Source organism: Ascidia mentula, chromosome 1 (genome assembly GCF_947561715.1).
Source record: "Ascidia mentula chromosome 1, kaAscMent1.1, whole genome shotgun sequence".
Lineage (NCBI taxonomy): Eukaryota > Metazoa > Chordata > Ascidiacea > Phlebobranchia > Ascidiidae > Ascidia > Ascidia mentula.
The window spans coordinates 7,772,205-7,905,153 of NC_138566.1; the positions used below are offsets into that span (position 1 = coordinate 7,772,205).

A 132,949-nucleotide genomic window follows, 5' to 3' on the forward strand; every position below is an offset into this window, starting at 1 on the left:
GCCTCCAACATGAAATAATTGAATTAGGAAAAATTACCTTTTCCTTGCCGAACGTCTTCGTAAAATTGAAACAGAGGAAAGCAATGAGGAAGCAGACATGTTTGCTGAACGCGAATTAATGATTTTGAGTGGTTCAAATCAATGAAAAGGATGGTGATAATACAAGACGCAGGGCCGACTTGTCCGTTAGGTTGAGTAGGCAACCGACAGGGCGCGCAAAACTTAGAATACGCAGACTTAACAGCGTGCCTATTTTGAATATTTTTGCTTGTTTTTTTAGAGTAGTGTCCTGGAAATAACACGAGAGCTTTGGACTTGTGTGCATAGTTTTCCCATCTAAACGTGCTTATGTTTTCATTGCATGCAGATTGTTAGTGATATTACGCTATTGGAGGTAACAGCTAGGCTGAGAAACACATTTACGGAAATTATGACGGGGCCTCTATAAGCATGTCACCGTCAAAGATCAAATGAAAGCAAGTACTTAATTTTTATTCATGCCTTCGTCCAGTAAGGAACAAAAATTTCAACAATTGTAACAACATATGGCAAGTAAACCACCCACGAACACATGACATATACATTGCAACCCGCATGTTCAAAATCACTGAGTTTAAAACCGAACATTGACGCCGGTTTGTCGACTGCAGACACATCTTAAACAACAACAACAGTCGCATCAAAAACTGGTTTGTCAAGATCAAAAGCATGTGTCCAGACATCTGAGGTTGGATCGTAAACTGCAACTGATGTGAGTGGATTACCGTAACTCCTAAATACAACCAAAATAAATGTGTGTTTAGTTACACATCAGGAAATTCTTACTCACTTAAATGACAACAACACACATGTTCTGTAATATCATTGCTAGTGTTATTTAGTTAAGTTTACGTTTCATCCGAAATTACTAGTCAGGCTAATAATAGTCGGCTTTGCTAGAATCCCACACTTACATTTATTATCCCAGTAACCATAAATTATGAGTAACAAACGTTACAGTGACGTCACAATTGCTACTAAAAAAATCAAAACGTGAACCTCACCTCAATCCACCCACAACATAAATCCTCCCATCAATAACACAAGCAGAGTGATGGCGACGAGGATATAGGAGGGGAGAAACATATTTCCATTTGTTGACTCTAGGTTCGTATTGTTCAACTGTTTGCAGGAAGTCACGATTAAAACCTCCTCCTGTCAGGTTTTAAAGTCAACAAAACTTTGTTCAGGAATTTTCTTAGCTTCCTTGTTTGCATTTATATGAAATATTTGTTCATGTAACTTTAAATACATCATGTGTGAATTAAGTAATATCATTAACTGTTGTAAATGTTACACTGTAGATAATTTGATGCTTTTTGGTTTAACACTAAACCAGATTTAATTTGAAGAATGTTTGGAAAAAATAAATCAACAACATGACAAACAAGAACAAAGTAATGTTTCACACAATTGCATGATCGCCCAGCTGCGTAAGTCTTTACTTGGCGATCGTAGCTATCGTTTTGGGATCCTTAGGTTTACAGGCTTCGTAACCCAGGGCCCAACGCTTTGCCAGCTGTGCTACAGGAGCTATGCGGTTTCACGGGGTATATTGTTTGGGTCTTCTTCCAGTAGGGTTCATTTATTGGCCTCTCTGGTAAATTTGGAAAAACACTTTTCATGCGTGTTAGTCCAGGACGTGCGATTCTGACCATGTATCGCATGAATGGTTACGTTTACGTGCATCGGAATACTAAAAGATTGAACGAATCTCTTGGGTGTGTTGTTGTTTTAATTATCATTGTTTGGGAAAAAACACACCTTGCTCTGGCTGTTAATTTTGAACTAAAGCTACACCCCATAATATAGAAAAAACACAAACATGTTGCTCCATTTTTACACATTAGCAGTCGCTGCAACTGATCGGCAGAAATAAAGTATCTATACAGCGTTCTATTTCGAAAGACGGTACGTTTTCATCTGCGTAGTTGTTTTTGTGTGAGAAACACGAAACACCGGTATTGTAACCGAACCGTGTTGATGAAAAGAAATTTTTTACATGCGGTTTCAGGATAGTGATTAGAAAAGATACTTGGAAGCTCGCCGGTCTGTATCAACAATAACAACGCGAGAGCAACAGAAACCTAGACAATGGATTTTACTTCTTTCTAGATCAGCAACTTCTGAAACGACTTCCGTGCATTTATTGCCGAAGATTCTGTTTATGAAGTTGTTCATTGTTTCGTGTTCATCACACAATCCTTGGAAACGCGAAGGGTTTCGCATCTCGTCTCTCCTGATCACAATAGCTTATAAAATTAAAACGTTGTGCCACAGGATTAGTTTGGTATAATTTATTCAATAACTCACTGCTTTGTTGTATGTTGACACCAAGATGAAAGTTATTGTATTTCTTCTGCTGTTGGAAACATTGAGCTGCGGTCACATGTAAGTGATGCGGATTAAGGTTTTTCCTATCCAAAGCGTGCTTTGTCACATATTTACGGAAATAGTGCGCGAATTGTAAATGTCCTAGCGTTTTACCTTGTTGTTATAGTGACAGAGTAACTTGTGTTTAGTGTAAAACTTCAGAAGCACAGAAAAAAACACAGGGACGTGAAAGAACGGGGAACAGAGAACATCAAATACACACAGCACAGTAAATATGTAAAGTTCGATTCTGCTGGTGTTGGAAAAGGTCGCGAACAGCTCACCAATTACGAAAATGTACGTATATGGTCATTGTACGAATAGATTAAACTATCAAGTGCTTTTTCAGACCGTATATGTTGGAGAGATCGAAATAGGGACGCCCCCTCAGTTGTTCGCTGTGCAAATTACCACATGGTCTTCATTTTTTTGGTTGCCATCAATTAAATGCAGAAGATCCGATGTTGCTTGTGGTAAGATCATCTGTTTTGTTAATTCGTTTGCAATGCAAACACTAAACCATTATTAAATACCTACAACTAATCTTCTGCAGCAAGACATCGCAAATACAACAGCAATGCATCTTTAACCTATACTACAAATGGATTGAAATATCATGACGATGTAGTTAGTGGTTTATTTGGCCAGGACGTGCTAATGGTGAGATGATGAAGCGATTTTTTGTACGCGATTGAAGCAAAGTTAAATTAGTTTTTATCCGAAAGACACAACTCAATAATATTATAACAATATTCCTGTAGCTGCAGGATTATTTCCCGGATTGCCCATTGTTATCGCGACATTTCCTTGCCGATTCCGATATTTAAAACATTTGTTTGAGACACTTTGTAAAACAACAAAAGCATTTCGTTTGACGTTAAACTTTGAATGTTTCTTTCCTTCCTTAAACGTAAAACTTATAGGCTTAAATCTATGGATCTGCGTAAACTCAACAAATATAACCCATTGCACATTGGCAAAACAGTCGATGAAATATCCCCATACATTTTAGATCGGTGGCGTGAAGAGTTTTAACCAAACATTTGTTGAAGCAATCAGGATTTATAATGACGCTTACTCTGAAGCTCAATTTGATGGTTGCCTAGGAATTGGATATCCTGATACATCTTCTGAAAAGGGGCTAAATGTGTTTGGCCAAATGTATGTGCAGGGAGTAGTGCCATGGAATCAATTCTCATTGTATTTAAACAGGTCAAGTAGCATACTATATACAATATGTAGTTATTGTAACATTTTGAATGACGTTCGCTTTTAGGGATCCGTTTAAACGTGATGGTGGAGAGTTGTACTTGGGCGGTGTGGATCCCACAAGATTCACTGGAGAGTTCAACTATCATACTGTTCAAAATGTATGTTTGTCAAATATAACTCACAAGTATGATTGTAATCCATATCACTATAATGCAGGGGGCATGGGAAATTGCCATGGACGGTATGAGGATTGGAAAAGAAGATGACGCACAATTTTGTGTCGGTGGCTGCAACGCCGTAATCGTTGTGGAGTGGCCATTTATTTATGTATTTCCGAATGAACTCGAAAAGATTAGAACTATTCTTGGAGCTAATGACTATGGTGTGATTTCCTGCGCAACGATTCCAAAACTGCCGAATGTAACCATCACGCTGTCAGGCATCAACTACATACTCACACCTGAGCAGTACACATTAAAGGTAAATGGTATTACTTCGGTGTTAAACCAACTGGAGTAGATATATCGGTCGAGAAGATATAACAACTAACATGTTTATATAATGTTAAAGGATGCTGATAAGTTATATATAAATATTGTTTGCCAGAAGAGACATTTTGTATTGAATACAAAATATTTTACGGTGAGTCGATATGTCGCAGGAGCCGACAGCATGTCTCATTGGTTTCGGGGCAATAATGGATTTCAATGCTTGGCTCATCGGCGACGTCTTCCTTGGAAATTACTACACCACTTTCGACTACGCCAATGATCGTGTGGGGTTCGCTCAATTGAACCAAGATTTCCGAGAATACCCTGATCCCGAATGAACGCAAGACGCTTGAATGATGTAAATGAGGAAGTCCTGCATTCCTTGTTCGGGAGACTGTATATTATTTCAATGTAAATACCGATGTTTTGTGTGAATGTTTTCATTGAAGTTTCTTCGACTTAGATTAGTTGGTTGAAATAAACGTAGATTAAACGGTGACGTCACAAATGAACTGAAGGTGGGCAAAAAGTTAGTTACGAAAAGCCGTTGAGGTTGTGATGACGACGTCGTTATATTATAATTTTGTCGAATGCACCATAAAATTAATGGAATTGTTCAGGTTTGAATCAAGAGTAGTTTTGTTTTTGCAACATCACCACATACTCGACGTTGCCAAAGAAGTCCGAGGTGTGGTATTTTTTTGTATCTCAGACTCTAACCACATATCATGGACTTTTCCACAACGTTGCTCTTTAACGCGATTTCGAGAATTGACATTACCTGTACTTTTGAAAGAAGGTACAAAAAATGCAAAAAAATTATTGCGTCATATTGAATCTTTACAAACAGACAAAATACATTGAAAACAAATCACATTGTCTGGAGGGTGAATTGCTTTTGACTTTAACTTGAAGCCACATGTTAATGATATAAACCAGGAGTTGGTCAAGTTTCTGCTACATCAACAGCCTCCAACATGAAATAATTGAATTAGGAAAAATTACCTTTTCCTTGCCGAATGTCTTCGTAAAATTGGAACAGAGAAAAGCAATAAGGAAGCAGACATGTTTGCTGAACGCGAATTAATGATTTTGAGTGGTTCAAATCAATGAAAAGGACGGTGATAATACAAGACGCAGGGCCGACTTGTCCGTTAGGTTGAGTAGGCAACCGACAGGGCGCGCAAAACTTAGAATACGCAGACTTAACAGCGTGCCTATTTTGAATATTTTTGCTTGTTTTTTTAGAGTAGTGTCCTGGAAATAACACGAGAGCTTTGGACTTGTGTGCATAGTTTTCCCATCTAAACGTGCTTATGTTTTCATTGCATGCAGATTGTTAGTGATATTACGCTATTGGAGGTAACAGCTAGGCTGAGAAACAAATTTACGGAAATTATGACGGGGCCTCTATAAGGAAGAAAAATTTCAACAATTGTAACAACATATGGCAAGAAAAACACCCACGAACACATGACATATACATTGCAACCCGCATGCTAAAAATCACTGAGTTTAAAACCGAACATTGACGCCGGATGTCGATTGCAGACACATCTTAAACAACAACAACAACAGTCGCATCAAAAACTGGTTTGTCAAGATCAAAAGCATGTGTCCAGACATCTGAGGTTGGATCGTAAACTTCAACTGATGTGAGTGGATTACCGTAACTCCTAAATACAACCAAAATAAATGTGTGTTTAGTTACACATCAGGAAACTCTTACCCACTTAAATGACAACAACACACATGTTCTGTAATATCATTGCTAGTGTTATTTAGTAAAGTTTACGTTTCATCCGAAATTACTGAGTAAATCTTGTTTTGGAGTTAAGCTTTTTGAAAAATAGGAAAAACTACTGCATGTAAATGAATTGCTGTCTACTCTTTTTATAAAAAAATGTTCCTTGCTTAGGAGGTTGGGTTCTCTTTCGGATAAAAAGTTGTTTGCACTTCTACTAATTAATACAGCAGTGGCGTTTGAATTTGTTTGGTTGCAATTATCGTGGTTATTAATGAAAATCTTAACATTGATGTACACTTTGGAACATATAGCCATACAGTAAAGTAAAGGCCAAAACTGTTCTTCTCCGGTCAGATAAAAATTGTGCAAGGAAAAAAATATTTGGGATGTTAATAATTAAATGTAGGCTAGATAAAAACAATGTATCTGGGCTGAAAGTGTTTGAAGACTGGGTAAAGTTTTCCTAAAATGAGAAAACAAAGTTGGTTAAGTTAACAATTAGGGACATAGCCACTAGCTTCTAAACGGAAGGGCGTTCCGGCTTCTGTTAACTACTAGGTCATACCAAGGTAGAATTCAGAAACCAAACACGACGACAAACTACACTTCCAATAGTGGCTTAATAATGACCTTTTGTGACTGTTTTTTTGTTTTGTTGAAGGTCAAGCAGGGTATTATTACACAACAACGATGAAAAGGGTATTGTTCGGGTTATATTACACAACAACAAAGTGAATAGCACATATCTTAAAACAAAGAAAACGGCATTTTGAATTGTTGTCTACCCTATTATTATTGTCGATAGTTGCATCAAAGGTCATACGATTTGCGCAAATATTAGACAAAGGCCTTCAGTACCACCGTAAGTCCGTCTGATTAGCGAAACAGATTCCCCAGCCAGCAAGCATTCCGGCCAACATTTATAAATAAAAGAACGAATTGTTTCTACAGAACAAAGAGACTTCATGGATTGAATATAGGCTATAAGCTGTCACATTTTCAAACAATAGCAGTGTAGTACATTTATTGTCCCGCAACCTTTTTTCACTGATGTGGCTCACAAAAACTTTCATAATACGGCGGCCAACTCACCAAAATTGCAGGAGATTAGACGTCAAAATAGACGATCTCCATTTAGGTGCGGTATTGTGAGCGAGTTGTGGATCATCAGCCTTAGCGAATTATGCAACTATTGCTAAAAGCAAAAGGTTGTGAAAAATGCTTTGAAAAATTTAAATACCATGGGTTGCGATGAATTGGTTTTATATACGGTGATGTAGATTGCTTGGGATGTAATTGCATAATAGGAGATGGCCATATAAAGTGCTTGCGAGGGCGGCGATAAAGGACAAAACGCGCGGGCATATTCACATCTCATGCGCACGGTAGCACTGGGTCAAAACTTGACGACCGAAATCATGTTTATTTTCAGAATAGTTAATCGATTTTCAGTTTATTGCAACCAAAATCCACACAAACACAGACATTTTAAAATGGAAGGTGAAGCAGACGGATTTTATTTTTGTGATAATTACTCTGAAGCTTTGATTTGGTTTCGACGAGAGCTCGACTACAGATTAAGGGAGTTGCCCAAGCGCACAACCAATGAGCATTTTGCGTCAATTTACCATTACCTTGCCGGATGTCGTCGTTAAATTGGAAAAATTTAAATTGAAAAAATACACAGACTTAACAGCGTGCCTGTTTTAAATATTTTTACTTGTTTTATTTTTACGAGTAGTGTCCTGGAAATAACATGAGAGCTTAAATCTAAGAAATGTGCTTACTTTGGACTCGTGCGCTTTGTTTTTCCTTCTAAACGTTCTTATGTGTTCATTGTATGCCGATTATTAGTGATATTATTGGAGGTAACAGCCAGAATAAAAAACAAATTTACGGAAATTATGGTTGTGCGTTCATGCTATAGTTTAGCGTCAAACATCAAATTAAGGCAAAACTTAACTTTTGTTTGAGACTTCGTTCAGTAGGGTTCATTTATTGGCCTCTGGTAAATTTGGAAAAACACTTTTCATGCGTGTTAGTCCAGGACGTGCGATTCTGACCATGTATCGCATGAATGGTTACGTTTACGTGCATCGGAATACTAAAAGATTGAACGAATCTCTTGGGTGTGTTGTTGTTTTAATTATCATTGTTTGGGAAAAAACACACCTTGCTCTGGCTGTTAATTTTGAACTAAAGCTATACCCCTTATAATAGTTAAAGAAAAAACACAAACATGTTGCTTCATTTTTACACATTAGCAGTCGCAGCAACTGATCGGCAGAAATAAAGTATCTATACAGCGTTCTATTTCGAAAGACGGTATGAATCGTGTGGTGAATCTAATGCATTTGCTTGTTAAGGTTTAGTAACTCCATGGGAAGGTTAAACATTGCAATTTACAAACATTTACAGGTTTTATCCGCATCCTTATAGTGATTTTATTTTTTTGTGTATCGTTCATCTGCGTAGTTGTTTTTGTGTGAGAAACACGAAACACCGGTATTGTAACCGAACCGTGTAGATGAAAAGAAATTTTTTTACATGCGGTTTCAGGATTGTGATTAGAAAAGATACTTGGAAGCTCACCGATCTGTATCAACAATAACAACGCGAGAGCAACAGAAACCTAGACAATGGATTTTACTTCTTCCTAGATCAGCAACTTCTGAAACGACTTCCTTGCATTTATTGCCGAAGATTCTGTTTATGAAGTTGTTCATTGTTTCGTGTTCATCACACAATCCTTGGAAACGCGAAGGGTTTCGCATCTCGTCTCTCCTGATCACAATAGCTTATAAAATTAAAACGTTGTGCCACAGGATTAGTTTGGTATAATTTATTCAATAACTCACTGCTTTGTTGTATGTTGACACCAAGATGAAAGTTATTGTATTTCTTCTGCTGTTGGAAACATTGAGCTGCGGTCACATGTAAGTGATGCGGATTAAGGTTTTTCCTATCCAAAGCGTGCTTTGTCACATATTTACGGAAATGCTGCGCGAATTGTAAATGTCCTAGCGTTTTACCTTGTTGTTATAGTGACAGAGTAACTTGTGTTTAGTGTAAAACTTCAGAAGCACAGAAGAAAACACAGGGACGTGAAAGAACGGGGAACAGAGAACATTAAATACACACAGCACAGTAAATATGTGAAGTTCGATTCTGCTGGTGTTGGAAAAGGTCGCGAACAGCTCACCAATTACGACAATGTACGTATATGGTCATTGTACGAACAGATTAAACTATCAAGTGCTTTTTCAGACCGTATATGTTGGAGAGATCGAAATAGGGACGCCCCCTCAGTTGTTTACTGTGCAAATTACCACATGGTCTTCATTTTTTTGGTTGCCATCAATTAAATGCAGAAGATCAGATGTTGCTTGTGGTAAGATCATCTGTTTTGTTAATTCGTTTGCAATGCAAACACTAAACCATTGTTAAATACCTACAACTAATCTTCTGCAGCAAGACATCGCAAATACAACAGCAGTGCATCTTTAACCTATACTACAAATGGATTGAAATATCATGCTGAAGGTGCTGTAGTTAGTGGTTTAGTTGGCCAGGACGTGCTAATGGTGAGATGATGAAGCGATTTTTTGTACGCGATTGAAGCAAAGTTAAATTAGTTTTTATCCGAAAGACACAACTCAATAATATTATAACAATATTCCTGTAGCTGCAGGATTATTTCCCGGATTGCCCATTGTTATCGCGACATTTCCTTGCCGATTCCGATATTTAAAACATTTGTTTGAGACACTTTGTAAAACAACAAAAGCATTTCGTTTGACGTTAAACTTTGAATGTTTCTTTCCTTCCTTAAACGTAAAACTTATAGGCTTAAATCTATGGATCTGCGTAAACTCAACAAATATAACCCATTGCACATTGGCAAAACAGTCGATGAAATATCCCCATACATTTTAGATCGGTGGCGTGAAGAGTTTTAACCAAACATTTGTTGAAGCAATCAGGATTTATAATGAAGCTTACTCTGAAGCTCAATTTGATGGTTGCCTAGGAATTGGATATCCTGATACATCTTTTGAAAAGGGGCTAAATGTGTTTGGCCAAATGTATGTGCAGGGAGTAGTGCCATGGAATCAATTCTCATTGTATTTAAACAGGTCAAGTAGCATACTATATACAATATGTAGTTATTGTAACATTTTGAATGACGTTCGCTTTTAGGGATCCGTTTAAACGTGATGGTGGAGAGTTGTACTTGGGCGGTGTGGATCCCACAAGATTCACTGGAGAGTTCAACTATCATACTGTTCAAAACGTATGTTTGTCAAATATAACTCACAAGTATGATTGTAATCCATATCACTATAATGCAGGGGGCATGGGAAATTGCCATGGACGGTATGAGGATTGGAAAAGAAGATGACGCACAATTTTGTGTCGGTGGCTGCAACGCCGTAATCGTTGTGGAGTGTCCATTAATTTATGTATTTCCGAATGAACTCGAAAAGATTAGAACTATTCTTGGAGCTAATGACTATGGTGTGATTTCCTGCGCAACGATTCCAAAACTGCCGAATGTAACCATCACGCTGTCAGGCATCAACTACATACTCACACCTGAGCAGTACACATTAAAGGTAAATGGTATTACTTCGGTGTTAAACCAACTGGAGTAGATATATCGGTCGAGAAGATATAACAACTAACATGTTTATATAATGTTAAAGGATGCTGATAAGTTATATATAAATATTGTTTGCCAGAAGAGACATTTTGTATTGAATACAAAAGATTTTACGGTGAGTCGATATGTCGCAGGAGCCGACAGCATGTCTCCTTGGTTTCTCGGCAATATTGGATTTGAATGCTTGGCTCATCGGCGACGTCTTCCTTGGAAATTACTACACCACTTTCGACTACGCCAATGATCGTGTGGGGTTCGCTCAATTGAACCAAGATTTCCGAGAATACCCTGATCCCGAATGAACGCAAGACGCTTGAATGATGTAAATGAGGAAGTCCTGCATTCCTTGTACGGGAGACTGTATATTATTTCAATGTAAATACCGATGTTTTGTGTGAATGTTTTCATTGAAGTTTCTTCGACTTAGATTAGTTGGTTGAAATAAACGTAGATTAAACGGTGACGTCACAAATGAACTGCAGGTGGGCAAAAAGTTAGTTACGAAAAGCCGTTGAGGTTGTGATGACGACGTCGTTATATTATAATTTTGTCGAATGCACCATAAAATTAATGGAATTGTTCAGGTTTGAATCAAGAGTAGTTTTGTTTTTGCAACATCACCACATACTCGACGTTGCCAAAGGAGTCCGAGGTGTGGTATTTTTTTGTATCTCAGACTCTAACCACATATCATGGACTTTTCCACAACGTTGCTCTTTAACGCGAGTTCGAGAATTGACATTACCTGTACTTTTGAAAGAAGGTACAAAAAATGCAAAAAAAATGATTGCGTCATATTGAATCTTTACAAACAGACAAAATACATTGAAAACAAATCACATTGTCTGGAGGGTGAATTGCTTTTGACTTTAACTTGAAGCCACATGTTAATGATATAAACCAAGAGTTGGTCAAGTTTCTGATAACATCAACAGCCTCCAACAGGACAACAGCCTCCACTCCAAAATGTCTTCGTAAAATTGGAACAGAGAAAAGCAATAAGGAAGCAGACATGTTTGCTGAACGCGAATTAATGATTTTGAGTGGTTCAAATCAATGAAAAGGACGGTGATAATACAAGACGCAGGGCCGACTTGTCCGTTAGGTTGAGTAGGCAACCGCCAGGGCGCGCAAAACTTAGAATACGCAGACTTAACAGCGTGCCTATTTTGAATATTTTTGCTTGTTTTTTTAGAGTAGTGTCCTGGAAATAACACGAGAGCTTTGGACTTTTGTGCATAGTTTTCCCATCTAAACGTGCTTATGTTTTCATTGCATGCAGATTGTTAGTGATATTACGCTATTGGAGGTAACAGCTAGGCTGAGAAACAAATTTACGGAAATTATGACGGGGCCTCTATAAGCATGTCACCGTCAAAGATCAAATGAAAGCAAGTACTTAATTTTTATTCATGCCTTCGTCCAGTAAGGAACAAAAATTTCAACAATTGTAACAACATATGGCAAGAAAACCACCCACGAACACATGACATATACATTGCAATCCGCATGCTAAAAATCACTGAGTTTAAAACCGAACATTGACGCCGGTTTGTCGACTGCAGACACATCTTAAACAACAACAACAGTCGCATCAAAAACTGGTTTGTCAAGATCAAAAGCATGTGTCCAGACATCTGAGGTTGGATCGTAAACTTCAACTGATGTGAGTGGATTACCGTAACTCCTAAATACAACCAAAATAAATGTGTGTTTAGTTACACATCAGGAAACTCTTACTCACTTAAATGACAACAACACACATGTTCTTTATATTATCATTACTAGCAATAATTAGTAAAGCTTATTTTCATCGGAAATTGGTAGTCAGGCTAATAATAGTCGGCTTTGCGACAATCCCACACTTACATTTATTATCCCAGTAACCTTAAATTATGAGTAACAAACGTTACAGTGACGTCAAAATTACTACTAAAAAAATCAAAACGTGAACCTCACCTCAATCCACCCACAACATAAATCCTCCCATCAATAACACAAGCAGAGTGATGGCGACGAGGATATAGGAGGGGAGAAACATATTTCCATTTGTTGACTCTAGGTTCGTATTGTTCAACTGTTTGCAGGAAGTCACGATTAAAACCTCCTCCTGTCAGGTTTTAAAGTCAACAAAACTTTGTTCAGGAATTTTCTTAGCTTCCTTGTTTGCATTTATATGAAATATTTGTTCATGTAACTTTAAATACATCATGTGTGAATTAAGTAATATCATTAACTGTTGTAAATGTTACACTGTAGATAATTTGATGCTTTTTGGTTTAACACTAAACCAGATTTAATTTGAAGAATGTTTGGAAAAAATAAATCAACAACATGACAAACAAAAACAAAGTAATGTTTCACACAATTGCATGATCTCCCAGCTGCGTAAGTCTTTACTTGGCGATCGTAGCTATCGTTTTGGGATCCTTAGGTTTACAGGCTTCGTAACCCAGGGCCCAACGCTTTGCCAGCTGTGCTACAGGAGCTATGCGGTTTCACGGGGTATATTGTTTGGGTCTTCTTCCAGTAGGGTTCATTTATTGGCCTCTCTGGTAAATTTGGAAAAACACTTTTCATGCGTGTTAGTCCAGGACGTGCGATTCTGACCATGTATCGCATGAATGGTTACGTTTACGTGCATCGGAATACTAAAAGATTGAACGAATCTCTTGGGTGTGTTGTTGTTTTAATTATCATTGTTTGGGAAAAAACACACCTTGCTCTGGCTGTTAATTTTGAACTATAGCTACACCCCATAATATAGAAAAAACACAAACATGTTGCTCCATTTTTACACATTAGCAGTCGCTGCAACTGATCGGCAGAAATAAAGTATCTATACAGCGTTCTATTTCGAAAGACGGTATGAATCGTGTGGTGAATTTAATGCATTTGCTTGTTAAGGTTTAGTAACTCCATGGGAAGGTTAAACATTGCAATTTACAAACATTTACAGGTTTTATCCGCATCCTAGTGATTTTATTTTTTTGTGTATCGTTTTCATCTGCGTAGTTGTTTTTGTGTGAGAAACACGAAACACCGGTATTGTAACCGAACCGTGTTGATGAAAAGAAATTTTTTACATGCGGTTTCAGGATAGTGATTAGAAAAGATACTTGGAAGCTCGCCGGTCTGTATCAACAATAACAACGCGAGAGCAACAGAAACCTAGACAATGGATTTTACTTCTTTCTAGATCAGCAACTTCTGAAACGACTTCCGTGCATTTATTGCCGAAGATTCTGTTTATGAAGTTGTTCATTGTTTCGTGTTCATCACACAATCCTTGGAAACGCGAAGGGTTTCGCATCTCGTCTCTCCTGATCACAATAGCTTATAAAATTAAAACGTTGTGCCACAGGATTAGTTTGGTATAATTTATTCAATAACTCACTGCTTTGTTGTATGTTGACACCAAGATGAAAGTTATTGTATTTCTTCTGCTGTTGGAAACATTGAGCTGCGGTCACATGTAAGTGATGCGGATTAAGGTTTTTCCTATCCAAAGCGTGCTTTGTCACATATTTACGGAAATGCTGCGCGAATTGTAAATGTGCTAGCGTTTTACCTTGTTGTTATAGTGACAGAGTAACTTGTGTTTAGTGTAAAACTTCAGAAGCACAGAAGAAAACACAGGGACGTGAAAGAACGGGGAACAGAGAACATCAAATACACACAGCACAGTAAATATGTGAAGTTCGATTCTACTGCTGTTGGAAAACGTCACGAACAGCTCACCAATTACGACAATGTACGTATATGGTCATTGTACGAATAGATTAAACTATCAAGTGCTTTTTCAGACCGTGTATGTTGGAGAGATCGAAATAGGGACGCCCCCTCAGTTGTTCGCTGTGCAAATTACCACATGGTCTTCATTTTTTTGGTTGCCATCAATTAAATGCAGAAGATCCGATGTTGCTTGTGGTAAGATCATCTGTTTTGTTAATTCGTTTGCAATACAAACACTAAACCATTATTAAATACCTACAACTAATCTTCTGCAGCAAGACATCGCAAATACAACAGCATTGCATCTTTAACCTATACTACAAATGGATTGAAATATCATGACGATGTAGTTAGTGGTTTATTTGGCCAGGACGTGCTAATGGTGAGATGATGAAGCGATTTTTTGTACGCGATTGAAGCAAAGTTAAATTAGTTTTTATCCGAAAGACACAACTCAATAATATTATAACAATATTCCTGTAGCTGCAGGATTATTTCCCGGATTGCCCATTGTTATCGCGACATTTCCTTGCCGATTCCGATATTTAAAACATTTGTTTGAGACACTTTGTAAAACAACAAAAGCATTTCGTTTGACGTTAAACTTTGAATGTTTCTTTCCTTCCTTAAACGTAAAACTTATAGGCTTAAATCTATGGATCTGCGTAAACTCAACAAATATAACCCATTGCACATTGGCAAAACAGTCGATGAAATATCCCCATACATTTTAGATCGGTGGCGTGAAGAGTTTTAACCAAACATTTGTTGAAGCAATCAGGATTTATAGTGACACTTACTCTGAAGCTCAATTTGATGGTTGCCTAGGAATTGGATATCCTGAAACATCTTTTGAAAATGGGCTAAATGTGTTTGGCCAAATGTATGTGCAGGGAGTAGTGCCATGGAATCAATTCTCATTGTATTTAAACAGGTCAAGTAGCATACTATATACAATATGTAGTTATTGTAACATTTTGAATGACGTTCGCTTTTAGGGATCCGTTTAAACGTGATGGTGGAGAGTTGTACTTGGGCGGTGTGGATCCCACAAGATTCACTGGAGAGTTCAACTATCATACTGTTCAAAACGTATGTTTGTCAAATATAACTCACAAGTATGATTGTAATCCATATCACTATAATGCAGGGGGCATGGGAAATTGCCATGGACGGTATGAGGATTGGAAAAGAAGATGACGCACAATTTTGTGTCGGTGGCTGCAACGCCGTAATCGTTGTGGAGTGGCCATTTATTTATGTATTTCCGAATGAACTCGAAAAGATTAGAACTATTCTTGGAGCTAATGACTATGGTGTGATTTCCTGCGCAACGATTCCAAAACTGCCGAATGTAACCATCACGCTGTCAGGCATCAACTACATACTCACACCTGAGCAGTACACATTAAAGGTAAATGGTATTACTTCGGTGTTAAACCAACTGGAGTAGATATATCGGTCGAGAAGATATAACAACTAACATGTTTATATAATGTTAAAGGATGCTGATAAGTTATATATAAATATTGTTTGCCAGAAGAGACATTTTGTATTGAATACAAAAGATTTTACGGTGAGTCGATATGTCGCAGGAGCCGACAGCATGTCTCCTTGGTTTCTCGGCAATAATGGATTTGAATGCTTGGCTCATCGGCGACGTCTTCCTTGGAAATTACTACACCACTTTCGACTACGCCAATGATCGTGTGGGGTTCGCTCAATTGAACCAAGATTTCCGAGAATACCCTGATCCCGAATGAACGCAAGACGCTTGAATGATGTAAATGAGGAAGTCCTGCACTCCTTGTTCGGGAGACTGTATATTTCAATGTAAATACCGATGTTTTGTGTGAATGTTTTCTTTGAAGTTTCTTCGACTTAGATTAGTTGGTTGAAATAAACGTAGATTAAACGGTGACGTCACAAATGAACTGAAGGTGGGCAAAAAGTTAGTTACGAAAAGCCGGTGAGGTTGTGATGACGACGTCGTTATATTATAATTTTGTCGAATGCACCATAAAATTAATGGAATTGTTCAGGTTTGAATCAAGAGTAGTTTTGTTTTTGCAACATCACCACATACTCGGCGTTGCCAAAGAAGTCCGAGGTGTGGTATTTTTTTGTATCTCAGACTCTAACCACATATCATGGACTTTTCCACAACGTTGCTCTTTAACGCTAGTTCGAGAATTGACATTACCTGTACTTTTGAAAGAAGGTACAAAAAATGCAAAAAAAATGATTGCGTCATATTGAATCTTTACAAACAGACAAAATACATTGAAAACAAATCACATTGTCTGGAGGGTGAATTGCTTTTGACTTTAACTTGAAGCCACAAGTTAATGATATAAACCAGGAGTTGGTCAAGTTTCTGCTACATCAACAGCCTCCAACATGAAATAATTGAATTAGGAAAAATTACCTTTTCCTTGCCGAACGTCTTCGTAAAATTGAAACAGAGGAAAGCAATGAGGAAGCAGACATGTTTGCTGAACGCGAATTAATGATTTTGAGTGGTTCAAATCAATGAAAAGGACGGTGATAATACAAGACGCAGGGCCGACTTGTCCGTTAGGTTGAGTAGGCAACCGCCAGGGCGCGCAAAACTTAGAATACGCAGACTTAACAGCGTGCCTATTTTGAATATTTTTGCTTGTTTTTTTAGAGTAGTGTCCTGGAAATAACACGAGAGCTTTGGACTTGTGTGCATAGTTTTCCCATCTAAACGTGCTTATGTTTTCATTGCATGCAGATTATTAGTGATATTACGTTATTGGAGGTAACAGCTAGGCTGAGAAACAAATTTACGGAAATTATGACGGGGCCTCTATAAGCATGTCACCGTCAAAGATCAAGATCAAAAGCATGTGTACAGACATCTGAGGTTGGATCGTAAACTTCAACTGATGTGAGTGGATTGCCGTAACTCCTAAATACAACCAAAATAAATGTGTGTTTAGTTACACATCAGGAAAGTCTTACTCACTTAAATGACAACAACACACATGTTCTGTAATATCATTGCTAGTGTTATTTAGTAAAGTTTACGTTTCATCCGAAATTACTAGTCAGGCTAATAATAGTCGGCTTTGCTAGAATCCCACACTTACATTTATTATCCCAGTAACCATAAATTATGAGTAAAAACACACAAGTATACCGGTACGGTTTAAATGCCAATTTGTGAAATGATGTTGCAGGGGCAATTTTGTGCATGCAGTGTTTGCAGCTGGTCAATTTACATTTTATGTAAACGTATATAATCAATAACCCATATTTGTATGTATAATTTTATTAATTATTGTTACAAAAACCTCAATACTAGCTGTGGCTATTTATGGCAAGGCATATTATGGTTCACACTTTCCATAAAATCTAACTATACTGACACTGAAATACACAACTTGCATTAATATGATCACAACTGGTTTCAAATGCAAAAACAAACCAGATTTCACTTGTTTTTGTTGTTGTAGGTCAGCATGTATATACTTATAGCATTTTTAATATTGTATGATACTATAATTGATTAAAATTCATGTTTTTTGGTTGTTTGTTTTCCTGATGGTTTGTTTACAGGTTGTGATGTACTCAGACCTAACACAAATGAAATATATATATTTTTGTACAGACTTGCATAAACCTTTCTTTTGTACACTTAACAGATTGATCGGCTCAGTGGTGCAAATGAAACCAAACTGAGACAGATGATTGAGACACACCTGTAAAAAAGTGATGGAATTCGGTGTAAATATATTACAGCTATAACCATTCTAGAAAATTGGAATTATAACCATGTAAAACAGCACTGTCTTATCCAACTGGTTGTTTATATTGCTTCAATGAGTAAATCTTGTTTTGGAGTTAAGCTTTTTGAAAAATAGCAAAAACTACTGCATGTAAATGAATTGCTGTTTACTCTTTTTATAAAAAAATGTTCCTTGCTTAGGAGGTTGGGTTCTCTTTCGGATAAAAAGTTGTTTGCACTTCCACTAATTAATACAGCAGTGGCATTTGAATTTGTTTGGTTGCAATTATCGTCGTTATTAATGAAAATCTTAACATTGATGTACACTTTGGAACATATAGCCATACAGTAAAGTAAAGGCCAAAACTGTTCTTCTCCGGTCGGATAAAAATTGTGCAAGGAAAAAAATATTTGGGATGTTTTTGATTGAATGTAGGCTAGATAAAAACAACGCATCTGGGCTGGAAGTGTTTGAAGACTGGGTAAAGTTTTCCTAAAATGAGAAAACAAAGTTGGTTAAGTTAACAATTAGGGACATAGCCACTAGCTTCTACACGGAAGGGCGTTCCGGCTTCTGTTAACTACTAGGTCATACCAAGGTAGAATTCAGAAACCAAACTACACTTCCAATAGTGGCTTAATAATGACCTTTTGTGACTGTTTCTTGTTTTGTTGAAGGTCAAGCAGGGTATTATTACACAACAACGATGAAAAGGGTATTTTTCGGGTTATATTACACAACAACAAAGTGAATAGCACATATCTTAAAACAAAGAAAACGGCATTTTGAATTGTAGTCTACCCCATTGTTATTGTCAATAGTTGGCATCAAAGGTCACACGATCACTAGCACAGGTTTGCGCAAATATTAGACAAAGGCCTTCAGTACCACCGTAAGTCCGTCTGATTAGCGAAACAGATTCCCCAGCCAGCAAGCATTCCGGCCAACATTTATAAATAAAAGAACGAATTGTTTCTACAGAACAAAGAGACTTCATGGATTGAATATAGGCTATAAGGTGTCACATTTTCAAACAATAGCAGTGTAGTACATTTATTGTCCCGCAACCTTTTTAACTGATGTGGCTCACAAAAACTTTCATAATACGGCGGCCAACTCACCAAAATTGCAGGAGATTTGACGTCAAAATAGACGATCTCCATTTAGGTGCGGTATTGTGAGCGAGTTGTGGATCATCAGCCTTAGCGAATTATGCAACTATTGCTAAAAGCAAAAGGTTGTGAAAAATGCTTTGAAAAATTTAAATACCATGGGTTGCGATGAATTGGTTTTATATACGGTGATGTAGATTGCTTGGGATGTAATTGCATGATAGGAGATGGCCATATAAAGTGGTTGCGAGGACGGCGATAAAGGACAAAACGGGCACATTCACATCTCATGCGCACGGTAGCACTGGGTCAAAACTTGACGACGGAAATCATGTTTATTTTCAGAATAGTTAATCGATTTTCAGTTTATTGCAACCAAAATCCACACAAACACAGACATTTTAAAATGGAAGGTGAAGCAGACGGATTTTATTTTTATGATAATTACTCTGAAGCTTTGATTTGGTTTCGACGAGAGCTCGACTACAGATTAAGGGAGTTGCCCAAGCGCACAACCAATGAGCATTTTGCGTCAATTTACCATTACCTTGCCAAATGACGTCGTAAAATTTGAACAGAGGAAAGCAAAAAGGAAGCAGACGTGTTTGTCGAATGCGAATTGATGATTCTGATCAGTGGTTCAAATCAACAAAAAAGGATGGTGCCCGGTGCCAACTTCTCGGTCAGGTGGACCAGGCAACCGCCGCAACCTTTAGGGTCGCAAAACTTAAACAATATAACGCAGACTTACAAGCGTGTCTACTTTGAATATTTGTTTTCTTGTTTGTTTGCGAGTAGTGTTTTAGAAAATACACGAGTGCTTAATCTTAGCAGTTGACCAAACTTTCCTTTTTAGCTTGTTAATAGGATCAAAACGGCCCAAGTTGACATTTCCGCATAAATCTGTAGCAGTTAAGTTCGATATCATGTTCGCGCAGTAATTTCTCAAAATATAAAACAATGAATCTTATGCAAGCATAAGTAAATTTAAAAGTGAACCACACAGTGTTTTTGGTCTGGGGCATTGTACTTTATCATAATTATGTAAGGAAGAATGAAGACCATGGTAAAAATGACCACCAGAGAGGTCAACTCTAAGAAATGTGCTTACTTTTTGGACTCGTGTGCTTTGTTTTTCCTTCTAAACTGTGTTCATTGCATGCCGATTATTAGTGATATTACGTTATTGGAGGTAACAGCCAGAATAAAAAACAAATTTACGGAAATGATGGTTGTGCCTTCATGCTATAGTTTAGCGTCAAACATCAAATTAAGGCAAAACTTAATTAATTAAAAAAAAAAAAATTAAAACACTTTTCATGCGTGTTAGTCCAGGACGTGCAATTCTGACCATGTTTCGCATGAAGGGTTACGTTTACGTGCATCGGAATACTAAAAGATTGAACGAATCTCTTGGGTGTGTTGTTGTTTTAATTATTATTGTTTGGGAAAAAAACACACCTTGCTCTGGCTGTTAATTTTGAACTAAAGCTATACCCCTTATAATAGTTAAAGAAAAAACACAAACATGTTGCTTCATTTTTACACATTAGCAGTCGCAGCAACTGATCGGCAGAAATAAAGTATCTATACAGCGTTCTGTTTCGAAAGACGGTATGAATCGTGTGGTGAATCTAATGCATTTGCTTGTTAAGGTTTAGTAACTCCATGGGAAGGTTAAACATTGCAATTTACAAACATTTACAGGTTTTATCCGCATCCTAGTGATTTTATTTTTTTGTGTATCGTTCATCTGCGTACTTGTTTTTGTGTGAGAAACACGAAACACCGGTATTGTAACCGAACCGTGCTGATGAAAAGAAATTTTTTACATGCGGTTTCAGGATTGTGATTAGAAAAGATACTTGGAAGCTCACCGGTCTGTGTCAACAATAACAACGCGAGAGCAACAGAAACCTAGACAATGGATTTTACTTCTTCCTAGATCAGCAACTTCTGAAACGACTTCCGTGCATTTATTGCCGAAGATTCTGTTTATGAAGTTGTTCATTGTTTCGTGTTCATCACACAATCCTTGGAAACGCGAAGGGTTTCGCATCTCGTCTCTCCTGATCACAATAGCTTATAAAATTAAAACGTTGTGCCACAGGATTAGTTTGGTATAATTTATTCAATAACTCACTGCCTTGTTGTATGTTGACACCAAGATGAAAGTTATTGTATTTCTTCTGCTGTTGGAAACATTGAGCTGCGGTCACATGTAAGTGATGCGGATTAAGGTTTTTCCTATCCAAAGCGTGCTTTGTTACATATTTACGGAAATGCTGCGCGAATTGTAAATGTCCTAGCGTTTTACCTTGTTGTTATAGTGACAGAGTAACTTGTGTTTAGTGTAAAACTTCAGAAGCACAGAAGAAAACACAGGGACGTGAAAGAACGGGGAACAGAGAACATCAAATACACACAGCACAGTAAATATGTAAAGTTCGATTTTGCTGGTGTTGGAAAAGGTCGCGAACAGCTCACCAATTACGACAATGTACGTATATGGTCATTGTACGAATAGATTAAACTATCAAGTGCTTTTTCAGACAGTATATGTTGGAGAGATCGAAATAGGGACGCCCCCTCAGTTGTTCGCTGTGCAAATTACCACATGGTCTTCATTTTTTTGGTTGCCATCAATTAAATGCAGAAGATCCGATGTTGCTTGTGGTAAGATCATCTGTTTTGTTAATTCGTTTGCAATGCAAACACTAAACCATTATTAAATACCTACAACTAATCTTCTGCAGCAAGACATCGCAAATACAACAGCACGGCATCTTAAACCTATACTACAAATGGATTGAAATATCATGAAGGTGTAGTTAGTGGTTTAGTTGGCCAGGACGTGCTAATGGTGAGATGATGAAGCGATTTTTTGTACGCGATTGAAGCAAAGTTAAATTAGTTTTTATCCGAAAGACACAACTCAATAATATTATAACAATATTCCTGTAGCTGCAGGATTATTTCCCGGATTGCCCATTGTTATCGCGACATTTCCTTGCCGATTCCGATATTTAAAACATTTGTTTGAGACACTTTGTAAAACAACAAAAGCATTTCGTTTGACGTTAAACTTTGAATGTTTCTTTCCTTCCTTAAAACGTAAAACTTATAGGCTTAAATCTATGGATCTGCGTAAAATCAACAAATATAACCCATTGCACATTGGCAAAACAGTTGATGAAATATCCCCATACATTTTAGATCGGTGGCGTGAAGAGTTTTAACCAAACATTTGTTGAAGCAATCAGGATTTATAGTGACACTTACTCTGAAGCTCAATTTGATGGTTGCCTAGGAATTGGATATCCTGAAACATCTTTTGAAAATGGGCTAAATGTGTTTGGCCAAATGTATGTGCAGGGAGTAGTGCCATGGAATCAATTCTCATTGTATTTAAACAGGTCAAGTAGCATACTATATACAATATGTAGTTATTGTAACATTTTGAATGACGTTCGCTTTTAGGGATCCGTTTAAACGTGATGGTGGAGAGTTGTACTTGGGCGGTGTGGATCCCACAAGATTCACTGGAGAATTCAACTACCATACTGTCCAAAATGTATGTTTGTCAAATATAACTCACAAGTATGATTGTAATCCATATCACTATAATGCAGGGGGCATGGGAAATTGCCATGGACGGTATGAGGATTGGAAAAGAAGATGACGCACAATTTAGTGTCGGTGGCTGCAACGCCGTAATCGTTGTGGGGTATCCATGTATTTATGTATTTCAGCATGAACTCGAAAAGATTAGTACTATTCTTGGAGCTAATGACTATGGTGTGATTTCCTGCGCAACGATTCCAAAACTGCCGAATGTAACCATCACGCTGTCAGGAATCGACTACATACTCACACCTGAGCAGTACATATTAAAGGTAAATGGTATTACTTCGGTGTTAAACCAACTGGAGTAGATATATCGGTCGAGAAGATATAACACCTAATATGTTTATATAATGTTGAACGGTGCTGATAAGTTATACATATTGTATTGTTTGCCAGAAGAGACATTTTGTATTGAATACAAAGATTTTACGGTGAGGCGATATGTCACAGGAGCCGACAGAATGTCTCATTGGTTTCGGGGCAGTAATAGGTATGATGACTTGGTTCATCGGCGACGTATTCCTTGGAAATTACTACACCACTTTCGACTACGCCAATGATCGTGTGGGGTTCGCTCAATTGAACCAAGATTTCCGAGAATACCCTGATCCCGAATGAAAGCTGGACGCTTGAATGATGTAAATGAGGAAGTCCTGCATTCCTTGTGCGGGAGACTGTATATTATTTCAATGTAAATACCGATGTTTTGTGTGAATGTTTTCATTGAAGTTTCTTCGACTTAGATTAGTTGGTTGAAATAAACGTAGAATTAACGGTGACGTCACAAATGAACTGCAGGTGGGCAAAAAGTTAGTTACGAAAAGCCGGTGAGGTTGTGATGACAACGTCGTTATATTATAATTTTGTCGAATGCGCCATAAAATTAATGGAATTGTTCAGGTTTAAATCAAGAGTAGTTTTGTTTTCAAAACATAACTACATACTCGACGTTGCCAAAGGAGTCCGAGGTGTGATATTTTTTGGTATCTCAGACTCTAACCATATATCATGGACTTCGATTCCACAACGTTGCTCTTCAACGCGAGTTCGAGAATTGGCATTCCCTGTATTTTTGAAAGAAGGTACAAAAAATGCAAAAAAAATCATTACATCATACTGAATCTTTACAAACAGACAAAATACATTGAAAACAAATCACATTGTCTGGAGGGTGAATTGCTTTTGACTTTAACTTGAAGCCACATGTTAATGATATAAACCAGGAGTTGGTCAAGTTTCTGCTACATCAACAGCCTCCAACATGAAATAATTGAATTAGGAAAAATTACCTTTTCCTTGCCGAATGTCTTCGTAAAATTGAAACAGAGGAAAGCAATGAGGAAGCAGACATGTTTGCTGAACGCGAATTAATGATTTTGAGTGGTTCAAATCAATGAAAAGGATGGTGATAATACAAGACGCAGGGCCGACTTGTCCGTTAGGTTGAGTAGGCAACCGCCAGGGCGCGCAAAACTTAGAATACGCAGACTTAACAGCGTGCCAATTTTGAATATTTTTGCTTGTTTTTTTAGAGTAGTGTCCTGGAAATAACACGAGAGCTTTGGACTTGTGTGCATAGTTTTCCCATCTAAACGTGCTTATGTTTTCATTGCATGCCGATTATTAGTGATATTACGTTATTGGAGGTAACAGCTAGGCTGAGAAACAAATTTACGGAAATTATGACGGGGCCTCTATAAGCATGTCACTGTCAAAGATCAAATGAAAGCAAGTACTTAATTTTTATTCATGCCTTCGTCCAGTAAGGAACAAAAATTTCAACAATTGTAACAACATATGGCAAGAAAACCACCCACGAACACATGACATATACATTGCAACCCGCATGCTAAAAATCACTGAGTTTAAAACCGAACATTGACGCCGGTTTGTCGACTGCAGACACATCTTAAACAACAACAACAGTCGCATCAAAAACTGGTTTGTCAAGATCAAAAGCATGTGTCCAGACATCTGAGGTTGGATCGTAAACTTCAACTGATGTGAGTGGATTACCGTAACTCCTAAATAAAACCAAAGTAAATGTGTGTTTAATTACACATCAGGAAATTCTTACTCACTTAAATGACAACAACACACATGTTCTGTATATTATCATTACTAGCAATAATTAGTAAAGTTTATTTTCTTCGGATATTAGTAGTCAGGCTAATAATAGTCGGCTTTGCGACAATCCCACACTAACATTTATTATCCCAGTAACCTTAAATTATGAGTAACAAACGATACAGTGACGTCAAAATTACTACTAAAAAAATCAAAATGTGAACCTCACCTCAATCCATCCACAACATAAATCCTCCCATCAATAACACAAGCAGAGTGATGGTGACGAGGATATAGGAGGGGAGAAACATATTTCCATTTGTTGACTCTAGGTTCGTATTGTTCAACTGTTTGCAGGAAGCCACGATTAAAACCTCCTCCTGTCAGGTTTAAAGTCAACAAAACTTTGTTCAGGAATTTTCTTAGCTTTTGTTTTGCATTTAAGTGACATGTTTGTTCATGTAACTTTAAATACATCATGTGTGAATTAAGTAATATCATTAACTGTTGTAAATGTTACACTACAGATAATTTGATGCTTTTTGGTTTAACACTAAACCAGATTTAATTTGAAGAATGTTTGGAAAGAATAAATCAACAACATGACAAACAAGAACAAAGTAATGTTTCACACAATTGCATGATCTCCCAGCTGCGTAAGTCTTTACTTGGCGATCGTAGCTATCGTTTTGGGATCCTTAGGTTTACAGGCTTCGTAACCCAGGGCCCAACGCTTTGCCAGCTGTGCTACAGGAGCTATGCGGTTTCACGGGGTATATTGTTTGGGTCTTCTTCCAGTAGGGTTCATTTATTGGCCTCTCTGGTAAATTTGGAAAAACACTTTTCATGCGTGTTAGTCCAGGACGTGCGATTCTGACCATGTATCGCATGAATGGTTACGTTTACGTGCATCGGAATACTAAAAGATTGAACGAATCTCTTGGGTGTGTTGTTGTTTTAATTATCATTGTTTGGGAAAAAACACACCTTGCTCTGGCTATTAATTTTGAACTAAAGCTACACCCCATAATATAGATAAAACACAAACATGTTGCTCCATTTTTACACATTAGCAGTCGCTGCAACTTATCGGCAGAAATAAAGTATCTATACAGCGTTCTATTTCGAAAGACGGTATGAATCGTGTGGTGAATTTAATGCATTTGCTTGTTAAGGTTTAGTAACTCCATGGGGAGGTTAAACATTGCAATTTACAAACATTTACAGGTTTTATCCGCATCCTAGTGATTTTATTTTTTTGTGTATCGTTCATCTGCGTACTTGTTTTTGTGTGAGAAACGCGAATTACCGGTATTGTAACCGAACTGTGTTGATGAAAAGAATTTTTTTACATGCGGTTTCAGGATTATGATTAGTAAAGATACTTGGAAGCTCACCGGTCTGTATCAACAATAACAACGCGAGAGCAACAGAAACCTAGACAATGGATTTTACTTCTTCCTAGATCAGCAACTTCTGAAACGACTTCCGTGCATTTATTGCCGAAGATTCTGTTTATGAAGTTGTTCATTGTTTCGTGTTCATCACACAATCCTTGGAAACGCGAAGGGTTTCGCATCTCGTCTCTCCTGATCACAATAGCTTATAAAATTAAAACGTTGTGCCACAGGATTAGTTTGGTATAATTTATTCAATAACTCACTGCTTTGTTGTATGTTGACACCAAGATGAAAGTTATTGTATTTCTTCTGCTGTTGGAAACATTGAGCTGCGGTCACATGTAAGTGATGCGGATTAAGGTTTTTCTTATCCAAAGCGTGCTTTGTCACATATTTACGGAAATGCTGCGCGAATTGTAAATGTCCTAGCGTTTTACCTTGTTGTTATAGTGACAGAGTAACTTGTGTTTAGTGTAAAACTTCAGAAGCACAGAAGAAAACACAGGGACGTGAAAGAACGGGGAACAGAGAACATCAAATACACACAGCACAGTAAATATGTAAAGTTCGATTCTGCTGGTGTTGGAAAAGGTCGCGAACAGCTCACCAATTACGACAATGTACGTATATGGTCATTGTACGAATAGATTAAACTATCAAGTGCTTTTTCAGACCGTATATGTTGGAGAGATCGAAATAGGGACGCCCCCTCAGTTGTTCGCTGTGCAAATTACCACATGGTCTTCATTTTTTTGGTTGCCATCAATTAAATGCAGAAGATCCGATGTTGCTTGTGGTAAGATCATTTGTTTTGTTAATTCGTTTGCAATGCAAACACTAAACCATTATTAAATACCTACAACTAATTTTCTGCAGCAAGACATCGCAAATACAACAGCAGTGCATCTTTAACCTATACTACAAATGGATTGAAATATCATGCTGAAGGTGCTGTAGTTAGTGGTTTAGTTGGCCAGGACGTGCTAATGGTGAGATGATGAAGCGATTTTTTGTACGCGATTGAAGCAAAGTTAAATTAGTTTTTATCCGAAAGACACAACTCAATAATATTATAACAATATTCCTGTAGCTGCAGGATTATTTCCCGGATTGCCTATTGTTATCGCGACATTTCCTTGCCGATTCCGATATTTAAAACATTTGTTTGAGACACTTTGTAAAACAACAAAAGCATTTCGTTTGACGTTAAACTTTGAATGTTTCTTTCCTTCCTTAAACGTAAAACTTATAGGCTTAAATCTATGGATCTGCGTAAACTCAACAAATATAACCCATTGCACATTGGCAAAACAGTTGATGAAATATCCCCATACATTTTAGATCGGTGGCGTGAAGAGTTTTAACCAAACATTTATTGAAGCAATCAGGATTTATAATGAAGCTTACTCTGAAGCTCAATTTGATGGTTGCCTAGGAATTGGACATCCTGAAACATCTTTTGAAAAGGGGCTAAATGTGCTTGGCCAAATGTATGTGCAGGGAGTAGTGCCATGGAATCAATTCTCATTGTATTTAAACAGGTCAAGTAGCATACTATATACAATATGTAGTTATTGTAACATTTTGAATGACGTTCGCTTTTAGGGATCCGTTTAAACGTGATGGTGGAGAGTTGTACTTGGGCGGTGTGGATCCCACAAGATTCACTGGAGAATTCAACTATCATACTGTCCAAGATGTATGTTTGTCAATTATAAGTCAATGTATGATTGAGATCCATATCACTATAATGCAGGGGGCATGGGAAATTGCCATGGACGGTATGAGGATTGGAAAAGAAGATGACGCGGCGACGTCTTCCTTGGAAATTACTACACCACTTTCGACTACGCCAATGATCGTGTGGGGTTCGCTCAATTGAACCAAGATTTCCGAGAATACCCTGATCCCGAATGAACGCAAGACGCTTGAATGATGTAAATGAGGAAGTCCTGCATTCCTTGTTCGGGAGACTGTATATTATTTCAATGTAAATACCGATGTTTTGTGTGAATGTTTTCATTGAAGTTTCTTCGACTTAGATTAGTTGGTTGAAATAAACGTAGAGTAAACGGGGACGTCACAAATGAACTGAAGGTGGGCAAAAAGTTAGTTACGAAAAGCCGGTGAGTTTGTGATGACGACGTCGTTATATTATAATTTTGTCGAATGCACCATAAAATTAATGGAAATGTTCAGGTTTGAATCAAGAGTAGTTTTGTTTTTAAAACATCACTACATACTCGACGTTGCCAAAGGAGTCCGAGGTGTGGTATTTTTTTGTATCTCAGACTCTAACCATATATCATGGACTTCGATTCCACAAAGTTGATCTTCAACGCGAGTTCGAGAATTGGCATTCCCTGTATTTTTTAAAGAAGGTACAAAAAATGCAAAAAAAATGATTACATCATACTGAATCTTTACAAACAGACAAAATACATTGAAAACAAACCACATTGTCTGGAGGGTGAATTGCTTTTGACTTTAACTTGAAGCCACATGTTAATGATATAAACCAGGAGTTGGTCAAGTTTCTGCTACATCAACAGCCGACAACATGAAATAATTGAATTAGGAAAAATTACCTTTTGTCTTCGTAAAATTGGAACAGAGAAAAGCAATAAGGAAGCAGACATGTTTGCTGAACGCGAATTAATGATTTTGAGTGGTTCAAATCAATGAAAAGGATGGTGATAATACAAGACGCAGGGCCGACTTGTCCGTTAGGTTGAGTAGGCAACCGCCAGGGCGCGCAATACTTAGAATACGCAGACTTAACAGCGTGCCTATTTTGAATATTTTTGCTTGTTTTTTTAGAGTAGTGTCCTGGAAATAACACGAGAGCTTTGGACTTGTGTGCATAGTTTTCCCATCTAAACGTGCTTATGTTTTCATTGCATGCCGATTGTAAGTGATATAACGTTATTGGAGGTAACAGCTAGGCTGAGAAACAAATTTACGGAAATTATGACGGGGCCTCCATGAGCATGGCACCGTTAAAGATCAAATGAAAGCAATGCATGACTTCGTCCAGTAAGGAACAAAAATTTCAACAATTGTAACAACATATGGCAAGAAAACCACCCACGAACACATGACATATACATTGCAACCCGCATGCTAAAATCACTGAGTTTAAAACCGAACATTGACGCCGGTTTGTCGACTGCAGACACATCTTAAACAACAACAACAGTCGCATCAAAAACTGGTTTGCTGTTGCAGTCGGAATCATATTCATTTAGGCGACGAAGTCTTTTGCCTCCCCGTGCAAGATACTTTTAAAAACCGTGGGTGGGTGATGGGATGCCCATCATGAAAACAGCGATTTAAGTAAAACTGTGAATTAAGTAATATTGATTAATGTTGTAAATGTTACAATAATGATATTTTGTTGTTTTTTGGTTCAAAACTCAATAAGGTTAATTTAAGTTGGTAATTCAAATAATATTTGTCAAGAATAAACAAACTACAAGAAAACCCAGAAAACAACAAATCTTCATTCAAAATAATATGAAATCGATTGAAATTACCTTCTATTAATGGATGGAATTCAGGAAATAAGAAAAAGTTTTGTAAACTACATATAGTTGTATTAAATATGTAGATTCTGATAACTAACCAATTGCAAAGATTTTCCCTCGAATTTCTGCACAGACATAACCACCTCTTGTTTCATTGAAAGAAGTGATTCTTGTCGAGGTTTTGACTCGAACATTGTGGAATTCACATGATTGTAAGCGTTGCGTATTTTACTTTACAAACAAGGGAGAGTTTTACATCGCTTATTTCATTTGCCACTTTTAGTTTTAAACGGAATCCTTATTTCTCACTGGTATTTAATTATTTTCACTGAGAATTAAATTATAGCATTTTCGCTATATCTGTTATACTTTTTTAACTTTTTCGGCCGCAATTTATGGCTTAAAAAACTAAGCAACAAGTCCACTGGCCTTATCGTCATGCATGTTAGTCCAGGGCGTGTGATTCTGTCTATGTTGCGCATGAATGAGTAGGCTACTTTTACGTGCATCGGAAGGTTGAAAACTTGATAGAATCGCTTGGGGTATATTGTTTCAGTTATTCATGTTTGGGGAAAACACATCTTGCTCTGACTGGTTATTTTGAACTAAAGCTTTAACGAGGACCTTATTGTGAAGCCTCATGATCGCCCAACCGAAACTTTTTCTGACCCCATGCAAACATGTGAAAAACTGCAAGAACAGCTCAGCGTCCAGTGGGGGATTTTATAGCCAAGACTGACGGATTTTCATACCCGTTATCCGAAATGAAATGGTTTTTGCTTCCTAGCATAGAGTGTAAATCGTAGTGCACTCCAGTCTGTCACGAAAAAAACGAAAAAGGCAAAACGACTCAAATTTCAGACCTTTTCCACGTCAGGTTCAGTCGTTTGTGACGAGGATTTCACCACCGGTGTGGTGGCACTGAAACTTGAAATAAATACGCAGTCAAACCGAATTCAGAAGTTTTCCTTGCGTACCTTTGCTGGTACAACAAAAACGCAGTCTACGGTACGAAAAGAACAATGGGTTTGCAGCGAACAAAGAGCACCAAGTAGGTTTGTGTCAAAATCTAGGTGCCAGAAAGTCGTCAAACACTGAGAAACAATTCAAAGGTGTAGTTAGCCGAAAGGTTTATAAGTAAATCACTGAATAAATTTGGTAATAAGCAGAATGTTTTGTAACAGCATAACGTCACGGATCCTTGTATGTAACGTCACGTATTTCGTTACCACAAACGATCACAATTGCTCGCATTTGAAAGGCTAGACTCTTACGGAAGTGATCAATAGGTTTACACATTATAAGGTAGTCGAAACTTTATGTCCCGCTGAAAGACGAACGCCAGTAAAACGCACAGGGTTTAAGATTACTTTTGGAATGCAAAATGTCTTCTTTAACAGTAGGTTTAGAGTTACGCCATTGTAATAGTACACTTGATAAAAGCTGCAATGGACAAAGTTTGACTTTATTACACTGCTGTAAGAGGAATAAAGGTTAATGACACAACAAACTTATCAAATTACTTGACAATTTCATACCCTGCATTGAAATGCACCACAAGTTCTGCTCGAATTGTAAACGCTTTATTGAAATCGATGGAATGAATATTTGATCAGGACCTGTCCCATGCAGATTCAACCAAACCGGGCCATGCGCATTTAAATAAGTGACCTCGCTGTGAACCAGGAAGACCAAAGGGTGACCGAATCATCAATAGCACAGGCATGACGTTATTAGGGTGCAAATTAGGCATTGGTTTCACATTTGTATTGCCTGCAGCATGAAAAAACTATTTTGTCAGTCGTTTGGCATGACATAGTAGTACAAAACAACTCATATTCAATAAAAAACACATGTATAACATTGTTTACAAACGATTTTCCATGTTCAGACTGCTGTTTATGATCTTATACCGCAGGTCTTGAGGGCTAGAAGTATTTTTATATTTTAATTTACCTGTACTATAAATAATAATTCAAGTTTACTTCTCGCAAAAGCCCATAGAATGGAGGCTAAATGTTATCAAGCTGATGTGTCCTATGCAACAGGATAAACAATGTTTACTTAATGACGTCACACAGCAACATCCAAACATTATTTGACAAGTTTAACATGGAAGGTGAAGCAGACGGACAAGAACTCGCTGAGCTGTTGAAAGCCTTTTGTCGGCATGAAAATGGATTTTATGTGGAAGATGACACCGATGAATCTTCCGTCCTCATGTTGCAATTATCTCAGCACTACTTTAATTTGCGACACCAGGAAAAGAGGAACTATTTGTACGCCGCTGGCCTTCTCGCTGCTGCGAAACTACGCTCACCAGACGATGACGTAATCGATGGGCATATGGAAGAGTTGTGGTGGGAGTTATTGCTTGAAGCGGATGCCACAGAGCAAAATGTTAAACTTGTTCCGATCGCGACGGAATTAAAGGAACGAGTAACAGCGATGCGAGAAACAGCAAAGAGGGAAATGGGGGATTTTCCAAAGGTGGAAGATGGCGATACAAAACGCTCGCAGGTGCATAGAAACGTTCGAGATAAAAATAATAATATATTGCGTAATGTTTGGGGCAATGCCAGCGAAAAAGTAATTAAGACTTCGGTTGCATAAAATTAATATTGGCAATGTGATGTTTCATGCAACGTAATTTAACAACAAATCCCGGTTGTTTTCGCCTTAAAACTTTTTAACAACAATGCCGAATTGGACTTACTGGCTCGATATTACAAACAATATTCTTTGCAGGAGTCAAGAAAAGTTGAAGCAGCAGAGAGAGTTTTTCGACTTATCAGCGAAAACTACATCGAAATAATGCGCTTTATATCCGACCAATGCTGCAAAATTCTGTTCGGGAATGAAACACCTTGCAAATTTGCTCATATGACCCTTGGCTCTCTGGCACGTCATGAAGGGACCCCGTATTCTGACTTTGAAAACGCAATACTGATCGATAACACCGATGAAGAAGTCAAAGAGCGATTTCGCTTCTACATTGTCCTATTTCAGGTCATGGTACTCACTTTGGGGGAAACCCCTCTTCGATTACTGGGAGTTCCCCTGCTAAACGATTTCGATGCGAAAGAGAGAGATTGGTTCTATGACCGCATTGCAAAATCGGGAATCCAATTCGACAGCAACATGCCAGTTGCCGGCGTACATCCCCTTTCCAGAGCACCGACTGCTGAAAAACCCTACTCGATTGAATTGATCCGTTCCCCCATCGAAATGGCGGGCCTTGTTGAACGAGATGAAAGCCTGCCCAACAACCATCATCTGGCCGATGTTCTCTGCCAGTCCCGTCTCGTGGCGGGGGACAAAAGTTTGCACGAGCAATATCGAAATGCAATAGCTGATAAGCTTTGCAACATGTCGAATTGGTGTCGAGAACAAATCAAAGAGTCGATGCAGCTCCATGACGCCATCGATGAGTTATGCACCCAAGTAAGCAGAAGAAACCTGAAACTTCTTATTTACCGTGGCTTATCTATTACTATCAGCCACCTGGGAAATTTTTTCGGGACAACAAGTTCATCATGTTTTGAAATAGTTGACGAGCTTGTTCATATAAAGGGCAGGCTCTCGGTCGATACGGGGCACGATTTAAAGTATGCCATCGCTCTGGCTGGGGAAATACGCTTAAAAATATACCTTGAAACGGACCAACAAGTGCGAGATACCGATATTGAATCAAGAACCGACGGAAAGCGAATTCTGGGTAAAGTTATTGAAGCCGTTGGCGAAGTCGCCATCTGTGATTTATTTTACGTCACCCACACTCTTTGGCGTAGTCTACTGTCTTTCGTAAGGGAAAACACCGACATTGTGCAACTGTCTTACGTCCGGGAACAAGTAAGTCAAGTTATGAAACTTGCGATTCGCTCCAATTTGTTCGGAGGCCTGTCCAACCCACAAGCAGTTGAACGATTTGCTGAAACTGAAGATAGATTTCAACTTGATAAAATTGGCATTTTACAACTTGCCAGAACAACTACTAACCATCTGCTTGATGCATTTATTCTTCTTCAAGACGTCCTGCGCCGAAAAAACACCTCCAAAACTCTGAAAAAAATTGATATGAAAGAAAACTTAATCGCCAAGATGAAAACCGTCTTAAAATCCTTTGCAATTTGTGAGGAAATCTATCAAAATCCTGGAACCGAATCCAACTCCCAGTTCAAGGTTCTTGCGAATGATTTTTTTGCTGGCCAAGAGAAATATCGCGATATGTTTTACCGGATTGCAAATGATATGCAAGAGCTTTCCAAACTCGTATTTAGGGATCAAAACATCTACAAAGCAATTCCGGGAATTATGATTCTGCTTTACTTGGTGGCGGACTTTGTTACCACGTTTATTGCAGTCATTGGCGGCTACTTGCATGCCAATGACAATAATGAAGAAGTATTGAATGATCTGGGAGATATTGTAAAAGCAATGGAGAACTTTCGATCTTCTCTGCCTGGCGGGAAAATTGAAATTAGCGAATCAGTTGGTTCTGTGGAGCTTGCGAGAAGAATGGAAGAAGAGTTTGACGACGCGCTTTTCAGTGAAAATAATGTGGAAGCTGGGATTGAGAAATGGCTGGAGAAAGTGAAACTTGTGAAAAACATGGTTCTCCTTGTGGAGAAAATGCCTTTATTCGACAAGAAGATCAACGAAGTCCTTGAGCATCTGCTTGATATTCACGACTGGTCTTTTATCCTGCCGACGTACGGGAAAGCGATTAGAAGGGATGCCGGTATCTTGCTTGCCGATATATGGTGCTTGCGTGGAGAACTCCTCTCCAGAGGCAAAAAATTCACACAAGCCAGCGAAGAGCTTCAAATCGGTCACCAACTGTTGATAAACAATGCCCGCGAGAAAGCTTGGTTTTACAGAAAGTTGGCAGCTAACATGCACAACATTGGCAAAAACCTGTATTTTTGTGATAATTTCTCTGAAGCTTTGATTTGGTTTCGACGAGAGCTCGACTACAGATTAAGGGAGTTGCCCAAGCGCACAACCAATGAGCAATTTGCGTCAATTTACCATTACCTGGCCGAATGTCTTCGTAAGGTTGGAACAGAGGAAAGCAATAAGGAAGCAGACATGTTTGCCGAATGCGAATTTGAATTGATGTTTCATGTTGAAGATTTTTAATAGTGTTACATGTTTTTTTTTAATGTAATTGCGCAGAGTAGTTTTAGGGACGGTTTGGTGCAAAAAGTAATACTAAATTTTCATTTTTGTAATTTGAGTGCCAATATCCAGCTGTATTTTCTCGATTGCAAAACTGTACCTGTCACTAGGCAGCAATTGGTATTGTACAATTTGCATAATATTCAAGAACCTATCTGTGCAAAAAAGCCATAATATTGGAGAGCTGCAGACAGGGTGTGTACACGCACTGTTTCGACCTGTAAGGTCTCATCAGTGCAGCTGTTGACTGTGGCACTGTGCTAGCTTTTACACTAGCGGGTACACTGATTTCCACTTTGTGGTACCTTTTGGTCAACGTCGATCCGTTGGGCACCCTATACTGAGTACCAAACAACAGAGACGAACCACTGTGGAGCGCACTATGGCCAAACGGATCTGCTTGGTAACCTATAGTGCTAAGGCAAAAACCCAAAGCAATATATGTGCCAAAAAGCCATAATATTGGAGAGCTGCAGACAGGGGGTGTACACGCATTCTAGAACCTATTTTGCAAAATATGGCAATAAATATGCACAAATTATCGTTTAAATATTTATAGCAGATACAATGAATTCTTGATACAAAACAGTGAAATGAAGCGAAAATCCTCACCTTCTCTCGGAACAAATAGCTTTAAAAAATATTTCCAGAATTGTTTTACTACCTGTATTCCAATCCAGGCTATAAAGTTCCACGTCGCTGTTGCGACCGCTAGCGATAATTTTGAAAATGCTTGCACGCCACTAGAGAGCAGTAACAACACATGTTTGTAGCAGTTTATTCATGGGCCACTTTCGTCATAGTTTGCACGACTTTGCCAATTAGCTACATAACCTGATCGGGATTTATTACAAAAAAACCCTGGGTGTGAATGAAAGTGAAACCAGGGTAGTTGTTACTGCATAGAAACAAGACAATGTATTTGGTATATAGCGCGAACGCAGTCCTCACTATCCAAAATTGTACGGCCGAGTTACCCACATTTGGGGTAAGTGCAAGGGCTATGCAAAATTGTACAGCTATGCCTTGGTCAATGGCTAAGGCTCGGCCTTACTCACATAGAGTGAAGTTAAATTGCAATCACAATAAAATACGTTTCAATCGTTTATATTTTTTTGCCGTATATGGTGAGACATATGATAAAATCGTATTTTGTTCGTTATCAGTGGACCAGCAGCACTATATGCGCATGTTAGCAATTACCAAAAGGCGATGTTTTTCGCATAAAATTATAGCTCGTTACATAAGAGTGATTTGAGGCGTGATGTTAAAAACCTTATACACACATGGTGAAAACTTCGTACTTAATCTGATTAAGGCGAAACGTCGGTGCATAAAAGTATACGTTTCATTGTGCAGAAGAACAGATTAATTGTAAGTAGTTATGCATACGAATGGTATATGACGTAACAACGTAGAAAACGTAATAATGCTGGGTTTTAATACAATGAAGAAGATATCTTTCGCTTAATTGCTTTAGGTGGTCAGTGACAACAATTGCTGATTTACTTTGCACCAATTAGCATCACCTGAAATAAGGTTGAAGTTTACTCAAAGCAAAGATATAGGTTTTATCAATTAAAAATTATATCTCGAAATGCCAAAGGCACAGCGTTATTATCCAAAAATATCGGTTTCGAACGTTGCTGTTGTTCATTTTAGCAGCACATTATGTTGATATTGAACATATACGCTTGTTGAGATCGTTGGTATCGCAGTTATATCGCAATAATGTACACGGCGTTATGCATTTTCGTTCCCACGTGTATCTGGTTGTCTGATTTTGATTAGAAACCACGTAAATTATCCCTGCGCAGTTTCTCAGTCGCGTTCAATTTCCATTGTAGGCTAGACCAACCCGCATTTCAGAACATCAAAGATAATTCAAGCAACCGAAGATGTGTAAGTCGGCAATAATCGCCAACGGGCGTTTGCTGGACCGAATTTTCGGTTTAAGAGGCGTCATTGGCAAAGAAAGAAGAAACCCGACAACACGTTCCAGACAACTCGCAGCATATGGACCGCTTTTTAAGTTTGACAATGATGACTGACAACGCTCCGAAACAAATTAAACGATTGCCAAGAAGTTGAGACTTTGTACCCAAACGATACGTTCATCGATGGAAAGTGTTTAATCAACATACTTCAGTTAGCAAACCATTTTTTGTATGTGGCGTTTTGCTTCCATTGTATGTGCTGATTGTAAATTTTCAACGACTTTGATTACAAAATGCATTCGAATTTCCCCCAAAACAGCAAAAACCCAAGCTCAGACATAAAAAAAACCGCAAGCGAAAACCCAATCCTCAGTACAAGGTATTTGAAACATGTGACGTAATAATACAAAGTCACATTCGTCCTGCAACTAGATCACATGTTTGTCACTCAGCAGGGGCGAGAGTCACGGCAAGCACATTTGAAGACAATCCTTACTCGGTGAATTCTCCGGTTACAGCCCCCGCCCCTGTGTTGAAGGAAAATCCAATACCCCACAAGGAAAGAGAAATGCCTCCCGTCGTTCCACTGCGCTTGAAAACCGATCACTGCACAGCAACTGTCGCCTGTGTGGCCCAATGCAATGTACAATGCAACATGTAACACATTTGTTTTGAAATAAATCGAGTTTTTGATGCCCCTGATTGGTTGGTTAGGTCTGGTAAGGGCGTACACTGGTATGTCTGGTTTGTTGGTTTCAACGTTTGTTTGTGACGTCATAATGTTTTTTAGATATACCCGAAAAGAGTAAAACCTTTGCCCAATCAGTAAACCAACAACGTTGGGTAAAATTATGATGAATAGAGTCCGTCTTTTGCGAACAATAGAGAAGAAATAATTAAACCAAGTTCACCCAAAATTTGACCTTTAGCTATTGGTTAAAAACGTTATCCGGGCGGCCAGCTTTAATGGCCTGACTTAAGTACGTCGGGATAATTTGATTCGCTTGCACCTAGAACCGAGTCGTCCAAACAATTGGCGGCGCGTTCTAACCTCTCAATCTAAGCCCTCGCTTTGGACCAGTTTTAGACGTTTGCAGCGAATTCTAGGTGTTATGTCCACACCGCAATCAGCCGGCTGAAGTTAGCTACAGAGGACAACAATGCGGGCCCCTGACGCCGTCGGATCGTGTTCGCGGGCCCTCTACATCCTAGAGGCCCATGCCGTCTCGCTCGACTAAAATTTCCCCCTTCAACCCTTCGGTGTCGCCGTCGCTTTTTTTGTGGCCACTGCCGCGGAGGGAAGAATCGCTTGCGACAGGCTGTGGAACAACAAAACCTCGTTACGTCGGAAAGAGAAGCGCGTTGTCGACAATCTCGCTTAGCAGCTGTCGCGCTTTGAATAAATAAACAAGAACTGTTCGTTACAAGCGGGTTTGTGCACCTTGGATGGCAGTTCATTTAAAATGTTGCCCGCAATGGTTTTTATAGATATGTGGAACTGTTGTTAACTGTTTTATTTGAGTCTAACAGTCCTATTTTCAGATACGCGAATATGAGACTTCGAGCTGTCAAAGTAGCGGTATTTCTGATCAGCTTTGTTTACTGTTGCGTTTTGTATTTGACCGGACAAAAAAATTCAGAAAACTTGTCGAATGAAAACAGAGGCGCGGACGCTCGCGTCGACAGCGTTGTGCGTAGCAGAAGAATTACGTCATTGCAAACCAACCACCTACAAAACAACGAGGACTACTATCAATTCATTCAACAGGACAGTATAAAAGAGCAACAGCCTAAAATTCACAAGCCAAAAGTGCAGGAGCACGACGACTTCGGGCGTGCCGTGACCTTGGATGACATTTTCATTAGTGTTAAAACGTCTGGCAAGTTCCATCGAAGCAGACTACAAGTTATATTGGATACTTGGTTCACAACGGCAAGACGCCAGGTAAGGAGTTCAACTTGCTGCTTCCTGCTGACGATAACTTGTGTTTTTAAAACCGGTGAAGAAAGTTTACCAATATTAAAACTTTGGCAACTGTACTTATTATTGACACTTGTTAATATGTGGATTGGTGAGGAGCATCTCAAAATGTCAAGTAAAGTAAATGAGTTAAAGTTAAAAGCGTGTAGCCTATATGTGAGCCGGTAACATTTACAAGCGAAAACGGAGCTGTTGAAAAGTTTTTTCTGATAAAACCAGAAATAAAACACAAGGCTCACTTATACACGCTTTTAAGGGTGGGCAGCGGCCTCGCGGACCTGGCGCTATCCAAGTGCTTGTAAATCAAAAAATCAAAGGCAATTGTTCAGACTGTTTTGATAAAACGTGGCAGATACCCGGCATAGAGCGCCACACTTCCGTATCTGAAGTGCATTTAAGGCGTGGATATTTCGGTACGACCTGTCATGAGACAATAGAAACGGAATGTCCTTGTAAGTGCTATTTAAACAATGCCTGTCTCCAAAAGCAATTTCAGCAAATTCTTCGATTGACAATTGTGTTAAATACGTCTGAAACTTTCACACTTGAGTGGGTTTGTACATCGAGGTGGAATTAAAATTAATGATTTCCCCCAAAGATGGTCTAAAGCTTAGGTGGAAATATTTATTTTGCGCCTCGTACAAAAACTTTTTCTGTCGCAGCATTAGACGTCTGGCATGCGGGAAAGCAAGCGAACGACTTGCTGATTGTTTGTATTTCTTCTTTCAAACAACAACAAACTACCATTGTTGCCAAATAATGCCAGCGGTAAACATGCGTTTCAATTCGAGACAGCCAAACTAAAGCAGTTGCTGGTTATTTTGGATCAGCGTGAACTGTTAATTGCGGCAGGATAATCATGACAATCAGGGACGGAAGCCAGTTGAGGCAGTTGGTTTTCATGCAGAGCTATAATGTCGTTCGATGTGTGTGCGCAGGACATTGCCAAACAATTGTGAGAACCTTTTAGCCCAACCTGCCTACTTGCTGAAATCAACGCCTGTTTCCGCAATTGAGGAAATTTGCGGTCCTCTAAATGCGACTGCCTGGTTAGTGTATATGAGAAAGCACAAATTGCAGCCTGTCTGTGATACAGCATATAACTTCACATGAAAAATGCTTACATTTTTCGTGTAAGTTAAAATAAAAAACATACAGTTTGCAGCTCCAATCGTTTCACAAAACAACATTATCATTTCATTGAATACTGCAGACATTTTTTATTGTTTTAAAGCTTTAAAATTATAGTTAAGTTAAGGCCATACAAAGAGACTTCAGAGCTTAAACTATGTAGAGTTGTTCGTGTATTTTTGTAGAACGTCACCTAAACAAAATGAGCACGTGTCCAATAAAGGACGTTTTATTTTGCCGTTTCCTGTAATGATACTGGACACACTTGTGTCTGTCGCAGCTTCAATTAAAAACAGAGGTAATGAAAAGATTTGGCGGACGACCGGTGAAAAGAAACACCAGCACAAAGCTGCGCTTATATGTTGCTAATTGGTAGGAGGTTGAGACAGGCGGGTCACATACCGAACAGCTGACGCGACCGATCAAGTTTCGATTAAAGAACGACCTGATACGGTTTGTATGGCGGTGTGGACCAACAATTTCCTCACCGGAACACCGAAATGAACACCAACTGCCTTCGTAGAAACTAAGCAAAGACAATACCGTTATTGTAGTTCTCCTTACTTAACTCTCCGCAACTATAAATTTGTGCACATTCAAATATGTTCAATGCAAGCGTTTCATTTGGGCAAATGTGTTGTTTTTGTCCCAATTGTTATTACCGTAGGTGCTATGCAAAAGTTTAACGATCCAAAAACGTAGGCACCAGCCCCAGTTTCCATAGAAATCAACAGAACATGCAGCTTTTAGGGATGTCTCCTTGGTAGCATCCATACTTTTGGTAATGGTTTGTAAACAAGTTTCTAAGACCAGCTATGTAGGGTCAAAACATGTTTTTGTATCGTGAGTTATTTTCCCAGCGGAATGCAGGCAAGACAAATATCACAAACCACACGAACCGCCCGCAGTGGGGGTTCGGAAAATGTGGCGCGGTTGTCAGCCGTGATTGAAATTAGCTTTGTTTGCCGAAACGCCGTGTTTTGTGAACATTGAAGTGCAAAACAAACAGATGGGAGGTATTATAAGTAGCAAAATCACAACTGTCTGTAATCTTCCTGCGTTAACGAAAAAATAGCCAATACGCAAATAGACAGAGAGAAGCTTGACTACGGAAAATTACAAACAATACCACCGATTTCTAATTATAATCCTTAATTCGTTTTTTCTTGTTTAGACGTACTTTTTTACCGACACCGACGATGATCATTACCAGAAGTTATCAGGTAAGTTTCATTAATTTTTACCCATCCGTATTTTTCTGCCACGAAAAGGCAATACATTTCCATTTTTTGAAGGTGGAAATCTTATTAACACTGGATGTGGCGAAAGTCATACAAGGTAGGCTATATTTGCTCAAATGATTACTAGCAGTAGGCTAAATTCCACCAGCACATGGCAAATAGTTACCATGTAATTTCGATCGATGTGTGCGGTGTTATTGTCATTTGGTTTGCGTAGCAACATTTAAAAAGGTTTTTCCATTTTCGTTTGTAACAAAGCTTTGATTCCATCAAAAACACACGCTAAAAGTGGTATATTATTTCCTTTGTTTGTCTTCGACCAAACCAAACTTTATTGTCAGGAACATCGCTATTTGTCTGTCGCTAAAATATTGATCATAACATTGGTACTTAAAAACTTTGTGTGCTTCATCGAAAACGCGTATACACTGTACACAAATAGACAATAACGCCACATACATGTACACATGTATAGTTTCAAGGTGCGTTGTGATTGACTAATCTACCGTGTTTTTAGGCATGACCTCGCATGCAAAATGGGTGCGGAGTACGATGCCTTCAGAACATCCAGAAAAAAGTAAGAATCATCATTTTTATTCAATTTCCACGGCAAGTTTACCCTACAAACAGTCCATTGCCGGTGGTGTCTAAATCTCACAAACCATCATTAAAGAAGCTTGTCGGTCAAAGTAAACATAGCAGTAGTCAAAATTACGACAAGTTGAACATAGCCTATTTGCAACGTACATTACACAGGAACAGTGCTTGTATGCAGAAAAAAGTGTATGGCATGAAGTTCTTCCTATATTTATATTAAAGTCCTTCATCTGTGCCCGGCCCGATAACGACTGTTTTCGATAACCTCTCTCGTGTCATTTTATTTTTATTGGTCATTGTTCATCCGTGCGGTGCATTTTTTGCGAAAAATATCCGCTATGCACAAAAGTGTGTAGTTGAAAAACGGCAATTTAAAATATGAAAATATGAAACGGTGAATACTTCCAACCACCCTTCGTGTAAGTTCATGTCCAACAAATACGTGCTTAGGACTTACGATCACTCTATCACGTTTCCAAGGTGGTGGTGCCATTTCGATGACGACAATTACGTAAACACTGGTCGATTGGTAAAAATGCTGCTAAACTATGATTGGCGGAAGGACATGTACATCGGTCGAGTCAGCTTGAATCACCCTTTTCATGTACGTATTTCCTGTGTCTATAATAGCAGTTTTCTCTGTGTTCAATGTGGACAAACTTTATTTATAAAAACTCTTATCCTATGTAGAGCTTGTTCAACAATAGCAAAGTGGAATTCTGGTTCGCAACTGGAGGTGCAGGATTATGTGTGTCCAGCGCCCTTGCCGAGAAGATGTCCCCATGGTGCAGGTAACATCAAACCTACGTTGCCTCAAATCCGTCTAGTCACCTAGATTTCCGCATAGATTTCCAAATAAATGATTTCATTTTAAAAAACCTATACGTCAACGTACACTTACAAAGAAACTCTGCTTATTTGCGGAGAGTGGCTTAAAAACTGGTGTTTTTAAGCAGCTTGTCAGCAGATTACAAATAAACTTCGTTTCAGCAATGGAAGACTGGAGGAGACTTCGAGTCTATTACGAGCGCCAGACGACTGCACACTCGGATTTGTCATCAATAACCGGCTGGGAGTCGAATTAACACACTCACATTTATTACACTCTCACCTAGAGGTGCTGGGCGAACTTCCAAAAGTATCGCTTACGAAACAGGTGAGACATTCACCAACAAATAAGGCCCAATCGATTTTAACCGGTGGTTCCCAATCTTTTTGGTGTCACGGACCCTTTTTTTAATGTAAATTTACCTGGGCGTCTTGTAGCGAACCAAATTACACATTTCATCAAATAGACAAATGGGTATAAGGTAACAAACAGGAAGGTTTTTAAAAATAAATTAAATTACTTTAAATCCAAGAAGCCAAGGTTGGGAACCACTTGAATTGTTCTTTCATCGAAGATAGCCATTTATAAACACTTTTATATACGCATGTTTAAAGTGTGATAAACACCAGCTTGTTTCCATAAAAAAATCCTTGGTTTAAACCATTTATAAACACAGGTGAGTTTAAGTTATCGTTTGAACGAGGAGTCGAGCAACCTCATATCACTGGATCAACGTTACAACTCGACGTTCGACCCGACGCTATTTATTTCTCTGCATTGTCTTTTGTCACCAACTGCCACAATTTGCGTTCGGGCATCTTAGCCCATATCGCAATACTTTTGATGTTCTCCAAGTTCTATCACTGTGCCTTTTTTATTTAACTGCATGGGAACAAAGTGCATGCATGCGGAAAATTCGTCGTGAAAACGTTTGTAATAAAAGTAGACAAACGGTGTGAGTTTGTTGAATTATTCCCGAATTGGGTTCCATGGGCTGCTATCTGGTTTCAAGCAAAGTCGGGCGAATATGTTGTTCAGCATTGGGACGTGAGAACAAAGTCAAAAAGTACGACAATTTGGATGAGAAAACGTTTACGTTGACTTTATGTTCATTCAACTTAAATAATCTAGCAGGTCTGCGGACAAAAAAGTTGGGGAAACATCAAACATTGGTTTTGAGTTTACAGAAAGGCCAACGATTGCCGGGCAAGCGAGTCATGATCCTATGGTAGTGCAACGGCTCCTTCATTTTCTCCGTCAAACACAATTTCCCGAAGAACAAATTCACCGTTTTGCAAACAAAACTTACCTAAATATTGATGAAAACCTAATAGTTTAGGTAATCGTTTTCAGGGATCACTACCCATTCTGTTGCAATCTTCGTGACGGTTTCCACCTTTTATGTTACTTTATATCAGTGCTTCCCAGCCTTTTTTCAGCCAGCGTCCCACTTTTAATGGCCATTATTTTTTCGAAAGATTTCGATAAATATGCGTCAATTTTTTACCACTATGAGATTATATTTCAAACGGCCAAAGCGTGCTCTTGCAGTGGGTAACTTTGTCCATCTCCTAGGACGTAACGTTAACAGTTAGACTCTAACTGTAACTGTTAAAGTATCAGACTATGTAAGTTGCAAATGACTTATCAGTGTACGGTAACGTTTATTCACAGGTGAAAATCTGTCAAATTTTTTACCTCAGAAAACGACAAACATCGTCAATTATTATTAAAAAAAACAAAACAGAAAAGGGATCAGTAATAGAAAAGGCTTACCTCTACCTCTATATGCCCGCTTTGCGCCAATCTAAAAACCGTCCACATGTAGCTGACCAGTAGGAATGTCATGGCTCTTTGCTGCCCCTCAGCGGTGGAAAGGATTGTTTATCTGTGGCGTGCATCGTATTTGCTACGCGTGACATGGCATGTTGCCATGCCTTTAGTTTCATCGGAATTGTTCTTCTGGCTCTTAAGTTTCTAAAGTGTTTATTGAATCCGACGTTTCGTCTGCCATCCGGCGGGACTTCCTCAGGGTTATGTCAAGACTAATGTATCAAACGTTTGATCACTAAAAACGTAAGAAAAACACAAGAAAAAAGGGAATGGATAACATTGGCACCGCTGGTATCGTCACGTGACCAGGTGTGTAGCGAGGCGTAACACTTACAAGCTCCTTGTCATTCACGCAATGGTTGTACTTGTGAATGTGGAGCGTCTCCAGGAATAGACGTTTTGTGTGGTTTTATAGAGTCCTATAGGACTCGGACCTCAAAGTTAAAGTTAACTCGGTGACCGAGTGTGCCTTTAGTTTGCCCACAATAATTTATTGCAGTTAGCTGTACACGGCAGGAAAAAATGTAAATAAAACAGTTCTTATGTTACTGTAACATACGTCACAGAAAGCAGTGCTTGTATTGCGTGTGTAACATACGTCACAGAAACCAGTGCTTGTATTGCGTAATGTTTTGCGCGCAGCTTTGCACATGTACTGCATAATCCCACAATGTGACCCAAATGATTGAGCCATCGAATATTCTCGAGTAAAGTGATTCGTTCAACATCCTGTTTACCACATAAAATGTTCTCCTATGCTTATGTCACATCACACCTATGTTCTTGTATTATATTACTTCAAGCGCCTCATGATATCACGTGACATTATTGACCAATCAGCTCTCATAATGGAGAGCGTTAAAAGTCCCAGGTTAGACCGGTAAATTCATTCTAATTCTATTTGATTCTAATTCATTGTAATTCATTCTATTTGCTGCCATTCTATTTGCTGCCATTCTATTTGCTGGCATCCTATCAACGTTGTATTGAAAGCTATAATGTACCGTCGTAATGAAGAAGATAACAGAAATGAATACAATTATTCGGGAAGAGATCTTGGTTTTGGGTGCTTTATAGAACGGGGCAGAAGCAGGTTTAACCATCGAAGAGACTCAATAACAGCTCAGGCCATCGAGACACTGTTAAATATCTCTGAGACCCTTAGAGTTATTTACATTACTTACCCAGTGGTTCTTAACGTTTTTTGTCTGTGCAATGATTGAAACTTGGATGTTCTTGCTTCCGCTGTTAAGACAAAAGTCACTGGTTTGGGAACTGCGAGCAGTTAGCCTTCAATAGCCTATTATGGATGATTCTGTAATCATCTTTCAGCTGCTTTAGATATAATCAGTTAACTTCAGATAAAACGTGGCAGGCGGATGATGGGATAACGATCAGTTGCAGCTGATTTGACTTTGTACAACTATACGTTACAAACCTAAAGGGACGTAAAGGTATAGTTCTGTGAATCTTATGTAAAAATGCAACGCTTTTGCTGTTTGTCTTTGTGCAACTTGCGCTAGGTCAGCTTCAATCCAACTCATGATGCGTTGCAATATTCGCAATAGCAGTGGAGTGATTGTCGCAATTCCATCAACACGTTCCTTGTTACCACGTGTTAATGTAACTAGTTGATGATGCAGCAAAAAACAGCCTGGAGCATTTTACACACGTTAACCGACACAAAATTTACGATAGTTGTTTAGTTTAACCCTTTAAGCGCCACGGGCCACTTAAGTGGCCCAAAGAGGTGCTTTTTTTAATAAATTATCAATTCCGTTGTGATTGGCCTAGAGACATAAGGTTTTCAGCAACAGACAACTTGAAGCGTGAAGTTTATTGAAAAAATGAAAAAAAAATACATTTGCATTGAAATTTTTTGACTAATTAGTCATTCATTTGATGATGATTATCATTATGAACAAACCAGCACAGCAGGTGGTCTGATTGCATGTCCAATTAAATGGCCAACTACCCGTTGGGAGTAGCGCGAAACGTTCTACAGACGAATTGTGCGCGAGGGTCTCAGCTTTCGATCGGCGGTTTCCGTTTCTCTCTATGACGTCACAATGGCGAGATGTGCGCATGCAAATTTTGACTGGTGGTATTGCTGTATTTTTTGCGTACAAAACAACAAAATAGCAGGAAGAAATGTACATAACATGAAATAAACATTATGAGGGTGCAGTATAAAAAAAAAATAAAGAAAAACATTATAATAAACAAACAAAAAAATTTTTTTTTTTTCGCCGAAGCATAAAAAACACCAATTTACAAAAAAAAATAGAACACCTTCATCACTTATAGTTACAGGTTTTTATTCTGGTTCCACAACACTGGTTTTGCTTTCCGGACAATAGACAATTGAGTAATTCTTTTCTCAGCATAACAATCGCCAATGGTTTTCGGAAGGGTATATCCAAAACATATCCACAAAAAGTTCAATGATGATGATTTGGTCATGTCACAGTCACCTCTGTAACATCCCTGATGCATAATTTGCTATCAAAGCATCATATATTGAACCGTATTCATGCAATTTGTTCAAGAATCAAAGGGTTGTGAGTGTCGTTGAAGGCATGACTCAGTAAATACGGTCGCTTCAATTTCATACAGCTGATTTTTTCCTTGTCTTTTTTCTAGAGTGTCTCTGTCATGTTGTGGCTAAGGCTTATACACTGGTAGTTGGCTTGTATATTCAATTATTCATATTCTTTTCTTTGCATAACAATCGCCAATTGTTTTCGGAAGGGTATATCCAAAACAGAACCACAAAAAGTTCAATGATGATGATTTGGTCATGTCACAATCACCTATGTAACATCCCTGGTGTATAATTTGCTATCAAAGCATCATATATGGAACCATATTCATGCAATTTGTTCAAGTATCCAACAGTTGTGGGTGTGGCTGTGGGCGTCACCCAGTAATTAGGGTAGCTTCAATTTCATACAACTGATTTTTTTCCTTGTTTTTTTTCTACATTGTCTCTGTTATGTTGTGGAAAAGGTTTATATGCACTGGTAGAAGGCTTGTCTATTTAATTATCAATATACTTTGATGTTATGCCTTCTTTTTCATCAACTTGCTGACATACACTACCAGTTGAACACAAAAAGAAACAAACAAAAAAATTTTTTTTAGAAGTGCTGTCAAATTCATCTGCTATCAGTTAGCAAACGCCTGAGCTGTGTTATAAAGTTTACAAGCCCTTTTACAAGCAATAACTAACAGTATAAGTAGGTTATATCAAAATAACTCCCTAAAATTTCAGTTTACTAGACAGTACCGTCGCTCAAAAATATCAAATGCAGCGACCCAGTTTTTTCGCTTCATTGCGTCTTGGTGTTCACACTGATTCAGTCAACAGTCGAATTATTTTAAAATTCGCACAATTTCGGGAGTTATGGAAATTTTAAATAGGGTACCTGTGGCTTGGAAGCTATTTTAGTAGGGGTGGTTACATTTTTGGATATAACTACTCCAAAACATGGAGTTATTGAACTGGAAAAGCGATGACTGTGTAGAGTATGAATTTGTATATGATTTTTGTGTTTTAATTTTTAGTCTAGCGTTTGTAGATAAAAAGTTATAGCTTCCTAAACTTAAACAATGAAAAATCTTCAATTGTTGAATATAGGGCGTGGCGCTTAAAGGGTTAAAGTCTCGTGAAGTGTTTTTTTTTTTGTCAGCTGGGTAACATCCCCTTTCTGGGAACCTACGTACGAGAAGTTAATTTTTCTGGACAACCGGCGTTTTGATTCAAGTTCAGTTGTTTATAACAGCAATTTTATAAGTTTACATGACAAGTAAGGGTCGTGACTTCGGTTATTTTGTATTATTAACATGATATTCAACGGTGCACAAACCTTTTTACATGAAGACAATTTTAACCAGGTGCAGACGCCCATGGGCCGGCGTTATTTTTCAAAGTTTTTAACCATTATATTAGAACACAGAAGTTTAAAAATACATTGTTATTTACTACTTAGCATTTAGAGACATTTTCGTGTACACCTATACACGTTCCAATGGGCAGAAAAGTGAAACTAGCAGCTTGCACTGTAAACCAGTGGGCATTGGACTTTGAAGGAAATTTCAAGAGAATTAATGAAGCAATTAAACAAGCTTATTTAAAAGAAGCTCGGTACTGCTTAACGTCTGAACTTTCAATTCCTGGATATGGATGTGAGGATCATTATTATGAGAGCGACACTGAGATGCATTGTTGGGAGGTGTTGAACATTATTTCAGGGTACTGCTCCTGTTGCCACATATAAAAGAACTACTTTTGTGTTGTAAGGTTCTTGAAAAACTGCTACTTCTTGAAGAAAGTAAGCATATGATATGTGATGTTTCAATGCCAGTGATCCACAGAGGTTCAAGACATAATTGTCGGGTTATATTTCTCTACAAGAAAATCCTGCTTATTCGACCAAAAACTGCCTGTGCAAATGATGTATGTACACTCGGAAATATATCAAACTTCTATTTCATCTTATGACCTTATTGTTGCAGGCTAACTTAAGCGAACTAAGGTGGTTTGTTCCATGGAGAAAGACGAAGGCAATTGAAAGCCATCTTCTGCCAAAAAATATTCAGATTGCAACAGGTGTGGGGTTGTGTTGTTTTTTTAAAGAATATACTTAAGTGTTTGAATTATTGTTGCATTCTACATATCATCCTGACGGAAAATTTCAATAACCAATAGACTACAACTCTTATCTCTTAGTAAAAATTATAAAGGGTCACATACTACACCTATGCTTGGGATACCTATGACACATGTTCCTTTGCTATTAGGCCAGTATGAGGTGCCTATAGGAGATGGAATTATTGAAACCCAAGATACATGTATTGGAACCGAAATATGCGAGGAGCTGTGGACTGGTGATTGCCCCAACATTCATCAGTCACTTGATGGTGTTGAAATATTTACAAATGGGAGTGGAAGTATTTTCAGCATGCAGAAACTTCGCTTGAGGTGTGAAATATAGTAACCAAACCACGGAGTGTATGCAAGTATCATTTCCAGAAGTATTATATCCCAATTTCCTGAAAAAAAAGTTTAAATCGCCTGTTTGAATTTACAGGACCGATATTATGCAAGCTACAACAACTAGACTGGGAGGCGTTTACTTAATGAGCAACCAGATAGGGTGTGATGGTAGTAGACTGTATTTTGATGGTTGCTCCTTGATAGCACTGAATGGACAAATGGTGGCACAAAGTGTGCAATTTTCGTTGGATGAGACTGAAGTTACTGTTGCTGCAGTGGATTTGGAAGAAGTTCGCACATACAGGTGAGGATTGTGCAAAATATATAACTATTTCTGCTAAGTTTATTAAACTCAAACAACATTTCCCCCTCTTCAGGTTGCTGCATGTCAGGCTTTTAAAAATAAAATGTTCAATTTTCCTGCTGCTTGTTCAATTAGAGAATTATCTGTGGCATTTTTTTTCCAAGAGTGTACAAAATTTACTATGTTATGCACAGCTATGTCTTTTAGGGCAACACTTTCAAGTAGAAGCATACAAGCAGCTGGCGAAAGTGAATATCCACGCATTAAGATCCACGAGTTTGCGATGTGCCCCGACGATGTCGAAAGTCAGTTATGTCTCGAATGTACCCCCTCTATGCATATTCGTTATTACTCGCCGGAAGAAGAAATTGAACGGTCAACTGCCTGCTGGTTGTGGGACTACTTGCGCAGAAGCGGACAGTCAGGCTTTTTGTTACCTCTCGACGGTGGAGAGGACAGTTCAGCTGTGGCATGCATTGTATATTCGATGTGTGACATGGTATGTTGTGATGGCTTTAGTTTGCCCTCAGAAGCAATGTTTTTTTTGCAATTAGCTGTTCACGGCAGCCGGAAACGGAAATGAAACGGTTGTTACGGATGTTAAACGGATCGTCAACGACGAATCATACGTGATAACGAACCCCGAAAAGCTGTGCAACGATCTCCTCACAACATGCTGCATGTCCAGCGACGTCAAGCCGGGTAAAGGTGTACAAACAGTGTCACTAACAATTTAGATTCTGAAATCTTTCATTCTGTCTTTCGCACTAAACTTAAATACTCGAGATTGCTAAATTTCGTTTTGCTTATCGAGGTATAGGTCACAGAAAAACAATTGAGAGTTACCCAGAAATTTGGTTTTTGAAACGTGGTCGCAGAAACAAAATTAGCCTTCTGTATGGATTACGGCATAAGCATCACTACAATCCTGCCTTTTTTTAACAGCAATAACCAAACAACGAGCTTCGTCTCTTGCGCAACGCATCAATTCCAACCACCTTGAACTATGCATCGACTCTGTTGTTTCGGCCTTTCTGTCAGCGTTTACCACCGTAACCGGTTTTATTACCAAGTTCAGACAGAATGGAGGATCACGTGTTGAAAATATTGCCTTACAAAACCTCCAGTCCCGCACCAGGCATGTATTTTGCGCTCAGCTAAAATTAATTATGTTAATAAAGCGGGTTATCCAAAACTTGTGGCCGCTAGCCTGCGGGATCGCAGCACAGCGAACTGCATGTCACACAAAATTATGCAGAATTTTACTGTAATATGTACTCTTCAAGACAATATAGGAGTTGACTGGCTACAGCCACTACGGCTATACTTAGATCCGTGAAGTTTTTCAGTCGTTTTATTGATATTGTTGTGTCTTGAGCATGTTAAAATCAACGTATATCAAACACGAATAATTGCGGTAAATTGGATCTAACTGAAAAGGATCGCGAGTGACAAAGTTTGGGCACCGCCTGCTCTAAACTTTCTGGTGGTCGTTGTTCTTCAGATGCGGTCAAGCAATATATAGGACGTGTTTACGTAACTTTACAAGTTTATACTGTTATAGGATGGTCCTGGCATATCTGTTTGCCCAGCTCATGCAGTTGGTGCGTGGCAAGCCAGGGTGCTTGTTGGTACTTGGGTCCTCCAATGCAGACGATAGCTTGCGCGGCAACTTCACCAAGTACGCATACTCCTTTTGATATTCAATTCAAGGCATGCTGTATGTAACTTGGGGGGCTCTATCATATTGTTTTCTCATTTTGTGCAGATATGGTTTTTCTAGCGCAGACATTAACCCTATTGGCGGAATCAGTAAGTCCAACTTGAGGTCCTTTCTGAAATATTTCAAGGGCAAATATGAATTTACGCAACTTGATGACATAGTTCAGTCTAAAGGTAGGTTTATCAGCATGGAACCCATAGCATGAGTGATTTTGTAAAAATGTGTCATGTAGTGTTTTGTTATTGTTCGTAACGTTAACAGTCTTTTACGGTTTTGGTGACCCCCTATAGGGTCGCTTAAATTTTCATATGTTTTTATTGAAATAAAAAAACTTGCCATAAACCACTGTTTGATTGGCCCTAAACCTTTAAGCAAAGCGATTGAATTAAATATTCCAGCTGCAGTTTGAAGTTCAAGCATTCAATGCGGTTGTAAAATTGATTTGGCCACACATTGTTAACGCACATTCGGATCGTTATAAAAGCATTACTGAAAAATTTGTTTGTCAGTTACCTTTATCGTGTGCACTGTTTCGGCACTACGCGGTCATCATTCTCAACCAACGGAATGTATTGCCTGTCCTGTCACAAAAAAGTTTGAACCACATATTTCCCAAATAATCTGCCAATGGTGTCGCATGTGATTGCAATGACACATGTTTACGTAAGCATAGTTTAGGTCTTACTATTGTTGGGTTGAAGCATGTCCCTTCACCAAACAAACTTAACCTTTTGGGGGAAATTTCGCTTTTTCTGCAAGTACAGGCGAAAAGATCAACACATGTGTTTTTTTTAAATACTGTGTTACGGTATAAGTAACAAAATCGTCTCAGAAAAAGGGAGTAAACACTATTCGAGTGATTCGCAACATTTTGTCGGGGATAAGTGGTTTGGGAACCACTGTGTTAGTGATCTTTACCTTTAATGCAACTCCACTTGAACACTTCTCTATAAGACACCGCTTGGTAATGCCATCACAGCATTATATATTTCTGATAAAAAACTCGCAAGGCCAGCAGATCAGACCCATGAATAACTACAGTTCGCGGTAATGAATGTCATGTTCATTTTTAGAAGAAATTACGCAAACTTATAACATGACTTACGACGAGCTGTCGGTGTTTGGACGTTTGCGAAAAATCTACAGAGTCGGTCCCTACACGATGTTTATCAAGCTTGTCCATATGTGGAAAGAATTCTGCACTCCCACGCAGGTCAGAAAAACTCGTGAAACCGGGTGACAATTTTTTCCAGTAATACTTTTTTTCTAGCGGGTTGACGAGCCTTTTGAACGAAATCAATCAAAAAACTATTTCAAAACGAAGCTATTACACAACACTTGCAATAACAGAGTTTGATTACAAGAGTGCAAACAAAGTAGCTCTTCTGTGGTTCCGTTTAGGTGGCCCAAAAGGTCAAGAACTTCTTCTTTGCATATTCGACGAACCGCCACAAGATGACAACACTTACACCTGCTTTGCACGTGACAAATAACAACCCAGATGATAATCGCTGCGATTTGAGGCCGTTTCTTTACAACGCCAAATGGTTGTGGCAGTTTAGGTATTTCATTTGATATGTAATTACAATTGTGTTGTATGGTTATCATTTTTCTATTCAGGAAAATCGATGACCACGCCTCTCGCATGGTAAAGCCTCCTGAACATTAAAGCAGAATTGTTTTTAGTGCTCGTGTGGTATGACCGATGTACGAGCATTCAATTTATTTTTTATTAACCGATGTGCAATTAAATACTGCTAACGCTGCTGTCGCCTCGCTACATTTAAAAAAAACACCAAACATGCCTAACCATCATATATTTACTTTTTTAATAAATGATTAGTAACTTATAGCAAGTTGTTGCATGCACTATGACACTACTTTAGTTTTAAACAATGACTTTTACCCACTGCAAATTCCTTTACTGCGTGTTTGCAATAGAGTTACCTCAAGAAAAAAGTCTTGTGTAATTTTTACCTGAAGCGATTCTCAATCTGTTAGCGTCAATAAAAGTAATTGTGCAACGCGGGTCCCACAGGAGAGGAGCAGCCAGTATAGGTATATGCGGCGAACTCCAGGGCCGTACGAATATAGGGAGCATTGTTTGGTTTAAAACTGAGGGATTCCATCGATAAGGCAGTCTTTATGTGAACTTTCTCGCGTAGGAACGTATTTCCTGTTTTCGTGCAATAACAACAGGATTTCCAAGATTTCAGTGAATCGTGGTAACGTGGAAAGATTACAATAAAAAAGTATATAGCTTTTCTTGACTGCTTTGTCGTTCTTACTGCGATTTGTCAAAAACGTCTGGAAAATTTACGAAAAACAACCACTCTTGTGAAAAAGGTAATGAAGTCAAAACCCATTACAAATTTTGTTAGTTTTTCAAGAACAAGTGAAGTATTCAAACAAAAACTGCCGCATGGTAGAACTAGACCCGATTCAACTTAATTTGCACAAAAGAACGCGCATGAACTCTAAATATGTAAAACAGTTGGCAGGGATACCGATATACAACCAAAAGGGCAACCGGGTCAGGCGCTTACTAGAGTAAACTACTAAAAAATAATGATCGCACAGTGGAGCTGGAGAACTAAATATCTATTCTAATTCTAACACACGGAACTGAGCAAACAGACCACAAATAACTCAAATAAGATAAGGTGTGTTGTATTGTGTAGTGAACTGCCAGTCGTGTAATGATGATGATTCGAAATATTTCCTCAAACAAGTCAGAACGAATGAGAACAAAGGTAGCAAATGTACTCCTCGTGTGATGTTTGCAAGCCAGATTGGAAAGTGTGTTTTTTGCGCGGAGGATTTTGTTTCGGCGATCGTTAATTGCGCGAAGTTATTTCGTATGTTAATGCATTAGCTCATATCGGTAAATTCTCCTCCGCGCACATCATTTTGTCCAGTCTGGTTTCCAAGTAGCATCGAAAAGGGAATGCGTGGAACAGTACACACCACCGTCATTTCGGCGAAATGGAATTTGGTTAAAACCGAAATTATTTCACGCATGAATGAACACGGCTTGAGTTAATCCTTTTTTGCATCCAAGGATCATCACTCAAATCTTGATGTGCTGTCAGTTAACATTCATTTACCAACCTTTTCCAGAAAATGAATTTTCCTAGATTTTGCTGTGTTATGTTGAAATGAATACCACTCCGTCAAGTTATTATTTTGGAGATGTACACCATCATTATAATCAGTCTATTCCTCCCAATGACGAAGAGCTGTTAAAAAAAGGTAAGACCAAACATTTTCATTTGGAGATTTAAAAATAAAAATAATAAAAACAATCATGTTTTTAGTTCAACAGCTTCAACAGGACCTGCAACAGCAGGCACTCATTGCAACTGGGCAAGTGGATTTACCTGTGGGTCTGAGTCAAGCACTCAAACCTGTGTCATTGCAAATCAAGAGTGATATACAAAAGCCACATGATCTTTCAAGCAAAGGGCAGTACCGGAGACGGAGTGAGTTTGAAAAGCTCTTCACAGTTGGCTCTGAAAGTCTTAACCTACATCAGCTTTTTCTCCATGCAAAAAGGTTGGCAGACGAAGAGGCAGGTGCTAAATGTACTAACGATGTAGCAAGGCAGGCTTGGATTGAAACACATTCCAATATAGTAGGTACTGTTGGCCATCCGGGAATGGGCAAAACCACTTTGGCAAAAATGCTAGCTCAAAATATTCTGCAGAAATTGGTTTTACCTGATACTGAGATGGTGTTTTTCATACCATTACGGCTTTTGAGTTTCAGCAAGGAAATCTCTTTAATTCAGTTTTTGCTTTCAGGCAGTTACTGCCGCTGGGATAGCAATGTCATTTCAGATAAGTTTCTGTTGGAGTACTTGGAAAAAGCCAAAATTGTAGTTCTGTTTGATGGGCTTGACGAAGGAAAATTTGATAAGGCATCCAGAGTACAACCTGTTCCAAATGATAGTTTTGCAACTGCGGATGTCTTTCTTAAAAATATCCTTGCCGGTCACTTGTTGCGTAGTGCCAAGAAACTCATAACATCTCGGCCGAATGCAATGTACAACCTTCATCCAGATTACAGGCCACACTGCACTGTGGAGATTTTGGGTCTAAGTCGCATGTCACAGGATGACCTAAGTGAGCAAATTTGTGGACCAGATTTTTCAAGACAGGTAAAGAATCAGTTATACCAGCATCCAGAGCTTTCGTCCTTTTCTCATGTCCCGATTTATTGCATCATGACAGTTTCCTGCATTTTGGAAAATGTGCAATCAAACAATGATCAGGCCATCATTTCAAAAACTGATGTTTTAATGAGGGTTTTGTTACGATATCTTCGAACCAGTCACTCGAGAACCCGTGGTGTTGATCTGTCAAAGCTTGCACTGCTGGCCTGGTCTGGATTGAACTCTGAGACTGCAGTCTTTTCTGATGATGACCTTACTAAAGCTAATGTAAACAGGGAAGATTATCAAGCATTTCTGCACACTTATATTGATGATATATCAGCACTTCAATACACTGTCTTGGAGGGGGATAAAAAAACAAGTTTCAGCCACTTGCTCTGGCAGGAGATCTTGGGGTCATGCTATGCCATGTTTTTTATGCCACTCGATGTGTTTAAAACGTCCATAGATAGCATGAATAAACCAAGCCTATCTGTAGTTGCTACTTTCATGTTTGGCCTCTGCAACAAACAGGTATTTTCACAAGCAAGAAAGGTCTTTCCAGGTATTTGTGAAGATCACTGGCATGAAAAGGTAGTGTTGCTGCAATCGTTGGCCGTCTTTAAAGCAGGGAAAATTGCTGGCTCACTAAATGAAAAAGCTCAATTCTGCAGAGTTTGTAGATGGGCAAAAGAATCACAAAACGAGGAAATTGTAAAAAGTGTTGCCACCAGCCTGCCTGAAGCCATCTATCTTTTTGGAACTCTTCTACCAAATGAAGTATCTTCTATGCAAACTGTTCTTGAAACAGATAATACACTTTGCACCCTTAGTATAGGTCAAAAGTCTCCAAGAGGCTTGTACAGAGTTGTAAAATTTGCAGATTCTGGATTGTTAAGGTTTCTCGAGAATTTTGCTCCGATGGTCAACAGCAAGGCTTTTCAGGTAATCTTGATATTTCTTTTTCAAAAAATTTAGCAAATAAGGAGGCTGCAACTGACATTTGTGATAATGTGGCACAACAGCATTGAATTGCAAATAGCTGTGCTAATTTCTGTAATATTAACTATTCAGTTGAAAGCGTCAAGTGATATTGTTGAATTTAGGTTCCTGGGATGTGTGTGTGGCAAACATCTATCACAGAAGTGGAAATCGGTGCAATGCAACCATTCCTAACAACCTTGACAGAAGTAGTATTGTGGGAATGTGACCTTGAGGAAACAGAAGCTACTTGCATATGTAATTTGCTGAAGGAGCACAATAAGATGGTAAATTAACGATAATGGCAAATTATTAAATGTGGCAGTACTTTTATGCTTAAAGATGTGAATTGGGATCATTTAATATTGATTTTGAAGCAAAGCGGCAATTAAACACTGTAGTAAACACATGTCCTGTATATATATATATTATTTTTAAGGGAGGCTGTCAAAAATGTCTCTGTGATATATAAATACAGACTTGTCCCTTCCAATGCTACGTTAGTTCCCATATGATGATAAATGCAGTAAAACCGACCTAGAACAAATGCTGTGCATCAAAGGATGCAAAAAGTTATGCTTTATCATGAGTGGTTCTTCTGTACTTGTGATATGTATCCCATGTACAAGACTGTTAGGTGGATTTTTTATATTTAATTTTTAGTTACACAAGGCTTACATTACTAGCTATTTAACCCTATTATTTTTTATAAGATTCACAGGCTGTGCAGCCAAGCTGGATCAGCCACTTTTCCAGCTTGGCTGCAAACATGCGAAAGCGTGGTATTACTTCTTAAAAAATTTTAGTGGGAATTTTTATTTTACCACTAAATTTCAAAAGACTCTACTAAGATGTTGTAATGTGCAGAGATGTCACCGCTTTGCCAACATAAGTGTGTGTGGTTACATTGTATCAACCAACAACCATTTTGCCCACCTAAAAATGTGTTTTTATTGCACAGCTCAACAAGCTTGACTTGAGCGTTAATAACATTGGTGACAATGGCGCTGCAGCTATTTCTACAATTGTTCACCTGGTGGAAGATCTATTTCTGAGGAATTGTAACATAACTGGTGTTGGAGCTGTGGCCATTGCAAATGAAATGGGAAAGGACAATAACTTGGTGTGTATTAACACATAGAATGTCAATCTGCACTGTTTACATGACTTGTAATTGGGTAAAAGTTAAATCAATGGCCCTGAATAAATCATACAATCGTTGCACGTTTTTCCACCACTTGTGTTGTACTTGATATAATAGAACCCATAACACAAAGGTTTGATTATACCTCTTATTATTTTGTATACTTTCTAAAATCTAAATAGTGCAATTAAATGTGGCTTGTTCAACCAATTTTATGCTCAATTTTAGGTTCACACCCTTAACATGGCCTTTAACAAAATAGGTAATGTTGGGGTGGCAGCACTAGCGCAAAACCTTAGAAAGTTCAAGGTACTTCACCTTCATGATTGTGACATAACAGAAAGAGGAATGTGTGCGATTGGAAAATCGCTCACTCAATGCAATAAGGTAAATAATGGTGGTAAACACCTCTTATTTCTTTCTATTTTAATAGTTAGAGTGTAAGGTTGTTTAATGACTCAACTCTTAGTTCATACAAAACACCTTCTATCTGGTTTACAGCTTAAAAACAGCACGAAAATGATCAGTGTCGGTAAAGTCATTTTGTTATTTTATTTGAGTTATCAGTCATCATTGACATGCAAAGGCTGAAATTGACTGTAAAATAAAACTGTGTTTAGATATCAATGACTGTTAGTGGCAACAACATTGGTGATGAAGGGATTAAACACTTAAAAGAGCACTGGAATCGATTAGACAATATCTCCATTGCCGACTGTGGCCTTTCAGAGGAATGTATTTGCAGCATTGATGCCAAGATTCAGGAACTGACAGCAGATGCGTGGGCCTTGGTGAGTACATACACATATCCTCAGGACGTTATTGTGTTTACCATACTTACACCTGCCTGTTATTTTAGCCTGTAATCCATGGGTTGAACCGTCAATCTGTCAAGAAAAGACGTTGAATTGGTGTTGTACTACAGTCTGACCAACTCGTGATTTGATATGGTGTTGAAAAACTGCTCCAACTTCCAGTAGTGTGGAAACACCTATTTTCGTTTGGAAACACCCTGGTTAATCACAGTCATACATGCAAAGGATTGCAAACAATATGTCAATTAAATAGAGTTGTACCAACACAAAATTACTCAGATTTGAAAAATAAAAATATACCAACTACTAAGCAGGATACGAACACCTATTATTAAACACACCAGGTAAATAATTTCTTGCAATGTTTAATTGGCCGTAAATTATGTACTTTTTTATGAGTCTTGTATGTTTACGCACACAAGACACAACTTACTGTACTAGTTTGATGGCTCGGTTTGTTATTTTCCTCCAAACTTGTTAACCATTGTTTTATTGTTTAAAAATTAATCATATACTAGGTTTGCAATGACACAAAAGCCAATTAACATATTATGTTTTACTCTAGTGGTTTGTGCAACTTTTAGCTGCTATCTACATTAATTGCCAAAACTGTTGTAAATAGTTTCATTTATTGCCACTGCAGGTCACTTGCACTTAACATTTATTGACATTTTATGCACTCAAAATGTTCTGTGTAACAAAGAATAAAAACACACTTTGTTTGAACAGTACAATTTTTATAAATGTCCAGTATTTCAGAAAGGATATCTGTTTTGTAGGCAGACATTTTTTTTATGGTGTTGACCTACTCGCACCCAAAACACTTTTAGACATGAACAAAAAATCGTAGATAATGGCAAAAATTCTACTTCTCTGCCGATTCTCGATAAACGTATATGAAAATTTGATGGACCCTCAGGGAGGCATTCAAACACTACAATTTAAAAAGTGTTACGTACACGATAAAATGAGTTTATTGCCATACAACATAAATGACACTATTTAAAGATTTTCCAATGCACCACAATTGCTTTTAATATCAGTTTCAATTGCATCATGCACAGATGCAGCTGTGGGCTGATTTGCAATCATCACTTCAACATCCTCATTTCCAAATGCTTTTGCAGTGGTTTGTCCAATAGTTACAACCTTTACAGGAGAATTGGAGTCGCACAAAAAATCTTTCCACACAAAAAAGGAAAATTTATATCCCAGAGGACTAAAATATACCAGATACTGGGGTGCTGAATGTTGTTCGCAATACGATTTAATTTTATGTTCGACCAATGGATCTGCCCCAGAGCAATACACTTCGAGAATTTCACATGGTTGTTCATGTTCTTGTAAATATTTTGGCAGGACCTCTCTCCTGCTTTGGCCACATACAAACAATAGCGGAGAGTTCCTTTTAAGATTAGCTTTGTCGGAGATGATAAACTTGGCAAGAGCTTCAGCATTCCCCGACTCTTTTCCTTTAATTTGAAAGCCCATACTTTGTGCGGCAATGGCTGTTGTGTCACCAACAACATAGCAAGGTTTATGGAGCCATTCATTTGGAAGATTTTTTGAGTCGACTACACACACTTTCAGAGCTTCAATGGCTCTTTTGCTGGTTAGTATAATTCCACTGTATAAACTTGGCTGATTGATCTTCTCCTGCAGTAGGTTAATGTTTATGTAAGAAAAAGACAATACAGGGATACAAGTAACATGTGCTATAGGGTCCAACAATTCATGGTAGGCATCTTCAGGCAAAAGGCAATTCCGCATAAGTACAATTTTCATGGCGCTTTTTTAAGTTAGTATCCTTCATCTGACCATGAAATTTTGTATTCTGGATAGTTCTCCTGAAGTATTTTAACAGTCACCTCATGGTCAGCTTTTCCAAATCCGACCGAGTAACCATATACATCCACAGTTTTTAACCTGTCTTCGTGTTTTATTCTTCCACCACCAATGACTTCAGTTTTAAGACCTAGAGCTTCAATTTGTGGGCCAGATTGGTCATAAACGTCTGCGTGATATTCTGCATCCACAAAACCACGAATCACAATCTTTGATGAGCTTTTGCTGGAAACTCTTATTTGTATATATTTAAAAACGCCACTGTCAATAATAACATTGGGAATGCATTCCAATCTTTGATTATCCGTCATTTTAAATCGTACTCAACGTAATTGTATTTTTGTGTAGGCTAAGTTTAAAATCAAAGGCTAAATTGCTTCCTCCTGCTAAATTAACAAAACGTGAACGCGGATAATTTCGCTGTTTTACAAGGCAAAGGATATTATGACTTGTTAATAAATGACCTTTCTTTTTGCTTATGTTCATTTTTACCATAAACTTTGGCGAATAAATCTACGAAAGCATTTTCCATCAGGGGATAATGGCCACTTTGTAAAGTAACTCTACCCGTTTTTAGTAGCTTCATCACGCGGATGTTATTTAAAAATGTTATCCAGCTCCATCGCACGGATTGTATTGAAAAGAGTCCTCCAGCTCCATCACACGGATGTTATTTAATTTTGGATCAAGTATCTCGACGAATCTGTGTCCCAGGGTAGTGTTTATCTCGTTGCACAACCACGATGTTGCAAACATTCAAAATTCGTGCGATAGCTATGGCAGTTAGCGAACCCGCAAATATAAAAATGCATTTTGGGAATTCTGATATGTCAATCGAAAAAGTTCACTTCGATTGCCTGCTGTGTAGGCGAAATGTTATTGCATTTTAGTCTGAGCTGAATTTATAAACAAAAAATTGTCTGAAGTGAGTAAAAATTGTGCTAACTTCCTTGAATTGTTAGATTATGAAACAATCAATACTTTCACATCGACGTCAGTCAAATTTAAACAATAAGGAGCTCGTTTGTACTTTACGTGGTCCAGATCGAAGTAAAACGTCTTGCGAAGAATTAAAGTAAAATTTGTTACGTAGAACTTGTGGTTTGGAATCGATTCGCATTTGTTTTTTCGTTGCTAAAATCTTTTTTTTCGTCTTCACAGAACTAGATTTTTGTTGACATATGACAGTATGTATTTTTTTGCATTTCAAAAATCTCGAAAAGTTAGTGCAGAAGGAGCGAATTTTATATAAATAACCAACAGGTTTAGAAAAACTAAACTGTAAACGGTAAATAGCATAAACAGGAAATTTAATTTATTTTTCGCTGGACTATTGGTAAACATGGGGATTCCCCTGTTTGTAGCAGGTGACCAATTGTTTACATTTGTGGCGAAATGGTTTGTTGGAAAAAAGTGTTTTTCAGGATTTGCAGGATTACAACACTAGTCGTTAGGCGTGGATGAAACAAAGTCATGCCAAGATGTACCCGCATGCAATATACCCGCATGCAATATACCCATGGCATATGCTACCGTCCTGGTGTGTAAACGCTGAAAGTCAACCTTCCGAAATTGTCAGGTGATATATTAAATTGTATTTTAAACAAAACCTATTTCTGTCGACTATTTTATTTTTTGTTTTTAGTTGGTCAGTTGGTATGAATTTTTTTGTCCGAAATAAGCCTTGCCTTTTGTTTTATTTTCTTTAAGTGTTCTTACATGATAATAATGACAAAACTGTGTTGTGTTGAAAACAGCATGTAACACTTGTCACACAATTCCATATTCTTGTTCTGATATTCTCATAGTCTACTTTTGTTTTCTGTAAATTCAATTTGTTTTACTTTACTTTCAGACGTCCCTCATTTACAAGAGGGCGTTCATTCTCTATTTCTGACACAAATGGTTTAAACCGAGACTTAGCAACCATACAAGAAGAACACCTATGCTATTCCTCTGATGGTGATGAGGTTGATCATGCCAAGTCCAGCTCTGACACAAGCTCTGCCCCAAAAAACTACCCTACCGAAAGACAAAACAAAGTCCTACCTGAGCTGGAAGCACAAGACCAATATCTCGAAAAAAAATTTGGCTATCATCGGTATGGTTATTAGTAAGGCAATTGCATACATGGAAGCATGTCTGTTTACTTTTTCTAAACAAACAACTTGATGTAAGTTAATTATTGTAAAACCACATCACAATACTGACCATAAAGAATGTTTGAAAATTTTATAAACGACACTTTATTTGTTTGTAATCAGACAGAAGGTTTATAGCAGCTTCTCGATAATCGCCTACGGTTCAAAGCTGTTCGGTTCTCGTCAGTTCACTGCACATGTTTACGGCGTAATTAGACTGCTATCACGACGGGAAAAATAAAAATTATTATTGTTATTATTATTATAATTTTTTAATAAAGGGGTGATTATAGTAAACATAATAACAAGAAAAGCCTTGATAAGAAAAGCATTTATGGAAAGGTATGTTTCCGAGGTAAAAATCTGTTACTTTTTATAAGTCAGTGTCTTATAAACGTAATGCTATGGTTACACTTAAAACTAATATTTTAGGTTTTTAATCATTCCTGATGGCAACTGTTTGTATCGTGCATTTGCTCAAGCTTTGGTTCATGACCAGTCAAAGTACATGGTACTCAGGACAGAGGTTGTTCACCATATACAAGAACACATTGATGAGTTTAAGGTAACTTTTGTTCATTTCATAATACAAAAGTTGTCATATTTATTTTGAATTGAAGATGTTATGTAAAATCTAGAAATTTGGTTAAAGCAGAATGACTTTGTATTTGTTGAAGGACATAATAGAGGGAGATGCGTGGGAGTTTTTAAAAGATGTTTCCAGAGACTCAACATGGGCAAGTTACCCAGAGATTCTGGCCATTACACAGATGCTCGACATTAATGTTATGATAGTAACAGGTTTGATAACATTATACAGCAGTTGTTTAGGATTTTCAATTGATGTTTAAGACACATATCTGTGGCAAATAGCTCAAGTACACCCAAACTAAAACAGTAAATACAAAATATTTCCACCTCATGTCATACATAATTATGACCAGTGTAAACATTTTACCTATGTAATATGCAAGTTTAATTCGACGATGTAACAAATTCTGCTCAAATAAACAAAACCAGTGATTTTTATTATGACTTGGTGAGCCATGTAGGGGAAAATGGATGTTATTTTTTAAGTAACAGGTCTATTGTTGCAGGTGGATCTGAAACGAATAGCAAAGTGTTTACCACCTTGCATCATTTCCGACGAGATGGAAAACCAATCGAGGCAAAGGACACCGTATGGCTTTCGTGGTTGTCCAATGGACATTATGACCTTATTGTCGACTGCAAAATGAAAAATGTGCATTACAAAAAGTGGGTAAAGGAAGTAAAATCAAGACTTGACAAAGATGAAAAGCTTGCCAAGAAAATTGCACACGAGGAATCAGGAGTAAGAACAGTTTTTGTTAGTTTTAGTCGTAAGGATTGTTTTTTATATATTCCTAAAGCAATGTGCCACATTTATGTATTGGGTATTGAAACATTTGTACAGTCACATCACCCATAATGTGTTTTACGCCTTCTAATGCAGAGAAAAAACGAAGCGAAAATTGTCGCAATGTGATTAAAGAATAGAAAAACTGGATCAATTTAAAAACTAAAGATAGGCTGTCAATCGCACACCGTATCAATATAATTATACATTAAATTCCACAAAGCGATCTGTGGACAGCTCAGATGGATTTTTATTGAGAAAAATATATTTTGCCTAAAAAGCATCAAAAGGAAAAACAGAAAGAAGAAAGTTAAGTATATACCTAACACAAAAAGTTACGAAACATTACGCAACTCGAAATACATTTTTCTCAATAAAAAATCCATCTAAATTGTCCACAGATCGCTTTGTGGAATTTAACATATAATTATATCAAAAATTCTCACATAAAAAAGAACACTAAAAAATATATTATATTTTATAGATGGGAATTTCAGGCATCACAAACAGCATTAAAAACTTGATGTCGCATATGGCTGGGGCAAGTTGCTCCAGTAGTGAACCAACTGATGCAAATCAACAAAAACTGGACACTGCACATGCACAAGCACTTAAACATGATGAGGCTCTTGCAAGATCACTACAAAAAGAAGAAGAAAGGTGTGCATTTGAAACAGAATTTGGTGATCAATATGCATGATACATTTTAAAATCTTTTACCTGTGTTTAACTGTGAAAGAGCAAAGCTTACTATTCAACCAATTTTCTTGCAATTTTTCCCAAATAAAGTTCTCTGTTTATGTGTTGCCATGCTTAAAACTGTGCCTTTGCTGTAGAAAAATGTTTTTGTGCACTTCTTATACTAAAAACAATTTTTACAAGACCTAATAAACTGTTCAAATGCATGCAATCAAAATTCATTCAAACACAACATGAAAGTAAAAGTTATTCTTGTTTTTTGTCCTTACATAGTTGATTTTTTCCCTTTAAATTTGATGATTATTTAGGTGACACAATGTTTTTCTAATAATTTTTTTTCTATTGACAAAAGAAAACACAAATAAGCTTAGCCAGAAAAATAAACCAATCACATAGAAATAAGAGATATTTTATTTAACTGTAAACTTTTACAGTATTTTTAAACTAAAATTTTTGACAAATTGTAACAATTGTTGTTATTCTGTGCAATACTATATATGCACGATATTTTGCAGCAGGCTTAATGTGGACTTGTGCAAGTTGTGCCAAACATTATTTGGTTTCACACATAATTTTTGTTTTAATTTGGTTTACAAACAATGTCAACCATTTGTCTTGAAAGCTTGTTTTGCTGTTCATTTTTCTGACTAGCTATTGGTCTTGTTCAAAATTATTTTGTATATATGCTTTCTACTATGATGCAAACAGCAGGTTGCGTAAGTAGTAAGTAGGTTTTCACAGCACTCTTTAAAATGCCTCCATTTTGTCAACAAAAATTTAACTTTATTTCCAAATCAAATAGTTCCGCTTTCAAATATATGCAAAATCAAACAATTTTACATATAGCACACAAATACAATGACGCTATTGATTAGGAGTTTTTTTTATTTGAGCGTTTCTCAGCTTCAAGTTGTCCACGGTCTTTGTACGGTGCAAGCTTCGTTAGTTGTTGAAAAGAGGTCTTGTAAATATTGTGTTGGATAATCTTGGATTTTGGATCTATTGGGTTAGGAAACACTGTATAAAGTCTTGTGGCTTTCACTTGGCTATCAGCTGTCTGTTGCTGTGGTTTGGGCTTGTTTAACCTTTTGTCTTTTGCACTCCTTTTCTTAGGCATGTTCGCCTGCAAATGTGGGCAATTTTAAAGCAAACAAACGGATCATTCAGTGACAATAGTGATATATGTAAAGGTTGTTTTCAAAATGTTATCAGTTTGGTCTGCTGTTTTGCTCGTAATGTTGATTAAAAAAAATTGCCATTTTGTTTATTTGCTTTCAATGTTTAATTAGTGTAGTACTCAAGATGTGGACAAAAAATATAAAAAAAAGACTGAAATATATTGTGGTTGAGTTTTGTTGGTAAGACTTGATTTTAAAAGTCAATGAATCAGTATGTACGAATATATTATATAAATAGTCATGCACATATGACACACCTCAAACAAGTCTTGCAACACAGCAGAGATCATACATAATTTTGGTAAATACCTCTATTGCGCTTTGACATGCAATCAGCGCTTTGAGTTGTTGAGCACAGTTCCCTTCATGATAGTCGTTCATTTTGAGGCAATCAAAAAAAGTTGAAGCCTGGTCTTGGCAGGAAGACGCTACAAGATAAAAAAAGAGATGTTGTTTGTTGAGAAGTATCATGGTGTTGCAGTAAAAAATATAAAATGTCTTAAAGCAGTTCCAGCTTTTATTTCAAATGCCTTAAAAAGAATTTTAAAACATAGCTTACAAGATAAAAGAGATAATGTTTGTTTACAAAATTGTACATTTTCTTTAACTGCTATTCAGATTTACTTGCAACCAACCAACAAAATTTAAAGCAAAAAATATTGCTTGGAAAACAGCCCACAAAACTGTTGAAACTACATAGGTGATATAGGCATGATGTTGATCAAAAAAAAATTAATTCACCAACATACCATTTCTGGATTGCTTTTTTGAAAAGTAGGGTGTGTCACGAAGAAACAGTGGTCTTTTTACTTTCAATATCGGGCCTGTTTTCGGGTTGGTTAGATAGGCAATTTTTGCATTAATATCACCAGCTTTTCTTGCCATTGTATGTGGATCTTTCTCAAGGTAATGCAATCTGCCACTGACTGTTATGAAATAGGTTTATGTGACATTATTCTGCAACCTGCAAAAAAATATTTCATGTTGAATTGCAAAAATATTATTTTGATGTAATACTGTTTTAGGCATGAAAGCAATTTTGAGTATGTATAGGAAAAAATGTCATGCAAAATTACAAAGGAAGATGTACAAGTAAAGCAGTGTGTTTTGTCTAAAAGAGCTGGCAAGTGCAAATAATATAGGTCCTCTTAGCAGCAGATAGGTTATCAGAATTTTTAAGTGCTTGTTCCAAAGGAGTGAAGATGGTGCTTGCAAATAAATACTTAATATAAATGAACTTTTAACATTTGACTTGGCAAGACAGAAACACTTTGGTGACAGCAAATATTTTTAAACATGTCCAACAAACAAGAATATTGCAGCTAGGTGTCAAAAATCAGTGTGTGTGTTCAGCCTAGTATTTGCAGATTGGTGGAGGAAAGAAATTTTTAAGAAAGAAAAATTTAGGTTTCAATGAATATACTTGACATAAAAATGATGAGATATTTTTTCACATTATAAACATTTATGTTTAAGCAACAAACAAAATAAATCGAAACACTGCATTAGAGCAAGCAGCTATGACACTTCCAAACACAATTTACAATATTCTATACCATCTGGTCTATTTCGCTATGATATTGTCAAGACGCTCCTGAATCTTTTGCAAAATTTGTTCATCCAATTGCTCCAAGATATTATCTGCAATATTGTCTGAGTTAGTATCTGCCTCATTGGATATAACATCACCCTCATCGTTGTGATCAAAAATCTCATTGCTTTGATTCAGAGTTTCTTCAAGCAATGCAATATGGTTTTTAAATTTAACTGCTTCTTTCCTGGGTTTCAAATGTACAGTTGTTGACAGTCCATACTTAGGTGCTGCATTGGTGTAGAAGGCCATGTTCTTTTGGGCATCAGGATCTTCTGGGTTCAGTAACAGTGTAGATGCAGCGCACGTTCCTGCACTTTTAAAGTTTTCAAGTTGATAATAGGAAAATTGAAGGTAAGCATAGCATTGGGACAGGCCATTTTCAAATATATGCCCATTAACAAGTGGATTCAACTTTTCACGGCAAGAACAACGGCATTTTAAATAATCCAAAAACTGATGAGAAATTGCACGATAAAAGCGATGAAAGAAAGTGGGGGTGTAGGGCTGATAACAAAGCAGTTCACACTCTTCATGCTCGGAATAGTATTCTAATAGGGCCTTTTCAATGTTTGTAACAACATCCTTATAGTTTTTTTTGGAATACGCAGTTACACCAGCCACAAAATGTAGATAAAACTTTGATGCTTCCAAGTCCACAAAGTCATCGTCAGTAACATTTTCCACTGTTTTGTAGTAATTTATGTTATTAAGTGTGGCTTCATCATTCAAATGTGCTTGATGGTGAGTATACACAGCCTTACATGCCTGCTTAACCAAATTGGTTTTAAAATATGAAAATTGAAGAAAGTCATATGGTTCACGCTGCTGAAATGCTTCCATTACTTTCTCTGAAGGCCTGTTTTGCAGGGAAACACCATATGGGTGTTCTTCAATGCACAGCTTAATGCAATTTCCTTCTGCAACCAAGTTTCCCATTACTAAAAGGTCATTATACTTGGACAACTGCAAATGCGGCAAATCAGCAGAAATATTCGCATTTTTACATTTTTGGTTGCATGCAATGTCAGCATGTTTCATCATCCTGTATGCAACAAGAGCTTTTTCAAGATTTTTGATACAATTAGGGTAGTCCTCTTCAAAATAACTCTCCTTTCCCAATTCCCAGAGTTCATCCAAAGGAATCTTGATGTCGTCAGGAAATGCAGAGTCTGGATTGCCATTCAAGGCCTCAACAATAACAATTACGGAAATACACACACAGCAAACCAAGAATCTCATGCTTTAATGTCTAGAAAATACAAATTGGAATTTTAAACTACAAAATCTATTTCAACTCTCAATAATACAACAATACCCTATTTGCTTGAATGCTAAGACAAAGCAAAAATGCGTTTAAAAATTCAACAAAACTTTCAATACTTTATACTCATTCAGCTAACCATACGATAGTAAAAGTTAAAATCAATGAGCTAGACAACTGTTATCACCTTCAATGCACAAAAAGAACCACTGTTGTAATTTTCGCATGCATGAGTGATTTCATTAAGCGCATGACTGACTGCATTCATTCACACAAAAATGTTTGATTCGTGAGAAAACATTCATTGAGACTTCGATGCACTTACTTTAATTTGAAAACTTTCACAATCTGTTTTCAAACGATTATAGGCTACATAATATGATTTTTAATAGCATTTTGACCTTGCGGTACACGTGTAAGTTCTTACATGGTTGACTGGGTTGGAGTAATTTTTGTCAACAAAAACAGAACAGTCACCCTTACGGGTAAAATTCGTCCCATTCTTAACGCAATTAGTGCAATAGGAAACCTAAAGTGGTACAGTAACAAGCTATGCCTTATGTTAAATCAACGAGGTAGGGGGGCTTTTCCTAAAGAAAGAAAGAGTTAGTAGTTTTGTGACGTCATATTCAGATTAAAGAACAAACAATAAATGCTGATTTTTTGAGTTAAAAATTTCCTCAAAATAATGCCAAATAAGTTGTTTAGTGATATTCAAACAAGCTTGAGGGACAGTACTTTCTCATACGGACCCCTTATTTTTTATGCAGCGTTGGATGTAGATATTCACCATGACAAAATTAATGGAATGGATTGTGGGCGTTGGTATAATAATTGCTATTTGGGCAACTGTTGTATTTGAACTCTTAGAGAACATTCCAGAAGATGTATACAATATAGTACTGCCTCTTCCTTTTATCATGATTATTGCATTTGGCATGTACTCTTTGGGTGTCATCATATACAGAGTCATTACTTTCAATGATTGTGCGGATGCTGCAAAAGAATTGAAACTCCAAATTGAAGAAGCAAAGAAAGACCTTACGAGAAAAGGAATGAAATTAACATGACACCAATATGACCCAGATTGGAGAACATTTTAAAATTTTCAACGATTTGTTTATTATGAATCAATTTGTTATTGTTTGAATAAGAGTCCAAAAGAGTTATTGTTTGGAAACTGCCGATTGGTGTAACAACAAGTAATCGCTGTTTTTTGTATTTTGTTAACAATATTATTTAGATTCACTTGCCAAGCGCTTGTGATGAGAAACTACTGCTCAAATAATTGGTCTATTTTTGTATTTTATTCATGCAAGTATGTAAGTTTAATGTGTATTAAAGTGCAAAAACACAAAACACCATTTAAAATCTAACTGTTATGTGAGATATTAGCATACTCAAATGAAAACAATGCTCTAACCAAGAATATATTCAAATACTCTGCCTTGTCAGATTGCAAAACACGATTGAGATGAAGCGACATATTTTTTTATTCAACACATGTTGGATCACACAAAGAAACTGTACATTCACAAATAAAACAGTCACACATATGATATATATTGCGTTTAAATCAGGATGTGTCCATGTCAGAATGCCCATTCAAGCTTGCTTTGTCACAAAATTTAATGATTTTGTCGCAAATGTTCAAGTAGGCTTTAGTTGCTGGTGAGTCCGGTGAAAATTGCAAATATGACTGACCATTGTCACAACATTTACCAATCATGGGATCCAGAGGAATGCTGCCAAGAAAGGGAATCCCCATTTCCTTGGCAACATTTTCCACCCCACCAGCAATGGGTGGGAAAATGACGGAGCTTTTTTTGCATTTGGGGCAAATCAAAATACTCATGTTGTCAATTATTCCAATGATTGGAATGTTGACTTTTCGGCAGAAGTTTATTTCCTTTCGAACATCAGAGAGTGCCACCTCTTGGGGGGTTGTAACTATCACTGCTCCATCTATTCCAGCCTGAAATGAAACACAAAAGTTTTTAATTGTCTAAAATTGAATAATTTCGCCTGAAAACAAAATGCAATAAAAAAGTTTTTAGTTGCCTGAAATAATTAAGAGCTGTTACGATGTTATGTATTCACAATGGGAAACCTCTTGCAAGCTTGTGGTACAATGGCTCTTACCATTGCTAGAAATTGTACAATCGACAAATGCTCATCAGACGTTCCAGGTGGAGTATCAACCACCAAATAATCCAAAGATCCCCAGTCAACATCTCGGAGGAACTGCTTAATTAGACCATTCTTCTTTGGTCCTCTCCAGATCACAGCATCTTTTGGGCTTGCAAGTAAAAATCCTGGAGACATAACACACAGATTGTCCTCGATGTATATTGGAGACCAACCGGAACCACTACTATGCACTTGTTCATTCAGGACACCCATTATTCGTGGAATTGACGGCCCACATATGTCCACGTCAAGCACTCCAACATGCTCTTCTGCATTCTTACTGAGAGCATACGCCAAATGCGCCGTGACAGTGCTTTTTCCGACGCCCCCTTTACCCGATAAAACCAAGATTTTGTGTCGTACATCCGACAAACTCTCTTTTATCTTTGGAAGGTCGGGGTCCGGTAGTTTTGCCTCTCCGCTTGCGCAGATGTTCTGGTTTGGACAGCCAGCACAGGCGGACACCTTTCCGGCGTCGACACTTTCTGTTCCGGGGCAATGTTCAGGAGCGTCTTCGGGAATATCTGCCATATTTAGTTTCTCTATTTTCGCCTCCACACGCAGACATGCGAAGCATCGAAGTAAAAATGCCGAGTAATGGTTCTTCAGGGGGTTTCCCTTGAACATATGATTGAATTTTTTATCCTAAATTAACATTATTTTATGTATTGACGTTCACCTATTTCACAACAAAAAATAATACCTTAGAAACAAACTTTTATTTCTAATAAAAAATAGGATATATTTTCGTAACAGTCAAAATGCATAAATAATATATTAAACAATACATTTCGGACTGACTTCATACATTCCAAAAATCAGGTCACATGACGTGGCAAATATTGTATGTGTTTCGTTTTGCCATTGTTTTTACCACTGCATTGCTGTGTTTATTTTGGAAATGTATCGTTTTTCTGAGTTGTAAAAGCAGGTATTATTGTGAGGTTTCATTGCTTTCTATCATACTTTTTATTCAGATTTACCACATGTTGCATGGTAACTAAATAAGTTTGTCATCATGTCCAGTAACCCACGCTATAACAAGGGCAAGTCTAATTCGGAACGGGTTGCTCTTCTCGATGACTTTGAGTCAGATGATGATTTTTTTCTCAAAGGTCCCTCTTCAGCTAACGATAAGGTATTTAGCTTTTTGTGGTAAAATCAAGTTTTTGTATTTATTTTACTTGTTTTGCATATGGCTAGTAGTATTTTAACTCACAATGCATGCACAGCGCAATGTCTGTATTGCATGCCCCTATATCACACAACAATGTGTTTAGGTTAGACGAGTGCAGAGCCAAGTAAATGAGGTGGTTGATGTAATGCAAAATAACATTGGAAAAGTTCTTGATCGTGGAGAGCGACTGGATGACCTTCAGGTAGATATTTTGTTAATGTAAACTTACTATACATGACATATAGCTTATTGATGATTGGGAAAAAAGGGACTTTTGATATTTGTTACTGGTGAAACTTTAGTTTTGGGTTATATATCTTAAGAGTATAATATAATTATCACAGTATAATTATCATATTCAACAAATACTGATTTATGACAAAATGTAATGTCCCAAATTCCACACACTTAGGCAATTTTTACCATTTTTCCTGACACAGATTTCAAAACTAAAATTCTGGACATGTCTGGGAAAAATCTATGACAACCTTTAACCTTATAAAATGGTTAGTTAGACAATATTCTCAGATGCATAGCTACCATAGTATGACACATTGAACCGTCCATTTGCAAACAAGTCCTCTTACCATAGAGTTATTGAATAGCATTAATAATACAAGCTGCATGTTTCTAAAGGACAAGTCAGAGAACCTTGCAGATGCAGCTACCAATTTTAATTCTCGAGCCACTCGCCTGAGAAAGAAAATGTGGTGGAACAATTTCAAGATAAAGATAATAATTGCTGTCGTGGTGGCAGTCATTCTCCTCATTATTATCCTCTCTGTAACACTAAAGAAGTCATAACCTGGACAAGTTTGTGGCACTTCCGGTGCATTCTATTACCCCCACACTGTGGAAAAGAAGAGTAATGTTTGTGATATATGAAGAAAGAAGTCGTCATATCTATTCGGAAAATGTTTCAGTGATTTTGTATGTTCAATTTCTGCCATAATTGCTAGTTTTTACAGTCTGCCTGATATAAATTATACATAATGTTAGCACTATCCACTTTTGCACAGTGTGCTTTCAACAATGTTATGAAAACCTTGTTGTAGCAGCATGTCAACATATTTTGAAACCTTTGTGTAAAACACAACTTATTCTCACAAAATTAGAAACTTTCAAAGTCAAATTTCAGTTTTTGGATAAATTTTGCACATGGAGCCTAGATCATACTTTGGTCAAAGGCTGTATTGATTTATGTTATGCGTTTTTATGTTGATCTGTAAATGATATTTTTGCTGGCTTATAAGGTGCTTGAAAGTTTGTACACAGAATGGTTGAAAATGTAGCACAATTTCAGTGATCTTTTCTTTGTAGCTTTCTTCCATTTATTATTGCATTGTTTGCCACATAATTTAATTGTACGTGCTTTGTGAGATAAGTACAGCAGTGATGGACGCATTTGTAATGCTAGCTTCGCTGTTCATGATTTTAACATTTTATAGGTCTGTATAGACAATAATAATTGTTTGTTTCATGGGGTCATAAACTTGTGTTAAATGTCATGATAAGGGGCATTTTTTCATCATAGGTTACAACTAGTAAGCACGTAACTGCAGGTTTATCAAACAACTATGTTTGGATATTGTCCAAAAGCTTTTTGTGCAATTTTTGTTGTATTTCCTATTTGATGTCCTGCATACAACTTAATAAATACCTATACTAGCCGTAGAGCTTACCACCGTTTATTTGCATGTATGTTTTTATACAATTTAAGATCACTTGATGGTGCAGTTATTGCTGCAACTGTAAAGGCTTTGTGTTCAAGTTGATTCCACGCACAATTTGTATGATTGCAAATAGTGACTGGTCTATATTACCACTTATGTAAAATTATTCAACAATCTCGGATACAAGTATTTTCAGCAATCATTTCAGCTTGTGTATATGACAGGTTTTTAATTGTGTACAGGGCATGTTGTAAGGTAGTCGGAAGTCTTTTTATTTTAACTCCTTTTTATTGTTGTTTATACACACCAAGGATGCTTTTTTCTCAAAGTGAAATATATTTGTTTTAAGACACCAAGCTGACTCATATTAACCTGAAAATATATGTTTCTGTGTTTGCTGTATTGTTTAAAAAATAATTTTCATTGTTACAAGTTAAAAGTGTGGTAGAACACTCCTCACCCAATTTATACCCACTTGTAAAGCCTTTTTAGTCAAAAAGTTAACAACTGTATCTCAAGCAAGAGAAATAAGAGATTATTGCAAAGCTGCAGACAGGGTGTGTACATGCAGCTGTTGAGTGGCACTGTGCTAGCTTTTACACTAGCAGGCACACTAGTCTCCACTTTGTGGTACCTTTCGGTCAACGTCGATCTGCAGGGTACCCTATAGTGGGCACCGAACAACAGAGACAACGAAGCTTTGCAACAATACGGCTTTTTTGCGCATATGAGAGATTATTGTTTGTATGAAAAAAATAAGATACTTTTCACTCCTATGGTCTAGCATCTGAACTCTTCCACTGCAGGAAAAGTAAACACCTCCATATCATACCTTTCAATCACATTTACTTTAACCAGCGATATCAAAACACCCTAAAAAAAACATTGCAAATTACGTAGGAACTTGACAACAAACAGGATGTATACAAACATTTAAAACAAGCACCAATCAATGGAAAAACGTATTTACTCTGCTACACTACATAAACAAACAAAGATAAATTGCTGTTCTTGTTAAACATAGTGGTGTGCATAAAGTATAAGACTATTTAGAAACAAAAGTATTAAAAAGGACATACGGCACATGGCGCTCCCCAAAACATTACTTAGCGAGATTCAGGCCATCATATCACCCCCCTGTTCTAAATTTTAAAAAAGTATAAAATACAAGAAAGAGTGGAAATTTCACGGCAAAATACGCGATCACAATGAAAAAGGGATGAAATTTACACCTGAGGAAACATGAAGAAACAACTTGGAAGTGGAACTGTGATATAACAATGAAATATATTCTCTTTCAAATGCAAATTAAATTTAAAGCTAGAAGAATATGAAATATTTTTAGTGAATAGGGTTGTTCTTACAAAGCAATGAATACGTAATCAAAGTTTGTGGATTAGGGGTCACTTTTTTTTCGATCCACATTCGTTCTATTGTGGGACTTTATATGAAACAATTATACAAGTTTTCGTGATTTTGTGTGTTGAGCGGTTAAAATGATCAGAAAGTGATTAAGGCCAAAAATAACAAATGGAATTATGATTTCTAATTCATTTATGTGACTTTCTTCACATATTTGTCAAAAATTTACTCAACTATTTGTTGTTTATAGAAATTTTTAAATCGAAAACTTCAGTTTCCGACAATTACAAAATATCACAGCAACAAAGTACGGAACTGGAAAAATGCACGGTGGAATTAAACGTTACAGCAAAAGCAAAATGAAGATCTACACAGACACTAACAATAACGCAACTGGCATTTTTAGGAAGTTGCCACTAGGTACCAATTTGCTAAAAACAACTTAACTTTCTCAACGACATATTGCGTACAATTAAAACATATTTTTATTAACTTCAGACAAGATCCCTAATTATTTCTTTCAAAAGTGGGGGGTAATACTGCCTCATCTCATCCACGCTTTCAATGAGAAGCACATGGTCCGCCACCAGCTGGCGCACTTCAGTAACCATCACCAAGAGGTGAGCGAATAACCTGTAAATTAAATGCAAGCTTATGGTTAAATACAAGCCATTGATAACATAGGCTTATTCACACGATTTTTTTTTCTGCTACAAAATCTTGCTCAAATATTAGGCATAACCACGTGTGTACAATAATATGTCACCACATTAGTTCATTAATTAAACAAAGTTTGCAAATATTTAAATGCTGCATGCATAAAAGAAGCAACTACGAGCAGTTTTATAGAGTGTATACATAGGCGTATCCAGAAATTTTTGAAAGGTAGGATCGAAAATTTTGGCGGTTCCCGCGATTTTTCGCTGTAAATCAAATTTAATTGTGGTCGAGCATTACAAAATACACCCGTGTTCGCGCGGATCGTCAGATAAACAGCGAATTATGTAACGCTATGGGACACTCGAATGCAAGTTTTTGCGGTAGTTCTTGCGCCGTAGTTTTGTTACTAATGCTTCGAAACAAAGGTGTTATATTTATTCGCAAAAAAAGGATAAAATGTGCGTTTACGTAGTCAGAAAAACATACAGCTAAAAACTATTTTGCATGCGGTTGCTTTGTACATCTGCGTGCGCTAACCATTTATCTTGCATAACATTTGCAACGTGTTCAACAACCAAACTAAATGACTTTAGACGCACGGAAACCGCATGCCATTGCAACAACGTGACCACAAAAACTATACATTTCGTTCACGGAAAATCGCGCTTGCTTCGTAACAATGCAACGTGTTTCATAACAATGCAAGAGGTTTGGTAACCATACAACGCGTTTTGTTGTTTTTGGTTTTCACTTTACAGGAATTTTATAAAAAAATTAGTTACATTAACTAATAAACTGACAAAAAAATTTACAAAAGGGGTAGGGGGTCAGGACCCCCACCCTGGACGCGACTAAGAGTGTATACCTTGGCTTATCGGGATGGGATAGGGATAACTGTAGTTGTAGCGCCATTAGGATATCCTGCTGTGCATTTTCAATTTTTGAACTTTCCACTAAGCCTGGTCGATCTGTACAATACACAAGTATATTAGACACAAGGCACCAGCACAAGTGGAATCGGCAAATACAATTCATAAATATGAAATACGCTCTTCGGAACTTACACCAAAATGGATTACAACTAAAACTAAAAACATTCACCAAAACTAAAAAAGAAATACCAAACTGATAATACAACCCCATTGCTTTTTTTATTCAAATAAGTCCAGATTGCCCGTGTTGAAAAAAAATTGAAGTTGCACAAAAAAACATAGATAATGTTTAACTAAAATTTTGTTCAAGTTTTGCACACACCTGCCGAAAGAATGATTGACGCCAAAAAGAGGGCCATGTCAGCATCGTTAAGGTTAAGCAATGCAATTTTCTCTGCAAACACCAGCTTAGAATCAATCAGTTTTGCACCGACACCAAGCTGAAACCAATTTGATAAAAGGTAGTGTAATGTTATTATTGTAACAGAAAAATTAATATTTATAGGCAATTTGCACTGATGCATTTAGCATTACCATCTGGGTTGTTTATTGTGTTGTTTGTCATGCCTTCGAGCAACTTTCGGCACATTATGTTTGTGGCCAAGCCCCAGATTGTTAATAATACTTAACAGGATGTGGATAATACTACCCAATACTCTTTGAGCATACATATACACTTGCATTGTTTTAATAACTGTTTTTCGATAAACAAAAAAACGCACATGTTGCTTCTTAAAGTCATATGTTTCGTATACCAATATTTATGTTGGGTAAAATGAAATGCTCTACTTGTTACTGGGCTGAACACGCAAAAATAGAGATATGATGTAACTCAATGGCCAACTTGAAAAATCAGTGGTATTACATATGTCCAAGAAAAACTGGACTTTTTTTAACTGAAAAAAAATAGAAAAATAACTTTGTGGTAAAAAAAACAAAACAGTTAGGTGTTTTTCCACTTAACGTTAGCAAAAAACTGTGTAACTGACAATAAAGGAAAAAGATTCAAATTGAATACACAGAAATACTGCGGTGCATTTCAAAAAAAATCTGTATATCTTACCTTCTTGATGAAATCAAATGTGGCATACAAGTTTGATGCAGGGAGAAACATGCCTTTGTCTATCACGCAGAGGCTAAGCATCACAAACAAGGCTTCATAACTGCCGAATTTTAGCAGTACAACCTATTTAAAAACATGCTTTAAATTATTTGGGAAGCTGACATTGGCACAAGATTGGCCTTGAAAAAACAAACACCAGTTCACAGACACAATTGCGATACTTTTGTAGCAGCAACATTTCTGGGCCCAATAAAAAAATGGCTGTCCCACAAGTTTAATAGCTTGAAATAACAAAGCCATGTGGTTATTTCATCCCATGACTATAGACAATGGATGAGTCATCAGGTATAAAGTATGTAACTGTGGGATAACACACCCAAAAATTTCCCATTTGCAAATATTTGCTTTGAGAAAGAAATGCTCAAGTTTTTACAATAATACCATATTTATTTACTTTAGTTACAACTCTAATCATTTTCCCGTACTTTCAGGTTGTGTGATTTTAATTTGTGAGATTACCAAAGATTTATTTACAATGCTTGTGGTCACCTTTGTTCAGTTATTGCAATAAATGAATTAAAGTACCTGATCACTTAGGCTTAGCTCACTAAAATGTGGAATTGTTTTGGTAAATTCGGTGATCTCGCAGATTATTTGTACAAGTTTCATCTGGAACTTATTAACAAGCCAATGGACAATCTGGTTTCCAATAGCCTGAAAAACAAAGATTGCTTAAAGTTGGCTGCTCAAACCTCAAGCAACATTGTTTGTCTTAAAGACTTACAATAACCGTTAGTTATGTTCTGAACATTTATATGTTTTAAATCTTATTTTAACTTGTTGCCTCACAAATATATCATGTCACTTTTTTGAATGAAAAAGCTTGTAATAACTTGTAACATCATTTAGGTTTAGGAAGAAAAAGTCTTGGTTATTGAGAATGGTCTTATGTTTACAAAAACATCTAAATTCTAAATTACATTTCATGGTTAGCAGTGGTGTAAAACTGCCGACCTACAAGCCAAATCTGGCAGGTGTGTTTTAGTGGACTGTGTTAGTTAAAGAAATTGACTGCATTATGTTAAAAGTTTTATATTATGATATGCTTATTATGATGGATCCATAAAATGACATTATGACAAAAGATCACAGTGCTAAACATAAAATTAATGAAAATATCAATTATATATATCATTATTTGCAAAATCTCGGAGAAAAAAGCCCACATTATGAAAAGAAACATTATATTTATGAAAAGAGTTTTGTCCCCCCTGGTTTACAGTGTGAACACTTCCCCATTTTGTACATATTAAGCATTGAAATGTTCTAATCATAGCTTTAGGCATGGTAGTGAAACAATGGTAATAACTATGGACACTTTCAGTTATAAGACATGTACATTGTTGTTTAAAATCAAAGGCACTGTGGCATGTTGGGATTCAAGACAAGCATTGTGTTGAGGTAATGGGTGTGCTACAACACAATCACAAACTCAAAGAATTTAGAAATCAAAACTTTCATACCATGGTGTGATGTGCAGTAACACTATTTTTGGCCTTCTTTTGTTCCTTCTGGCGCTTAAGGGCATTTGATGCTCCCATTAGCTTTAACTTTTGCTCCTGCGTTAAATTTGTATTCAAACTTCCTGTAGCCAATTTATTGTCCTCCTCGGTCAGTATTCCTGGATTGGTTTTTAATACGCTCGTGAACTTTTCATATAGCTCTGTGAACGTCCTTGTTCCTTCAAGGTTAACACTATCCGATGAGGAAGAGGAAGAGCCTTCAGAATATCCAGAAGAGCTACTGCTCCCTGGGGATGAATCTAAACTTGACTGAGACTGCCACGACTTTAAGTCAAAAAGTGGCATTTCTTGAAGAAGGAGTCTGGTGGGCAAAAAACCAAAGTCCATAAATCCAGGAGGGGTTTTGTTCAAATCGGGAGGGAAATTGATGTCGACGGGTATTTCATTCAATGATTTGAGGTTCAGAAAGTTCTCATCTATTTCTTTTTCCCATATAGAGCAAAGCGGACTGGATGGGTCGGTTGGAGGAGATGCTAAAGAGGATGAAGTTGACGGCTGATCTGGGGAGGGAACTTTAGAGTACAACTTCGTACGGACAATGGCTTGATTGGGCGAAGGTATATCTGGAATTTTCAACACTTCGTCCATGTTGTTGGTAGGAGTAGGTATCAAGTCTATAAATATAAAAAGTAACAAATTCTGTCTTTAGTAAAAAAGGAATTTGTTTTATGGGTTCAGACTCAATGTCAACGCACCATACAAAACTATTCTTTTAGTAACTTTATACAACAAACCAGTTGCTGCATTTGTTGCTTCCAGGTAAAATACTTATTGGAAACAAGAAAAGTAACTTTATGTTGACATACTTGCATAAATATATTCTATTTGAATAAGACAGAAACTGTTCAAGCACTCACTGGGTGAAATCAATACTTTTTTTTAAATAAAAGATCGATTGTTGTCGATTGGACTGATTTTAAACAAAAATATGTTTACAGCAATTAGAAACATAGAAAAGAAGAAAGAATGCTTGATCCTTTATATATAGCAAACTTAAATACTATATTGATACCTTCATTTGCAACACCCTGTGATCCGACTTTTGTGATCAGTTGTGGATAGACAGCAGCTATGTCAGCCAAACATGTTAGGGTACTTGCCTACAAAACAACATTGACATTCGTCATGGTTTTATATTAGACTTCAATGATTGAGAGTAAACCAAATTCATAACAAGAAATTCTTAAAAAGGGGTATTTTAACTGTAATTGTACATTAAAACCCAAATTACAATATTTGTAAATTGTAAGCCTCGCCCTCTCACAAGATATTTATGTTGTTTTGGCCCAACCCTGTTTGTTGTTCAATGTCAATGACTGGGCTTAAAACGAGAAAGTTTGACAGCAACAATGGTTATGTGTAAGGAGAAAAGAACTTGACATGGGTCGCAAACAAGTTGAAGGTGGCTGGTTAAAAAGTCACATCACATGTTTAGCCAACAATCTTGATAAGTGGAGCACATGGAGGTTTTACAGACCTTACAGACCAATTATTGGGCTGGGCGTTGAATTATAGTTCGTATATTTGCTTTGCTTGCAAGTGTGCACAACACATTTGTTGAACCTAAAAAAACTAATCAGGTCAAACACTCTCAAGATTTACAACCAAATCTTGACAAAATAGTGCCAACAGCCTAATCTTGCACACTAGACACATCAGCATATTTAGACAGGGTATGGACATTTAAAGAAATTTCAATTACATTTCATTGGTACTTGAGTTTCACAAAATACTAATGCATATATCCGCTGCAAAATCATTAGACAAAATGTTGTTATTGCATTACGTTACTGAACAATCCAATCTAACAACAAAATTAAAACCAAAACTATACTATATTGAATTGCCCATTGTTCCCTCTGTACATTTTGTGCACACCAAACATAATTTCCTGGGATTTTTTGGAAGTTTACATTCCTATAACTGTTTTTGTTAAAAATTGGACATCCAATTTCTACTTGCACTAATAATAATATCCAGAAAGTCAAAAGTTTACCTCTGAAATAAATTTTAATATATTGTGTGCTGAATGTAAAATACACACATCTGTGCAATCAGTAACAACACAAATTTTATTTAATTTACCTTGCTTGGTTGATTCAGTCTTTCCTCCCATTTTGCAAGTACCTTTGATCTGGTTATTGAAACTTGCGTCTGGAATGATTTTGTAATGCTTTCGATGTGCAAACGCAATTTGGAATGGTCAACAGTTGACTTGCTACCATCTGGATTTGTAGTTTTTGACTTCACTATGTTGTCAATGATGCGTTGCTTTTCAAAACGAGGCATTCTTCCAAACCTTATTGCTGCAAAAATACATCCCCAAATTATTAAACAGTATCGTATACCTTTGCACTTGTCATTCTGGCATCATTCGTGCTATGCTTAGTGTGTATTGTGTATTAATATTATAGTCACAGTGTAGTTTGAAACAAAATAAAATGCATATATACCAACAAATGGAAAATGCAAAATATGTGTCAAAACATGCAAGTCGATATTGCATGGCACACAAGTATTGCTACACATGCGGTTTATGCCTAAGGTTTGAAATTGCATCAGAATATTTATGCATGTCTTATGATATAATTACCCCCTAAAGTGCCCCAAAGCCGGAAGCAGATGTCATTAAGCATATGCGACCTCATATTTTTTGTGAGCCGTCTGTGAAGGGACCAATTAATCATCATTTACACATTAACAGTACCAAAGCAAACAATAATTTTTTGGCAACTTTCGCAACGCAAGTTAGGTTTAAAAATAAGTACAACAAATTCAATAACTCTCTTTACACCAGTGCCTCAAACTTAAACAAAAATCACCCAAACACAATTATCACAGTGGGAAATATTCGTCAATGAAAAAAAAGTCAAATTCCTATTGTAAGTAACAAATCATGTTTGCTTACAAGCTTGAAATACCAAGATGGGCCACACAAGTTTTAAGTGAAACAGACCTTTCTGTAATAGATTTTACAATTAAGTCAACTATGTAAAGGTATTCACTTCACATATATGTACTTAAAATCAGATTCATAAAAAACAGTAGGTATGTTTATATGTATTTACAATTTATTGTGGAGTCAATAATTACATATATATACTTGCACATTGCACGGTTTATAAAATTTAATGTATATACTGATCAATATAAAAAAAATATAAAAAAGCAGAAAATTGTTTGGAAATAGTTGTCACTGAACGTCAACTTGATGTCTAGGCGTTGCTGACAAGTTTTGTATTCACATTTTCATCCGTGACTGGCATACTATTTTTAGACAAGTGAACCATGCAGTGAATGACTAAGCATTTTCTCCTATTATGTTGGCTTACAATTAAATAGAAGTTCCACTAGCAGCAAAAACTTAAATAAAACCAACAACAATTGGAAAGTATGTTGAAGCAAGGAAATAAAAAAGCACATAAATAACTAGGACACTCAATTTTATTGGCCCTTCCAGCAGGCAAACACAAGTGTTACTACTGTTTGTATTGTCAGCAATTTTATCAAATGGTTTATCAAATATGTCTGCTACATTGCTAGTGTGTGTAATGCACAAAATAACAACTTTTTTATGTGTGTGACTAAAAATCTATACATGTTGTTACACTGCAACAAGTTTGTGCATCAAACGCTGTTGGAATCAAATTTACTGCTTGTTTCAGCAACAGAAGATAAGGCATTTTCAGGCAATTATATTGATGGTTTGGCATTCCAAACATTGGCACCTCAATTTAGTACACAGAAACACATATGCCAACCATAAATTTTCTTTTAAGAAAAAATATTGACAATGTATGTAAAATGTTTGCACCAATAAACCGACTAAAGCTATAACCCAAATATCAATAAAAGAACTGCATCTTACCATCATGGGACATCCCACTGTTTATACACTTCTGGTATCTGCAATATTGGCATTTGTTTCGGCTTCTCACATCCACTTTACACATCTGCTTGCATTCGTCATAAACCAGTTTGAGTCGAACTGTTCTTCTAAAAAAGCCCTGGGGAAAAATAAAGTCATAAGGTTTTCTCTAAAAAGTGGATTTTATTCAACTTTGCTAGATTATCTAGAACAACCGAAATCATTATACTTTAGCTACATTCAAACTACAATTGATCTCACCATTGTATTTAAGGTACATGCCACTGTTCACTAAAGACTGATACATATCTAATGAGGGAAGTGTGAGTACTATTAAATATTACCAATTTTGTGTACATCTGTTTGACAAATCACAAAACAGTGCTTTAAATATTCTAGGCAGCACTTGCCTTGCAGCCTTCACAAGCATGGACACCATAATGAAACCCAGAAGACATGTCTCCACATATTTTGCATTCAATCTTAAGATCCGTTGAATTTACTGCAAATTTTTTTTCAAGAATTATTGACAGAGTTTTTAATGAACCTATTGACAAAATCTCATATGTGTACCCATAATGGAAGATTTGCGCCGTTTCGGCACACGTTTGCCAGCACTCCCAGCTTCAATCGAATTTGCATTGTGGGTCTGCTCTGCTATATTTTCAGCATCATCAATATCCATTTGATCAAATCAAATATATCCTAAACAACATCAATTGCTCTCATCAATAAACACAACACAAATTTTACGGGGAAAAAAATTGCAACAAAATCAGAATGCAGCAGTCATTGTTTTTAAAAAAGAACCTTGAGAACTGAACTAATATAGACCACAAAAAGGCATTATTATGAGTTGTGTAACATGGCAAGTTTCAAAAATTTGCATCAAAATCTTACATGAAAACCATCATAAAAAGGTAAATACCTGTATTACTTGTAGATGGTGGTATATGGGAGTTTGATACTCATCTATTGTACTATAGACAGGTTCAAATCATTTTAACAAAATATAGGCTATGTAGAAAGTTAGACAAATATCTAAAAACAATCAAAATATTTATTAATCATTTGCACCATTTCGATCCAAGCCTGACCCCAAAATATCTCGTGAATTAATTTACGTAAATTATGAAAAGCCAAACAACCTACAAAGGTGACAAAACCACCGTCAATGACGCTCAGTTTGAGCGAGACAGCGACTATGTATTGTATTGTAACTCTCTTGCCACTCTCATTCTCGCAGAGTAAGCGCATTTGTCTTCTTTTTCACACAGGGCGGCTGTTGTTACGTTACTGCCAACATAAGTAAGCGTCCAAGATCAGTAATCTGGACAAAATCGGTTGCCTAATCACGTGCCTGCAGCGGCAAACGGGGATTGTACATATTTTCATCCAAAGGGGAAGGGGAGGAGGTTAAAGTAAAATGAAAATCATTTAGCCTGTACCATGCACTGCGTCCACGATAGGTTTCTTTGGTAAGCGTTGGCATATATTGTCATACCTTGCACTGTGTCCACGATAGGTAACTTTGTTAAACGTGAGAGAATATTTGCTACACATTGCACTGTGTCTGTGTCCCCTATAGGCATTCGGCAATAACAATACATTGGACTTGTAAGTTATAGCGTGACTAACCTAACAATTAACAAAGTTACCTATCGTTGACACAGTGCAAGGTACAGGATATATGATTTTAATTTGTATTAATCCTTCCTTGTATGAAAATATGTGCGATCCCTGATTGCCGCGACAGTCACCGATTTTGTCCAGATTACTGATCTTGAACGCTTACCCATGTTGGCCGTAACATTACAGCCCAATATCATAGTATACTCTATACCAGTGGTCTCCAACCTTTTTATGAAGCGACCCCAATTTTAATGAAAATGAAATCAGCATTTACATATATGCGACCCCATTTTGTTTTCCGATACGGAGAAAAATATTTCAAGTAATGCTGAAACTAAATAATACGAGTAAGTGTGCACAATTACGGAAAAATGTGGCTACACAAAAGTATTCCAAAATGATTGATTTTAAGAAGTTTCAATTAACACATGCACCTGATTTCACGAACACAAAATTGTCCATTTGTTTCAACATTTAATTTGCACTGCTAATGCGATTTTTTTGAAGCCGCGGCTTGACTTTGCATAAGCTTAACCGCATGTCATGCCCTACTTCCAGTCGATTACGATGTTTCGTTTTTAATATACTCATTGCGCTGAATCCGGCTTCACAGAGCCATGTGGTTGAAAACGGGATAGGTTGTTGAATAACCTACACCTGCCAAAAAACTATTTGCTCGTTCTGGAGTCACCTTGAATAATAAAAAGTTAGTCTAAACTAGCATCGTGAATGCTTTTGTTCCGTCCTACTGCAAAACTTTTACCTTACAAAGGTAAAGTGTTGCCTCCTTATCGCAAATATTCTGTTTTTTATTGTTGAAACACAATGGTTTAATTGTGACACGAGGTAGCAAGCTGTGCTCCAAAACACAGGCAAATGTTGTGAACCTAGAAAACAAAGTATCAGCCTTTTTTTCGGTAATAAATTGAAACGGTAACAAATTGATTATGGTGAGTTATGGCGACCCCAGGAAAAGTTAGGGCGACCCACAGGTTGGAGACCACTGCTCTATACTATGCCAATGTGATTGTAACGTGCTTTTTCTGCGGATCGACGGCGCTACACGCTACACAGCAGTTTTTTGGCCTTTAGCCCAAACGCGTCCCATCCAATCTTCTAGGTAGCCGAGCCCGCGAAACACAACAGACACTTGTATTCGATACGGGAACGGCCGGCACAACAACGCGCCAGGAATGGAACGGTTTCTAGTTAAAGAAACACAATTGTACATTCAATACATAAACAAATTCACACTATGGCAAATTCAATCGCACTTACCAAACTGTTTTGCGACCGATCTTATTCCGTAAATTATCAGTAGTGACAACATCCAGTAAACTTTTCAATTGTTGCAAAGCAGTCAACAAACTATTTCGCGTTTTGCAACTAACATCCTTATTCAAATAGAATGAGTATTATTATATGTACTACAATAACTGGCAACACAACTAGCAATGAAAAACATAACCATGCGGTCTGCACGCGCACGTCTACTGCGCAGCCTTTGTCACATAATAACGAGAGTTGTGCCAAACATAGAAAACAGTAACAAAAAAGAAAGAAATTTTGGTTTGGGAATCTACATCCTCCCCCCAAATTGGGAAACCAATTTTTACAGCGAACAAAGATTCACAACTCAGTCTCATTCTCCTGCGCGGGGATCACCACGCAGAGTTTAGTGATGGGTCTCCTGAGGAAACCGCCGGCCGTCTTCACTGCAACGCTCCTCACCACCTGGTGTTTATCATGGAATAGTTCGGTGACTTTTCCAAGAGGCCATCGACATCGTGGAGCAGAATCATTGACGAGTAGCACAACATCACCTTAGGAAAAATTACTTCTCCTGGTGTGCCATTTTTGTCTGGAGATGATTGTCCGGGGGTACTCCCTCAGCCATCGTTGCCAAAACTCATCGGCAACATGCTGAACCAGGCGGTATCGGCGTCTGGCGTAGCAATCGCTCGGGTAGGTCATCGTCGGCGGCAATCCCACCGATGGGTTAATTCTTAATAGGTGGTTTGGCGTCAAGGGCATGTCTTCACCAACTTCCAGGGAAACTTCAGTTAGAGGTCGTGAATTTATGATGTTCTCCACCTCCAACAGCAACGTGTGTAGGGCGTCATCGTCTAGTTTTCCCTCAGGATAAATCGCCATCATAATTCTTCGGACGGTTCTGATCATCCGTTCCCACACTCCACCCATGTGGCTTGCTCCTGGTGGGTTGAACGACCACTTCACCTTCCGCTGGCGCAAGTAGTTACAGATCTGATTTTGGTTCCATTTTTCCACGTCTTCCTTCATAACGCGGTTAGCACCGACGAAATTGGTTCCGTTATCCGAGTAAATGTGTGATATTGGACCACGTCGTGCAAGAAATCGCCTCAAGACATTCAAAAAGGCGTCTGTAGTTAGGTCGGCAGCAACTTCTAAATGAACAGCACGTGTCGTCATACACGTAAACAGACATCCGTACCTTTTTATTTCGCATCTGCGTTGTCTGATCAGCAAAGGTCCGAAATAGTCCACACCGACGTGTGAGAATGGTGGTTCGTCAACCTGCAATCTGGACGGAGGCAGGTCAGCCATCAGCTGCTGTCCTGGCTTGGCGTTTCTTCGTCGGCAAAACAAGCTATGGCGTATAACCCGACGAACAGTCGCTCGGGCGTTCACTATCCAGTAACGCTGGCACAACAAACTCAATGTGTAGTTGATACCAGCATGTCCCGCACCTTGGGCGTGCACTTCTTGGGCAATTAATTCCGTTAGGCGACAATCATTTGGCAGAATCGCCGGATGCCTTGTTTCGTAACTCAACGTCGCGTTGCCGAGTCTGCCGCCAACACGAAGTATGTCGTCCTTCAATATAGGGTCGAGCCTATAGAGCGCAGATTTTGGCAGCAGTTTACCCGTGGGTAGCGATGCAAGCCAATCAGCAAAATGCTGACGCTGCACAAATTTGACGAGTTCTGACTCAGCAATTTTTAATTCGTCAACGGATATAGGCGAGTGTGACACGGTCACCTCTTTCTTTTTAGCTTTACAGTACAAGTAGCGTTTAAACCTGAGCAACCATGCAGTTGCCAACTTCAAACGATGTAGTGATGAAAAATAGCCAATCAAACGATCAGTACCTTTTTCTTCGAGCGTTGTGAGGAAAACATCCGCCTTGATTCTTTCCAAGTCAAAGCTTTTGTAGACCTCAGCAGTAGTTGGTTTCTTAGTAAATCGATTTGGCCACTGGTCGGGTGTCTTTCGCAGGAACTCAGGTCCGGTTAACCACATTCCACTGCACAGTGCATTGGCAGTAACACCGCGAGACGCTGCATCAGCCGGGTTCTCGTCGGTTGGTACGTGCATCCAATCATGGACACACGAGTGATTCAAAATCTGTGTAATTCGATTTCGCGAAAATATAGGAAAGTTCTTACTGTCGGCGTGCAAACTTTGCAGCACGATGGATGAGTCAGTCCAAAACAGACAAGGACAGTCTTCTAAATCAAGTTCCTCCTTCACTCTTCGTGACATTTTTACTGCATCCAAAGCAGCCTCCAGTTCCAGTCGTGGTATGGTTTGCCTTCCTGAACCGGAAAGTAGTGATTTGCCCATCACCAGAGAGCACGTAACGTTCGAGCGGTCATCTACTGACCTCAGGTAACAAGCACAAACTCGTGCTTCTGACGAAGCGTCAGCAAAAACATGTAACTGTACTTTGGACGCATTGGTGGTCATTCGATAAAAACGAGGTATTCTTACCTCACAAAGGTCACAGAGGCTTTCTCTCCATTTTCGCCACCTGGCTTGATCCGTGGTCGGCACGACATCGTCCCATCCAATCTTCTGTCGACACACGTCCCTGTAGATCAATCTGGCTTCTAGGACCACGGGTGCAACGAGTCCAAGGGGGTCAAACAGGGAGTTTGTCACAGAGAGCATTCCACGTCGCGTAATCGGTTTGTCCGGCAGGACGACATTAAATCCAAACTCGTCCTCCGGAAGACGCCGCCAAGCGGAATGTTCTGGATTAATTTGGACCTTTCTCCGTTCGGAACAGAGGTCATCACAGCATCACTCGATGACAACCATTTTGTCAGCCTGAAACCTCCCATGGACAGTAGACTTCTCAAATTTTCCACCATTTTTGTTCCCATTGTTTCTGTGGGGATTGATAATAGACAATCGTCCACATTAAAGTTTTTTCTCACAACCTCGGCAACACGAGGATCAAAAAACTTCCCAAATTCACGTGCGGTTTCACGTAGGCAGAATGTGGCGCAGCTTGGGGACGACTTCGCGCCAAATAAATGAACAGTCATTCGGTGAGGCACAGGATCCTTCAGTGTGTCGCCTCCTGGCCACCACAAGAATCTGAAGGCGTCACGGTCCTGCTGCGTGACGCGTACTTGATGGAACATGGCTTCTATGTCCGCAACCAAAGCCACGGCTTCTTTGCGGAATCTCAGAAGCACTCCAACTAACGAGTTCATTAAGTCTGGTCCTTTCATCAAAAAAGGTACCACTTCCGACCATCAGTACTAATTTCTTCTTCTGGTACCCGTTCGGCATAACCCTTTTCCAAAAGGATTTGCATCTGCTGAACACACTTTTGACTTAAACTTGCATCACGTGACAAACGCTTCCTAAGACCAGACAGTCGTTTCTGTGCCAATTTCAAAGTGTTGGGAAGAACATCTGCCGAATTTCGCCACAACAGCGGTAACTGGTAATGTCCATCTTTGTGTTCCACTTGCTTGGCCATGATGTCATATGCAATGACGTCTTCTGCTGAAAACTTCAATCCAAACTCCATTGCTTCCCTGTTGCTCCGGAGCCACTGGAGGAAGGATTCGGCATCCCCCAAATCACCACTTCGCATGGGGTAAGTTTCACCATCATCGGTCACGATGACGTCATCGATGTTATTAAAGGAATTGAAACGTTCAATTCCTTGCAACAGAAAACTACAGCCCCTGGAGGTTTTCTGTGGAGCATAACCTCTTAGCAACCAACCTAGAGGCGTTTTGACAGCGTCCGGGTACTCCGGATCAGGAGAGAACCGACTCTCCAAACATCGATGAACTAAGTAGTTGTCTGTACCAATAAGTAATGTGACAGACCCACCTTTGATTTGCGGTAAATGTACTCCCTTCAGATGCTTGGGACGAACAGGTGTTCCAAACTTTGGGACATGCTCAGGCGGGACAGGGATTTCGTCAAGTAGCGTCACTTCCGGTAAATTGAACTCCTCTCCTCCCCTCAAGGGCAGTACTGACATGGAGATTTTCACGGTGTTCAGCTCCTTTGCACCATTGATCGAACCGAGCTGCATACGAACGGGTTCGCCTTCTACCTCAACACCCAACATGTTGATCAGCCGTTTCTCACAGAAGGTTTTGTCCGAACCAGTGTCCAGCAGAGCATATGTTTCAATTTCCTTGTCCCCGACGCGGACTCGAACAGGAACAATGTCTAACCAAGCGGACAATGAGTTGCTACCATGACAGCCCACGGTATTCAAGCAACTACCCTGCGTCAAAGACGCCGAGTCATTTCCATTTTTGTCCTCCGAAGATGCGTCCGTCGGTCGAGGTCTCGCCGAATTGTGCAGTAGCACATGATGGTATGCACTTCCACAACCTTCCTCATCGCAAACCGTCTTACTGCTACAATCGACAACCATGTGTCCCACTTCGAGACACCGGAAACACAAACCTTTCGCTCTCACAAATTGTCGTCGCTCACGATGCGATTTTCGTTTAAACGCATAGCAGACGCCGAGGTCATGCGGCTTTGCACAACAAGGACACGGTCTCTTTCGTTGTGTTGACCGTTGTTCGTTCTGCACCGATTTCTGTGCACTAGTAGTAGCAATGGCGTTGTATGACGTCGCCCTTTGTCGTTTGATACCTTGATTCTTTTCAGGGCCTGAAGGAAAGAGACCTTTCCCATATATCGAGTTGGCTTCCTCACTCTGCTTTACAACGAAATTTGCAAAATCCACGAAACGCGCGACTCTACCCGTTTCCCTTTGCAATGCAACAGATACAGATACCCACTTACATTGCATTTCCACAGGTAGCTTGCTAGCAATAGCAACAATAAAACCGACGGAATCTACGGTAGACATACCAGTGATTTCCTCCAATGATACGCAGCATCTCTTAAGGAGGACGGCCAACTTCTCCAAACCGTCGGGGTCGTTTCGTCCAATCTTCGGACTTTCTTGCAACTTCCTCTCGCAGCAACGAGCGATGATATGTGGTTGACCATAGCGTTCGTACAATTCTTTCCAAGCAAGTTCGTAGCTGACTGCAGGGTTTGAGGATGACGTATGGTGCCTCAGCTTTTCATTGACACTCGGCGTGCAATGTTGCAGCAAGTATGTAAGTCTTAAATCATCACAGTCCAATCTGCTAGCAATATGAATTTTGTACCGATTTGCAAATGACCAATAGTCCATAGGGTCGCCATCAAACTTTGTTATTTGTGGTTTTGGCAGAAAACGTTCACCAACCTCCGTATAATGAGGTCTAAACTGTGTCGTAGAGGTATGTACGTTATGTGGCGAGTAAATATTATCACGTGGTACCTTTTGGCGACTAGGACGTTCGAATTCCTTGAACTTTATTTCATTTGGTTTAGGATCTTCGATCACTAATTCTTCAGGATTCTTGGGACACACTGTGTCTTTTCGGGGTTCGTAATTTAACGAACAAACACTCCCAACTTCTTCCCATGCGTTCAGTTCGGCTTCTGCTAATTCTAACTTCCGTTGAGATTCGCGATCAGCGATTTCAGCCTCCAATTTTCTTTCTTCTTTTCTTTCTTCATCTTGCTTGCGTGCTAATCGAGCAAGGTTTAGCTTCACGCGACTTTCCTTTAACTTAATACTGTATGTCGAGCTCCTAGAAGATCTTACGCTCCCAGTGTGAATAGTGGATTCACATCGTTTCGACGTTCTACTTGCGGGCGGTGAACGGCTACCAGCTTCCGAGACAGGCACCGGTGTTGAAATATCTCGCAGCCACTGCCTGACGCGAGTGTCAAATTCGTTCTTGCCTCGAACACAATCCCTTTTTCGAGACACACTTCCCGGCATCGTGGCCTCATCGGACATATCTTCACATAGGTTCATAACCTCGGTGTAGCTTGCTTCTACGGCAAGCAACGCTTCTTGCAGTTTTTCCTTTTCGCGGTTGAGCATCACCCTCTCAGCATCGAGGTAATCATCTTGTAACTGGTTTAATGCACAGCCAAGCCGTTTTCTCTTCTTCTTTGTCAGGACAGGCATGTTGTGACGTCACAAACGGTTGTAACAATGACAGTTCGAAACTTGTATGTAACGTGCTTTTTCTGCGGATCGGCGGCGCTACACGCTACACAGCAGTTTTTTGGCCTTTAGCCCAAACGCGTCCCATCCAATCTTCTAGGTAGCCGAGCCCGCGAAACACAACAGACACTTGTATTCGATACGGGAACGACCGGCACAACAACGCGCCAGGAATGGAACGGTTTCTAGTTAAAGAAACACAATTGTACATTCAATACATAAACAAATTCACACTATGGCAAATTCAATCGCACTTACCGAACTGTTTTGCGACCGATCTTATTCCGTAAATTATCAGTAGTGACAACATCCAGTAAACTTTTCAATTGTTGCAAAGCAGTCAACAAACTATTTCGCGTTTTGCAACTAACATCCTTATTCAAATAGAATGAGTATTATTATATGTACTACAATAACTGGCAACACAACTAGCAATGAAAAACATAACCATGCGGTCTGCACGCGCACGTCTACTGCGCAGCCTTTGTCACATAATAACGAGAGTTGTGCCAAACATAGAAAACATAACGAAAACAGTAACAAAAAAGAAAGAAATTTTGGTTTGGGAATCTACAGTGATATTTTTTGCATTAAGACATTTTTAATAATTGTTGCACCTTGTAAAATATGGTAAACTTGCATGATTATTCTTCCAGAATAAAGGTGTTTTGCAAAGCGTTTGGTAGAATAGTTTGTCGGGCGGCTGTATTTTCCCGTTACGTAACCTATACGTGAATGGCGTGAAAGGGGTCATATGTAGAGTGTGATTTTAACATGTTCCGAGCGCATAATTGTTTTGATGTACTTTGTAAAGGATAAAATTTCCTTTTTGACCATTTGAATTAATTTTGGCACAACTACGCACGTTCAGCAGAATTCATGGTTCCGACTTCGCGTCACAATGCTGCAGGTAATATTTGGCTATAATTGAATGGTTTATTCATGAGATTTTCAATCAAACGCGTGTAACGCAGTGGTAAATCAATTTTACATTACAAAGCAAAAAATGCAAAGGAATATAAGTACTAGGCACCAAAAACGTTTCGTCGAAGAAAATCGTCTAAAAATTAAAGGCAACTGGCGCGTCTGGCTATTCTTGGAATTCGCGTCATCAATGGGTCTGTCGCAATGCTCTACAGCAGTGCTTTTCAACCTTTTTAAAGACTATCCGCACTTTTCTATGGCACGAAAGTTTCATCCGCACATGCGGCCAAACGCATAAAATGTAACCAAGGCGTCGATTTTATATTACGTGTCGAACATCTTGAGAAAAATTGACGTGCTTGTCGCAAAAATGTCGTATCTGGTAACGAACGTATGAGAAAGACCAGGCTTATTTCGATTACAGGATTCTTGTGCTTACATAAGTTTAGAATACAAGTTGGAATAACGACAAAGCAATTAAAATCCTTGCATGTGGTTGGCTGCTATGTCTCTTTTAACGTCCGATTGAACGAAAAATGGTACTTGTTTCGTAACAATGACACGTGTTCGGTAACAATGCTCCATGTTTGGAAACAATGGTAAGTTTAAAGCGCTTATTCACCGAACTTTAAAGCAAGTGTTGGGTGGATTTTGCATGAATTTTGTCCTATAATTTATTGTATTTGCGTTTATTCAGTTGTTTAAACAGACTATTTTATTTGGGGTGGGGATCCCGAACGATGATGCCATTAGGTTTTTAACTCTACGTAACCGTTCCAGTTAAATACTGTTGTTTGATAAAGACTCGAAATAAAAATTTCTCTCCAAATAATTGTTTGCGGTTTGAAATTAAACGACTTATACTGGCACCAACGTCTTCGAACCACTTTTTCCACCAGCATGTACGGCAAAACAAAATTGACAACTGCATGTGAATAGGAAAATCGTCCAATCTTCTAAAAAAGAAAACTAGTAAGATCGATGTGAATGTTGCAAGATGGCCGTGACCGATACATTAGGCTTCATTAAGATATTATAGTAATTCAATTTATGGACTTTTGCAGAAAAATAGCGTTGGTCTGTTCTTGGTACTGCATACCAGTAACTCAACAATTATTCACGCCGCCCGTGTGAACAGTAGCGTCGCGTGTCGAACACTTATGGCGAAAAATGCATAAATCCACAACCTGCATGTAACTTATACAAACCTCCAGGCGGCATGATAAATTGCCCTATCTCGAACGTTTCTGTTGTGTATTTATATTGTTTTGTGTCCTACAGTTGACCTAACAAAGGGCAAATCATTTGCTGCACCTGAAGAAGCAAGATCAATCTCGCGAAAGCTCGTGCTAATAAAGTGGTTTCATAGTCAGTCCCTTATAAAAGCAGTGCACAAGCAAGCAATATTCTTTTAAAATATGTTATTTTTGCATGATTATTCCCCCAGCATCGTAGGGTGGCCGAGTAACCCGCGTTCAAAGTTTTGTAAACTGGCGATTTTGTTTTGTCAACTATATAGTTTCCCTTTTGGTAGCATGAGGGTGGTTTATACATTGAACGGCACGTACAAACTGTTTATAAGTATTTTATTGTGGTGTTGCATATATGCATCGTTTCACGCATTTGAAAGTATAGTAGTTTGCAAAATGTGAGTCAAACTCGTGGCGTATATTCTGGGGTGTTACAGAATGCAGTTAGATCATTTGGGTAAATAATGATGATGACAGTTAGATTCATGGTTTCATAATGAGTTTTTGGTTTTGTTAACCTGTAGCTCAATCTTTTGCCGAATATCAGCCACCCTGATGAACCAATTGTTAGACCCAACCATACTTGTTTCTTGGTGACACACAAGCGTATTTACATGCAGGGAGGGGCATTGGTTCATGTCATGCCGACACCCCTTTTGGTCGAAGCCAGCAGCTTTGCCTTGTTGGCTTCACAGTTCCATTATCAACCTGTGCCAAACAATGGGAGAACGTCGCATATTTTATTCGGGTCAGGTTCTTACAAACATTTCCACGCATTCTATTATCCCCAAGATTCCAGCGATATTTTCTGTATATCGATATTTTCTGTATATTTCTGTATATATTTCTGTATAGCTTCCAACCAACGCTCATTTAGTGCATTAAGGTAACGTGTTGAATGACTTGAGATTTACAATTTATGTATATTCGTCGCCATATAACATTAAACTAAAATAGATTTGCAAGATCTTTTGATTTTTCCGAAAAGAGTTTAAGTTAAAATCTGCATCCAGGTGAGAAAAAGGCCAAAAAAAATTTTTTCAAAATTTGAAAAGTTTGTCAATGCTTCTAAAATAAATTTCTTCGCGAATGTGCTTAGGCAGATAAAGTAACCCTACTATATCACGTTGAAATTTTGGAATTTGGTAAAAAACTATTATTTTTCACATCTGCTCTCATTTTATTGGGCTCTATGTTTAATTGACACACTTTTAACTTTTAATTACGTTGCAGCCACAGGGTGACGATGTTATTGAACATATGTTGCGATAAATTAGGGTGTGCTACAAAAATATTTTGTGCCACCCCTTTACACAATCCTAAATACTATAATATCACTCCAAAAAAAAACGAACTAAAAGGAAAGTGTGTATAAGCTGCAGACAGATGGCCACTGTTTCGACCTAAAAGGTCTCATCAGTGCAGCTCACACCAGCTGAGACCTTTTAGGTCGAAACAATGGCCATCTGTCTGCAGCTTGTACACAATTCATATTATTGGCTCCACATTGCTTATCATATGATTATTGTGACACGGGGCCTGACGGCACTATTGGTTGAGCTTTGCTTGGCCATAGTGTTTCCATCTTGTTTTCTCCGTTTTGGTTGCACATAGTTTGGTGCCCAACGGATGCCGGTGATTGTATAGTCACCACAAAGTGGAAGTCTTTGCTTGGCCGTTTGGTCAGCAAAGTCGTCTTATAGTCACACCAGCTGCACTGATGAGACCTTTTAGGTCGAAACAGTGGCCATCTGTCTGCAACTTATACACAATTCATATTATTGGCTCCACATTGCTTATCATAAAAGGAAAGTGTTCGTACGCTGTTGAACTTTTACCAAAGTAATTGTCTTCGATGCCACTTTTTCGTCAGTCAAAATTGTTGTTTTTGCTTTATTCTCTTCAATTTACTGTTTATCGTTCTTTATTCAACAAAAAATCCTAAATTCGCCACTGCGTAGTGATGACCTTTTTTGGGTTCCCTGGCATGGCAACTGCAGTTTCTGCAGCGTAGACATGCAGACTTGCCAAGAAGTATTTTCTTACGAAATAGAAAATTGCAGTAGCCTAGATGCTTGAGTCAGCAATATAAATTGAACCATCACCTTGGCTAAAGAAAACATTCACAAAAAGAATAAGTTGTAAGTGCTTCAGGCTTTCGTATCGTTTTATGTATCTCTGTATATGTTAAATATCACTGAGTTCTGTGTTGCCAATAATACACCACACCACTACTATATTTTGTAAAAATGGTCTATTGCACAGCCTACTATATCCTTTTGATTTAAAGATGTAGGCCTACGTTTGTTACAAAGTGTTTAAAACGGTAAGACCCACTTCCGTGGCATAAATCAAATAGGTTCGTTCATACAGGAAATCCCCTCAGGTGTCATCATAAATGAAATACGTTTATTGTCTGTGCGCAAACAGTCGTTTACTTATAGTAGTCAGAAAAACAAAGTGGGTGTCACTTCACTGGCAAGTACCGTGGTTTTTCACTTCAGGAAAATTACAACGCAAACGGTTGCCGGGTGTATTCGGGACAAAAGGCTCTCTGTCTAGGGAAAATTAGTACTGTCTGATATCGTCAGTTTCTTGCTAGTTTCTGTGAGCTAAACTCTTTTTTGCCTCTTCCTGTTTGAATCACGTCATTCTTTATTTACGTCAGTGACACGCTTGAGTGCGCACGGGCAACACAACTTGAGTTCGTTTCCGTCAAGGATTATAAAAAATTAGTTTCGTTTTGTGAGCTCGTGCATCGCTGTACTTTGTGGTACAGATGTAATTCCGTGAAAAATAACGCCTGTCAGGATTTGTGTATAATTTCAGCATATATCAGGTAATTTTTAACTAGTCATGTGTGGGTCCGGATACTTTCAAATGAACTGCAAAATAGTAATGTGGTTTCTGTTGCTAAGTGTCACATTTAATCCTGCTCGGTGCTTGAAATGACAGCTTGAACTGTTTTGGGGTTATAAGTATATCACTTTGGTAAGCTCTGTAGCGCATGGTTTAAATTCTTTGTAATCCATGTATTGTGTTTTCACTTTTGTAAGATGAGTTACCTACGAAAAAGATCAATTCTGTTGTATTGTTTCACATATTCCTTGGTTTTAAATAATTACCTAAGCTGATCTGATCTAACATCCTTTTTAATCACTATGTGTTAGTTGGCATTCATTTCCTACCTTTTCGGGGTCTCACAGTAAAAATTCTCAGTGTATTTTGGGAAATGGAGATGGATTTGATCAAAGAGCAAGTCTAAAAGCATATGTTTATTGTTGTTTCAGTAGAGCTATGTAGTGATTATACTTAAACATGAATATTTTACATTCTCAAACTTGCTCATAATCAGTTTCCACATAAGATGCCTCAGTTGGACGCAGAAAACAGAGAGTGTGGATACTTGGAAATAGATGAGGCGGATAAAAGGAAAAAATTTCAGCACCGCTATGTGGTTCTTAACAAAAGTAAAGGTCTGCTTGAGTGGTATCTTAAAAGTCCAGAGGTAATTCTTTGTTTTCCATGTTGTTTTCTGCTTTCTGACGAACAAAAATGGTCTTGCCATTGTTGGAGATGTGGTTTCATTATTAAATCTTTCATGATTTTACCTGAGTTTAACAACTTGGCTTAGTTTAATTTTTCGATTTCAAAACAACATAATCCGCTATGTCTCTTGCACATTTTTTTATGTGTCATATTGATATGACAAATGTTGTAACACTTAAAAAAAAACATTGGCATTGTTTACAGCATGCAAATGGAGAAGTTACACCATGTGGAGTGATCAAACTTGGGTATATAACCAAAGTGGACATTGTCACCAGGTTGAAGCTTGACTACTGTTTTGGTAAGTTAAACTAGTTGCCAATCAGGAAGCATAGCCTGTCTGACCAAGTTTTTGCTGGGAATAACAAATTTGGAGCACTGTTAACAGATGTGCTTATAATTCTGAGAACAAAAACTGTCAAATTTTTTTTTTCTTTGAATCGATAACGGCACAAGTCACTGCTGACATATCTTTAAATGAATACATGTCAATATGTTCTGCATCAAAGTGGGTCATTATTGTTATCAAAATATAATAACTTTGGTTTGGTTAATCAGTCAAATGAAAGTTGCACTACTATTTCCATACAAATAGGTCACAGTAATTGCAAGCAAATCTTTATTATACAAACATTGTCATTAAGGGACATTTTCTGCATGTTTAACATTTTCGCATGTCAGGTTAGGTCCACATTTTTTTTTTCTTATGCAATTCAGGTTGCACATATCAAGGTAACAATACTTATATTTAGAAATGTAAACCTATACATGTTGGTGGTCTGTAACTTTTATACATACAACTTTTGTTTTCAAGTTATCAACACCCCATTTCGGCCTTATTACATGCAAGCAAGCAACCAAGCTGAACTTGAAGCATGGGTTGAAGTACTCAATGATGCAGGAAAAATTGTTGTAAGTTTGTTAAAGTAGTTGTTATATACAGAATATACCATTGCTGAGTTTGTGGTTTGAATGTATCATGCTAAAAACTTGAATGCTTATGGCGTCATGGGAACCGCATAACTGTTTTTATGTTGTTTATTTTAAAATGTGTTGTGACAGTACTTCAAACTATTTGTGTTTAAGATTATTTTCACAAAAACAACACTGTAAGAAAGTGTTTGAACGTAACTAAATTATCATCAAAATATTGTTTTAATCTATTTGTGTGTAAAGTTTTTTTTTTAAAAAACATTATTGTTTAGGTTCCACCTGAGGCACTTCATCCCAAGCCTACTGAGGAAGTTGAAACCCAACAAATACCCTCCAACAAATCAGCCAACACAAGTGGAAATCGTGGAAAAAACTTCACATATCGCACGGAAATCGTGGGAAACGTAGTGGTCAAGAAAAAAATTAAGTCAGATGGTCATGCAGTAAAAGTAAGAAGCTATTATTTTGTCATTTAATCAGAAAAAAACTCCTAGTTGGGTTTGGGATCGTCGTAAACATATTTATTAGTAAGAAGACATGAAAATGGATAAGCTTTTGCAACAAGTCTACGTTTATCTAAAAAAAATTTGTAATGTTTATCAGCAAAAAGTGGAACCCCCTTTGTCTCCTTCATTTGTCCATGGACCTGACAGCTCAATAGCATCGGAAGATCTATCAATTTCCCATGCCCTTAATGACAACTGCAAACTTGAAAACCAGACAGAATTTATAAAAGCTGGATGGGCAGTTAAACAGGGACATGTGGTATGAAGGGGAAAATTGGTTATGTTTAGTACTAATCAAACAAAAAAATCGCTTACTTGTTTTTCAGAGAAAGAACTGGAAACGTAGATATTTTGTGCTTCGAAGTGACAGCATATCTTACTACAAGTCTAACAACGTATGTAACAATTTATTTTGCAAAACTACACAATGAATAGTGTTTTTTTTTGTTTTACCTTGTGGATTAACTAATCACTACTTAGTGATCTTGGGAATTTTCTGTGTTTAGATACCATGGACAAATGGATTCTTTTCTGCATGTAGACGTAGAATGAAATATTAAAATTAAGTTATTGTTTGCTGAACAGGAAAAGGAACCTATCCGAACAATTCCAATAAATGAAGTCTTAGCAGCCAAGAGGGAAGTGGGTGAAGCTTCGAAGCAAAGAGACAATCTTCTTTTTGTGGCGACTACTGACAAAATATACTATATGCAGGTATGGAAAATAGCTGTAAGGTTCAGCTACTTTTTAAATACTGCTTCCCACTGTATATTGATGTGGTAACTGAATTTTTAGTCTTGTGTAAAGAACCTTGAAGGTCTAGGGCACATGTATGAACCACCAGAATGTATTACACTAAAATCTGACAAATTAATGCCTGACTTACACACATTTAAAATGAAAAGTGGAACACCAAAAAAGGATGTTTATGTCGTTAAACAAACGTTCACTGTTTTGTCATATTTGTGTCATTGCATCTATGCACATCATTAGATTATCAACTAATGAAATTTTTAGGCTGCCATAGTGCAGAACTTTTTGAGTTAATGTTGAATAACATTTTGCTTTTCATTCAGACCGATACTCCTGAGGAAATGCAGGAATGGATTCAAGCCTTTGGTAATGCCATAAAGTCTAACCGTTTGGAAAGTCAGAAGAAAAAGGTAACGACTGTGTACAACCGTTGATAAGTTTTACGAGCATGAGGGTTTACTTTTTGCAACCAGGCTTTTAATTTTAAGTTTGATTTGAGCCACGGCAGACAGGTTTAAAGCAATTCAAATTTAAGCAATATCCATCTCCATATAGATTTGATCTCTATTTGGAGTTGCCTCCAATTGTACTAAAATAAATTTTCTATTTGCCGCACAAAAGAAGATTTGAGCAATTGCTTAAGAGTATTTGCATTAATTTAATTGCCCCAAACTGAAATGTGTGTCATTGTTCAAAAGTAACATGTGGCTGTGCAAATATTAGGACTACAGAGAGGCACTAGGCAACATTAACTTTCAGTTTCCTTGGCAAATAGGGTACCAGTTTCAGTCAACACACCTGAAGGTAAAAACATGTGTAGCTTTCAAAATTAGTCAATCTTTTACACTGGATTTAATTTGTCGCCACATGCACATGTCTTGCTAGCAATTTAGATTTCATGAAAATAAGTGTGACACATTATAAATATGCTATTGTTTCATCTTTCACACTGTCTAAGTTGCTTTGCTTGTCATATTAACATTGTCCAATTTTCTGAACTGGCAACATAAGTTACAAAGTGCAAAATACTTTTTATTAAACATTGTCACTATTTTTTTTACCAATGCATCTTTTGTGTTAATTTAGTTCTTTTTTTGCTTGCACCAATAAAAACAGGTTGCAAAGTCAAATTCTTTCAGAGAAAAATGGAGAAAATTGCAGTGGTGAATGCTTGTAATCCAGGTATTTTAAGTTCATTATTTTTGCAAGTTGCATGAAGTTCACGAATGAATGCAGTGCCATATTTTTCATTTAGTTTCGATTGCCAATTTCTATGCTTTTTCAATATACAGTTATGAATACTATGCAAGTATTGAATGTAGTAAATATTACGATAATAAACCCTAATAGTAGTTGCAACTTGGATTACTTGTATCTGATCTTGACCTGTATTTTTACAATAGGCACTAACATTTCTAATCATCATGTTAAACAAAACCTTGCATGCCTGTTTTGTCCGAATGCAAGTCAAGATTAGATTAGTAAGTTGTTTTCCAATTTGGTCGCATGTACTAATTCGATAACCGCAGCATGCGCTTTTTGTTTTTTGCGAATGTGGCATACCAGCTGCCCATCGCAGAGGAAACCACAGCGGAGAAGCGTGCTCTGCCCAAGCATGTGCCGTCCAGACACCAGCGCCCTCCAATGGCACACTCACACAGTACAAGTAACCTCATACCAATTGTACCCACCTTACACCACATGTCTGATACACAGGTGGATGAGGGTATTGGTCTTGGCCTCGGGCATTTCGACTCCACTCAAGATGTCAATATTGCTACTAATTCAGGGAACATTGTCAGCAGGTTGCACAAGCGAGCCTCTGCTCTTTCAATCAGCAGTAGCTCTCAGGACAGTATCATAAACTGCAGCAATGATTCGCTACACCAGACAGATTTGCCTTCGAAAGAACGCAGAGATGGGCGCTCTGTGCACAAGCGTTCAGAGTCCGTTGTCACCATTCTACCCACACATGTCACTGGATCAATGTACAGCTCAATACAGCAAGGTAAACCAGTACAGGGCACACTTCAATATACCCATGAGGATATCGCACCCAGGCCAGAATCAATGCACATTCAATCAATGTCTAGTTATGGAAAAGGCATAAATTCATCTGGCTCATTTGGAACATCTGGTAAATATTATCCTGTAGCAAACAGCTTGGACCCAACAGTTGACCATCGCTCTGCAGTGAAACCAAGTAATATTAAAAAGAAAAAGAATTCTGGTGTCATGTTCATGCTTAATACCATGCTAAGCCGCAAAGGTGAAAAAATGTCAAAATCAGACAAAAAAAACAAGTACCATGTTAATTAAATATTGGTGCACTGCGCACAAAATAAGTAACAAAATGGAGCATTGTCTTGGACACTGATACCAACAGACTCGTAGCCAATGCCCCTGAAACAGATTGCGTCTAAGCTCAAAGGAACTTGACCAACATTTTTTGTTTTTTTTATGTTACACATACACTGTAGTTGCTCCATTACCCTTGCACGTCAGACACTTATTGAAAGGTGACCAAGTGTTTTTGTGCAATTGTTGTTATTTTGTGTTGTTTAACATATTATGTTTGTGTTAAGGTGATATATTACAAACAATTAACAGTGCTCCCAACAGTTAGAGTAATCACAAGCATGACATTCTTTGATATTTAGGTCAATAACATTTGGTTCCAATACAGTTAAAGTACAATTAAAATGCATTTCAGCCAGCGCATTATTTACTGATAGTAGGAGCTACATAACAATATAAATATGATCTCAATCCTTTACTTGTACACAAGTTTGTGTTCTTAACACTTTTGTTTTTAAACTACTTTGGTTTTCGTGAGTTGCCTTAGATTTCCAACATATTAATAATTTTTAAATTGTGAAGATATTTTGTTTTGTTGTGAAGGCCTTTTAACTTCAAAAGTTCCGACAGATATGAAAACGTCAACCATTGGCAGTATCTTGACGCATATTTCAATCTCCAATTTATTGTTTATGCATTCTGTCATTGTGAAAGCGTAACACAAGTTAATTTTAACCAAAAGTACAGTTGCTACACAACCAGCATGACAAACGTTATTGATGAAGCAATGTGTTTGCATCTGCATTTTATTGTTTTGCGCTTTGTGCATCTATAGCCAGACTGTTATTAATCATGCTTAAAAGCTTGATTCCTGTTTTTGTTAATAAAACTTTCTTCAAGTATCTGACAGTTTATGTGCTGATATCTGTAGGTGTGTTATGTAGTAAACTGCCCAAGGGTTCCGGTGTGAAAACTAGCGTCCATGTCGTCTGGAAAGTTTGGCGTTGCTCTTCTACCTGGCAAAATTAGCTGTTGAGTACAAAACTTGCACGCCAAACATGATAATGTACATTACATTTTAAATAGGCCTACTATTTAAGACAGCATTTTCGTGGGGTGCCGATCAAACATAATAAGATGGTTTATATATAAAATGGTAGGGGTGTACATTTTCAAACATGCGGTTTTATTAGCAAACAAAAACTGACGATTTACGCTGAGGTGCATACCATTAGGTTTTTTGTCATACAAGTTTTTGTAAGACCGGTGTTCATCAAACCGCCTTACAGGAAGTAGTATATAGTCCTTTTTTCTTTTGCTTTGAAGTTCATTCAGTTTGCCTAGCTGCTGCGATGTGGCATTTACCTTCAGCTGAATTAAACTAAAATACCGGCGAACTTGTGAAATATACCCATTAAAATAAAAAAATAATCGTTTCATATTTTGCATTTTAAAATAAACAGCCTATTTCAATTTCTTACTTACACTTTATCCACAAGCATCTTTTCCACTTTTTGGAATTCGCGATGGTGCTTTCCTCAATGTAGTGAAACGGCAACTTTTCAGGAAGCGATGCAATAAATGATTTTGCCTAATGGCAGGCGCCAAATAAAATACCTGGCACCTCTAGCGCCTTTGTTGTTCGTTGTTGGGGAACTGAACTGATACGATACTGACGATACATGATAGATCATACATGTCAAATATAATAATGCTAGTTTTAATATTGTTAAGTTTTCAACTAAATGCTAACTGATTACAGACACGATTTTGGGTAAACGACAAACACAATATTTTACATCAAAACCACAAAGGTTTTTTGTACATTGCTACAGTGTTGTATTTTATAGTTTGCTATAGAGTTAAGTTACAGTCCTGACCAGAACCAAACACTGTGTTTTCAAGTATGAAATCAATGTTTGCAGGTGCAAAAAGAATTAGGTCATTCAGTTCGTCCATCACCTTTATGATGTAAACTTTACATGAAATTTACATTGTAAAGCATGAGCCAGATAAACATAACACGAGAACGGGCTTTTGAAATTTTAAAAATTGATGAAGGTTAGTGTGGTTACTGTGTGTAATGTTTGTTTTGTTTTTGTATGACATTTAAACTTAATAATGCAATAATAAGTAATATATTTGTCATCCAGGAATTGGATTTGATGCCATTAAACATGCTTATCGAAAACAACTAATGAAATGGCACCCCAAGCGTCACAATCATTCTTCTAAATCAATTCATGTATGAAAAAGTTTGATTTTTGTCTGCATCTTGATACTAAACAGTCTTTAAAAATCCGCGAGGAAATTACCATCATATTGGTGTCTGACTCGATAACCTCTAAGGTTTTATCAGTGTCCATGCTATTTTAATGTTTTTTGTCACTATAGTTCATTTGATTGCAGTCTTCTGCACAAATTAAACATGACTTCATTTATTATAGGTTCTGTAACATTCTAAACAATGTGTGATTTTTCGGCAGATGTTCTTGGAAATTCGGGAAGCTTTCAAGTTTTTGGTTGATGGAATTGAGGAAGATAATGATGAAATTTGGTCTGCTGTATCTGGTGGAAATAGTTCCATCTTTGGGAGTAAGTCCATCACTACTCATAATAAGCCTCTTTTTTTATTCACTTGTATTCATGAGTGATATTAATCACTGGTTGTAGTTTTGCATTTTTTTTTCAGGGTGAAATTGTTGGTTAATTGGAGCAATTTAGTAATTTTGTAACCTCTTCACAAATTTGATTTTGCTTAATTTTTTTTTCTGAATAATTTTTATGTAGTTTAGGTATTTAACTGAATTTTCATTTTATGACTATTTAAACTGTTCATTCTGTACATCGAAATGTATTTTTTATTATTTTATTTTTTAAATCTAAAATTCTCACTAATTGATGTTTAATTACTGCAGTGAAATCGGACAGTGGTTACTTTTTTGTTGTTTGCAACGATGGAGGCAAACTACTAAGAGGGGAAGTGTCTGACAGCTCGGGTAAATTTGCATGCTTGAATTGTTTGCATGCAGAATGATGCATAGTAATCTAAATTTGCACAAACATTTCACACAGCAAATGTTTTTTATGTTACTTTTATTTGTGCATTTTAAATATTTTTCTAAAAACTAATAAAAACAAACTTATGAATGTAGTTTTATCAGAATAAAATCACAAGGCCAAAGCAGATGAACTGATTTGTTGCATTTGATTTTTAATTTCCAGATTTTTTATTTGTTTCTGGCTGAAGTTTGTAATACCTGTTTGACTGGCATGAAAAAACACTAAAATTGCTTATCCGAACTATTCACAGTTTTTTATTTAATGGATTTTGTTGGTTATTAATGATGAAAACATTTTTTTTAGATGATGAAATGACTTTGGATCAAAAAACTGAGGTTAGTTGTTTACGTGTATTGAATCAACACAAAGTGTTAATTTTTACACGTTTTTGCAGAAAGCCAATAAAGCAGCTGCAGACCTAATTAACGAAGAAAATGAGGAAAAAAGGAAAGCTGATAAAAGAAGGGAGAAGAAACAGGTGGGATAATTTGCTAATCCGAGTAATTGTCACAGCACCAGAGACACCTCTAATAAAATTTTCCCACCATGATGTCTTTCCCTGTTAAAAGCTTTGTATTTTACATGATCAAAAATTTTGTCACTGTCACTTTGTAACTTACCGACCAACAAATTGACTTGATTAAAAAAGTATATAAGAAAAATAAACAAGTTTCTTGAAAATATTCATTTTTCCAATTTAACACATTGGTCTGAAAAATGAGCATAAATTATTCTTGACTTTATAATTTTAGCGACAAAAAATGAGAAAGAAACAAGCCAAGCAAGTGACAGAAAACAAAACAGTTCCTGATGAAATAAATAATTTTCAAGAATATGTAAGTATCAAATGCTTTTTTTGGTAATAGGAGATTTTATATCCATGACATGTTTGGGTGTCCTGACACAGATAAAAGAAGTATATATTCGAAAATAAGAACATTGTTTTGTTAATTGGTTTCTACATCTTTTGAATGCAGGGCGAAACAACATCGAACAGACATTTTCAAGATATTAAAATTTCTAACAAGCATCGAGCAAAACTGAAAAAGCAAACTATGCAAGAGTAAGATTACATTTATCCTCCTTTCAAAGCTTGTTTTTTATGGTGTATACACCAGTTGAGTGCCAGGTTGGGGCCATGGTTTGATAATTTTTGACAAATTCATCATTGTTATATAATATTAGCAGCTTGTAGAACGTTTATTTTATTTTAAAAACCAACACAATGCAAAAATTTGACTTATTTTAATTTTTAAAATAGGCTTTGCCTAATCTAATTACTTGACACTCAAAAGTGTAACTGTAAATACATTCCCTATCTGAGACATAAACTTAAGGAGTTGTATTATTGTTCCCAGATCAAGTGAAACAGAATCCGAAAGTGAAGATGAGGTTTGTGAAAAGTACTTTTTTTATGTCAGAAAAAGCACATGTAGTGCCATTTCTTTACATTTTGGTCAATTTTTATCACATAGTGTAAAAGCTAAATTCATTGCTGATAAACTTCAATGTATTTCCCAGGAACCCAGTTGGGATAAAGACAGTGCCTTTTTTACAAAAGTTGCCCAAAACAGTAAAGTGAATAAAAAAGTGCAACCAAACATGCCTCCTAAAACTACCACAAAAGAGGTGTGTAGGTTTTTTGTTTGTGTACAAGCAGTCATTATAACACAAGGGCTGCTTTTAGTCTTCTTCATCTTCAAGCATTCGTCCTTCCACACCAACCAATGTTATAGAATCTCGAAAGTTTGCACTACAAGGGAATGAATACGCAGCAGCGAATGACTACAGCAGTGCTATAGAACTGTTCACAAAAGCTATATTTTTGTATAATCGTGAATGTAAATATTTTGGAAATCGTGCTTACTGCTACGAAAGAATAAAAATATTTGGAAGGTATTTAAATCTTGTTCCTCTTGTTATCACAATCTTTTGTTGACTGTATTAGTTTGCAAAAAGGTGTGCTGTTGATTAATAGGTTGGGTGTTATGTTATAACTTAACCATGTCGCGACTTTTATCTAATGATTTACTTGCTTTTGTACTTTAGTGCGTTGGAAGATGCAAACACTGCAATTGCTTTAAATCCCGACTGGGTAAAAGGACATTTTCGTAGAGGAAAAGCCCTGATGGGTTTAAAGGTAAAGGCATTTTTTGTCATTTTTAAAGACGTTTTTGTTGTGTGAAACAATACCAAATATTTTTCAGCAATATGCGGAGGCAGAACAGTCGTTTGAAAAAGTTTTAAAAATTGATAAAACCAACAAGGAAGCGGAAGAGGCATTACGAGAAATACAGCTTACACAGTTAATGGTAAGTAAACTCTATTTTGGCATGGGAGATACGTTTGCAAGCGTTGCACAAAACCACATTTCACCCTTTCAAACAGCTAAAATAATAGTTGTCAATTGCAATTTTGCTTATTTACTGTCTTCTGTGTTTTTGCAGAATATGGGTTTTGAGAAAGAACTTTGTGCTGTTGCGTTAAAAAAGAGGGGAACTGTTCAACTCGCATTAGATGAACTTCTATCAGGCGTTTTAAATAAAGCTTCTCTGCAGGTATTTGTAGTCTTTGCTTTTTCGTGTTGTCACGGTTTAAGTCGTGTGGTATATTTATCAAATATACAGATATTCTTCTTGAATACCATCAGTTCATTTTTTTGTATATGTTTACTATATATTACTTGTTTAGAACTTGCGTTAGTTTCCAATTTGTCAAGTAGTAAGATGCAAAAACAATACATATTGCTGTTAACCAAAGTTGAATTGCCTAAGAGAGCCTTGGCTGGCAATCTCAGTTATCATACATAGCTTGCGTTTTAGGATGTTTACATATCCGACGAGGAAGACGCAGCATTTTTTGAAGACGAAGCACTTGAAGATGCTGAAACATCTCCGCGAACAAATGGCTCTGATCAATACAGCGAAGTGTAAGTTGCAGAAGAGTTATTTCATGATAATAAAGTCTTAGTCCTCAGGAATTTCACTTTTTGGACACTCACCCAAATAAAGTTGTGTTTTCAACTTTATACCAATGTTTATGTGATAAAATTACGAATCATTGGGCAACCAGCAACAAATTGTTATGATTGCTAATAAGGAAAACTCTATTCAGAACATGCCATAGCAGTTACAAGATGACAAAGTTGTTGCAAAAGTTAAAATAAACTGTTTTTACATTGGAATAGAAATAAACTGTGTGGTTCAGTGAAATTTTACTTTGCCAACTTGGGCCAAGATGAAGGCTCTGTTGCAAATTTTCAGAGACTACAATTCACTTTGGGTGGGAAACATAACACAAGATATCACTCGTGATGAAATGGAGGAGTATTTTTGCCAATTTGGTGAACTGAAAAACATAAATCTTTTATACCAAAGCCGCTGTGCCTTTGTCAACTATGTTGATGCCGAAGCTGCAAAGTTAGCTTTATTGGCCGGGGATGTAAGTGTGATGTGACATTCCTAATTCGAAACTGGTTTTTGAAATAGTTACACATTAAATTAATTATTGCAGACAATAGATGTTGGGGAGACCACCTTGCTAATCCGTTATCCAGATCGAGCATTTAATCGAACGCGTATGAACCAAATGTAAGTATCTGGAAAATGTTTTTTTATACACAAACTATAGGATATCTTAAGTATACATATATTAAAAAAGTTATTAGTTTATAGAAAAAGTCATAGATCAAGGATTGCATTTATCAAGTAAAATTAATTCATTAGTGGCATACTGTTTAATCCTGATTTGATGTTACTGTGTTTGTAGCAAAGAATGTCACTATTGGCGAAACCATGGCTGTCAGTATGGTTCTAGATGTCATTATGCCCATATTCCAGAACATCGTGGCATAGACATATTTGGAAGCAATTCTGGAATGAACTGATTCTACCAGATTTTGCGGATGCGTTGCATTGTGCTTCGCATCGTAGAGCAACTTTTATCTCTTTCCATTTTAAACCCATCACTGGCTTAGTAGTTCTTCACATTGCCCTAAATACTGATTTATCGTGTAAAGTTTCATTTTTGCGTTGTACTGTAACTCCAAAATTGGTGGAACTATTTGATTGCCCGTTAATAAAGTTTGGTTGCAAAATTTTCTTTTCATTAAAGAATCTCTTTTACCCTCCATTTGTCCAAACTGTGTCTTTCCTTTGAGCAGGGTTGCAGAGCCGCGTAGGACAATTAATTTAGTCGACTTCTCGTGAATATTTTTTTGGACTCCTAATGCATTTGTGTAAAAATGTTAATATACATGGTCTCGTTATAACGTCAAGAATATTTGGATTTGGTCCAGTACCGGTGTGCTTTTTTTTGGATACAAATTTGAGTAATTTTGTTTTGCAGCATCCCAATTTCAAATAAACTTGCGAACCCTTAACTTAGATATCCAGGACGTACCATTGCCCCCCAGAGATACGTCGAAAATACAGTCCCAGCAGACGCAAACACCATCGACTCCCCAACCCTGGTTAGCAGTTATTTTGTGGAGATTAGCTAGGGTATTCTAACAATTCTTTTGTACAAAAATTTTAAACAATAGTAATCTAACCATACCAGTTGTACCTAGTCGTCGAAGTTTTGTGGTGCAAATCAAGGTGAATGTTTTTTTCTAGTAGATTTATCACTGTGCTGACGGATTACTAGAAAAGGCAGAGTGAGATTTCAGGATTGCATTTTGCTGTAGAGCGTGGTGCTAAGTTGTGCTGCATAACCGGCATTGACCACGACCGCAAATTTTAGCAAGCAATTGAAATATTTTGACGAAACGGCAACGAAGGCGACCAAAACGTGACCAGGTGTACGACACGCTTGAGTAATTGTTGTCGTGGCGTGCTTAAAAGCGGACTTGCCGGTCAGGTGATTTTGATTGAATTAAGGTGGTGCAGTGAAACTGTTTTTGTTATTTGAGAAGCAACAGTTTGCACACTAAAGGCGCATACTGGACTAGTTTTGTTTGTGTTTTGGTGCATTGTTGCGGCGAAAGTGTGCATGTTCTTTTAGATGAAAGCTGACAACTCAAAGGCGGTATTAGGTAGTCTTAGAGAAGTTAATTTCTGTCATTATTTATTTCAATTTAGGTGAACAAGGATTTAAAATAAATTCCGGGGATGGGGCCCAGGCATGAAATCAGTCTGTTTTTACTTTTTTCTTGTTTGCTGATATTCATTGAATCACAAGATGCACCAGAAGGTGGATTTCTGAAACGTGAATACAGTATGATGAAACCATATTCAGGTGAGATGTTCTGTTGAAGTTTACCAATAGCAAGTTGTAAAAGTTTCTAAGGGTTTGTTGGTAAAAGTCTCAAATTTACTTTGCCGTTTCTGTGTTTGAAATAAAAATAGAGACCTTTTAGGTTGAAACAGTGGCCATCTGTCTGCAGCTTACACAAAAATAGTTTTGCCTGAGGATGCCTGTGCAAGCGAAATTGATTTTTCAATTTTGCTAATAAATCAGCTGACTTTCATTTGCAACTTCTGATATTTTCATAACATTGACTAGTTTTGCTTGTACTACTTTTATATTCATTTCATAGGTAATGGCATGACGATGCCATTCTGGGATTTTCGAGACAATGCCATAATGACAAACAACTACATTCGACTGACCTCAAATCACCAGGGCCAACTTGGAGCTGTTTGGAACAAAGTGGTAAAGTTTCTGTACCAGATTGGAAAGTTTGTTATTTGTGTGAAGGATTTTTAAAGCCATCATTAATTGTGTGGACAGTCACAACATTTTTCATGGGTTAATGCATTAGATAATTTTGATTGCCGGATTATCAGTAAATTTTTGCACAAGTGTATATACAATGACAACTAACTAAAACCATTATAAGTATTAAATTTGGGTCTTGTGTTTAATGCATTTGTGTGAAGTTTATTCATAAGGCTCTTAAATGTATGTCCAACTACATTGTAACTTGTCTGTATACCGTAAAAACATTGTGTTGAACAAAATAAAAACCTGGCCCTATATGTAGGCGTGTCATTTGCGAGACTGGGAAATTCAGGTACACTTCAAGGTTCATGGTGGTGGCAGAACACTTGCCGCTGATGGAATGACATTTTGGTACACCAAAGATCGAATGACTCCTGGACCGGTGTTTGGCAGCCGAGATGAGTTTCACGGACTTGCTGTCTTTCTTGACACATACAAGAATGGCCAACTTGCAGTAAGTAAAGAGTCTGTTTAAACGTTGAAAATTATATTTGTTTATGATCGAACATCACTAAGATTTGCTCTTTACCAATATGTTTACTGTGGTAACAGCTAAACTGTCAGTGTTGGGGCAAGTAGGTATAGAGCAGTTACCAAGTTATAGAGCAGAACTATATACTCTTAGGTATTTTTGGCCCCATGGAAGCAAATATTAAGGAACCCCAATTTAAAAAACCAAAATACATAAAAACTTGTCACACAGTAAGAAAAAACTTATATTTTCCACAAACTTACTTTCCGTACATTAGTACATTGTATTTTGACAGAGTATTTCAGTGTAATGCAGTAGTATTTAATGTTTGTCTACCCTTAGGGGTAATGGAGCCCCAGGGAGTGCTTCCTGGAACACTAGGGAAACCCAGGTTAAGGAGCTCTGATATATATTCAATGATTTGTCTAACAAAAGTTTCTTACAGAAAGCTCTTCATTTTTCTAATTCATGCTTTTGTAGGTAACATTTCCACAAATATCTTCTATGATTGGCAATGGTTCTGTTAAATATGATCACATGGGAGACGGTCGATTGAACTCAATAGGATCATGTTTGGCATCATTCAGAAACAAAGATTATGACACTTTTATGTCTATTCGCTACGTTAAGCAGCAGCTGACAGTAAGTTTTTTTAAATCAATTTTTAATATTCAAGTAAGTTTATTTGACTCACATTTTGCTTGTTTTTTAGGTGAAAATAAATGTGGACAACCAGGGGAAATGGAGAGATTGTATAGATGTCACTGGTGTTCTGTTGCCTACTGGATATTTTTTTGGTGTTTCGGCGGCAACTGGGGATCTTGCTGGTAACACAACTATTCAAATTATTATATTTTGTTACTAATGTTACAAGATTTTGCCAAAAGATCCTCAACGTTAGTTACTTTTAAAATTAAACTTGAGTTAGTTGTAAACATGTAAATTGTATCATCAGATAACCACGATTTAATCAGTATCAAGACTTACCAGTTGGACATTAAAAGAACTGAAGAAGAGGAAGCAGAGGATTGGGCTACTGTGATGCCTGGAATGAAGTTCCTGAAGCCTCCAATAGGTACAATTACATAAATTTAAAAAATACACAGCCTACTCCTTTAAACTTAACATCATATATTGCTGTTCGCTAGCCTTAAGCTGCAATATATTTTGTACGTTATGTATGCTTTTATTATCTCGCAGGCTGAACATAGTATTTGTTTGCAGACAATGTTGATGATGACGGGAAAGGAGATTACCGAAATTCACCAGTTTCTGGAACCAAAATGTTTCTAATCATAGTCTGTGGATTGCTGGGTGCTGGCATCTGCGTTGTGGTTGGTTTTGTTGTTTTCCAGAAGCGCCAAGAACAAAACAGAAAACGATTTTACTAAAATTGCAATCTACTTATTTAGACCATTTAAATACAATATATTTTTCCTCATAAAAGAATCTGCTAGTTTGGCGCCATATTTTGTAAGTTGTGATGGCACAACAATGCAAGGAGCAATATCATCAAATCGGTGGCATCTGCAAAATTTCTTTCAGTACTACAAACACAAAATTCATGATCAGTTTAAATAACACGCGAAAGTCGGGCAAAGATTTTTAAACATACTTTTTTGTTTCAATTTATTTTCTTCACTACTTGTACTGAATTTTTGTTAAGTATGGTTGTTGTTCAGGCCAGTAAGGTTTGTTGGTATTAAAAGCCATTGTGTTATGTCCGGTAATTTGTTATTCCATAAAACTGGCATACTGCTAAGTTTTTAATTTGGTTGTTACGTTTGTCTGAAAACAAGGTGCAGTAACATTGAACAAAACATGATACACACTGTACAAACTGGTGTTTTGATGAAAGTTGAAATGCAAATTGTTTTGCTATTGCCTGTGTTGATCTGCATTACTTAACTTGTCATACTTGGCATTGCTTTGAGCGCACACTTTTACAAATATTTCATTTAAATTCTGTGAACATCGACTGTCGTTATTTAGAAATTTACAATCCCCCATTCTGTCGGAAATATTTTCTGTTGTCACACTTTGCAAATGAAGCTTTGAAGTTCACATGTATGTGCCACTGTTGCTTACAGCTACCAAAACAATGATGCAGTAAAGTTTAAAATTATCTTACTGCATTTTGCGAAGGATTGCAATTGTATTTTTTATTTAATCACCACTACATGTTAGTGGCAGTTTTGACGTGAATTTTTGTGTGCAGTACGTATGTGTAAGTGCCTTGCGTTAAATTAATTAAATATCACATCAGATATTACACATGTAACAGGGATACATTAGTTTTAACTTGCCTTCATTCGGATCATATAGACATGCATATCATTGTACCCCACCATTTATCTACCTTAAGAATGATGCTATAGTCAGGTGTTCGTCGGACAAACTCCGATTATACAAAGTATTGGCATCGAGCTTTACATGCCAAAATTAAACTCTAAATTCCTGAATTGTCCTTTGAATTTATGAGAATTTAACGACACGAATTATGTTGTCAGAGCAAGAATGAAGTCGTTTTTTGTGGTGGAATTGGTGAGTTTGTTACCGCATTCTTAGCTGTAGGTGAATCCAGAGGGAAAAAAGTCCAGCCGTCCTATTTGTGTGGTAGAAAAATTCATTTTTGTTGCGTAAATTTACAAATATACAGTACTAAACTGTAGTAAATTCATGCAACGTAATGTTTGTTTTGTATTGCCTACCGGAAAAATGCGTCGTATTTTTTTTAAATAAAAATTTGAGCCCCAAACAAAAACCGCTTAATAATGTATATAGGCCTGCAAAACGTGTTGTGACTAACACGACACGACCGGACAATTACCTATTAACAACATTCAATTCACAGCAATACTGCTAGACCGTCGTTACACAATGTTTGCGACTCCAGATTTTTTGAAAATCGATGGCTATATTTAGCAAGTGATGATCTTTCCTTTGTGGGAGACGCGATGAGGCTTCGTAATTATAACATTTATTGACACCAACAAATAATATATTTTGTGTATTTACCGGATCATGCGATGAGAAAGGTTTGTTTTGTAAACACTACGATGGCAAAAATGTTTCAGGGAGTTTTACGAGGCTATATATGGACGCACCTTATGTATTTTAAGTGTGTATATATAGTTACACTTTGTTTTTCTGTTAAGGCTCCTGCACAAATATCTTCGCTACGTTAAGGACAAGGCAAATAATTTTATAACTTTGTTTGTCTTACAATCGTTTACTTTCATGCAGAAATATGGTTTTGCGTGTTTTGTCATATAAGTTACAAATTCGATATAGGCTACGCACGGTGTGTTAATTTCAAGTGAACGGATTGTCATGCAGGTATAAAAGCATTGACTGCGGTAAGATTTGGACTTATTTGGACTGCGTTATTAGCATCACTTTCGCTATTAGCAATTATAAACTTTACTGCTATTATTTCAATCCTCTTTCTCCAAATGAAATGATACAAAAAAAGTTTGGTGATGTTGGTGTCCAACTGCTGAGGTGTACTTACATAGAGATCACATGAGATGACAAGCGAAAATCGAAATACAATCTCTGTGAAGTAAGAAGATGAGCGGAAGGATGAAACATTTATAGATTCGTGGAATTTTCGCTTAAAAATAAACAAACATATAACTTCAATGTCCCGCTAGCGTTTCAAAAGGAACCAGAGGCCATGGCCCGACAAAACATGAGAACCACTGCCCTAAACTGTAACAAGAAAATAGCAAGCGATCGTGGTTGAGACTTTATGTTCCATTTGGGCCAATTCAAGATTCAAAATCACAATTTACAGAAAAGTATAGCGATACAAATCGGCGGTTATTGGAAGCTTGGTGAAGAAATTCTATTTCGATTTTCTTTTCGGTGCAATCCTTCAGCAATACCTAGAAATGTTGAACCTTTTAAATTGCACAGATACCAAATTGCAAATGACCTACTGTAGGTTGTCATGCTGAATACAAGCAGACAAACTTGAAAGTAGATCTTGTATCTTACGCAAACAGCTGTGCTCCAACCATACTGAAAGGCATACCCGGCCAGGTACCATATGGACCAAACCACCATAGCTTTCTCTTGGTTATTCGGAAAGAATGCGGCATGAGCATCTGCATAAAGCAAAGATAAGGATTCATGCATTTTTCAATTTTGCGTTCGTGCTGAAAGAAAAATTTGTACTGGCCAGACTGCAGCAAAGTGATTAAACTTATAGCAACTGATTAAACTAACATATCATATTTTTGAACCGGCTACAAAATATGGAGAAAACATTCTTTAGAAATAAAGTATTAGTAAAGAAAAATGCTTTAAGTATTTGCTTGCAAAAACATGGTACTTAAGTAAAGAGAAAGTGACAGAAAAATCTAATCTATGTGATATGTAAACTGTTGTATTACTGCAAAAAATTGTACCATGTCGCCCAGAAAGTTTACAACACAATCGAATTATTGTTTTGACCAAATACATTCTACTTTAATATAACATTGCATCACAGCAGTACCTGAACTCATTGGGATACGTATTCCGTTTTCAATGCCTGTTAATCCAAACAAGCAGTAAACAAACCACGTTGTAGATTCGGTCGGGATCCAAAACAAGCAAATAAATGAAATACCAACATCAACTAACGTAGATATCAACAAAAGTCCTTGCCTTCCGATTTTGGAAGTAGCTTTTCCCACAAAAACTGCAGTTAAGCCATCAACCACGTTGAAACTGATCATACACAAACCAACCTAAAAACCCAATTTCTTGTCAATGATGTTGGCCTTATTCCTTATTGTGATTTACGTACAAACAGAAAAAATGGCTTGCGTACCTGACTAACACCAATGATGCAAGAAGCAAACGCTCTTGTCATCTCCGAATTGCATTATACCGGTACAAAACGATAGGGGTATGATCAAAAGTTGCTTCGTCTGCAATGTCTGATAAAACGTTTCTTTCAACGAAGAAATGGCCAGGCTCAGTATGGCCTGAAAAAAAAGAAAAATGTGGTGCGATCAGTCACATTTTGATCGACTTTGCAATGCAACAACTTTATCTACTTTGTTTCCTGTTTGTTTCGTAGGCCGCATTTGTTCGTTGTCACCTCTCTCTGCAACTGGAATTGAATGCAAAGAATGAGATTGTCCAGGAATTGGTTTGATTGTTTCATCCATCGTCACGCTTGAAGTATCTTCAGCGAGGACATTGTGGAAATTGTGTAACACCTTCTTTCCACTATTGTTAATTTCCCTCCTGTCTTCGTCAGTACCTGACTTTTTGATAAAAAATACTTGATCAATTATAGCTATTAATATCATTGCTCCAAACACACTCAAAATGATATATAAGAGTGTAGTTTGTGGAGGGACGTATTGAACCAGATTGTGCTGGGTAACGTTCGGGTCCTGACAGTCGTTTGGGCCACAAAAAGAGAAGTTTTTTCTGTTTATCGAACTATTGTTGAAACCACTGTGGGATGAACCGGATGATTTTCCAAGATAAAAAGTGCAGTAAATAACAATGTAGCTCAACACCTGTAAGAGTAGCACAGCGCTTTAAACAGAACTATCAAAATAGTCAAGGTTTTTTTGGTGGTGGTCGAAGGTATGTTTAACTACATCATTTAAACCTCACATATCCATAACGTACCGCCACTACCCGCACTACGAAGAGAAAATATCCCATAAACTCCCCATTGTGATAATCAAGTGGCTTTTTCGTGAATCTGGAGAACTTGCGTCCAAAATGAACGCAATAGATCATGAAGGAAGGCCAAGACAGTGCCTCGGCTACGCCAACCAACGCCCCAAAAGCAATGAGCATGTATACATCTGGATAGAGATTGTAAAGGACAAATAGACATTGAAATTCAGTAAATTTAAATGTATCAGTTAAATTCGACAAAAATAGTGTTGCATTAAGGATTAAATAATGTTTTTGTGTCTTTAATTTTGTCATTTCCTTGTTTCCATAGCAAAGCAGTAAGGCGCTTTGGGGGCTTTAAAATGACTTACTTGGAAAAAAAATTGCGCATACGTACAGGAAATAAAGACCATATGCAACAACCAGTGACCATTTGACAGTGAGGAACTTAAGAAAAACAGGCGCAAAGGAGATGCTGAATACGACTGTCGTAATATATATTGTTGTGGCTGAAGTCACACCTGTAATAAAATGTTAGAATATCACAAGGTTGTGCAAAAAATAAAGAAACATATTGTATTTCTTCAAAGACACACATCAGTGTTGAATGCAAATGTTAGGTATTACATACTGTTCCGTCTTACCCAAACCGTCGACGATGTTGATGCTAGATTGCAGTGCCAATAAAGAATTATAGGCACTTAAACTGAGAACAGAACCAATCACAAACTGCGCAAACTTTATCTTTACATTCCATTTCTCATTTTCGTTTGCCATCATCGTTATTACAAATCCCAAACACTTGCCTTGGTACAATATTTGCCACAACTTCTCTAACCTTAACGTGTGAGCACGCTTGGCTGACCAAGCAAGTCAGTAAGTCCTGTAAGTTTATAAAACTCCGCGTAGCGAGCCTCCTAGCGGCCAAGAGAACGCCGCTTGGGTGGTCTCTCGTGAGCCCGTCTCTCGGTCTTAAATTATATTTCAGTAAACTTCTTTAACTGTAAATCATGAAAGGAAGAATTCCAACAAGTGCCTGAACTATTTCCGACGTCAAAAGTGTTGATGTTAATGGACTCGGTCAAAAGTACCGATAGACACGGTGTGTGCGATTACAACATACAAAACCTACAAACGCGAAAGTTAATCTAAGGGAAACGTTTAAAGGCAGGATTCTGTGTGAAGCGATAAGATATCCTCGAACCTTGGCCAAAATGTATGTCTGTAATATCGTTGCATGTAGGTTTTCGGAGTCCTTAATCGTCTTCCATTGCTTATTGCACGCCTGCAGAGTTGTAATAATGGCTTAACTTCAAGCCGAAGTTTTCAAATTGTTGCATCAAAGTCATTTGTTAATGCAAAAGACGAAACAATGTAACACTGTTTACCAGCCCAATATTGACAGGACATGGTTATATGGTTACGTGTCATCAATGCTACAACTGTGCCGAGCATCAAAATGCTGCAACTGCAACGAAAGCATTATTATATGCATGTTGTTGGCCATAAAATCCTTGGTGTCGACTATACATGTTTATGACGCCATCAATTTTATGAGTCACAGTGGGGTGGTGTTGATTGACACATATTCGAATTATGTAATCACGTCATGAAAGATGGAGCAGTTCATATGAAAGTTGGTCAATTTTTATTTGGTACATTGAAAGGACTCCGTAGTGCAAAGACTGCCTTCAAGCCGGAGGATGCCAAGGTACGCGTTGTATTATATTACAGGCCAAAACATGATGGTGAACCACGTGAGGTTCCAACTTAAGTAACGGATATGAACGGCACCCGATTCATCACGGGAGCAATTGTGGCGCCGCCTGAATAGGACTGTCGTAATATATATTGTTGTGGCTGAAGTCACACCTGCTGTAATAAAATGTTAGAATATCACAAGTTTGTGCAAAAAATAAAGAAACATATTGTATTTCTTCAAAGACTCACATCAGTATTGAATGCAAATGTTAGGTTTTACATACTGTTCCGTCTTGCCCAAACCGTCGACTACATCTTCGCGCAGCAATATACTTAAAAACAGGGAACGAATTGACGTGAGCACCGTAAACATTACTGTGGTGCCATTGACTGGTATCGACAAGTACTTCATCGCTGCAAGTTTGACGGTAAAAAACGCTTGTTTTGCTTCGTCAGCCAAGCGCTACGTGTTAACGTCTTGGCAAATAAAAAAGTTGTTGCAAATATTTTACAAAGGCAAGTGTTTAAGAAGGTATCACTGGCTAACCCAGTCACATTTGTTATAATAATGATGGCAAACGAACATGAGAAACGGAATTTAAAGTTTAAGTTTGCACAGTTTGTGATTAGTTCTACTATCAGTTTAGGTGCCTACAATTCATTGGTATCACTGCAATCCAGTATCAATATTGTCGACGGTTTGGGTAAGACTTGGAAGTGAGAAAAGTAGATTTTTTTAGTTATTATTACTGTCTTGTAAACCAACGTAATTGTTTTTGGCACGTAATGATAAAACATTTTATACATCACAGGTGTGACTTCAACCACAACAATATATGTTACGACAGTTGTATTCAGCATCTTTTTTGCGCCTGTTGTCCTCAAATTCTTGACAGTTAAATGGTCTCTAGCTGTTGCACTCGGGCTATATTTTCTGTACATTTGCGCAAACTATTTTGCAAGTAAGTTAAACTGAAGACTGAAAAACAGCAAAAAGTTTCTGTGATGGTTTCATAAACTAGACTAAATTAGATAAAAATAAAAAATTTTCCGAAATTACGAACAGAACGTATGTCTAAACAAGTTGCCTTGCATCATCAAAACTTTATTTTGTTTTTCTGCTTGTGCACAGATATTTATATGCTCGTTGCCTTTGGAGTGCTAGTTGGCGTAGCTGAGGCACTGGCTTGGCCATCTTTCATGGTTTATTGCGTGAATTTCGGACGCAAGTTCTCCAGGCTTACGCAGAAGCCACTTGATTATTACAACGGACGGTTTATGGGTTACTTTTTCTTCAGCGTGCGTGCATTCGCGGTACGGTTTGGATATGTTATGATGCTTCTTGTTCTAGGTGTAGGTTTCTTATTAACACCCGAATGATTATAGGTCTAGTTATTGCATAATACTAATGGTACATTTAATAATCTGTTCTTCTGGCAAAGATAAAACGTAACTTTATTCACCGGCGAAACGTCTTTGCCAGAAGAACAGATTATTAAGTTACAATATGCCTGGCAGCAACAAAAACATTATACTAATGGTACAATTAACTGATTTACGCCAGAAATTCTTTTTTCCTAGATAATTTTCTTGTTTTTCAACTAATGTTCTAACACCGTTTTTGATGAGCCACTGTTCCGACCTATTATATCACATTCACCCTGTCTGCAGGTCACTAAAAACATTATTGGCTATATTGCCTGGAACTGACATGTTGAAACACTTTATTGTACATTTTGCAGGTTTTAGGTTTCCTTGCCATTTACTGCATTTTCTACGCCGGACGATCGAACGATATATCAGATTCAAACAATACTTCATACGGCGGTCCCACATTCCTTCAAAACTTCTCTTTTTGTGGCCCAAACGACTGTCAGGACCCGAACGTTACTCAGCACAATCTGGTGCAATACGTCCCTCCACAAACCACGGTGTATATCATGTTGGGCGTGTCTGGAGCTATAATATTGATAGCTCTAACTGTTCAAGTATTTTTTGTCGAAAAGCCATGTCTTGAGGAGCTGGTCAAGGCATTGAGCGATGTCGACCACGAGGAGTTACCGAATGTTGAAATCGTCCTTTCTTCAACCGTTTCGTTCGACAAAAAAAGTAAACCTATTCCTGTTCAGCCCCATGTCTTACGGTCGATTCCAATTGCCGAGAGTTTTAACAATCAGCCACTGAGTTTCAAGAAACAAACCAAAAGAGATGTAAATATATTCCTTCATCTTGTTAAATTATGGATTTTATCACTGTTGGTTGTTCATGTTATTACAATGATTTAAATTGGTTGACCAACATAATTACGCATATAGCAATTAATGATAACGTAGCAGATCGTATAGTAGACTAACGATATATTTTTGGACATAGCTTGGGACAATTTTTTTAAGTTCATATCCTATTCGTTTAACCAGGATTATCTGAGATTAGCCGTTGCATCTTTGCGAGAAACGTTTAATCAGATGTTGCAGACGAAGCAACTCCTTATCATTCCTCTAACATTTTGTACCGGTTTAATGCAAGGTTTTATTTATGTCGAAATGGTCAGAGCGTTTGCCTCATGTATCATTGGTGTCGATCAGGTATGTGCACGTTCTTGTGCTATTTGTGCACGTTTTAAACAGCATTAATTGTAAGTTACAAATGATTACAACAACCATATTTTCTGAGGTTGGCTTGTGCATGATCAATTTTAATGTTATGGATGCTTTGATGACGGTGTTTGTGGGAAGATATTCCTCCAAAATCGGAAGACAAGGACTTTTGCTGATATCTACGTTAGTTGATGTTGGTATTTATTTTGTTTGCTTGTTTTGGATCCCGACCGAATCTACAAAGTGGTTTGTTTACTGCTTGTTTGGACTAGAGGGCATTGGAAACGGAATTCGTATCCCAATGAGTTCAGGTACTGATGTGATGCAATATTGGATTCAAGTAGAATGTGCTAAAAGTCAAAAGAACAATTTGATTGTGTGGTAATTGCCAAAAAAAACACTGCATCTAGGCCAGTTCAACAGTACTATTTGAGGAAGCAAGCAAAATTACAAAACGCAAAATAATAATCCTCAAAGCTTTGTTTAATACAGATGCTCATGCCGCCTTTTTTCCCAACAACCAAGAGAAAGCTATGGTGCTTTGGTCCATATGGTACCTGGCCGGGTATGCCTTTCAGTTTGGTTGGAGCACGGCAGTTTGTGTAAGATACAAGATCTACTTTCAGCTTGGTCTGCTTGTATTCAGCATAACAACTTACAGTAAGTCACTTGCAATTTAGTAACTATGAAATTTAAAAGTTTTAACCTTTGCAGGTGTTGCTGAAGGTTTGCACAGAAAAGAAAATCGTGTTAAAACATCTTCGTCAGGCCTCCAATAGCCGCCGATTTGTAGGATTAGACTTTTCTGCAAATTTTGATTTTCATTCATAATTATCTAATAAAAGTTTCTTAAAGGAACATAAATTTTCAACCAAGAGTGTTAAAGAATTTTCCTTGTCTGTTTCTCGATATTAATACTTTGGCGGGTCCTGCCACACTCGGGTACTCGGACTCACTAATGTCACATTGAATTTTTAAGTTTGTTTAATTTCCAAATGAACCAATATTGAAACAACACTAAACCAAGAGTAACCAATGCAAACGTAACAGCGTTTAACACACATTGTCCTTTTGCGTTACAAATTGTTTATTACAGAGGCGAATGCCCTTAAAGCACACACTAAATACTTTTACAATAGCGTGTATAATTTTTCCATAGGTTGGATGTTACACAACATGCTGAAACTCTTTGATCACTTGGTAATTAGTTCAATATTCACGACACACCTGCGCGTCGCGGCGCACAGTTTGAGAAACCCTTGTTTAGGGCATTATGGCAGCTTAGGGCAAGCTTTAGCATGTCAACACCTTCGTGATAGACAACAACAGGATACCAATGTAATTCAAAACCAGACGAGATGAACTTGCAACGCTGCAAGTTTAAGGGTAAAAAGACGTAGTTTTGCTTGGTCAGATAAGCGTGCTCATGCGTTAAGGTTAGACAGGTTTTTCCCAAGATTTAACCCAAAATAAGTGATTGCGAAAGAACAAGCTAACCGCGTCACTGTTGTTATGATGATGATGACAGACGGACACGAGGAAAGGAATGTGAAGTTCAAATTGCTGCGTATGTAATAGTGTGGTTATTCAAGCGTTGCGATACGGACTGATTGCGGAGGAGTAAAAAAAAATATTTTGTAAATCCCGAATCTTTCGCTTTGTTTTGATTTTTAGATATCGGGTCATCAAAAAGGTTACCTTCAAGTCACTCTGAGCAACAATGGCATAAATATACAAAATATGACTTTACCAACGATCCATGATACGCCCATGTGTTTTCTCTTGTTGCCTGCGGCCGCGGTACCACGCAAGTAGGTCACCTGCCATTGTTGCTCAGAGTGACTTGAAGGTAGTTGGCACCAGCAGCCAAAATGTTCGGCCAATTTTACCACTGAAAGTCGGAAACGTAAATTTTGTTTTGCACGTGCAAGTTTCGAAATATGTTCAACCACAGCACAATCTACTGCACAATTGATTTAGCTGATTTCTTTCACACCAAAACTCCTCGATTGGAATGGTTACGTGGCACATGTTTGTGTGCAAGAGCTTAAATAACCAACTTAAAAACTTATAACCAGAAGGTTCAACTTAGCTTGGTACTGATAAGGCCATATATTAACGCCTGGACCCAAAGCACTTGTACTGATACCTTTTATACTGTTTTTCCACCCGTACAATTTATCCTTTCAGTCCAAGTTTACTGTGTAACTTGTGGAGGGTTCGATAAGGCAACAGAGACAAACAACTCTGTATATAACTTGTGGAGGGTTCGATAAGGCATTCACCCATGCACAAAGCTTTACAAAACCACAATACTTATAATAAACAAAGGTGTAATTATAATATTGATTATGTATTTGCTGTTATATTTCTGCAAGGTTCATTACCTGAAGCATTTACGAACGCATTCACGTAACTTCCAACGACCTTTTTGAAAACTATCACGACTATTAAAAAGTGATGTAATGCATTGTCCAAAGACCAGACCATTCAATGAATCTTCTTGATGTCATTCTGATTCTATTTCGATAACGAACGTTTAAATTGATAACTCGATCTCTTGGGTTTACTATTTGAAGTTTGTTCAAGTTTTGCCATCTTTAGTAACAAAAGATTGTTTTTTCTAAAATGGTGTTTGATCTGAACGGAGTTTTCTGAAATAATAACACGCAATCCTAAAAGTGGTGACCCCGACGTGGTCTTGGATTTTCTGCAATGAAGTGAAATCGTGAATATACTTTCTGTCTTATCTATTGAAGAAATCAAAACCAAAGAAGGATTCTCACGATCAATTTTCACCTTAAAGATCGTTTGAATTCGTTAAAATTAAGCTTATTTTCAGTTATCAGTGATAGGAACAATTGTTTCTGTGTTGTGCTGTGTTATCGTGATTTTCTCACATACTTTGATTTTTGATTTTTAACATATGACTGTTGGCAGGATCTGATGGTTGGCCTGATGTGTGTTGGTGTAGTTTGTAATCTGACAGTTCTTGATATTAAATATTTCCTTTGCCAACATTTTATGCCAGTAAAATTATAACTATCATGTTGAAAAAAGGTACAACAGTATTATCTGAACTGAAAAAATACAAAAAAACAGTAACTTTATTTCTGCAAGATAAGAGCAGTAAAGTATCATGCAATAATAGAGCAGTGTTGCACAACATTTGATTAGATACTGTAGATTCCCAAACCAAAATTTCTTTCTTTATTGTTACTGTTTTCGTTATGCTTTCTATGTTTGGCATTTGCTTAACAAAGGCTGCGCAGTAGCTCTGCGCGGGCAGACCGCGTGTTAGGTTTTGTTTGCTTCTGGTGTTGTTAGTGCTTGGTAGTGTGTTTTTGAACCTAAGGATTCTATTTGAATAAGATTCTATTTGAATAATTGTGTTTAGATTCTTTTTGAATAAGCTGTGTAAAATTTGGTAATTTTGCCTGCTGACTGATCGGTCTAAAAACAGTTTGAAACCGTTCCATTTTTGGCGCGTTGTTGTGCCGGTCGTTCCTGTATCGAATACAAGTGTCTGTTGTGTTCCGCGGGCTCGGCTACCTATGAGAATTTGGGACGCGTTTGGGCTAAAGGCCAAAAAACTGCTGTGTAGCGTGTAGCGCCGCCGATCCGCAGAAAAAGCACGTTACAGATACCGTACATGAGAAAAAGTGTGCAATATAAACAGAGATCAATACCACCACAGTCGACCAGGTTTAAGTTGGGATGCAAATGTTATGGCTGAATGGGTAGATAGTTCATGTATGGTATTATTGTCATTGGTACTGTAACATACGTCAGAGTAATCAGTATTTGTATTGTGCAATGCCTGGTGTGCAGCATTGCACAAGTGTTGCACAACCCATTGCAAATCACATACAAGTCCAGTGTGTACCTGTAAATTTATTCTATCATTCTACCACTATTCTGCTAAAGCTCTACTTTGCAACCCAGCAATTTGATGCAATTTGAACAAAACGCAGCAATTTGAACTTTACATTACTTTTCTCGTTTTTGTTCGTCATCATAACAACAGTGTCGTGATTAGCTTGTGCCTTCGTAAGAACTTCTTTTGGTAAAATCTTGGCAACAACTCGTCCAACCTTAACGCATAAGCTCGTCAGTGTCTATGAAGCAGATTTTATAGACATATTAACATGCACTAAACTGGCATAGTGCTCAGAACGGAGGTTTCTCAAATACGTCACGCAGGTGTGTCACCTGACCCACACAACAGTCCCAAATCTGACGCACAAAACAATAATTGGTGAAAAAGTTTCGTCTTGCTGTGCAAAGCTCTAAACGAAAAGAATTATATGCACATGCTGGTATGATAGTGCAATTATTGCATAAATCATTTTATTGACATTTAAGCCTCAATAAAAGAATTTGTTGGCGCTAAAGGGCAACGTCGCATTAAATGCTGTTACGTTTCTGCATTATTTATTCCTGCATGGTAGAGTACAGTTTCACGTCTGTCTGTTATCAGGTAAGGTGCGTTGAGTAACAGTTCCTCTTTTTCAAGTCGCCAGTGCAAATAAAAACTATTCAAGAGCTTGTCCCTGTGTGGTCACGCTTCGCCAGTGTTGAAAAATAGTGAAGAAAGGTTTTGTGTGGGCTCTGCATCTTTTGGAAAAACGGAAAAGAAGTCACACCTGTTATAAAATGTTAGAATATCACAAGTTTGTGTAAAAACTAAAGAAACATATTGTTTTCTTCAAGGGCACACATCAGTATTGAATGCAAATGTTAGGTTTTACATACTGTTCCGTATTACCCAAACCGTCGACGATATCTTCGCGCAGCAATATACTCAAAAACAGGGAGCGAATTGACGTGCACCGAAAACATTACTGTGGTGCCATTGACTGGTATAGAGATGTCTTTGTACGCTGCAAGTTTGATGGCAAAAAACGCTTGTTTTGCTTCATCAGCCAAGCGCTACGTGTTAACGTCTTGACCAATAAAAAAGTTGTTGCAAATATTTTACAAAGGCAAGTGTTTAAGAAGGCATCACTGGCTAACCCAGTCACATTTGTTATTATAATGATGGCAAACGAACATGAGAAACGGAATTTAAAGTTTAAGTTTGCACAGTTTGTGATTAGTTCTGGTGTCAGTTTAGGTGCCTACAACTCACTGGTTATACTGCAATCCAGCATCAATATTGTCGACGGTTTGGTTAAGACTTGGAAGTGAGAAAAGTAAATTTTTTTAGTTATTTTTACTGTCTTGTAAACCAATGTTGTAAACCATCGTAATTGTTTTTGGCACGTAATGATAAAACATCCTTTTCATCACAGGTGTGGCTTCAGCCACAACAATATATGTTACAACGGTTGTATTCAGCATCTTTTTTGCGCCTGTTGTCCTCAAATTCTTGACAGTCAAATGGTCTCTAGCTGTTGCACTCGGGCTATATTTTCTGTACATTTGCGCAAACTATTTTGCAAGTAAGTCAAAGTGAAGTCTGAAAAACAGCAAAAAGTTTCAGATATGGCTTCATAAACTAGACTAAATCAGATTTAAATAAAATTTTCCGAAACTACGAACAGAACGTATGACTAAACAAGTTGCCTTGCATCATCAAAACTTTCTTTTGTTTTTCTGCTTGTGCACAGATATTTATATGCTCGTTGCCTTTGGAGTGCTAGTTGGCGTAGCGGAGGCACTGGCTTGGCCATCTTTCATGGTTTATTGCGTGAATTTCGGGCATGGTCAGCCTATCTAAATGCATGGAGTTTCTTCATTTCGTTTTGACTTTCGTTTTGAAAAACGAAATTTCGTTTCGTATGACACTTTTTCGTTTCGAAACGATATACAAAAACGAAATTTTGGGTAAAAACATAATGCTAAAAAACAAAAAAAAATTGTAATTTAATGGGCACTTGATGATGCCCTTGAGCGAAACATGTCGGTTTGGAGGAAATTTTGTAACAAAACACACTTGCATTTTGAAATCAAAATTTTGTTTTTTTTTCGTTTCGATTAACGTTTGCGAAACGAAATTTCGTTTTCGTGTTAGGTTTGAAAGCGAAATAGAAGTTGGTTTGGGTTCCCCCAAGAAATTAGTTTAATATTACAAAACTTAAATGAAATTGAGACACAATTGCGTGCCATTTCGAAATACTCGAGTTGTTTTACGCGACTGTAAAGTGTAATGATGTTATTTACGTAGAAAACAGTTGATTTCAGTGATAACATTATCACCACGCACTACATAAGCGAAATTTCGCGGGTTTTACATCCAAGTAAAGCAAAATCGTGATTGTTCATCGTGATAAAGTGAATCCTGCACTATTTACGCCAAAAGATGATGAAAGATCTTGTTTCACATACGAATCTGACCGTGTGCCGCAGAGGGGAATTGGAAACGAAATTTTGGTTTTAAAAACAAAATTTCGTTTCGAATAACGTTTGCGAAACGAAATTTCGTTTTCGTGTTAGGTTTGAAAGCGAAATAGAAGTTGGTTTGGGTTCCCCCAAGAAATTAGTTTAATATTACAAAACTTAAATGAAATTGAGACACAATTGCGTGCCATTTCGAAATACTCGAGTTGTTTTACGCGACTGTAAAGTGTAATGATGTTATTTACGTAGAAAACAGTTTATTTCAGTGATAACATTATCACCACGCACTAAATAAGCGAAATTTCGCGGGTTTTACATCCAAGTAAAGCAAAATCGTGATTGTTCATCGTGATAAAGTGAATCCTGCACTATTTACGCCAAAAGATGATGAAAGATCTTGTTTCACATACGAATCTGACCGTGTGCCGCAAAGGGGAATTGGAAACGAAATTTTGGTTTTTGAAACAAAAATTCGTTTCGAATAACCTTTGCAAAAGGAAATTTCGTTTTCGTGTTAGGTTTGAAAACGAAACAGAAGTTGGTTTGGGTTCCCCCAAGAAATTAGTTAAATATTACAAGCCCACAATGAAATTGCGTCACAATTGTGTGACATTTTCGAATTACTCGAGTTGTTTTATGCGACTGTAATGTGTAATGATGTTATTTACGTAGAAAACAGTTTATTTCAGTGATAACATTCTCACCACACACTAAATAAGCGAAACTTCGCGGGTTTTACATCCAAGTAAAGCAAAATCGTGATTGTTCATCGTGATAAAGTGAATCCTGCACTATTTACGCCAAAAGATGATGAAAGATCTTGTTTCACATACGAATCTGACCGTGTGCCGCAAAGGGGAATTGGAAACGAAATTTTGGTTTTAAAAACAAAATTTCGTTTCGAATAACCTTTGCCAAAGGAAATTTCGTTTTCGTGTTAGGTTTGAAAACGAAACAGAAGTTGGTTTGGGTTCCCCCAAGAAATTAGTTAAATATTACAAGCCCTCAATGAAATTGCGTCACAATTGTGTGACATTTTCGAATTACTCGAGTTGTTTTATGCGACTGTAATGTGTAATGATGTTATTTACGTAGAAAACAGTTTATTTCAGTGATAACATTATCACCACGCACTACATAAGCGAAATTTCGCGGGTTTTACATCTAAGTAAAGAAAATTGTGATTGTTCGTCGTGATAAAGTGAATCCTGCACTATTTACGCCAAAAGATGATGAAAGATCTTGTTTCACATACGAATCTGACCGTGTGCCGCAAAGGGGAATTGGAAACGAAATTTTGGTTTTAAAAACAAAATTTCGTTTCGAATAACGTTTGCGAAACGAAATTTCGTTTTCGTGTTAGGTTTGAAAGCGAAATAGAAGTTGGTTTGGGTTCCCCCAAGAAATTAGTTTAATATTACAAAACTTAAATGAAATTGAGACACAATTGCGTGCCATTTCGAAATACTCGAGTTGTTTTACGCGACTGTAAAGTGTAATGATGTTATTTACGTAGAAAACAGTTTATTTCAGTGATAACATTATCACCACGCACTAAATAAGCGAAATTTCGCGGGTTTTACATCCAAGTAAAGCAAAATCGTGATTGTTCATCGTGATAAAGTGAATCCTGCACTATTTACGCCAAAAGATGATGAAAGATCTTGTTTCACATACGAATCTGACCGTGTGCCGCAAAGGGGAATTGGAAACGAAATTTTGGTTTTTAAAACAAAAATTCGTTTCGAATAACCTTTGCAAAAGGAAATTTCGTTTTCGTGTTAGGTTTGAAAACGAAACAGAAGTTGGTTTGGGTTCCCCCAAGAAATTAGTTAAATATTACAAGCCCACAATGAAATTGCGTCACAATTGTGTGACATTTTCGAATTACTCGAGTTGTTTTATGCGACTGTAATGTGTAATGATGTTATTTACGTAGAAAACAGTTTATTTCAGTGATAACATTCTCACCACACACTAAATAAGCGAAACTTCGCGGGTTTTACATCCAAGTAAAGCAAAATCGTGATTGTTCATCGTGATAAAGTGAATCCTGCACTATTTACGCCAAAAGATGATGAAAGATCTTGTTTCACATACGAATCTGACCGTGTGCCGCAAAGGGGAATTGGAAACGAAATTTTGGTTTTAAAAACAAAATTTCGTTTCGAATAACCTTTGCCAAAGGAAATTTCGTTTTCGTGTTAGGTTTGAAAACGAAACAGAAGTTGGTTTGGGTTCCCCCAAGAAATTAGTTAAATATTACAAGCCCTCAATGAAATTGCGTCACAATTGTGTGACATTTTCGAATTACTCGAGTTGTTTTATGCGACTGTAATGTGTAATGATGTTATTTACGTAGAAAACAGTTTATTTCAGTGATAACATTATCACCACGCACTACATAAGCGAAATTTCGCGGGTTTTACATCTAAGTAAAGAAAATTGTGATTGTTCGTCGTGATAAAGTGAATCCTGCACTATTTACGCCAAAAGATGATGAAAGATCTTGTTTCACATACGAATCTGACCGTGTGCCGCAAAGGGGAATTGGAAACGAAATTTTGGTTTTAAAAACAAAATTTCGTTTCGAATAACGTTTGCGAAACGAAATTTCGTTTTCGTGTTAGGTTTGAAAGCGAAATAGAAGTTGGTTTGGGTTCCCCCAAGAAATTAGTTTAATATTACAAAACTTAAATGAAATTGAGACACAATTGCGTGCCATTTCGAAATACTCGAGTTGTTTTACGCGACTGTAAAGTGTAATGATGTTATTTACGTAGAAAACAGTTTATTTCAGTGATAACATTATCACCACGCACTACATAAGCGAAATTTCGCGGGTTTTACATCCAAGTAAAGCAAAATCGTGATTGTTCATCGTGATAAAGTGAATCCTGCACTATTTACGCCAAAAGATGATGAAAGATCTTGTTTCACATACGAATCTGACCGTGTGCCGCAAAGGGGAATTGGAAACGAAATTTTGGTTTTTAAAACAAAAATTCGTTTCGAATAACCTTTGCAAAAGGAAATTTCGTTTTCGTGTTAGGTTTGAAAACGAAACAGAAGTTGGTTTGGGTTCCCCCAAGAAATTAGTTAAATATTACAAGCCCACAATGAAATTGCGTCACAATTGTGTGACATTTTCGAATTACTCGAGTTGTTTTATGCGACTGTAATGTGTAATGATGTTATTTACGTAGAAAACAGTTTATTTCAGTGATAACATTATCACCACGCACTACATAAGCGAAATTTCGCGGGTTTTACATCTAAGTAAAGAAAATTGTGATTGTTCGTCGTGATAAAGTGAATCCTGCACTATTTACGCCAAAAGATGGTGAAAGATCTTGTTTCACATACGAATCTGACCGTGTGCCGCAAAGGGGAATTGGAAACGAAATTTTTGGTTTCGAAAACAAAATTTCGTTTCGAATAACGTTTGCAAAACGAAATTTCGTTTTCGTGTTAGGTTTGAAAACGAAATAGAAGTTGGTTTGGGTTCCCCCATGAAATTAGTTAAATATTACAAGCCCTCAATTAAATTGCGTCACAATTGTCTGACATTTTCGAAATATTCGAGTTGTTTTATGCGACTGTAATGTGTAATGATGTTATTTACGTAGAAAACAGTTTATTTCAGTGATAACATTATCACCACGCACTACATAAGCGAAATTTCGCGGGTTTTACATCTAAGTAAAGCAAAATCGTGATTGATCATCGTGATAAAGTGAATCCTGCACTATTTACGCCAAAAGATGATGAAAGATCTTGTTTCACATACGAATCTGACCGTGTGCCGCAAAGGGGAATTGGAAACGAAATTTTGGTTTTAAAAACAAAATTTCGTTTCGAATAACGTTTGCGAAACGAAATTTCGTTTTCGTGTTAGGTTTGAAAGCGAAATAGAAGTTGGTTTGGGTTCCCCCAAGAAATTAGTTTAATATTACAAAACTTAAATGAAATTGAGACACAATTGCGTGCCATTTCGAAATACTCGAGTTGTTTTACGCGACTGTAAAGTGTAATGATGTTATTTACGTAGAAAACAGTTTATTTCAGTGATAACATTATCACCACGCACTAAATAAGCGAAATTTCGCGGGTTTTACATCCAAGTAAAGCAAAATCGTGATTGTTCATCGTGATAAAGTGAATCCTGCACTATTTACGCCAAAAGATGATGAAAGATCTTGTTTCACATACGAATCTGACCGTGTGCCGCAAAGGGGAATTGGAAACGAAATTTTGGTTTTTAAAACAAAAATTCGTTTCGAATAACCTTTGCAAAAGGAAATTTCGTTTTCGTGTTAGGTTTGAAAACGAAACAGAAGTTGGTTTGGGTTCCCCCAAGAAATTAGTTAAATATTACAAGCCCACAATGAAATTGCGTCACAATTGTGTGACATTTTCGAATTACTCGAGTTGTTTTATGCGACTGTAATGTGTAATGATGTTATTTACGGAGAAAACAGTTTATTTCAGTGATAACATTATCACCACGCACTACATAAGCGAAATTTCGCGGGTTTTACATCTAAGTAAAGAAAATTGTGATTGTTCGTCGTGATAAAGTGAATCCTGCACTATTTACGCCAAAAGATGATGAAAGATCTTGTTTCACATACGAATCTGACCGTGTGCCGCAAAGGGGAATTGGAAACGAAATTTTTGGTTTCGAAAACAAAATTTCGTTTCGAATAACGTTTGCAAAACGAAATTTCGTTTTCGTGTTAGGTTTGAAAACGAAATAGAAGTTGGTTTGGGTTCCCCCATGAAATTAGTTAAATATTACAAGCCCTCAATTAAATTGCGTCACAATTGTGTGACATTTTCGAAATATTCGAGTTGTTTTATGCGACTGTAATGTGTAATGATGTTATTTACGTAGAAAACAGTTTATTTCAGTGATAACATTATCACCACGCACTACATAAGCGAAATTTCGCGGGTTTTACATCTAAGTAAAGCAAAATCGTGATTGATCATCGTGATAAAGTGAATCCTGCACTATTTACGCCAAAAGATGATGAAAGA

General features: G+C 37.4%; 21 protein-coding genes and 1 long non-coding RNA gene across 25 annotated transcripts; 14 read left to right on the forward strand and 8 right to left on the reverse strand.

Moving 5' to 3' along the window:
- The first annotated feature begins 1,695 nt into the window (after positions 1 to 1,695).
- On the forward strand, positions 1,696 to 4,453 carry LOC145903269 (cathepsin D-like). Its single transcript, XM_082991376.1, has 8 exons — positions 1,696 to 1,760; positions 2,562 to 2,709; positions 2,762 to 2,885; positions 2,966 to 3,072; positions 3,425 to 3,573; positions 3,689 to 3,782; positions 3,841 to 4,104; positions 4,286 to 4,453. Exons 1-8 carry the CDS (start codon positions 1,696 to 1,698, stop codon positions 4,451 to 4,453), a joined length of 1,119 nt encoding a protein of 372 aa, XP_082847502.1.
- Positions 4,454 to 8,670: 4,217 nt separating this feature from the next.
- On the forward strand, positions 8,671 to 10,827 carry LOC145903368 (cathepsin D-like). The gene is made up of 8 exons (XM_082991483.1): positions 8,671 to 8,798; positions 8,930 to 9,077; positions 9,130 to 9,253; positions 9,334 to 9,446; positions 9,799 to 9,947; positions 10,063 to 10,156; positions 10,215 to 10,478; positions 10,660 to 10,827. Exons 1-8 carry the CDS (start codon positions 8,746 to 8,748, stop codon positions 10,825 to 10,827), a joined length of 1,113 nt encoding a protein of 370 aa, XP_082847609.1. The 5' UTR covers positions 8,671 to 8,745.
- A 2,309-nt stretch (positions 10,828 to 13,136) lies between these two features.
- LOC145903466 (cathepsin D-like) lies at positions 13,137 to 15,460 on the forward strand. Its single transcript, XM_082991583.1, has 6 exons — positions 13,137 to 13,201; positions 14,132 to 14,279; positions 14,332 to 14,455; positions 14,536 to 14,642; positions 14,995 to 15,143; positions 15,259 to 15,460. Exons 1-6 carry the CDS (start codon positions 13,137 to 13,139, stop codon positions 15,458 to 15,460), a joined length of 795 nt encoding a protein of 264 aa, XP_082847709.1.
- A 4,730-nt stretch (positions 15,461 to 20,190) lies between these two features.
- LOC145903561 (cathepsin E-like) lies at positions 20,191 to 23,372 on the forward strand. Its single transcript, XM_082991689.1, has 7 exons — positions 20,191 to 20,319; positions 21,493 to 21,627; positions 22,344 to 22,492; positions 22,608 to 22,701; positions 22,760 to 22,822; positions 22,880 to 23,023; positions 23,205 to 23,372. The coding sequence occupies exons 1-7, from the start codon at positions 20,191 to 20,193 to the stop codon at positions 23,370 to 23,372; spliced, it is 882 nt and encodes a 293-aa protein (XP_082847815.1).
- A 3,056-nt stretch (positions 23,373 to 26,428) lies between these two features.
- LOC145903654 (lysosomal aspartic protease-like) lies at positions 26,429 to 28,103 on the forward strand. The gene is made up of 7 exons (XM_082991801.1): positions 26,429 to 26,562; positions 26,694 to 26,841; positions 26,894 to 27,017; positions 27,098 to 27,210; positions 27,563 to 27,762; positions 27,827 to 27,920; positions 27,978 to 28,103. Exons 1-7 carry the CDS (start codon positions 26,510 to 26,512, stop codon positions 28,101 to 28,103), a joined length of 858 nt encoding a protein of 285 aa, XP_082847927.1. The 5' UTR covers positions 26,429 to 26,509.
- Positions 28,104 to 31,692: 3,589 nt separating this feature from the next.
- LOC145902128 (uncharacterized) lies at positions 31,693 to 35,462 on the forward strand. The gene is made up of 2 exons (XM_082989999.1): positions 31,693 to 32,268; positions 32,497 to 35,462. Exons 1-2 carry the CDS (start codon positions 31,816 to 31,818, stop codon positions 34,888 to 34,890), a joined length of 2,847 nt encoding a protein of 948 aa, XP_082846125.1. The 5' UTR covers positions 31,693 to 31,815; the 3' UTR covers positions 34,891 to 35,462.
- A 2,950-nt stretch (positions 35,463 to 38,412) lies between these two features.
- LOC145899459 (beta-1,3-N-acetylglucosaminyltransferase manic fringe-like) lies at positions 38,413 to 43,601 on the forward strand. Its single transcript, XM_082988250.1, has 8 exons — positions 38,413 to 38,811; positions 41,153 to 41,201; positions 41,274 to 41,316; positions 41,737 to 41,796; positions 42,297 to 42,420; positions 42,507 to 42,607; positions 42,807 to 42,972; positions 43,322 to 43,601. Exons 1-8 carry the CDS (start codon positions 38,419 to 38,421, stop codon positions 43,466 to 43,468), a joined length of 1,083 nt encoding a protein of 360 aa, XP_082844376.1. The 5' UTR covers positions 38,413 to 38,418; the 3' UTR covers positions 43,469 to 43,601.
- A 4,869-nt stretch (positions 43,602 to 48,470) lies between these two features.
- On the forward strand, positions 48,471 to 53,482 carry LOC145896622 (glutamine-dependent NAD(+) synthetase-like). Of its 3 annotated transcripts, none has more exons than XM_082985114.1 (13): positions 48,471 to 48,713; positions 48,782 to 48,937; positions 48,997 to 49,090; positions 49,282 to 49,462; positions 49,572 to 49,781; positions 49,989 to 50,280; positions 50,336 to 50,489; positions 50,727 to 50,919; positions 51,346 to 51,462; positions 51,550 to 51,677; positions 52,578 to 52,717; positions 52,906 to 53,066; positions 53,125 to 53,482. In XM_082985114.1, the coding sequence occupies exons 1-13, from the start codon at positions 48,510 to 48,512 to the stop codon at positions 53,171 to 53,173; spliced, it is 2,079 nt and encodes a 692-aa protein (XP_082841240.1). In that variant the 5' UTR covers positions 48,471 to 48,509; the 3' UTR covers positions 53,174 to 53,482. The 3 variants fall into 3 exon arrangements, with proteins under 3 accessions (XP_082841240.1, XP_082841242.1, XP_082841243.1); XM_082985116.1 differs by having other exon boundaries at positions 50,336 to 50,483; XM_082985117.1 differs by lacking the exon at positions 53,125 to 53,482 and having other exon boundaries at positions 52,775 to 53,031.
- Positions 53,483 to 54,601: 1,119 nt separating this feature from the next.
- On the forward strand, positions 54,602 to 59,422 carry LOC145891924 (NACHT, LRR and PYD domains-containing protein 3-like). Its single transcript, XM_082981967.1, has 7 exons — positions 54,602 to 54,756; positions 54,822 to 56,602; positions 56,764 to 56,925; positions 57,600 to 57,761; positions 58,011 to 58,169; positions 58,403 to 58,573; positions 58,642 to 59,422. Exons 1-7 carry the CDS (start codon positions 54,663 to 54,665, stop codon positions 58,687 to 58,689), a joined length of 2,577 nt encoding a protein of 858 aa, XP_082838093.1. The 5' UTR covers positions 54,602 to 54,662; the 3' UTR covers positions 58,690 to 59,422.
- Positions 59,423 to 59,555: 133 nt separating this feature from the next.
- Positions 59,556 to 60,382, reverse strand: LOC145891940 (uroporphyrinogen-III synthase-like). The gene has a single exon (XM_082981968.1). The coding sequence runs from the start codon at positions 60,380 to 60,382 to the stop codon at positions 59,600 to 59,602; it is 783 nt and encodes a 260-aa protein (XP_082838094.1). The 3' UTR covers positions 59,556 to 59,599.
- A 14-nt stretch (positions 60,383 to 60,396) lies between these two features.
- On the reverse strand, positions 60,397 to 60,824 carry LOC145891956 (14 kDa phosphohistidine phosphatase-like). The gene has a single exon (XM_082981970.1). It carries the CDS (start codon positions 60,751 to 60,753, stop codon positions 60,397 to 60,399), a length of 357 nt encoding a protein of 118 aa, XP_082838096.1. The 5' UTR covers positions 60,754 to 60,824.
- Positions 60,825 to 61,828: 1,004 nt separating this feature from the next.
- On the forward strand, positions 61,829 to 64,997 carry LOC145905913 (OTU domain-containing protein 1-like). Its single transcript, XM_082993242.1, has 6 exons — positions 61,829 to 62,021; positions 62,298 to 62,543; positions 63,016 to 63,148; positions 63,261 to 63,384; positions 63,681 to 63,916; positions 64,446 to 64,997. Exons 1-6 carry the CDS (start codon positions 61,903 to 61,905, stop codon positions 64,659 to 64,661), a joined length of 1,074 nt encoding a protein of 357 aa, XP_082849368.1. The 5' UTR covers positions 61,829 to 61,902; the 3' UTR covers positions 64,662 to 64,997.
- A 128-nt stretch (positions 64,998 to 65,125) lies between these two features.
- Positions 65,126 to 66,798, reverse strand: LOC145905924 (uncharacterized). The gene is made up of 3 exons (XM_082993254.1): positions 66,588 to 66,798; positions 66,148 to 66,266; positions 65,126 to 65,783 (listed from the first exon to the last, which is right to left on the reverse strand). The coding sequence occupies exons 1-3, from the start codon at positions 66,721 to 66,723 to the stop codon at positions 65,532 to 65,534; spliced, it is 507 nt and encodes a 168-aa protein (XP_082849380.1). The 5' UTR covers positions 66,724 to 66,798; the 3' UTR covers positions 65,126 to 65,531.
- A 4-nt stretch (positions 66,799 to 66,802) lies between these two features.
- LOC145905903 (cartilage-associated protein-like) lies at positions 66,803 to 68,677 on the reverse strand. Its single transcript, XM_082993231.1, has one exon. The coding sequence runs from the start codon at positions 68,669 to 68,671 to the stop codon at positions 67,403 to 67,405; it is 1,269 nt and encodes a 422-aa protein (XP_082849357.1). The 5' UTR covers positions 68,672 to 68,677; the 3' UTR covers positions 66,803 to 67,402.
- A 1,092-nt stretch (positions 68,678 to 69,769) lies between these two features.
- LOC145899637 (cytosolic Fe-S cluster assembly factor NUBP1 homolog) lies at positions 69,770 to 71,443 on the reverse strand. Its single transcript, XM_082988529.1, has 2 exons — positions 70,836 to 71,443; positions 69,770 to 70,668 (listed from the first exon to the last, which is right to left on the reverse strand). The coding sequence occupies exons 1-2, from the start codon at positions 71,412 to 71,414 to the stop codon at positions 70,270 to 70,272; spliced, it is 978 nt and encodes a 325-aa protein (XP_082844655.1). The 5' UTR covers positions 71,415 to 71,443; the 3' UTR covers positions 69,770 to 70,269.
- Positions 71,444 to 71,864: 421 nt separating this feature from the next.
- On the forward strand, positions 71,865 to 74,075 carry LOC145902721 (vesicle-associated membrane protein 4-like). Its single transcript, XM_082990814.1, has 3 exons — positions 71,865 to 72,021; positions 72,164 to 72,262; positions 72,697 to 74,075. Exons 1-3 carry the CDS (start codon positions 71,902 to 71,904, stop codon positions 72,862 to 72,864), a joined length of 387 nt encoding a protein of 128 aa, XP_082846940.1. The 5' UTR covers positions 71,865 to 71,901; the 3' UTR covers positions 72,865 to 74,075.
- A 493-nt stretch (positions 74,076 to 74,568) lies between these two features.
- On the reverse strand, positions 74,569 to 84,244 carry LOC145897610 (peroxisome proliferator-activated receptor delta-like). The gene is made up of 12 exons (XM_082985977.1): positions 84,130 to 84,244; positions 83,775 to 83,906; positions 83,612 to 83,703; positions 83,202 to 83,340; positions 81,419 to 81,639; positions 80,346 to 80,433; positions 79,274 to 79,947; positions 78,336 to 78,464; positions 77,751 to 77,873; positions 77,010 to 77,127; positions 76,621 to 76,723; positions 74,569 to 75,728 (listed from the first exon to the last, which is right to left on the reverse strand). Exons 2-12 carry the CDS (start codon positions 83,884 to 83,886, stop codon positions 75,590 to 75,592), a joined length of 1,938 nt encoding a protein of 645 aa, XP_082842103.1. The 5' UTR covers positions 83,887 to 83,906; positions 84,130 to 84,244; the 3' UTR covers positions 74,569 to 75,589.
- Positions 84,245 to 86,657: 2,413 nt separating this feature from the next.
- On the reverse strand, positions 86,658 to 89,317 carry LOC145903743 (uncharacterized). Its single transcript, XM_082991912.1, has 2 exons — positions 88,933 to 89,317; positions 86,658 to 88,849 (listed from the first exon to the last, which is right to left on the reverse strand). The coding sequence occupies exons 1-2, from the start codon at positions 89,315 to 89,317 to the stop codon at positions 86,658 to 86,660; spliced, it is 2,577 nt and encodes an 858-aa protein (XP_082848038.1).
- An 8,311-nt stretch (positions 89,318 to 97,628) lies between these two features.
- On the forward strand, positions 97,629 to 103,280 carry LOC145896563 (pleckstrin homology domain-containing family A member 1-like). Of its 2 annotated transcripts, none has more exons than XM_082985111.1 (9): positions 97,629 to 97,842; positions 98,088 to 98,184; positions 98,698 to 98,795; positions 99,089 to 99,265; positions 99,420 to 99,581; positions 99,649 to 99,717; positions 99,908 to 100,036; positions 100,399 to 100,485; positions 101,642 to 103,280. In XM_082985111.1, exons 1-9 carry the CDS (start codon positions 97,702 to 97,704, stop codon positions 102,392 to 102,394), a joined length of 1,713 nt encoding a protein of 570 aa, XP_082841237.1. In that variant the 5' UTR covers positions 97,629 to 97,701; the 3' UTR covers positions 102,395 to 103,280. The 2 variants fall into 2 exon arrangements, with proteins under 2 accessions (XP_082841237.1, XP_082841238.1); XM_082985112.1 differs by having other exon boundaries at positions 101,792 to 103,280.
- LOC145896590 (uncharacterized) lies at positions 103,276 to 103,947 on the reverse strand. Its single transcript, XR_014402034.1, has 3 exons — positions 103,859 to 103,947; positions 103,603 to 103,754; positions 103,276 to 103,389 (listed from the first exon to the last, which is right to left on the reverse strand). It is a non-coding gene; the product is annotated as an uncharacterized LOC145896590 (long non-coding RNA).
- Positions 103,948 to 104,277: 330 nt separating this feature from the next.
- Positions 104,278 to 109,565, forward strand: LOC145903413 (uncharacterized). Its single transcript, XM_082991498.1, has 18 exons — positions 104,278 to 104,434; positions 104,527 to 104,618; positions 104,860 to 104,968; positions 105,292 to 105,372; positions 105,740 to 105,771; positions 105,831 to 105,914; positions 106,189 to 106,272; positions 106,414 to 106,499; positions 106,795 to 106,828; positions 106,958 to 107,065; positions 107,124 to 107,332; positions 107,486 to 107,576; positions 107,644 to 107,748; positions 107,884 to 107,994; positions 108,259 to 108,365; positions 108,700 to 108,877; positions 108,950 to 109,026; positions 109,205 to 109,565. The coding sequence occupies exons 1-18, from the start codon at positions 104,377 to 104,379 to the stop codon at positions 109,320 to 109,322; spliced, it is 1,764 nt and encodes a 587-aa protein (XP_082847624.1). The 5' UTR covers positions 104,278 to 104,376; the 3' UTR covers positions 109,323 to 109,565.
- Positions 109,566 to 110,496: 931 nt separating this feature from the next.
- LOC145899574 (vesicular integral-membrane protein VIP36-like) lies at positions 110,497 to 113,899 on the forward strand. Its single transcript, XM_082988425.1, has 7 exons — positions 110,497 to 110,674; positions 110,976 to 111,091; positions 111,423 to 111,614; positions 112,113 to 112,274; positions 112,345 to 112,459; positions 112,588 to 112,707; positions 112,857 to 113,899. Exons 1-7 carry the CDS (start codon positions 110,548 to 110,550, stop codon positions 113,021 to 113,023), a joined length of 999 nt encoding a protein of 332 aa, XP_082844551.1. The 5' UTR covers positions 110,497 to 110,547; the 3' UTR covers positions 113,024 to 113,899.
- Positions 113,900 to 132,949: the final 19,050 nt, after the last annotated feature.

Coding starts and splice junctions, on each gene's coding strand:
- LOC145902721 (XM_082990814.1), top strand. CDS start 71,902: ATGTCCAGTAACCCACGCTATAACAAGGGCAAGTCTAATTCGGAACGG. Junction 72,022..72,163: donor CCTCTTCAGCTAACGATAAG/GTATTTAGCTTT, acceptor CAATGTGTTTAG/GTTAGACGAGTGCAGAGCCA. Junction 72,263..72,696: donor AGCGACTGGATGACCTTCAG/GTAGATATTTTG, acceptor ATGTTTCTAAAG/GACAAGTCAGAGAACCTTGC.
- LOC145903561 (XM_082991689.1), top strand. CDS start 20,191: ATGGTAAAAATGACCACCAGAGAGGTCAACTCTAAGAAATGTGCTTAC. Junction 22,702..22,759: donor ACTACCATACTGTCCAAAAT/GTATGTTTGTCA, acceptor ACTATAATGCAG/GGGGCATGGGAAATTGCCAT. Junction 22,823..22,879: donor AAGATGACGCACAATTTAGT/GTCGGTGGCTGC, acceptor TATGTATTTCAG/CATGAACTCGAAAAGATTAG.
- LOC145903368 (XM_082991483.1), top strand. CDS start 8,746: ATGAAAGTTATTGTATTTCTTCTGCTGTTGGAAACATTGAGCTGCGGT. Junction 9,254..9,333: donor AAGATCAGATGTTGCTTGTG/GTAAGATCATCT, acceptor AATCTTCTGCAG/CAAGACATCGCAAATACAAC. Junction 9,948..10,062: donor CTAAATGTGTTTGGCCAAAT/GTATGTGCAGGG, acceptor GTTCGCTTTTAG/GGATCCGTTTAAACGTGATG.
- LOC145905924 (XM_082993254.1), bottom strand. CDS start 66,723: ATGGCAAGAAAAGCTGGTGATATTAATGCAAAAATTGCCTATCTAACC. Junction 66,267..66,587: donor AAAAAAGCAATCCAGAAATG/GTATGTTGGTGA, acceptor TTTATCTTGTAG/CGTCTTCCTGCCAAGACCAG. Junction 65,784..66,147: donor CATGTCAAAGCGCAATAGAG/GTATTTACCAAA, acceptor CCACATTTGCAG/GCGAACATGCCTAAGAAAAG.
- LOC145903466 (XM_082991583.1), top strand. CDS start 13,137: ATGTATCGCATGAATGGTTACGTTTACGTGCATCGGAATACTAAAAGA. Junction 14,280..14,331: donor AGCTCACCAATTACGACAAT/GTACGTATATGG, acceptor GTGCTTTTTCAG/ACCGTGTATGTTGGAGAGAT. Junction 14,456..14,535: donor AAGATCCGATGTTGCTTGTG/GTAAGATCATCT, acceptor AATCTTCTGCAG/CAAGACATCGCAAATACAAC.
- LOC145903269 (XM_082991376.1), top strand. CDS start 1,696: ATGTATCGCATGAATGGTTACGTTTACGTGCATCGGAATACTAAAAGA. Junction 1,761..2,561: donor AGATTGAACGAATCTCTTGG/GTGTGTTGTTGT, acceptor ACTTGTGTTTAG/TGTAAAACTTCAGAAGCACA. Junction 3,783..3,840: donor ACTATCATACTGTTCAAAAT/GTATGTTTGTCA, acceptor ACTATAATGCAG/GGGGCATGGGAAATTGCCAT.
- LOC145905903 (XM_082993231.1), bottom strand. CDS start 68,671: ATGAGATTCTTGGTTTGCTGTGTGTGTATTTCCGTAATTGTTATTGTT.
- LOC145903743 (XM_082991912.1), bottom strand. CDS start 89,317: ATGAACTCGTTAGTTGGAGTGCTTCTGAGATTCCGCAAAGAAGCCGTG. Junction 88,850..88,932: donor AAGTCTACTGTCCATGGGAG/GTTTCAGGCTGA, acceptor AAATTAATCCAG/AACATTCCGCTTGGCGGCGT.
- LOC145896622 (XM_082985114.1), top strand. CDS start 48,510: ATGGGCAGAAAAGTGAAACTAGCAGCTTGCACTGTAAACCAGTGGGCA. Junction 50,920..51,345: donor AACCTCCAGTCCCGCACCAG/GCATGTATTTTG, acceptor ATACTGTTATAG/GATGGTCCTGGCATATCTGT. Junction 51,678..52,577: donor TGACATAGTTCAGTCTAAAG/GTAGGTTTATCA, acceptor GTTCATTTTTAG/AAGAAATTACGCAAACTTAT.
- LOC145899574 (XM_082988425.1), top strand. CDS start 110,548: ATGGGGCCCAGGCATGAAATCAGTCTGTTTTTACTTTTTTCTTGTTTG. Junction 111,092..111,422: donor GAGCTGTTTGGAACAAAGTG/GTAAAGTTTCTG, acceptor CCCTATATGTAG/GCGTGTCATTTGCGAGACTG. Junction 112,708..112,856: donor GTTCCTGAAGCCTCCAATAG/GTACAATTACAT, acceptor ATTTGTTTGCAG/ACAATGTTGATGATGACGGG.
- LOC145903654 (XM_082991801.1), top strand. CDS start 26,510: ATGAAAGTTATTGTATTTCTTCTGCTGTTGGAAACATTGAGCTGCGGT. Junction 26,563..26,693: donor ACATTGAGCTGCGGTCACAT/GTAAGTGATGCG, acceptor ACTTGTGTTTAG/TGTAAAACTTCAGAAGCACA. Junction 27,211..27,562: donor TTGGCCAGGACGTGCTAATG/GTGAGATGATGA, acceptor CATACATTTTAG/ATCGGTGGCGTGAAGAGTTT.
- LOC145891956 (XM_082981970.1), bottom strand. CDS start 60,753: ATGACGGATAATCAAAGATTGGAATGCATTCCCAATGTTATTATTGAC.
- LOC145902128 (XM_082989999.1), top strand. CDS start 31,816: ATGACGTCACACAGCAACATCCAAACATTATTTGACAAGTTTAACATG. Junction 32,269..32,496: donor GCGATACAAAACGCTCGCAG/GTGCATAGAAAC, acceptor TATTCTTTGCAG/GAGTCAAGAAAAGTTGAAGC.
- LOC145905913 (XM_082993242.1), top strand. CDS start 61,903: ATGAAACAAAGTCATGCCAAGATGTACCCGCATGCAATATACCCGCAT. Junction 62,022..62,297: donor CAACCTTCCGAAATTGTCAG/GTGATATATTAA, acceptor CTTTACTTTCAG/ACGTCCCTCATTTACAAGAG. Junction 63,917..64,445: donor TTGCACACGAGGAATCAGGA/GTAAGAACAGTT, acceptor TATATTTTATAG/ATGGGAATTTCAGGCATCAC.
- LOC145903413 (XM_082991498.1), top strand. CDS start 104,377: ATGAGCCAGATAAACATAACACGAGAACGGGCTTTTGAAATTTTAAAA. Junction 105,915..106,188: donor AAAGAAGGGAGAAGAAACAG/GTGGGATAATTT, acceptor TTATAATTTTAG/CGACAAAAAATGAGAAAGAA. Junction 106,829..106,957: donor AATCCGAAAGTGAAGATGAG/GTTTGTGAAAAG, acceptor TGTATTTCCCAG/GAACCCAGTTGGGATAAAGA.
- LOC145897610 (XM_082985977.1), bottom strand. CDS start 83,886: ATGGATATTGATGATGCTGAAAATATAGCAGAGCAGACCCACAATGCA. Junction 81,640..83,201: donor CAGTGGGATGTCCCATGATG/GTAAGATGCAGT, acceptor GTATTTTTGCAG/CAATAAGGTTTGGAAGAATG. Junction 80,434..81,418: donor GACTGAATCAACCAAGCAAG/GTAAATTAAATA, acceptor GTTGTTTTGTAG/GCAAGTACCCTAACATGTTT.
- LOC145891924 (XM_082981967.1), top strand. CDS start 54,663: ATGAATACCACTCCGTCAAGTTATTATTTTGGAGATGTACACCATCAT. Junction 56,603..56,763: donor TCAACAGCAAGGCTTTTCAG/GTAATCTTGATA, acceptor TGTTGAATTTAG/GTTCCTGGGATGTGTGTGTG. Junction 58,574..58,641: donor CAGCAGATGCGTGGGCCTTG/GTGAGTACATAC, acceptor CTGTTATTTTAG/CCTGTAATCCATGGGTTGAA.
- LOC145899637 (XM_082988529.1), bottom strand. CDS start 71,414: ATGGCAGATATTCCCGAAGACGCTCCTGAACATTGCCCCGGAACAGAA. Junction 70,669..70,835: donor TTGTACAATTTCTAGCAATG/GTAAGAGCCATT, acceptor GTTTCATTTCAG/GCTGGAATAGATGGAGCAGT.
- LOC145899459 (XM_082988250.1), top strand. CDS start 38,419: ATGAGACTTCGAGCTGTCAAAGTAGCGGTATTTCTGATCAGCTTTGTT. Junction 41,797..42,296: donor TTCAGAACATCCAGAAAAAA/GTAAGAATCATC, acceptor CACGTTTCCAAG/GTGGTGGTGCCATTTCGATG. Junction 42,421..42,506: donor GCTTGAATCACCCTTTTCAT/GTACGTATTTCC, acceptor TATCCTATGTAG/AGCTTGTTCAACAATAGCAA.
- LOC145896563 (XM_082985111.1), top strand. CDS start 97,702: ATGCCTCAGTTGGACGCAGAAAACAGAGAGTGTGGATACTTGGAAATA. Junction 99,582..99,648: donor CAGTTAAACAGGGACATGTG/GTATGAAGGGGA, acceptor CTTGTTTTTCAG/AGAAAGAACTGGAAACGTAG. Junction 99,718..99,907: donor CTTACTACAAGTCTAACAAC/GTATGTAACAAT, acceptor TTTGCTGAACAG/GAAAAGGAACCTATCCGAAC.
- LOC145891940 (XM_082981968.1), bottom strand. CDS start 60,382: ATGAAAATTGTACTTATGCGGAATTGCCTTTTGCCTGAAGATGCCTAC.